The following is a 144,179-nucleotide window of genomic DNA, read 5'->3' as shown; positions in this document are numbered from 1 at the left end:
CCTGTTACCTTTCAGCCTGCTGCTCAGGGGGGAGCAGCTCCAACTGCTAATTGGAGTTCTTTTGGACGACAATTGATTAAAGAGATCTGTAAATCTCATAAAGAATATGGTCCACACAGTCCATATTTCCGTGGCCTTTTAAATTCTGAATTGAGTAGGACTGTAGTGATTCCACATGATTTAAAACAGCTTTTTTCCTGTCTCATGACCTCCACGGAATTTAAATTATGGGAAATAGCGTGGAAACAACTGCTGAATGATGCTCTCCCAGGCTTGCATTCTGATCCAAACACAGCCAAGGACAACAGTGGTAACCCTATCACCATTGAGCACCTCTGTGGTGAGGGCCAATGGTCTTCTCCCTCGATCCAAGCTACTGCAATTCCTGCAGAAACACTCGAGAAAGTAAAAGAAGCAGCTGAAAAAGCATTCTTTTCCCTACAACCTGAGGGGCCTTTTGAGCCCTATAGTAAAATTAAACAGCTACCATCAGAGCCTTTTTTGAAATTTGTAGAAAGGTTAACTAGAACTATTGAAATACAAGTTAAAAAAGATAATGCTAGGGAAGCAATTTTAGAAGAAATGGCATTTACAAATGCAAATAATCAGTGTCAAGCGGCAATCCTGAGCCTTCCTATCGAACCTCCCCCTACGCTAAAAGATATGCTTCTAGTGTGTAACAGGAAAGTGCCTCTGATGAGTGTAGCTGAAGACACCAGACCAAGGCTGCTGCCAAGACCACCTCAGCGTGTCGCCGTTGCCAGCCCTGCGCCTTTTCCCTCATCACAGCAGTACCCTGGGCAGCAGCGGAGACCAGCAATGGTTGAGCCCACAAAACCATGCCTGCTTTGTAACAACCTAGGACACTGGAGCAACCAGTGCCCCCTGAAAAGGGAATTTGATGAATTTAGAAATGGCAGGGGAGGAGAACTACAAGCCCTCCCTGGGGGTCAACAACAACAAAAAAACTGAAGAGCCAGCGCCGGCCTGCCAGGCGCACAGACACAAAAAGAGCAGGCCAAGGGAATAAGGGTAGCACAACAAATCAAGCGCGCGATAATATTAATGTTTGTGTAAGTGAAGCAGGTGCTTCAAAGACTGTGTATGATTTAGGTGATCCTGTGTTAACCACGTCTTCTATCAATGAGCCTTACAGGTTGCAGCTGACTGAGTCACTCCATCTGGAGGACACTGATTGGCATTTTGTGTCTGTAAATCCTGAACAGAAAGGTACTTGGAACCGGATTCGTTGTAAGTACATCGTCATTGGGGACACCAAACACACACCACAAGAGATCGAAATTGCTCCGGGAATGACAACATCAGATCCTGAGCAATTCGTTCTCGGCCTGCATTGTTTCCACCCACCCCTGTTTCTTCCCAAGGGACAAATTGTTGCACAAGCTATCCCTGTGCCATCTTTACCTGAAAATATCAAAAAACAAGGGCCCACAGTCGCCCGGGTCCAAGTTATTGGGAAAGACAAACCCAAATTATGGTGTAATGTCAGTGGGGGTGGGGAGTCTAAACGCATTGAGATGCTTGTAGACACAGGTGCAGACTGCACAATAATTCCAGTACAAGACTGGCCAGCACATTGGCCTTTGCAAAATGTTGCCGGTCACCTTCAGGGTGTAGGAGGTCTGCAATTGGCAAGACAATCCAAAAGCATTATTCAATTTGAGGGACCAAACGGACAATTGGCTAATATCCGTCCATTTGTGTTGGATTATTCAGAACCTTTGTTAGGGAGAGATTTAATGGCCCAGTGGGGTGTCACAATTGATATTCCAGACTCTCCACAGCATATTTGTACAGCAGTCACTGAACAACAGCGCCCCACCCAAAAACTGAAGTGGATAACAGACAAACCAGTTCAGGTGAAACAGTGGCCGCTAAGTAAACAAAAAATAAAGGCGCTTGAAGAACTAGTGGAAGAGCAATTAAAAAAGGGCCACATTGTGGAGACCACGTCCCCATGGAACTCTCCAGTGTTTGTCATCCAAAAAGCTGACAAAAAGAGATGGCGGCTCCTCTGCGACCTCCGACAAATTAATAATGTAATTGAAGATATGGGTTCTCCCCAACCTGGTATGCCATCCCCAACAATGCTTCCCCAAGATTGGAAATTAGCTGTTATTGATATTAAGGATTGTTTTTTCCAAATCCCCTTGCACCCTGACGATGCACCGTGTTTTGCATTCTCAGTTCCTTCTATTAATATGGAATCCCCTATGAAAAGGTACCATTGGACCGTTCTTCCTCAGGGATTAAAGGTCTCTCCAGCTATCTGCCAGTGGTATGTCTCTTCCCTGCTTTCCCCAGTGCGTGCAGCCGCAGAGAAGGCCATCATCTATCATTATATGGATGATATCCTTGTGTGTGCCCCCAATGATGATTTACTCACACATGCGCTTGACCTAACGATCGATGCATTGATTGTTGCAGGGTTTGAGCTCCAGGAAAAGAAAATTCAAAAGATGCCACCTTGGAAGTATTTGGGCTTAGAAATTAGAAATAGGACCATTGTTCCTCAAAAACTAGAAATCAATCCAAAGATCAAGACCCTTGCGGATGTCCACAAGTTGTGTGGGTCTTTGAATTGGGTAAGACCATGGCTCGGTCTGACTAATGAAGACCTTGCCCCTCTTTTCAATTTATTGAAAGGGGGAGAGGACCCAGGTGCTCCTAGGTCTGTTACCCCAGAGGCGCGGAAAGCTCTAGAAAAGGTTCAGATTGCAATGTCCACAAGACAGGCCAACCGATGCCGGCCTGACCTGCCATTCAAATTTATCATCCTAGGTAAGTTGCCACACCTCCATGGAATTATTTTCCAGTGGGAGGAAAAACAAACACCTAAGGCAAAGAACACACCAAAAAAGGACCGGGACCAGAGGGACCCTCTCTTGATCATAGAATGGGTTTTCCTCAGTCACAAAAGGTCCAAGAGACTGACAAAGCCTCAGGAGCTGATACCAGAACTGATCCGAAAAGCAAGGACCCGGATCAGGGAGTTAGCAGGATGTGATTTTAAGTGCATTCACATTCCAGTTGAGTTAAAATCAGGTCAAAATACTGTGAAAATACTGGAACAATTGTTTCAAGAAAATGAAGTGTTGCAGTTTGCTCTGGATTCCTACTCAGGACAAATTTCGGTAGCGCGGCCCGCTCACAAATTGTTCGAACAAGATGTTCAATTTACCTTAAAACTGAGAAGTGCTCTAAGTAGGAGACCTTTAAAAAGGGCTCTAACTGTCTTCACAGATGCATCTGGGAGGTCCCACAAGTCCGTTATGACTTGGAAGGATCCTCAAACCCAGCAGTGGCAGACAGACATTGCTGAGGTGGAAGGTTCACCTCAGGTTGCTGAATTGGCTGCGGTTGTTAGGGCCTTTGAAAGGTTCTCAGAACCATTTAATCTGATTACAGACTCTGCATATGTGGCAGGAGTAGTATCCAGGGCAGATCAAGCAATACTGCAAGATGTGTCTAACATTGCACTTTTCGAATTGCTCTCAAAACTGGTAAAGTTAGTCACTCACCGAGAGCAACCATTTTATGTGATGCATGTCAGGTCACACACTGACTTGCCAGGGTTTATCGCTGAAGGCAACAGAAGGGCAGATGCCCTTGCTGCACCTGCAGTGATGGCCACTCTCCCAAATGTTTTTGAACAGGCAAAAATCAGCCACCAGCTTTTCCACCAAAATGCACCTGGCCTGGTTCGTCAGTTTAACATCACTCGAGAACAGGCCAAAGCGATTGTGGCCACATGCCCAAATTGCCAACAACATGCACTCCCTACAGTGAGTACGGGAGCAAACCCAAGGGGACTGAATAGTTGTGAACTGTGGCAAACAGATGTAACACACATACAGTCTTTTGGACGGCAGAAATATGTTCATGTTAGTGTAGATACCTTTTCTGGAGCGGTCTATGCTTCTGCCCACACAGGAGAATCATCTATCGATGCTATTAAGCACCTCTTACAGGCTTTTTCTTTCATGGGCATCCCCAAGGAGCTGAAAACTGATAATGGGCCTGCTTACAAATCCAAGGAATTCGGGAGCTTCCTGCAGCAATGGGGAGTAGAGCACAAAACTGGCATCCCCTACTCCCCTACAGGTCAAGCCATTGTAGAAAGAACTCACCATGATATTAAAAGGGTCCTGGACCAGCAACAACAGGTTCTGAAGGTAGAACCTCCCCACATCCGGTTATCCAGGGCGCTATTCACAATAAATTTTCTGAATTGTTCTTTTGACAGCCTGAACCCACCCATCCTACGCCACTTTGGGGGGAGCAATCATAGGTTAATAAAAGAAAAACCTCCAGTTTTAGTAAAGGACCCTGAGACTTGGAAAATGGTGGGACCTTACAAATTAGTTACTTGGGGACGTGGATATGCCTGTGTGTCCACCCCCTCTGGTTTAAGGTGGGTTCCTTCCAAATGGGTAAAGCCCTATGTTCCCAAAGTCTCAGAGAAATCTACAGAAGCACCCCAGGTTGCTCATGCTGCCTGGAGAAGAAAACGCCGCCCGTGTTCTCTGGAGGAAATTCCATTTAAGCCTCCTATCTGGAATAGTTTATAATATATGTTTGTTTCAAGTTTTTGTACCAGTTTAGATCCCACTGTTCGTGTGTAGCCTCGAGATGCCACGAGACCGAGCCTGCTTCTCGTCCTACTCGTGATCATCCCACCTGTGACCTCCTGCATAGTTCCTCAGCCCAAACCACATATGGACTACCTTGACAACGGCTCTAAGACATCAACAGAGAAACTGACAACTGGCTGAATGAACTGTTCAAAGGCTGGGGACTCTCGGGCTGGTTGGGATCTATTCTGAAAACTGTGTTTTTAGTTCTGTTTATTTTAGTTATAGTTATTGTAGTTTATAGCATTGTTTTTGGACTAATCAAATGCATGGTGCTCAAGTTAATTTCAAGCTCATCTCCCCCTCCTGAAGTCTACCATTTGGAAGCCCTCAGTGCTCCAATGGATGACCTGGAAGCCTCAGTAGAAAACACTGACCCTCCTGTAGAGGAAGAACTGATTTACCAACCATGGTTTGGCAATCATTCTGCACCACAAACATAGTCCTCTTCTTTTTAAACAAAACTAGGGGGAGATGTTGTGGTGTGCTGTGATGTCCCATTTTGGCCTTCCAGGTCACTTTCCCAGGTGTGCCTATACGTCTCTCCCTTCCCCCTTGCCCCCATGCTGAGTGAGTCCTGTCAATCAGGCTAAACGTTCCAGCAAGGCGTCGTGTGGTTGGTCAAGTTTAAAGGATGCCCCTATGCCCAGAGGTCATTGGCCTTTCTGGGTGTCATCTTCCCCTGAGACCCTGCCCCTCTCACCTGGTTGGTGGCTCACCTGTACCTCCCCTCCCCCTGTCCCTGAGCTTAAAAAGGTGATCAGACCATGCGGTCATGGTTCTGTTGGAGCAGCTCCTCACGTTCAGACCTCTGTAACCATGGAATAAACCTCTGGACATTAAACCCTCCAGCAGAATCCTCTCCTTTTTCTCTTCACCATCGCCTGAAGCTATCCTCCTGAGGTAACGGGGTCCCTTACAAGCCTGGACTTGTTCAGTGCCCAGCTGCAACCACCAGCAAGCCGAGGTATCTCTGCGGTGATACACCGCAGTTGCTGCCTTTGGCCCAGCAGCGAGGGTCAGACTGGCCCAGGCACAATCTAACTGGTAATATTGGGAGCTTTTTTTTTCCAATAGGTTAATATCCAGAGCTTTATTCCATGGTCACAGAGGTCTGAATCTTGGTTACAGCTCCAACAGAATCCCAGACCGCATGGCTTGATTACCTTTTAAGCTCCTGGGGGAGGGGGAGGGAAGGGGCAGGTGAGCCACCAACCAGGTGGGAGGGGCAGGGTCTCAGGGGACGAGGGACCCCTAAACAGGCCAATGACCCCCAGGCCTGAAGGGCATCCTTTGAAAGTGAGGAACCACACGACACCTTGCTGGAATGTTAAGCCTGGTTGACAGAATTCACTCAGCAAGGGGGCAAGGGGGAAGGGAGAGGGGTATTGCCACACCTGGGGAAAAGACCCGGAAGTTAAAAACAGGATATTACAACACACCGCAACAGTACCTGGACAACACATCTGCCTGTAGATGGGAAAGTAAAGGAGATTACCTTAGGCCTCCCAACCTTATGTCCAATTTGGAAAAAGTCCCCATTTAATGGAAAACATGAACTTCTGCAGATAAGAGCAAGACGAGAAGTTCTAGACAATGAAAATCCAGATGACACTTGGCAAGAACCCTCTAGTGGAGTGAAATTTGGATGGGCCCTAGAGTCATTGCTTGGTCCTATAGCAAACTATAAGAGCAGAGAGATGCTGTACAAACTTACAGGTCAGGTAGGTAGACTGGCAAGAGTCACCCGGGAAAGATTTAAAGAATTAAATATGCAGTTACAAGCCACCACAAAAACGACTTTACAAAATCGATTAGCCCTAGATATGTTACTCCTGAAAGAGCATGGAGTATGTGGATTTTTAAAGGGACAAGTTGATCATTGCTGCATTCATATCCAAAATGTAACTGCAGATGTAGAATATGACATCAATCAGTAGAAACAAATAGATCATGAAGCACAAGAAGAGCAAAAGGATTTGGCTACAAGCTGATTAGAGAAAATCTTTAAAGGATTAGGGTGGAATGTGAGTTCATGGATTAAAGCTATCATTGAGAGTGTGATAATCTTACTAATTGTATTCTTAGCAATTTGGTTAGTTTACAGCATCTTAAAGGGAGAGATACAGAAGAAAACATCCTGGAACCAGAGGATAATAAAGGCACTAACATGAGATCCACGCCCACCATCTTCTGGTTCTCCAGTTCGTAACAGCATCCACGACAACGTTTACATGAACTCTGGATTTGAAGAACCAAGTACGAACTGAGGAATAAAGGACTGTATCAAGTGAAAACATTTACACCTATAGTGAAGTGAAAATGCTTTCAAAGGAGGGAGACTGATAGTGGAGCCCTAGAAAAAGTTAAAGATAGAATCTAAAATGTTAGGCTTTGTGCTTTCCCAGATCAACTGCACCTGCGTAAGCAGTATTACAAATTATATAATTGTTAGATATGATGATTGTTTAGTAATTAAATGTAATAATTATATAACCATAAGAAGAATAGTGAGAAACTATGTTGGAAATTCAGAGAGGGGCTAAATTTATGTATACAATAGAACAATATAAGTTTAATAATTAATGTGAAAGTTATGTAGCGATAGAGTATAAAACATGATCATTTCAGATTTATGGTCGGAGTCAGATTTGGGTTGAATGTATCCCAATTCCCAGAGCTCTTAATAAAAAGCACCGCATATAATCCCCCGTGATTATGTGTTTTTGAACACTAACACTGTCAATATGCTTCTGCTTTTTGGGATTGGTCAAAAAACTTACAAAGTAAGTTGTACTATTCAGTTCTTGGTCTGCTGCTTGGGATGTGAGCTGCTGACATCTTCGCAATGTCACAACCACGTAATGAAACTGATGCTGAAAAATAAAACAGCTCAAGGCACGTTCCACAGCAGTGCCTTTCCTGTTTGTGATTTGTACATAGCCCCTGGCTCTCTCTATACAAGAGAGACTGTGCAAAGTACTTCACATTATTCGAATTTCATGAATTCTAATGTCATATATATTTCACGAATTGCTCTCAAAAAGAACCAAACCCCCCTGTCTTAAGGCACTCTCATAACAACATGTACACACACCTCAAAGAAAGACCTCCAGTACTTGACCAGAATCATGAATCTAAAATTACTGAAGGGCCATACCCTCTCATTATGTGGGTGACAGAATATGCTTGTGTTTCTACAGATACAGGACCCTGGTGGATTCCCAGAAGATTTATCAGTCCCTACGTAGAACACAGATCTGAAGACGACCCCTTGAATGAACACAGAGTCAGCTCCCTCTCCCACCATGCCACAGAAGCAGCTTTTTCTTGGAGATGAAGAAAAAAAGCAATTCACATATCCAAACATTGTGGCAAGGACACTCATCAAACGTAGATATATCCCACTGATAATGTCCATGTCAATCTCAAATGCAGACAAACCCCTCCCTTTTCCATCCCTCTACCAGTGACCCTTTATCCCTACCCTTCCCTCTTTCCCCTCTTGAAACTACTCCTTTTTCCCTGCCTCAAACTTCCCTTAAAAAAGTGAAGGGAGTGATTGGCAGGAGTTGGTAAGAACTATAGGGGGAACAAGAATATTTAAGGATGTCTTAAAATAAGTCAACTAATGTGTGCTTTTACCATCCACAAGTGAAAACTACCCAGTGGGAAAGAAGAAGTATGATTCTTTCTGCCATACCCTCCAGGGCACCCACAGCAGTACCAGTGCCACCATTGTCATCGTCTTTATCAGCGCCCTCATCCGTATCCAAATGACCACTGGGTGGATCATCCCTCAGCCAAAACAAAACATCTGGGTCACTCTGGCAAAGTCATTAAAGCCAGACAATCTTTGCATGGCCATGGGAAGCATGGATGGTCTGGTCTCATCATGCCTAGTGGAAGTGCCCCTATTACCAAATGAGTACCCATACCTAGGTAAGAAACCCAACCCCATGGACACCTGGGACAAATGGACGACGATCCTCCCACACCATGTCTCCACAGGATTTGCTTTTCCAGGCCCTGGATGGTGTTAGGGGCAGTGGTGTGAGGCACAGGGTAGGTCTCCAGCCATCCAGTGGTGGCTTCCACCATGGTCAGCACATAGCGCTTGACTTGGAGTGTCTGGGGCAGTGTGATGGAGTCAATCTGCCAGGCCTCCCCATACTTGTACTTGGACCACCGCCCACCGTACCAGAGGGGCTTCACTCGCTTGGCCTGCTTGATTGCAGCACACGTCTCACAGTCATGGATAACCTGAGAAATACTGTCCATGGTTAGATCCACCCCTCGGTCTCATGCCCATTTATGGGTGGCATCTCTGCCCTGATGGCCTGAGGCATCATGGGCCCATCGAGCTAGGAACAACTCTCCTTTATGTTGCCAATCTAAGTCTGTCTTTGACATCTCTATCTTTGCAGCCTGACCTACCTGCTCATTGTTTCAGTGTTCTGCATTAGCCTGACTCTTGGGGACATGGGCATCCGCATGGCGGACATTCACAGACAGATTTTCTGCCCAAGAGGCAATGTCTTTCCACTCACCAGCAGCCCAGATTGATTTTTCTCTACACTGCCAGTTGGCTTCTTTCCACCTTTCCAGCCAACCTGACAGAGCATTTGCAACCATCCACAAATCAGTATAAAGGTAGAGCTTTGGCCACTTCTCTCTTTCAGCAATGCCCAGGGACAGCTGAACAGCCTTGAGTTCCTCAAGTTGACTTGATCCACCTTCTCCTTCAATAGCTTGTGCAACCTGTCATTTGGGGCTCCATATGGCTGCTTTCCACCTCCAGTTCATCCCTACGATGCGACAGGAACCATCAGTGAAAAGAGCATGGTGTGCTTCCTCTGCTGATAGCTAATTGTATGGTGGAGCTTCTTTAGCCTTGTCACTTACTCCTGGTTCTCTTCATCAGTGAGACCAAAGTTTTCACCTTCCAGCCAGTTTGTAATTATCTCCAAAATTCCAGGGTGATTCAGCTTTCCAATACGGGTGCGCTGTGTGATCAGAGCAATCCATTTGCTCCATGTGGGGTCAGTGGCGTGGTGGGTGGTGGGAACCTTTCCTTCAAACATCTGCCCCAGCACCAGTAGTTGCGGTGCCAGGAGGAGTTGTGCTTCTGTGCACATCACCTCTGAGGCCCCTTGGACTCTTTCATAGGCAGCCAAGACTTCCTTCTCTGTGGGAGTGTAGTTGGCTTCGGATCCTCTGTAGAATCCCAGTAGTTGGCCTTGAGCATCCCCAGGCACCTTATGCCAAAGGCTCCAGGACAGACCATGGCTCCCGGCTGCAGAGTAGAGCATGTTCTTCACCGCTGGTCCTGTCCTGACTGGGACAACGGCTACTGCATGAGCGATCTCCTGCTTGATCTGGGCCAAGGCTTGTTGCTGCTCAGGGTGCCAGTGGAAACTGTTCTTCTTGCAGGTGACCTGGTGGAGAGGGCTCACAATCTGGCTGTACGCACGAATGTGCATTCTCCAAAAACCTATGGCATGCAGGAAAACTTGTGTTTCTTTCTTGTTTGTTGGTGGAGACTTTGCGCTGTTCCTGTTGATGACCTCAGTGGGAATCTGATGCTATCTGTCTTGCCACTTTACACCCAGGAACTGGATTTTCAGGAAGGTCCTTTGATTTTGCTCTTCTTGATGGTGAAGCTGGTTTCCAGTAGAATCTGGATGATTTTCTCTCCTTTCTCAAACACTTCCATTGCTCTGTTCCCTCACACAATGATGTCCTCAATGCACTGCAGGTGTTCTGGAGCCTCACCCTTTTCCAGTGCAGCCTGGGTCAGTCCATGGCAGATGGTGGGGCTGTGCTTCCACCCCTGGGGCAGTTGGTTCCAGGTGGACTGCACGCCCCTCCAGGTGAAAGCAAACTGAGGCCTGCATTCTGCTGCCAAAGGAATGGAAAAAAACACGTTGGCAATGTCAACAGTGGCAAATCACTTTGCTGCCTTGGACTGCAGCTCGCACTGGAGTTCCAGTATGTCCAGCACAGCAGTGCTCAGCAGTGGAGTCACTTCATTTAATGCACAATAGTCCACTGTCAATCTCCATTCTCTGTCAGACTTGAGCACAGGCCAGATGGGGCTGTTGAAGGTTGAGTGGGTTTTGCTGACCATCCCTTGGCTCTCTAGCTCATGGATCATTCTGTGGATGGGGATCATGGCATCTAAATTTGTTCAATACTGCTGGCGGTGCACGGTCAGGGTGGCAATTGGCACTCGTTGCTCTTCCACCCTCAGGAGTCGTACTGCAGATGGGCTTTCTGATAGTCCAGACAAGGTGTTCAACTGCTTGTTGTTCTCTGCCTCTACAGCAGCTATTCCAAACGCCCACCTGAGTCCCTTTGGGTCTTTGTAAAGCTGTTCCAGAGGAAGTCTATACCCAGAATCCATGGGGCCTCTGGGCCAGTCACAATAGGATGTTTCTGCCACTCCTTCCCAGTCAGGCTCCCCTCAGCTCCCAACAGGGTCAATTGCTGTGATCCCCCATCACCCCAGCAACGGAAACAGGTTCTGCCCCCACATGTCCCGATGGTATCAGGGTTCACTGCACACCAGTATCAACAAAGGCGTTGTGTTTTTGTGGTTCTGATGTGCCAGGTCATCGGATCCACACCATCAGGAAGATCCAGTTTTCCCCATGCCTCTTCCTTCCTGGCTAGAGGCAGGGCCCCTCTAACCCTAGTTATCATTTCTTTCCTGGGCATACATACTAGAGGTACTTTCAAGGGAATCTGACAGATCACACCTGGTAGCTCGGTCATGGGAGGCTGAGCCTACCTTCATTTTGGTGGAACTCTTTGGTTTCCCTCCTTGAGTTGACGCACCCGTGCTGCCAGGACAGAAGTGGGTTTCTCATCCCACCTTCCCATGTTTTCTCCATGGTCATACAGGAAGAGCCACAGGTCAGCCCATGGGGTGTACCCTCTCTCTCTGGCTGGGGGATGTTGGGCTCTGACTTTGGGGCCTGTGACTCACACTGGTGCCATATGGGAACTGTTTCTCTTCACCTCCTCCTTCATCTCCCTCATCTCCTCTTTGAGGTCCTTGATCATACCAGAGACATGAGCCTGCATGGGGCCATTGATCACACTCTCACAATATCTAAGCTTGTTGGTGACAGAACCCACTGTCTCTCGGTTGTTATCAGCATTAATTGTTGCAATGAAGGTGGTGTATTGGGATGGCCCCAGATTTGGCAGACTCCACAGCATTTGCCCTGTGCACCTGACCTCTTCTGGGTCATTATCATGCTGTCCATCCCTCCCAAATTGTACCTCCAATATTGCCAATTCTCTCATCTCTTGGATCCCTTCCTTGATGGTCTTCCAGCACATTCTATGGTGGTGCTCCTGCATTCTCTCCCTGTGGACAAACCTCTCTCTGACACTCATTAAAAGCCGCTCCCAGAGGGAAAGGTACCCTGATTCCGTTACAAAAATCTGATTCCCACCTGACTCCTGGGTCAAGGACCCCAAATTCCTTGCCTCACCATCATCCAGTTGCACACCTGTACCCATAAGATCCCAGACCCAGAGTAACCAGGTTGTATAAGCCTCACGTCCCCGTCATACAGTGTCTTTGTGCAGATTACAGAGACTTTTGTACATCAGGGACTCGGTGATGATCTCAACCATTGGCTCCCCTGTGGGTTATGGGGCCCTCCTTTCTTATCCTTATCTGGGTGCTCTGATTTTATCTTAGACCTCCTTATTTCCACAGGGGTGACTGCTGCTGACTGTGACTGCCCTTGCAGTTCAGCTGGAACCTGGACGGTTGTAACATCTGTGGGTTCCACTGCTGGACCATCAGACTCTCCCTCTTTGGGGCAGGGGGAGGGTTTCTCACCAGCTGGGAGAATGTGCTCCTTCAGCATCTGGCCCATCTCCTTCACCAGAACCCCCACCCAGTCTGGGTGGTTCATTTCTAAGGTGGGCTGTGGGGCAGGGTAAGGCTCTGGGGCAACAGCATCCCTGGTCTCTGGGGTTGGTGTCAGCATGGTTATCCAGGTCAATCTTCCCTTATCTCTGAATGCTAAATAGAACAGGCCTATCAGCAACACCAACCATTATATGATATCATTGGCATTTAGAGTGGATCTGAACCCTTTGAAAACTGGTGGGGCAGACCCAAAGGGCTGACTGAAGGGTTGGGAGAAAAGTGCCCCAGTGTCATTTCCTCACAGCAAGTACCATTAGCAAAGTAAGCCCAAAACCACACAGGTAGTGTGTGATAGCTCTGAATCCATGTGCCTGCCTTCCAGCAGAAGTTAAAGATCCATTAATTCCTCACCTTATTGTGATATATGTTATGGAATAATTCATGCCTGTGTAAAATATATGTGAAATAAATTGTACTCGTACAAAAAAATTCTTAAAGATTTAAAACCACAAGCTGCAGCCGGGGACAAGATTGCTTCACAAATTGAGAAATCACAGATGGCAGTGGAGAGAAAAAACTAATTAGCAAACAAAAAGACGTGGCTCTGTGCAGAGATGGGCCCTTTCCCAGGACAGTCCAGAGACAACCAAGCGATAAATACTCAGTAAGTGTCTATGATCAAGATAGTCAGAGTCTTCAAGGGTGTGTATCCCAATGCTCGGTTCCTGTAACTCGACGATCAGCATTCATCACTTCCCAGAAACAGTTCTGTCCAGCCCAGCACACAGAAAAGGAAACTGCATAAATATGGGAAGCGACAAGAAGAACAGGAGAAACTCTGCCCCAGGTGGAAAAAGCTGTATAAAACCAACCCAAAGGCGACAACATTTGTGAGCAGAGGGGATCCAAAGCGATAGAGTTTAGATCAGTGTTCACCCAGCCCTTTGATTGTGGCTATCGGAGACTGAATCTTCGTGGCGAAATTAAAAAAAAAAAATAATTATTGATTATTGATTGGCTTTATCATTTATTACTTATAACATTATTAAGCCATAAAACAAACTGGATTGCTGGGGAAGATGAAACAGGAAAGCCTTATAAATATGATTGCCTGGCAGAAGATTTTGAGGATATAGAAACTATAAGCAAGATTGAAATGAAAGCAAGCTTTGAGATACCTCAGTTACTGAACAGCTGGAAAACAATGGTATGGCCAACTGAAGGTAATCCCCTTTTGATAAAACAATTCCCCTTGCTTGCAGACAGCTCCAAGGGTCAGAGCAGACCCCACTAGCTTGGCAGAAGGGGTCCAAAGAGGAGTTTTTAGGGTTTAAAATGTAACACAGTATGGTGATGTAATGATTCTTATAGGCTGTATGTAAATGCTATAGGATTTGTATCTTGTACTAGATTGGTTAGTGAGAATTAGAATATTCAACACAGAAGATGATTTATTGTATTGTAACAAGAACCTCGCTCTCTCATCCTCTCTCTCTCTCTCTCTCATCTCTTTACCACGCTCTTGCCTTCTCTCTTTACCACTCTCTTTACTTCTCTCAGGCCTGCTTTAGCTGCATCTGGCAGCTCCGAGCAGGGCCCAGCACCCACAGCTCCGAGCAGGGCCCAGCACCCACACCCTTTGCAATAAACTGAAAGTTCCACAGCCTGGGTTCAGAGATCTCTCCAGATCCCTTGGAAGGTGAGATCACCTGGAGACCAGAGGAGAACAGCTGGAGCTCCAGGCACAGCTGATGAATGGCACAGCTGAGTCTGTGGGACGCTCCCATAGCTCCTGCCTTCTCCCTCCCTGTTGACAGCTCCCTCCCTCCAGCCCTCAGACCCTACCTGTGGTAGTTGGTGTTCTACAGGTATTTTAACATAAAAGTTAGATTTCCTATGTTAGTCAGTTATAATGGTTTCTCCCATGTACCCCATTTTATTCTCCCTAATGGTTCAGTCCTAAGTTGTTTACCACAAAGTTTTCCCGCCACTTGTCTGCCCATCAGTGTGTCTGTCTCCCTGCTCCTCCTCTCATTCCCTTATAAGCCTTGTCAATCTCACTTGTACTACCCCTTACTCTTGTCAGTCTCTGTAGTCACTCCTCTTGTATTCTCGAATGGTCTGTTTCAGTTAGATATGTCTCGATGGTTGATTGGTTTGTGAGGCTTCTTCCCTCCCCTGAATGATCCTTATTGGAGTTGCTATGTGATCTGTTCCTCCCCTAAGATCCCCTCATTGGGTGAGAGTTGTATCCACCCCTTGGACCATCCCCTCTTTAAAAATGCTAGCTGCACCCGTTTTCTTTGTGACTTGCACCTGACCCCTTTCAGGAATAAAGCCTCCTTGGAAACTCAGACAAGTGATCCTTCCTTGTTTCCTTGACCTCTGATTTCTCGTGCTGTGCTCCTGCTTTGTCACCCACGCCGTAGCAATTACCGCCACCCCAGACAGTCTCAGCAGAGATCAGGGTGCGGGCACCACTCTCATGTGTGCCCTCGGCCACCAAGGGTGTGCCAGCCAGAGAAACTCCATCCCGTGGCTGCAGAGCATTTCCACACCTGCCCATCCCCTTTCTTCCCTTCCAGTTTATCCCTTTGCTTTGTTTTCCATTAATAAACAATTTGGCTTCTTCACTTTACCTGCATCTCTGTGGAGCTGGAGCGATGCAAATCCGCGGCCCTGGGACACTCAGGCCCCTCCTGCCGTTCTCTTCCATGCCGTGTTTTGTGCACAGACACAGAGGAACGAGGACAGATCAGGCTGGAAAGGTCCCCGTGCTGAAGGTCCACAACACTGTGGAGTTACAGATCTTGCTGAGCACTCTGGAGCCCCTGGACATTGGGAGAGCCAAGCTGAGAATGGATGCTCTGAACCCAGCTGTGAGGGATTCCACGGCAAGCATCCACGGAGGGCAAAGGAGCTGGGAATGCTGGAAGAATTCAAGAACAGCTGCCTGAAAGCACAGCAGTAGCAGTGCTCCATCCCTGCACAGGATCAGGAAGAGGGCAGAACTAGAGACCATTTGGTTTTAACAGAGAGCTTTGGGTGTGCCTAAGAGCAAATGAAGCAGCAGCATGGTGCCCAAGACTCGGACGCGCGACCGTGCCGGTGCCCAGAGCGCTGTCAGGCAGTGCCGGGATCCCGGGTGTGCTTCTGGTCCCCACAAGTGAGGAATGGCAGCCCCAGGCTCAGACCCAGTCAGAATGCCAACCAAGTGAGACCAGAGGGAGGGCACCCTTCCAGTTTCTTTTGGGCATGGCCGCAAAACAGGCCCTGCTGTTTCTTCATCTGCCTGTGTTTGGGCTGTGCTGGTGGCAGAGCCAGCCAGGTTGGGCTATGCGTTCCAAAGCCTGTTGGGAGCAAGAATGACAAGTGCTGTGTGCAAAGCAGAGTCCTGGAAAGCGCTGGCAAGAGCGTCCTGTGAGGACTGGGCTCTGGGCTCTGGCTGGGAACAGCCTGGTTTTGCTGCTGTAAGCACAGGCAGGAGTTGAGGCAGGTGAAGAGGCAGCAGGCAGCTTGTGTTTGTAGAGGGCCTGGGGCTGCACCTCTGAACTTCCACCTGGAAACACACTTGGGGGAATACGAGCTAGAGCTGGAGTTCCTGTCCTGGAAGGACCTGGAGTCATTCAGCCTTGCCAGCTTTTCTTAAGGGTGTGTTGGTGTTTCCCTGGAAAGCTGCACATTTGGGGAAATGCCTTTGGTGGAAAGGGGATTGCTTCTCAAGGAAAGTGCTTCTCGTGTAGCTCCCAGTGAGGTAGGTGCAAGTGTCCCCCTTTGGCTCTCTGTGCTCCTTTCAGTCCTTGAGGCCTGTTGCACTTGGAAGAGGGGCAGGGCAAGGGAGAAGACTGTGAAGAGCAGGTTTGGCATCCACCTGGACCTGCAGAGACCGACCCAAGCACCTGCAGTAGGGTGTGTTCCCCCCTTTGGAAAGAGGTGTGAGCAGGAGCATCTCTGTCCAGCCACGAGCCCCAAAGCTTTCTTTGAGAGCTGTGAATTAAAAGGCCTTCACACACACACTTTTCTCATCTTCCCTGCCTGCTGTGCTTCAACTCTTGGCAATATGCATTTTCCTGCTGCTTGGTGGAAGCTGCTGTGGCCCAGGGCCAGCACAGAGCTGGGCTGTGTGGGCCAGGCAGCGTGGAGAGCCTTGGCTGATCTTGGTGTGTCCCTGGCCTCAGAAAAGGCTTGGAAGGTTTGCCTCCCGAGGCATCCTACTCATTAGCTCTCCATTAGCATCTTGGAGAGAACAAGGTGGGCATTTCTGGCAGCTGGGCATCAGCAGGCTTTAAAATGGGAGCGTGTTGTGGAGCGAGGGCAGCTGAGATATCCTGAGAGGAACGCAGTGCTCCTTGCTCCCCTCTGTTGACACGTGAGCATTTGTCTGGTTTTGGGATGGCCCTGGCTGTGTCAGGGGTGCTACGTGGACACGAGACAGCTGGTCCTGTCCCACTGGGTCCCAGCAGTGCCTCGCAGCAGCCCTGCATCCACATCAGGATGCTGGCCAAGAGAGGCCCTGGAAGCTGAGGCAGCTGATTTTAGGCTTGTGCAGGTGCCTACAGGTCAAGGCCAAGGTTGTTCCCTCAGGATACAGCAGTCCTGAGGGCTCTCCCTCATTCAAAGAAATCAGCAGACAAATGCATTGTCTCTCAAAAGCCCTTTTATTGACCTGGCGGGAAGGCAGGAGTCTGCACCCCACTAAAATGTTTCTACACCATGTGTAAATTTCAGTGGGTTGATGTAGGAATTGTATCAAAAATACCATCCATCTTTACACTGCTGAGGTGATTCGATAGGCAGGGGGTGAGAAATACATTGTGTCAGATTCCTAGACTTGAAGCTGAAATGCAGGCACTGGCCAGGAGCGGTCTCGATGCCCTAAAGCAGCACAAAGTCTTCCTCAGGGTTTCCCTGCACTGAGATCATTTCCTGCTTGCCCTTAGTTCTTCTGGCAGACTATATCTAAAGCTTTTTGTCAAGTCACTCTCATACCAAGTTAGGCCAGCCAGGTTTTTCTTATGCTAACTGGTGCTAAGCACTTATGTCTGTCTGCACTAAGCACTTGTTTACTAATGTGAATTGCTTGTGCTTACTTATATCAAACAAAGGCCTTGTTCCATTGCCAAAGGTGCCTGAGGAGGGGGCCTTTGTGGTGCTCCTTGTGGCACCAGTTGCTTTCCTGTGGGATGTTCTACCTGCCCGGAGAGTAAAGAGGGAGCTGGAGAAAGAGCTGGCCGGGCTGCTCTGGATCCTTTTCCAGCAGCCCTGGCTGAGTGGAGCAGTCCGAGCTGAGCGCAGAGGTGCCAATGGAACAGCCGTGCCCAGGAAGGCTTGGTGGGAAGGGTGATCCAGGAACCACAGGCCTGGCAGCCTTAGCTGCCCCCGGGGAAGGCCTTGGAGCAGATCCTCCTGAGTGCCATCCCATGGCACGTGCAGGGAACCAGGGCGTCTGCTGGAGGGGGGGGAAAGCTCTGCGGAGGAACAGGGACAGCTGGGGGTCCTGGTGGGGTGTTGAGGGCTTCTGTGTGTGAGTTTAGGGGCGTTGGTGTTGGTGGGCTGCTGGAGGAGGAGTTATCTGGAAGGTGAGAGGTCTCAGCTGGAATTTGAGTCAGTTTGAAGGCAGCATTTGTGGTTTGGCACAGCTTTGATTACGGAGGGCAGAAAGAATATCTGTGATTTTTCCTGTTCATGGTCCTGATTCTCCTAAAGGGAACAAGAGAGGAGAGCTGTACTTTACTGGCCACTTGGATATCTGTACCAGGGGGAGGATTAGCCCCTTTGCCATCTACTCATTTGTTTGGGCTACTTTTGTAACACTGAGTGGACTTTAATTTCTTGAGAGCTTTTATTCCTTAAGAGAATTAGGATATTATCATCCCTTCACAGAAAACCATTTGCAAACCAAAGCATAGTCTTTTCTTGCCTCTGTGCAGTGTTATGTTCTGTAAAGTGACTCTCAGTGGATGACATTAAGGCAAATGAGTTGCTGCTTTGAGAAGGGAAGCAAAATTCCAACTCTTCACCTTCACCATGCCAATGAATTTGGGAAGTTTGCAACTTTTTGGAACTATGTGAGTTGACCAATGGGAAGTAAAACTTTCCTGAATTGAGGAGTGTTAAATGACAGGTCCTTCTGTGCCTTTGCAACTAAGGTGTTTTTGTGCTGAATGAAATTACTTCAATGAGAAAATAATTTCAGCATGGAGTAAGAGCTTCTGACAGAAACCAAGCGTTGCCAGCAGTTGCTCCAGGTGCTGCTGCCAACAGCCCCTGCAGGAAGGAGCACAGCCCCCAATGCACGTGGGCTTTGGCTCCGTGTGGCACAGAAGCCCCTCGGGGGCACAGGTCTCTGGGGCAGGAGACGGGCACCAGCGCTGCCAAGGCTTGGGGGGTGGCAGCTCTGCTTGGGCAGGGACTCTACCCCACCTGCTGATGTCAGCGCTCCCCAGGCCCCAAAGGGTCAGAGCAGCCTTCGTGCCCTGGCCCACACGTTCCTTGTCTGTGTCACACCCATGGGTTTAGGATGTTCACCAGCTGGGACGTGTCCCAAGGAGGCCGTGCCAGCTTCTGTGGAAGGTCCTGTGCCCATCCCAGCACGGCTGCATTGGCAGCCCTGGGGCTCCTTCTGCTGCACTGAGCCCACAGAGCAGGGCAGCATTTGCTGATGGACTGAGCCATTCCTAAAGACCCTGTCAGGCTGTCTTAGACACTTGGGGTGAGAGATTCCTTCCAAGCTGGGCCATTTTGGGTTGGCTGGGGGCAGCCCCAGGGCAGGGGGTGGTGTGTGCAGGGGCCCTTTGTGACATGGTGCAGCACGGTCACTGTGGCATGGAATGGGTGTCCAAGGGCCCTTTGTGACACGTGGTGACATAGGAGCTGGTGGTGACAAGACCATGCCACAGCGCTTGGATCACGCGACGGGGCAGAACGGGACAGAGCGGTGCCGTGAGGAGCCCCCACACAGCGCACTCGTTCCTGTCTGACCCGGAGCCTTTCCGAGGCCTTATTTCTGCAGCTGAGCTCGAGGCCAGACCACAGGACATGGTGCCCCAGAGGCATCTCCCATCCCTGCCACCGGTGCCCTCGAGGCCAGACCACAGTCCTTGACAGGAGTTTCCTGTCCTTGTGGCAGGAGCCCTCGAGAGCACAGTGCAGGACTTTCAGTCCTGTAGCCTTTCCAAGGCTTCTGTCTTGAAGGTGCCTTCCAGGCAGGACTGCAGGACTTGCTAACTCAGAGCTTTTCCGAGGCATCTCTCCTGCAAGTAGCCACAAATCCAGTCACTGACATGGAGCAGAGACCCCCAAGAGTGCCCAAGCTGGCCTGGCTGGAAGAGGAGGAAGAAGGCCCTGGAGTTGCCCCAGCACATCAAACCAAAGAGGTGGCGCCACTTGAGCTGCCGCAGGAGGGTGAGTGTCAGAGCTGGGCCACAGGGTTGGTGCCTGCACCAGCTTGGCACCTTTGCATCCCATCCCATCGCATCCCATTGCATCCTCTACCATCCCATCCCATCCCATGCCATCCCATCCCATGCCATCCCATCCCATGCCATCCCATGCCATCCCATGCCATCCCATGCCATTCCATCCCATCCCATCCCATCCCATCCCATCCCATCCCATCCCATCCCATCCCATCCCATCCCATCCCATCCCATCCCAACCCATTCCCTGGGGACATGCCCATGGACAGGACGGAAGAGGGGCGGGGCAGACACCCCGCAGGGGCCGTGCTCCATCCCCTGAGCCATCCCGGGGCTGTCCCTGCCTGGGGAGCGCAGGGCTGGGCTGTGTTCTCCGGCCTCTCCCGCAGCCCCTCAGCTCTGGCTGCGCTCGCTCTTTGCCAGGTGCAGCACTGCAGCGCACACAGGAGCAGGACCCCGCCCGCGGCCTCTTCCGCAGAACAGCCCAGGTACCTGCAGCCATCCCCACCTGGGCTGGGCCTGCTGGCACCGCGCTTGGAGCATTCCCTGCAACATCCCTGGCTTCTTGCCCTTCTCCTATAGCTGGTTTGCCAATTCATGAGGAGAATTCGGGAGGAAGAGGCCAGCCCCATGGGCACTGGGCACAGAACATATTCGCACATCTTCAAAACCAAGACCAGTGCTGCCCTGCTGGATATGCTCGTAGAGGAGGGCTTTACTAATCCAAAGCAAGTAAGCCGCCTGTGGCCAGGGTTTGATCCTCCCAGGAATTGCTTGACCACACCTGCTGGTTACTGGAAGCTTTTGAGGCCATGGCAGTGTGGTGGGAAGGGAAGCATTTCACTGGGGACATTGCTCCCTCTGGCAGCTTTCCAAGTCTCCCCGTGCCTTCTCCAGGTTCCTGCCCTGATCAGGTACATCCACCAGTGGCTCCTGGCCAATCAGTTTGCTGAGCACAGGCTGAACAGGACCCTGCTGGATCTCACCGAAGCACAGCCCGCTGACGTGGTCATGACGCTCCTGCGTGTGGCCCCATCCTGTGACAGGTATGGGCCCCACCTGCCCAGAGGGCTCAGGGCTCCCCAGCCCATCAGCCTGTACAGCCTGGCCCAGGTGTCTGAGCAACAGAGAGTTCCAGGGCCCTGTGGCTGCTCCCTTGGCCAGCCCTAGCACGTCAGCCCCTGAGTCTGCTGCCGTGCTCCCTCGCTGCCCCTCAGGGGCCTGTCCCCACAGGGCTGGGCTGCCTGGGTGCTGCTGGTGAGTGGCAATGGGCAGAGGCAGAGCTGGCAGCCAGCTCAGGTCCCTATTGCTGTCCAGGCCACAGTGCTGTGTCTGAGACCCCTCTGAGACACAGCTCTAACCCCACAGAGCTGCTTTGACCATGTGGAAGAGCATCATGTGCTCGCCCAGGACTGCAGAGCCGGCGCTGCTGACACTCCTGGATGTGCTGGGGAGCTGGCCAGAGCACAGCACGTGCACCTCCGATGGGGACAAAACGGGTATCTTTTTCCTGGCTGTGAGTTTCTGTAACTGGCCTTTGCTGGCCTCAAGGCTGCCTCTCCAGCAGCTCTCCATCCTCCTTCCCCCACTGCATCTCCCTGCCTCAGGCACTGGGTTGAAATCTGGCACAGGGGCAGCTTCAGGCCCACCAGGCCCTGTGCTCCCCCTGCGTGTCTCTGAGCCTCTCCCTCCCCTGCTCAGGCCCTGCCACACGGACACCTCAGCACTGAGCCCTGTCTCGGGGTCTTTGTCCTTTGCAGGCAACTGTGGTGATGTGGAAGATCCTCCAGGTGCCCTGTGTCCCACATATGGTGACGGTGTATTTCCCTCGCTTCTTTGTACATCTGCTCTCCCAAGTGTTCTTGAGCACTCTGGATATGCCAGAGGACCTTGATGCATTCTGGAAGGAATGCCAGGAGGAATACGGCCTTCCCACCAGCCCCAACAGGTGCTCCATCCCACTCCTCCTGTCTCTGCCATGTCCCTGGCCAAAAGCCAGTGTTCCCAGTGTTACCTTGGCTTTGCTGTGCACACAGATTTGCAGTGAGGACCCTGAAGTCCCTGCTCTGCCGAATGCAGCACGAGGATGTGGTGGTGGCAATGGAACGCAATTGTGGCTGGGACACGCTGCTGTGTGCTGACACCCACCACTATGCTGTGGGTCTGCTGGCCAGGTGAGACCGCGTTCTCCCCACTGCCTCTGACATTTGTGCTCCGTGCCCAGGGAGCTCCACACAGTCCCCGAGGTTGTGGGCCAGAGGGCCTTGTCACCAAGGGATGGCCAAGCAGACTGGAAAAGGCTGGGAGAGGAGGGTGCCCAGCAGGAGCTGCCTCCCAAATAGCCCAAGGCCCCTTGCAGGATGCTGGGGGAAGACCAGACCTCTGGGAGTCACTCCTGGCAGAGGTTTGTCCCCCTGGTCCACAGCCTTGGTTCCTTTTCCTCCTGCCAGGGAGATGTGCTGTGTCTCCATCCCCTTGTGTTCCCGGATCGCTCACTACCTGCTCCGGCTGCTCAGCACACAGGAGCCACGCTGGGAGCTGCTCGCCCTGGCGTTCCTTGTGGAGGTGAGCCTGATGGCCAGCGCTGCCTGGCTGAGCTGTCTCCCAGCTCTCTGCCCTCTCGGAGCCGCAGCTGCCTGGCACGGTGCCCGCGCCCTGTGCTGCTGCCTGGGCCCGGCCCTGTGTGGCTCCTGGCTCCTGCCGGCCGGGTCCGTATCACTGCCATGTGCCTTTCAGGTCCTCGAGTTCCTGGACTTGAGTGAACATGGTGCTAACAAAGTCCTGCAAATTTTGTCAAGGCAGCTGCAGAGCGAGTGCAGGGAGAGGCGTCGCCTGGCGGTCAGGGCCCTTCTCGAGCTCATTGAGGAGCCCTCAATGGTGAGAAGGGGGCAGCGGCTGAGGCTGAGCTGGGGAATGCAGTTGCTTGGGCTTGGCAGGGCTTTGAGTGCTGGGGCAGCTGGTCCCAGCTCTCCTGGCTTCCAGTTCAGCTGCCCGAGTGCTTTGGGACAGGCCTTTGGCCTCTGGGCCCTGCGGCAGCAGGATGGCGTTTCTCAAACTTGTGTTCTACACAGATCGAAAAAATGTGGAGCCTGACTGAAAGTCTTGTGGAGTTCCTGTGGGATGCAGATGGAGAGATAGTTTTCATGACACTCATGCTACTCAGCTTTATCATCTTGGACAATGACATGCTGATGCCCAGCCCCATCACACTGCAGCTGCTTGAGGCCCTCCTGCCACTCTTTGACCATGTAAGGCTCACTGCTCCCAGGCATGGCCCCTGGGTGCCGTCCGGACACTTGGTGCCCTGTGGATTTGCAGGCCTGCCCCGTGCAGCCTCAATGCTGAGGTCTTTTTTTCTTCCTTCCATACAGAACAATAGCCAGGTACAGCTGCTCTCCATACTGCTCTTCCGAACACTGGTGACTCTTCCGGAAAGGGAAAAGGGAAAAAAGGCCCTGATGACGCTCCTGCATGAGAGCCTGCTGCCCCTCTTCTTCCACTGCCATGATGAGAATCGGCTTGTGGCACAGGTGAGGACTCGTGGGCTGCTGCTGTCCCCATGGCAGGAGGCTCGGCTGCCTCCTGCCCTGGCACCTGCCAGGCTGCAGCCTCCTCCAGGCCTTGGTACAGGGACGCGGGTCCTGCGCCCTGGGCTGTGGGGCCATCTCTGCCTTTCTGCTCTTCTCCAGGCTTCTCAGGAAACGCTGCTAAGTGTGGCCGAGTTCCTGAAGAGGAGGGATCTTGAAAGACTGGTGAAGAACCAGAATCTGTGGAAGTTCAGCGAGTGCCTGGTAAGGACGGCCTGCAAGCCCCAGCCTCAGCCCGGAGAAGACCCCTCAGTGCGGTGCTCAGTATGCGGGCCGGGCAGCTGTGCCTCTGCACCCAGAGGCCACGCGGGCTCTTCTCCAGGCTCCCGATGGAGCCCCGGCCCGGCGGGGCTGCGGGGCGGGCCGGCACCGCGGCTCCCTGGGCAGCAGCCGGCCCTCTGCCCCTCCCCTCGGGAGCCCTTGGCCAGCGGCTGCTGGCCGCGCCTCAGGGCTCTGCGGGCAAAGGAGGCCGGGGCTGGGCGCAGGCAGCGCCCGGCCCAGGGGCTGAGCCCGCGCCAACCCTTCTCTCCTGCCGCTCTCTCCAGCTGGCAGAGGACAGGAGCAGAGCGGCCGAGCACCTGCGCCGGGCCCTGCCCTACCTGCAGAGCCCACAGGAGTCCCTGCGAGCGGCAGCCATCAGGTTCATGGGTGAGCCACGAGCCCGGGCTCCCTCCCTGGCCCTCCGCAGCTCGGCCCCAGCCCCGCCTGCTGCCCCAGCAGCGCCAGCCGGGCCCGGCCTGGACCGGGCAGTACTGCTACCGCCCTCTGGCAGCCGTGCCCTGGGGCGGCAGCGTGCGGCAAGGGCCGGGCTGAGCCCTACCGGGCCAGCAGCCCGTGTGGTCACAGCGCCGGCAGCGCCGCTGGCAGGGAGCTGTGCCGCTGGTGCCGTGACAGGCTCTGTGTTCACAGGGATGGCCGCGCAGCACCTGAGGGGGAAGAAGGAAGAGCTCTGGCTCATCTGCAACGGTGAGTGAGGGCAGCGGGCTGGCAGCGGGGGCTGCCGGGGGAGCTGCGAGCCCTGCCCCGGCTGCGGAGGGCTCTGCTCCCTGTGCGGAGCAGGGGCGGCGTGGGCAGAGCACACAGAGATTTCAGGGCCACCTGGGCGATTCGTGGCCAGCAGCTTCGGGCTGCTCCCATTGGTCCCTGCTCCCTACTGGCCATGGCTAGAGCCGTCTGGGATGGCCCTGGCAGGGGGCTCTCCTCGGCTCCCTGCAGATCCGGGATCTGACCATGGCTCTGCTCCTTTCTCTTTCAGCCCTTGAACACCTGACAGAGGACACCAGCTGTGCCGTGTCAGATCTGGCACTTGAAACGTTGTATGTCCTCCAGGCACTGCAGTATGAGCGATATTCCATCTTCCAGAGGGTGCAAGATCAGCTCTGCTGGGCATGGAGGACACGGCCTCGTGTGTCTGGGCTCAGCTGGCTGCGCTGCTGGAGCTCTGCAGAGGGCTGATGCCAGAGGCTCTGTCTGCTGAGGCCACCTGAGCCAGCGGGAATTTTCCTATTCTTAAAGATTTTTCTTTTTGTTTTTTTCTATTTGTTTTTTCTTTAGTATATAAATATAGAGTGTGTTATAATACACAGACTCCCAAGAGCTTTCTTTTGCTGCCCAGAGTCTGCAGGGCATAGGGGAAGAGAGGGAAAAGGGTGCTTGTGCTCAGCAAGCTGCCCAGGCGTGCAGTGTTGCAGGGAATATGGCCAGAAGCCCCTTGGCCTGTGGTGGTTCTGCTGAAGCCTTTGTGCTGGTGACAGAGTGGCTGGGCAGGGGCCGGGGCTGCGGGGATCCCTGTCAGAGCGGTGCCTGGAGATGGCCACAAGCCCTGTGCCAGGCAGGAAGCACCATCTGTGTCCTCCTGCCCATGTGCTGCTGGCTGGATTGCTGAGGGCTCCCAGGTGCCTCTGGATGGGGCTGCTCTGGAGCTGATGTGGGGCTGCGGCGCTGCTGCCAGGCACCTTGGCCAGGCTGGGGCAGAGCCTGAGGGGACGGGGCCAGGAAGGGACAAGGGGCTGGGAAGCCCTGACAGGACACGGCAGTGGGAAGGCACGAGGGGGATGTGTGAGGGAGTGGCTGTAACGTTGGCTGGGGGGGAGTGGGTTGGAGACAGAGAGAGCACTCACCCCGATGTTCATGTGGCAAACAGAGAGCTTTTATTCTCAAGCCCATCCTTCTAAAGGGCTTTTGAAAAACCCAGTCTGGATAATTTCATTGCTCTGATCTCTATGCCTTGTCAGATTCTGGCCAGTAAAATGCTGCAGCCCTGGGAGAGATGTGACTGGGCGAGGCCCCTGGCAGTCAAAACAGGGCTGGTACATTCACACAGCCTGAGCCAGCCTGCACTGTGACACACGGCCACAGAGTGCAAGGCACAGCTCCGGGTGCTGCCCAGGAACCTCAGCTCTGGAAGCGTTGTCTGCCCCAAGCTCCAGGGGCTGCAGTGGGAGCCCCTGAGGCCATCCTGCAGGGACAGCTGGGAACAGGGAGCATTGCCTTGCCACAAACAGCCAAGCCAGGGCTGCAGAGCAGCTGCTCCAGCCCTGGCTGCACTGTTGTGTGCTGTGCTCTGGGGCTGGGGCTCCCTGCACAGGGCACTGGACTGGTGTGCCACAGGAGACAGAGAAGCTTCAGCTTCACCCTAACGGAGGGGGATGCATGGGCTGGGAAGGGTGGGGAGGCTCAAGGGAATTAACAAAGCTCATCCTGCTGCAAGGATGAGGAAAAGGGAGTGGGAGCTCAGCAGCGAGGAGAGCTGAGGGCTGGAGAGTGGCTCTGAATGACACTAAAATCCCACTGGACCTCTGAGACATTGCTGCTCCTCAGCCAGTGATAGGATGAGTCCCTAAGCCTGGGGCTCAGCCTTCCTTGTGGAGAGGGGCACCGAGGAAGGCAACAGTGTGATGGAGACTGCAATGGGCTGGGAACTCACTGCGGGAAAAGAGGGAGCAGTTAGGAAATAAAAGGCAGGTGGGGGGGGAGAGGACTGTTCAGAGAAGGGCTGAGCTACAGCTTGAGCAAACTGAGAAATGTCATTTGGGGTCATGCCAGATTGATTTCATTTCAGAAGTTATTGAACAAGTTTATTTTTTGAGGGGTGTCATGTTTTCCCTTGGAGGTGTACACTCTGCAAACTTGAGCTCTGCTGCCAAAATGCTCAAGCAAGTCTGTGCTGCAGGTCACACCATTTCTTCTTTGGCTGATTCCAGCCCGGTGCTGAGCTCCAGCAGTGCCCTGGCAGAGCCCAGAGCAGCCTCAGCACCCGCAGAGCCTGGCTGCAAGGAGAGAAAGCAGAAACCACCCATCAGCTGAGGGCCCCTGTGCCCTTGTCCCAGCCGCCCGCGGTGCCCAGGCCGTGCTGGCCGTGCTCAGAGCGGTGCCCAGAGCTGCCCATCCCTGCTGCCTTTGGCACAAAGCAGGAGGGCAGGACATGTGCCCAGCCTGCAGCCAGCCAGGGCACATGTGACGGTGGTCAAAGGGGTCTTTGCATGCGGGAAGAGATGAGGATTTGACTCCATATTTCAGAAGGCTTGATTTATTATTTTATTATATTTATATGTCATGGTTTGACGTTGGCACAAAGCCAGTGCCCCCATGAAAATACACCCTCCCTGGTTTCTGCTGTGAGATGTGACCAGGAATAAGCAAAGCAGGCCCCCACTTAGAAATAAAGAAAAGAAAACTTTATTAACGACACTACAAGTAAAAAGAAACAAACAGGGAAAATGAAAACCTTCCAAAAGCATTTCCTCCTTCCCGCACCAAATTTCCAATACATCCATCCCTCAGATCACCAACTCTCGGTCCATCACCACCCTTTAGATAATCAATTTTCTGTTCAGCAAGAGGAGAGGAGTCCTTCTTCTGCCATAGGCTTTCCCAGGAAACACCGTCAAAACCTCATGTTTTGTACGCTGGCAGTTTATATACAGACGCGAACAGGATGGGGCTGCTTTGATCAGCGTCTAGAGCTTTTTATGTTTTCAGCATCAGTCTCATTTCATGGTTATGACAATGGAAAGATGCGTACAGCTTGCTGACCAGGCAGCTGGCCAAAGAAACTTAATGTTACAACATACCATAAATGCATCTCAGCCAATTACATAGAGCAAAAGCATACCGACAGTAGTTCTATCCAATCATCTTAAACACACGTAGCTTTGCTTAAAACAATAGCGGCCGATTCTCCAACACAATGGCTCCTTTGTAAGAGACAACGAATAAAGCTGTATTCATAAGCATAACCTTCTAGATATATACTAAATAAACTTATTGCAACTTAACAGGCCCATTACACAGCTCTGTTGTCTTTGCTACAGCTTATATATCTTTTTCTGCTGCTTTAGCACTTCACAATTCTTGCTGTTTCTGCAGCCTGTCCTTTTTACAACCTTCCTAAAACTCTTTGATTTTTATAGATTCCCACATATGTGTTTCCATGTCACTCGTGGCACCGCCTGGAGAACATCTGCCATCGTGACCTCTTCCTTACATGTCCAGAGCTCTCACCACTGCACATGGACCAGAGCTGCTTCTAGGATTTTCCTTTTAAGGATGCTTTGTCCCATTCCAAAAAGAGCACAGTCTCTCACTTTTGGGACACCTGTCTGCCCCAAATTTCACCCCCTGGGACCGAGGTGTCTCAACACTTAACCCTCTTGGCTTTGAGCCATTGCCTCCCCCTGGATGCAGTCTCTGTGCCACAGGAAACATGTTTCTGTCCAGGGCTATACAAGAAAAATCCAGCTAAGGCCACTCCATCATCTCTTCTCACCTAAGATTCTTCCCCACTCTTCTGACATCTTTCACTTGCAGGAACTTTCATCACACTTGCCCATTTCTTCCTCTGTTTCATCTCTATCTCTCTTCTAGGAAGGATAATTTGCTGCAAAGTTTTCATTGTCCAAAATAAGGGTTAAAATCTCAGGCTCTGCCTGCCCAGAAGTCCCACGGCGGCCGGACACCTTCTTGCTGCACCCCCCGCTCCCTCCCTTCTCCATCTCATCCCTGCTGCGGGCACACGTTATCAAGTTTAAAGGTAGCACAGTCACAGACAGAGGCTGGCTCTCTCTCTCTCTCTCTCTCCTGGGGGTGGGGGGCTGTCCGATTCCTCTCGGTGCTCTTCCACTCTTCCACCCTTCCATCCGCGGGGCCAGACCTTCATCACCTGGCTGCATGGCTTCCCCTCCCCCGCCCAGCTGGCAGCTGGGCATGGGAGCTCTGACCTGCTTCCCTCGCCAGAACCCAAGAGAGCTTCCCCTGGGAGTTCTCTGCTTTTAACTCCTGTGTTCTCAGAGGCATATCCATGTCCCCAGTGGCCACACCAGGTTCCAATATTCAAATGTGAGCACCCATTGGTTTGACCACAGCATCCCAAAAACCTCACTTCCTCTCAAACCACGACCACAATGTATGACTAAAAGTTTGTAAAAATCATATTTTAGCATTGATCTATGATCCTTCTAATAAGCTGTGTTCACACCCTTGGCATACAGAAGAGAAGGTTTAGTGGGACCAGAACTTACGTTTCACCTTCTACTCTCCTTATCTGTTTACTTTTAGGCCACCCAAGCCTCCAGATACTCTACATGAGCTAAAGTCAGAGGATGCTGCCGTTAGTTGGCACTGCAGCAGGAATCTGGATGATTCTCCCTGAGCGGCATGCCTTCAGCTGGGTGTTTCCACAGTCAAGCCCTAATTTCATGCCCATGGCCATGGATGACAGGCATTTGAAGGCATGTGTTTTTTCAACCTGCTGTCACAGAGGGAGTCAATACACCAGAGCATCCAGCTGCTAAAAGATCAAGGAAACAAGATCCAGATGGAAAGCAACAATGACTGATTCAGTGGACTTTTCAAACACTGGGGGATCAAAAGCTGGCTCTCATCTCTAGTTAAGACGATTTTGTGGGCTTTGTTTATTGTATTCATTGTGCTGGTTATTGTACCCATTTTTGCTAAATGCCTGAAAAACTATTTGGCAGAAGCCTTCTTTATAGAAAACAAAAAGGAGGGAGAGGTGAGGGCCCAGGGGCCTACCATTGGAACTGTAATACCTCAGGACAAAGTGACCGGGGTAAAAGAGAGACACTGCTCTAAATGCAATGGTGACACCCATGGGCGTTTGCAGGCTCATGCTGATGCCGCACATTTTGCTGGCATCACCCAGTTCCACTGCTGTATTTTCCTTATATGTACTCCCTCTGGAATGTTCCCCACTCCCTTATACCCTATTGGTCCTGGCTTACTGTAATGCTCCGCTGCCGTTCCCCCCCCATATAAAACACTTTGTCCCCAGCCCCATTTTGTCTCCCTCCCTGGACCCTCTTCATCGCAATACACAATGTTTGGAGTTCCACACAAAGATCCCTTTAGAGCCTCATTCACCAGCAGTTTAGGGAAGCGTGCTCCCAGCTCTGGGAGTGCAGGTCACTCACAGGGGCTGGCTGTGGACAGGCCACCACACAGGAACTGAGTGCACCAGGGAACCTGGCCTCCAATAAAAGGCATGAATCCCACAGCCCACCCAAAACAATGCCTTGCATGTCTCTACTTTTTCCTCCTACTCTCATCTCTCATGTCACTTTCCCCATTTCCTCTGAGTGGGAGATTGGCTTCTCTCTCTCGTCTGCAGGTTCAGCTACACGTGTGACCCTGCAGGAACAGCCTGACCCACAGGGAAGTGCGAGAGGACTCTTTGTCAGGAACTGTAGTTACAGGACACGGGGGAATGGGATCAAAGTGCAAGAGTTGGAAGAGATTTGATGATGGGAAGAAGTTCTTTACTCTCAGGGTGCTTGTCCCTTACACAGGGAATAGTGCAGAGAAGCTGTGGATGCCCCATCCCCAGCAACATCCAAGGCAAGGTGGGACAGTGGCCACAGCAACCTGGTGTGCTGGGAGGTTGCTCAGCTTGGAACCCGATGATCTTTAGGGTCCCTTCCAAGCCAAACCATTCAAGGATTTGATCATTCTGCCATCCCCATCTCCCACCGCGCAGCAGCCTTGAAACTTCAGTGACATCACAGCTCCGAGAGGGTTCCAGGTGGAACGTCCAGGACCTGGAAACGAGCAGAGCAGGCACTTCACTGGCTGCCCAGGGTCAGTTGTCACTCGCTGTGTGCTCTGCCTCTCACTGCTGAGCTGCTGCTGCTGCTGCCTGGGCTTTTCCTGCTGCTGCTCTGGAACACCGATCCCAGCAGGATGTGCACTGCTGTGCCAGTGGAGGTACAGTGCCATCCCGAGCAGGGGGGCACCTGGCTTGGGCAGGCTGCAGCCATGTGGGAATGGATGGTGCGGGACAGGAAGCCCACTGGGAGTTTGGCTGCCCCTTGCAGAGTGCCAGAGACACTGAGGAGGAGATGGAAGTAGACATGGTGCTGGAGAGGGAGGAGAAGATGGAGGTGGACAAGGAAGACCCTGTTGAGGACATGGAAGTAGAGGAGGAAGACAATATCGAAGACATGGAGGTTGATGAGGAGGATAACACCGAGGACATGGAGGTCGATGAGTATGATGAGGAGGAGCCCATGGTCCTTGGATGAAGATGGAGCCTCACAGGTAAGACAGGCAGCTGCTTCCCACGCCCTGCCCACAGACACACTGGGTCCCCTGACGCCAGGCTGGGGCTGGGCTGGATGGCCCCACTCAGGGACACGGTGCCCACAGGGGGCCTGGATTGTGGTGGCACAAGCACAGCCCTGCCCTGCGCTTGCCTGGGGCCACGCCAGCCCTGCCAGCCCTGGCCCAGCCCCTGTGGCCCAGCTCCCAGCCCTGCTGGGCCCAGTGCTGCCAGCTGAGTCCAGCCCTGCTGCTTCCTTTCTTCCAGGACGGATGCAGAAGATGGCACAGATGCCACACCTTTGTAAATACGTTTCAGAGTTTGGAAGTTTCTTGTAAATATGTTCACTGCGTTAGAAGATTTCTGTAAATATGTTTTGAAGATTGTTAGTCCATCGGATCCCATGTAAATATCTTCTGTACATTGTTGTTTTTATAAGGATTTTTAAAATGAAACATGTTCTGTAAATCTGAGCTTTTGCCAATCTTCAGCAAATAAATACTGTTTCTTTTTAAAACCTCACTTCTCTTTGCCATTCCTTTGGGCACAGGCAGTGTTTGCACACTTGTGGGTTCCTCTTCATCTGAGTTTGCAGGGCTGGAGGTCCCTGAGGGTGGTGGCACAGCCACCCTGGGGCTGGGAGTCCTTGGCACAGGGGCTCCCGCTGACACCACTCCTGGCACTGGGCTCTGCTGCTCTTCCAGGCCTGGGGCACAGCGCTGTCCCCAAGAGCTCAGCTGTCACCAGCTCTCACCCAGGGGGCTCTCACAGCACTGGCCCCTGCAGCCATGCCACCAAAGCAGGCAGCAAACCTTCAGCCACCCTCCCTGCTGGAGCCACAGGGACTCCTGGGCCCAGAGCAGGCAGGAGGCCACAGGCATGCAAAATCCACCTGCACGCTCTCAAGGCCACCACAGCCTTGGCAACTGGGGCACCTGCATCTGGGCTTCTGCAGGGGCTGATCTTTAAGGCTTGCAGCCTCCAAAGGCTCCGGCCTATGCTTCTCAGCCCGCTCTGCACTGCCCTGAGCCTGCATTGTTCCAGAGACATAAGCCAAGCCAGGGCATCTTCACCCTGCCCGCATTCCTGCTGCTGGCAGCGGCCACTGGCCCTGGGCCCCACTCGGGTGACAGCTGCAGGGACAGGGCAGGCTGTGCTGGGCAGGGGGCACGGGGCTTTGGGCCCTGTGGCTGCTGCTGCTGCTGCTGGGGGCCATGGGCCCAACAGGGCCCCGAGCTCAGCCCCTGCCTGCGCAGCTGCCCCCAAAGCCCCACACTCCCTGAGCATCCCCATCACAGCTGCCAGGGGGAAATCCCACGGGCTTCAGGAAAGAAATTCCCCATAGTGACAAAACCAAGGGGTCCAAGGGGAAAGTCAGCACCAGCTGATGTTTACAGCACTTTTAAAAAGGTTGGCTGCAAAGCAGGTGAGATCTCCAGGATCAATGGCAGTGCCTGCTCTGCAGGTGAGGCTGTGGGGCTGCTCCCAGTGGGACACAGCACCGTGCTCAGGCCAGCCCTCCGCCCCTCACAGCTGATCCCAAGGGGCAGGCTCAGAAAGCAGTTTCAGACCACTTGCTGCAGATATTTCAAAGCACTAAATATCATTCAAAGAAGCCACCTTGCACATTTAGTTTGGGCACTTCCACTGCCATCCCAAATGGAACACAAAGGACAGGCCTCTGCTTTCAGCACTACTGAGCTCCTCACCCAGCAATGGAGTCTCAGGAAGAGGCAGGAATTGAGTGCACCAGGGAACCTGGCCTCTAATAAAGGGCATAAATCCCACAGGCCATTAAACCCAAAGCCTTGCATGTCAATATGTTTTTGTCCTTCTCTCATCCCTCATGCCACTTTCCCCAAAACCTACCATTGCACAAATGGTCGAGGCATGCACCCTGTGGGCATCCTAACACCTTTATGCCAGCCTAGATAAGGCTACCAGTCAGGGTGTATTCATGGTGCTAGTAGTCTCCCAAGTTATTTCCTGACATATACATGAAAAATGACCTTGCATTAAATGTGTGGAATTGAGGCATTTTCAACAGAATTGTAAAAATACAGGCTATTACCAGGGACCTTCTAGGTGTCACAACCACTGTCCTCACTGCCCCCCTCATCCACATGCTTTCCAAAACCAGCAAAACCGGTGGTCTGCAGGAAACCCCACACAGACGCGGGAAGGCCCCACACGATGATACCAAATGCGAGGCCGTCCCGCCCGACTCACCCGTACATCCTTGAGAACCAGCACAGAGACCTTCTCAGATCCATCGGGACAGCTCGGTGGCTGCAGAAACTCGACAGAAGACAGCTCTGCCCTGGAACCCTAAGGCAGCTGGTAAGAGCCTTTTCAATTCCAATCCACGATATTTATGTTCACCATATTCCAACAGGCAAATACGGGCCTGAAGAACGGCACAGAGACATTTTCATTTTAACCAACACCAGGGAAGAGATGGAGACACTCACTATACTATCTGATGTAGTTGCCTTGACATCTTTGCAGGAGATAACTGTCCAGGCTCTATGCTCAGATCCTCCCCTTTTCATTCAAAAAGGAACAGTTATAGCCAGAGCCTACCTCCTACGGGACATGATCACCACACCAGCTGATCCAATGGTGATGTGGGCACAGATTACGGGCCGAAATAGATCCGTTCTAAACTGTGCTTTGTCATGGAAAGGGAGAAAGAGATGTCTTTCAGGATTATTAGATACAGGACCTGACATCACGATAATTTCCTGCTCTGTTTGGCTAAAGGATGGCCCCTGGTTCCAAATGCTGGGGAAATTTTAGCCATTGCAAGAGCCACTACCAGCTTCTGGAGTCAAGACACCATCTGCATGGAAGGTCCTAAGGGCACAGTTGCTACAGTAAGATCATTCATCACCTGGGCACCAATAACACTTTGGGGAAGAGACCTCTTGTCCCAGTGGAGGACAAGGCTAGAGATCCTATCAACACCTCAAGGTTTCTAGACGGGGCCACTGAGCAGCGAGCCACCCTACAGGTAACCAGGAAGACCAACGACCCCACATGGGTGGATCAGTGGCCCCTCCCAGGCAGAAAGTTAAAGGCCCTGCAGTCCCTCATGCAGGAGCAGCTTTCTGTGGGCCACATTGTACAATCTACTAGCCCCTGGAATGCGCCTGTCCTTGTCATACAAAAGCCTGGCACAGACAAGAAGCGGCTCCTGCAGGACCTTAGGAAAATCAATGAGGTTATTGAGGACATGGGTCCCCTCCTGCCCAGCCTGCCCTCAGCCTCCATGATACCCCAAGATTGTTAGACAGTTGTTATAGAACTAAATGACTGATTTGTTGACTCCCCCTTGCACCCTAATGACAAATCTGGTTTGCCTTTTCCATCCCTAAACCGACAAGCACCTTTACAGAGGTACCAGTGGACCGGGTTTCCTCAAGGAATGAAGCAGAGCCCTGCTATTTGTCAATGGTTTGGGAGCCCAAATTCCCTTACTCATCCGGAAAAGACATCCTCACACTATCATTTTTCATTATATGGACAATACACTCATTTGAGCAGAAGCTCAAATCATTTTGGACGTTGCAGTAGAAGACGTCATCACTGCAGTACAGGAGAAAGGTTTTGAGATTGCAGCAGATAAAGTCCAAAAGAGAGAACCATTACACCCCAAACACTGCAATCAAAGACTCTGCGAGGACTCCACAGGCTCTGTGGAAGCATCAGTTGGGTACGTTCACTGCTGGGAATCACCACAGAAGATCTCGCGCCACTGTTCCTGCTGCTCCCTAAACACAGTGAAGAACTCAATTCCCCGTGATCACTGACACCGGCAGAGGAAGCAGCTGTACAAAAGGTACCCCAGGCGATTCAAACTAAACAGGCACACAGATACCACCCTGATTTTCCTTTCTCCCTGGCAATCCTTGGTGCAAGTCCAAAATTCCATGCATTTATGTTTCAGTGGGACTCAACTACCTCAGATCCCCTGACAGAAATTGAATGTGTTTTCAGAGCACACCAACCTACTAAAACTATTACAACCCCACAGAAAGTTACTGCAGAACTGATCAGAAAAGCTAGAGAGCGTCAGTGCTCCCTTGCAGGAACAGACCTTGTGAATATGTACATACTTCTCACTCAAAACCACCTCAATTGTCTACTTCAAACATCTGAACCACTGCAACACGCCTTAGATAGCTTTTGAAGAGGCTAGGATCAGCCATCACTTCCATCATCAAAATATTCCTGTGCTGCTTAGGATCTTTAAAAATACCTGAGACCAGGCAAGATCCACTGTAGCCACCTGCCCAAATTGTCAGGAATATGGCCTTGCTTTTGTCAGAGCTGGAGTCAATCCAAGTGGACGAGAGAGTCTCCACATCTGGCCATCAGACATCACACACTAAGCCGCTTTGGCAGACTAAAATACATCCACGTCTCAATGGATGCCTTTTCCAGTGTGGTTTTTGCCTCTGCCCATGTTGGTGAAAAAATCAAAAGATGCTATAAAACATTACTTTTTAATTTTTTGCACCTTAGCAGTTCCACAGGAAATTAAAACTGATAATGCTCCTGCTTATACCTTGTACTGATTCCAACACGTTTCTGACCACTGGGGTATAAAATATGTGACAGGCATACCACACTCCGCCACAGGACAGTCCCGAGTGAAGAGGGCTCACTGATCCATCAAAAGGATCCTTGATCACCTGGGTGGGGACACCAGATATTATCTCCCTTTGAGAGACTGGCCAAGGCTCTTTAGGTATTCAACATTTGGAACAATTCATTTATGGAGAAAACTCCCCCAATCATCAGGCATTTTACTAATTCAACTGAAGCCCAATTAAAAGAAAAGCCACCTGCATTGATCAAAGAACCTAAAGAATCTAAAGAAATTATGGGCCCGTTCCCATTAATTACATGGGGAAGAAAATACACTTGTGTCTCTCCAGCAGCAAACCCAAGACGGACCCCAGAAAAATCATAAAACCATTTCTGGAAACGGCGAGGCAAACACCAGAGCCACCATCAGAAGAACCGAATGAAAGCCAAAGAGTGAGAGCAACAGCCTGGGAAAGAGAAAGGATAAAAGGACAGATGAAGATCTCCTAAGCAGCGTTGACCACCCACACCAAGACCAAGATAGCACACACACCACTAACCAGGATATATGACTTAACATTTGTACAAACTATATTTTAGCATTGACATATGATCCTTCTAATAAGCTGTGTTCACACCCTTGGCATACAGAAGAGAATGTTTAGTGGGACCAGAACTTACGTTTCACCTTCTACTCTCTTTATCTGTTCACTTTTAGGCCACCCAAGCCTCCAGATACTACATGAGCTAAAGTCAGAGGTTGCTGCCGTTTGTTGCCACTGCAGCAGGAATCTGGATGCTTCTCCCTGAGCCGCGTGCCTTCAGCTGGGTGCTTCCACAGTCAAGCCCTAATTTCATGCCCATGGCCATGGCTGACAGGCATTTGAAGGCATGTGCTTTTTCAACCTGTGTCACAGAGGGAGTCAATATACCAGAGCATCCAGCTGCTAAAAGATCAAGGAAACAAGATCCAGATGGAAAGCAACAACGACTGGTTCAGTGGACTTTTCAGACACTTTGGGATCAAAAGCTGGCTCTCATCTCTAGTTAAGACTGTTTTGTGGGCTTTGTTTATTGTATTCATTGTGCTGGTTATTGTATCCATTTTTGCTAAATGCCTTCAAAACTATGTGGCAGAAGCCTTCTTTATAGAAAACAAAAAGGAGGGAGAGGTGAGGGCCCGGGGCCTACCATTGGAACTGTAATACCTGAGGGCAAAGTGACCAAGGTAAAAGAGAGACACCGCTCTGAATGCAATGGTGACACCCATGGGCATTTGCAGGCTCATGCTGATGCCGCACGTTTTGCTGGTGTCATCCAGTTCAACTGCTGTATTTTCCTTATATGTACTCCCTCTAGAATGTTCCCCACTCTCTTGTACCCATTGGTCCTGGCTTACTGTAATGCTCTGCTGCCGTTCCCCCCCATATAAAACGCAGTGTCCCCAGCCCCATTTTGTCTCCCTCCCTGGACCCTCTTCATCGCAATACACAATGTTTGGAGTTCCACACAAAGATCCCTTTAGAGCCTCATTCACCAGCAGTTTAAGCAAGCGTGCTCCCAGCTCTGGGAGTGCAGGTCACTCACAGGGGCTGACTGTGGACAGGCCACCACACAGGAACCGAGTGCACCAGGGAACCTGGACTCCAATAAAAGGCATGAATCCCACAGCCCACCCAAACCAATGCCTTGCATGTCTCTACCTTTTCCTCCTACTCTCATCTCTCTTGTCACTTTCCCCATTTTCTCTAAGTGGGTACATGGCTTCTCTCTCCTGTCTGCAGGTTCAGCCACACCAGTGACCCTGCAGGAACAGCCTGACCCACAGGGAAGTGCGAGAGGACTCTTTGTCAGGAACTGTAGTGACAGGACACGGGGGAATGGGATCAAACTGCAAGAGTTGGAAGAGATTTGATGATGGGAAGAAGTTCTTTATTGTCAGGGTGCTTGTCCCTGACACAGGGACCAGCGCAGAGAGGCTGTGGATGCCCCAACCCCAGCAACAATCAAGGCCAGGTGGGACAGGGGCCACAGCAACCTGGTGTGCTGGGAGGTTGCTCAGCTTGGAACCCAATGATCTTTAGGGTCCCTTCCAAGCCAAACCATTCAAGGATTTGATCATTCTGCCATCCCCATCTCCCACTGCGCAGCAGCCCTGAAATTTCAGTGACATCACAGCTCCCAGAGGGTTCCAGGTGGAACGTCCAGGACCTGGAAACAAGCAGAGCAAGCACTTCACTGGCTGCCCAGGGTCAGTTGCTGCTCGATCTGCACTCTGCCCCTCACTGCTGAGCTATTGCTGCTGCCTGGGCTTTTCCTGCTGCTGCTCTGGACCACAAATCCCAGCAGGATGTGCACTGCTGTGCCCGTGGAGGTACAGTGCCATTCCAGGCAGGGGGGCACCCGGCTTGAGCAGGCTGCAGCCATGTGGGAATGGATGGTGTGGGACAGGAAGCCCACTGGGAGATTGTGCTGCCCCTTGCAGAGTGCCAGAGACACTGAGGAGGAGATGGAAGTGGACATGGTGCTGGAGAGGGAGGAGAAGATGGAGGTGGATGAGGAAGATCCTGTTGAGGACATGGAAGTAGAGGAGGAGGACAACATCGAAGACATGGAGGTTGATGAGGAGGATAACACCGAGGACATGGAGGTCGATGAGGATGATGAGGAGGAGCCCATGGTCCTTGGATGAAGATGGAGCCCCACAGGTAAGACAGGCAGCTGCTTCCCACGCCCTGCCAACAGACACACTGGGTCCCCTGACGCCAGGCTGGGGCTGGGCTGGATGGCCCTGCTCAGGGACACGGTGCCCGCAGGGGGCCTGGATTGTGGTGGCACAAGCACAGCCCTGCCCTGCGCTTGCCTGGGGCCACGCCAGCCCTGCCAGCCCCGGCCCAGCCCCTGGGGCCCAGCTCCCAGCCCTGGTGGGCCCAGTGCTGGCAGCTGAGTCCAGCCCTGCTGCTTCCTTTCTTCCAGGACTGATGCAGATGATGGCACAGATGCCACGCCTTTGTAAATATGATTGAAAGCTTCAAGTTTCTTGTAAATATGTTCACTGCGTTAGAAGATTTCTGTAAATATGTTTAGAAGATTGTTAGTCCATCGGATGTATGTAAATGGATGTCCATGTAAATATCTTCTGTACATTGTTGTTGTTATAAGGATTTTTAAAATGAAACATGTTCTGAAAAATCCGAGCTTTTGCCAATCATCGGCAAATAAATACTGTTTCTTTTTAAAACCTCACTTCTCTTTGCCATTCCTTTGGGCACAGGCAGTGTTTGCACACTTGTGGGTTCCTCTTGATCTGAGTTCGCAGGGCTGGAGGTCCCTGGGGGTGCTGGCTCAGCCACCCTGGGTCTGGGGGTCCTTTGCACAGGGGCTCCCACTGACACCACTCCTGGCACTGGGCTCTGCTGCTTTTCCTGCCCTGGGGCACAGCGCTGTCCCCAAGAGCTCAGCTGTCACCAGCTCTCACCCAGGGGGCTCTCACAGCACTGGCCCCTGCAGCCATGCCACCAAAGCAGGCAGCAAACCTTCAGCCACCCTTCCTGCTGCAGCCACAGGGAATCCTCAGCCCAGAGCAGGCAGCAGGCCACAGGCATGCAAAATCCACCTGCACGCTCTCAAGGCCACCACAGCCTTGATAACAGGGGCACCTGCATCTGGGCTGCTGCAGGGGCCGATCTTTAAGGCTTGCAGCCTCCAAAGGCTCTGGCCTCTGCTTCCCAGTGTTATGTTTGCTCAATTATCTCATTATTAAAAAAACTCATACAATATTTAAGGTAGCAGCAATTTTAATTAAATAGTTTAGAAAATATATAAATAAGGGATAATTTGGTTCAAATAATAGCGCATAAGCACAAACAACTCCAGGGTATGGAGGGCAGGGTTCTTGACTCTTGCCACTTCATTTACAAGCTTGCCAAGTGAAAGTCACTTCTTATATGCCATGTGTCAATACTATCTCTTCCTATTTTCGGTTTGTGACTTTTTTGTCTCTGCTCTCATTACCACCCTTATCTCGCATGTGCCACTACTCGGTTTGGTGGTCACACAAAATCTTTGGGGGTCGTCACTGATGAAGGCTCTGTAGTCTTCTTCGTTGTGTTTTAATTCACTTTTGGGTTACACATGCGCACCAAGCCAGTGCAATGTAAGCCAAGACTAACGTATCACTGCATCTGCATATCAAGGCAATAAATCTCTTATAATTAGCATTTTCTGGGACCTAAGCAGGTTCTTTAGTCATTTTTAGTAACTGTATCTTCAGCCTCTTTCCTGTGGTCCTTGAAAACATCTGCTGGGAAGGGGGGGTGGGTGGAGCCCCTCCTTTCCCTCTCTTCTTTGGCATTACAACTTTTAGCTATTAACTATTTTATTATTCTCAAATATTAATTACTGTATCAATATTTATTACTGTTTCAATTTTTATCAGCACGAATCATACCTATTTATCAGAAATCCCCCATTTCTCTTTTTGATCATTATGATTCGTGCTGTATTTAAAAAGCTGTACCTTGATATCTTTTATATTTTTCAGAATTTTGGTTTTCTTGTTGTCTCTTTTCAGCTTCAAACTTTTCTAGCATTTCTATTACTACTTCTAGTCTTTCACACTCTCTTTCAAGTTTAGTTAGCATTTCTTGGTTTATTTCAGTCTTTTTAGGTCTTTGTTCTTTAACAGGGGTCGATTTAGCTTTTAATACTATTAAAGATCTTGGTTTTCTTTTTTCTGCTGATTCTGAATCTAGAGACGTTATAATCTGCATCTTTTGAATCACTGAGTGAATTAACTTAATAAAACACAGAAGTCTCAGAATTGAGCATAACAACATGAACTTTAACTTTTTCCTCAAAACACTTTCAAAGAGGTTACCCCACTAATCTGCTTTCAAAATTGAATTCTACTTTTGTACTGGTACATGAGCCACTCTTTTTATTTCTTCCGCAAGTTCTGTGATAGCTTCTCCATAATCATCAATTTCTACCCAGCACTCACATTCATTAAGTTCCTCTTCTTTCTTTTGCTAACAGATAGTTTAGGGCGATCTTGTTTTGATACACAAACGCCCACATTTGTGTATATAGCTTGGCCAATATTTTTAAGGCACCAGAGGTGTGATTTTACACTACCTCCACTACTGCTTGGAGCTTTATTAATCGATTCAACAGGTAAATTGGGGTCTTATATCTCCATGACCCATCCTGAGCCCATGTTGCTGGGTCATAATTTGCTATAATTTGTTCTGTAGGCCATTCGTCTTTTTCTTATTTTTGATTTTCTCTTGCTGTTGGAAAATTTAAATTCAATTCTCTTTTATTCTACTGTGGGGTTTCATACAGTGGAGTTCTTAGCACATTGCTCTTAGACCTCAGTAAAACAAAGAAGGAGGGTTGTATTATTCTTAAAGTACAGGTTCTTCTCCATTTTTGAGGCTCACAAATCTAATCTGTTTTATCTGGGGCTTTCTATTTCTTATCAGTGTTTTCTGGTTGCTCCCAATAAGACCTCAGGTCGTTGATGGATTGGTAGGAGTTAGCTCTAGGACTTCTGTACCAGCATAAATTAATCTGTTCGTCTCATTCACAATTTATTTCTTTTATTGGTCCCTAATATTTAACGGGGTTTTCAGGTCACTGAATTTTTGAATGATCATTTATATTAACCACCAATGTGTGTTTACAAGAAGTATGCCCTACTATTTTATTAAATTTCTTTTCTTCTTGAGTTATACAAATGATTCTAATTACTTGATGGCTTAAAATCTATCTTTCAGGTCTCTTTAATGTTCTAGAAATTTGGGTGTGGTTCTACTTTAAAAATTGCTCTGCAGCTAAGCTTTCACCTTTCTACGGCTATCTTTTAGCTATTTTTAGACTTCTACAAATGTCACATTTGGATAATTCTAATTCTGTAGCAATCTTTTGCATCAATCTCACAAACAGATTCTTATTGGAGGCTGGCAAATCTCAATCTTTGTAATACTGTTTTAGCTGTTCATACAATTCAGCTAATTCTGTTCACTCTTTCCTCTTGTTCTTTCTTCTATTTTCTTTTGTTTCTTTTTCTTCTTTTATTTTCTCTTTCTATTTTTCTTTTAGTGCTCGATTTCTCATGCTAATACTTGGATCTTTTCTATTATCATCTCTTTCAAAACAAAGAAATCTTTCATATTGAGGGCAAATTTGATCACCATGGGGATAAGGAGCTCGCCCATTATATCTCACATTTTTTCTTACTTAATATATCTTTCCTTCTTTAATACAAACATCTATACACTGCTGCGATTGTAGCAGACAGAACTAACATACAGGTGTGTTGCAAACACAGATTCTATCTTGTCTTTAATCTACACAGGGTGATTGTAATAATCACAAAGATTGAAGTTGCTGGGACTTGGGTTTTGCTTTGTTTGCTTTTTCATTGCCGAAACTCTGTCCAGTGTGGCCTTCTGGCTTTGGCCAACTGCCCAGGGTACCATAATGATCACAGTGAAAATAATCTTCAGGAAATCTCCCTTTCTACCTTTTTCAAGGCCCCTTGGGTTGCAACCAAGGGCCGAGATGCCAGTCTTCTTGGAAGCAAAGGTAATATCTCGGGATCTAGTCACTGGTGCTTTTAGTTTCTTTGGTACTCATAGCCCCACAGAGTTTGCTTGTCCCTTTTTAAATGCCATTTCTCAGTTCTAGCTGGTTAAGAAGCAATAATTAAAACAAAAAGAACAGGAAAAAGATTAGGCTGGAATACCATAAACCTGTATTTTCCAAAATTTTAGGGATGTGCCAACAACAATAAGATTTTTCTAATTATTTTCTGCTTCAAGGGCAGGGAGTTTATTAAATCACCGCCTCCAATAGGCAAACTTGCAGCACCAATATGCCCCTGCAACGTGCCTATTATGTGGTATATAAACTTCTTCTCCACAACAACTATCAATTTTGAGACACTGGTCTATAATATTATGAGTTGCTATTTCTCTTATTTATGCTATAGCAAATATAGCAAGAACTAATTGATTTAAGTTTCTTATTAATCTAATTGCTGCTGGAAGGGTCCCATCTCCCAGTCTCAAAGGTATCTAAAAAAAATCACTAGCAATGCATTCTATAATTAACTGGCTAAATACATAACCATAGCAAAACAAGCAAATAAATTGTCTCTCCTTCTCTTCGCTCTTAGTTACTTTCTACTATAAGTTAAAGCAAAGTATGCAAACAATACATATCCATGGATGACACTTTAAACCATGTTTACCGCACTCCTAACGTTTTTGTCTCTGAGCTCTTTTAACAACAGGTGTTATCAATCTCAGTTTCTGGAATTGCAGTTCTGTAATCAATTCTAATAATGTTGCTAGTGGGTGATCCTGGAGGAGATCTTCAATCTTTTTAGGCCATTCCCACTGATTCAGAAAGTCTTTTATTCTTTTTCCACCGGCGTTCTTCTGCCTCTGAGCTCAAGGGAATTGCAGTCGGCAGGCATCCAGGATGCTTCGTTCCTTCTTAATAAATCAGGGTTAATATAAATCAACTTAAATCTCACTATATTATCACATTCTTGGAATTACATGTTCTAACAATATTTTAGCTACTGTTTGAACTGTAGCCCGAGCTGCTGGAAATGCTTTAACTCACTGAGTTAATTGATCTATTATAACTAACAAATATTTCTACTGACTTACTTTAAGCAATTCTATAAAATCAACTTGGATCTTTTGAAACAGCCTGTACGCTGTTTTGCATCTTTTAGAGGGAGGGCTCTTTAATACTTTCTTAATTACTTTTTGACAGGTAAGACACTTCTGGGAAATTTGTTTTCTAATTTCAGATATCTTCATACACTCATAAAATTTTAAAAAGTGATCACAAAAGGCTCTTGTTCTCCAGTGTGTCCGTCTATACAAGTTATCTAAGATTTAATGTGCCACTGGTTTTGGCATCATAATCTTGCCATCAGGAAAAACTCATTTTCTCGCTTTAAATGTTGCTCTTAATTTTCTTATAGCTGCCAATTTTGCTAGCGGAAGGGAAAGTGTCTCCTGCTGAATTTCTATTTCTTTATAAGGTCATGATTTCAGTATGTCTCTTTCTTAAGGTCACTCTTTTTGCTTCTCTATCAGCCAAATTATTTCTCTGACTCTAATATCCCTCCCTCTCTGGTGTTCTTTTACATAAACTACTGCTGTTTTCTTTGAGCCTTTTAAAACTTCAAGTATCTGAATTATCAATCTCCCGTGTATTAACCTTTTCCCTTGAGTGTTTATAAGTCTCCTTTCTTTCCAAATTTTTCTAAAAGTATTTACTACACTAAAAGTATATTTGGAGTCTGTATAAATAGCCCCTTCTTGCCTTTTTAGTAATAATAATGTACCGAATACTGCATAAAATTCACAGGCTTGTGCTGACCAGGAGGGACGAAGGGGACCAAACTCCTTCATCCTAAACTTTTCCCACTTCACCTGAATGCCAACCCGTGTCATTAATTTCCAGATTATCTTCTTCAGTTAAAGAATAAATTTTAAGTTTTCTTTGACAGGGTTTTATCTGTAAATTTAAGGCTATTTTTAGATCTCTGCCTAACAAATTATTCTCGGCCTCTGGTATAAAAAATAAATCATTTACTCCAAATTTGTCATCTGTTTCAATTGGCACTCCTTTTATTACAGGAACAGGGAAAGCCTCTCCCATAATTCCGATTACTGAAACTCGCTCACGATTTATCTCACATCCCTGGGGTAATTTTGTCACTGTCAACCAAGAAACTCTTGTATTTGCTAAAAATACAACTTCTTCACTCTGAGGACCTACTCTTAGCTTTATTATCAAGGCCTCTTCTGGATGTAATTCAGTCCTCTTCGTTAAACAAAACTCTTGCCCGCCCTGATTCTCCTCAGAAGTTTTCTCATCTTGCTCTTTCTTTCTGCAATTTTTTTGCAGGTGCCCCTTTTTATGGCAATAAAAACAGGTGGGTCCCGCACCCTTCAAAATGGGGCAAGAATTTTTTAAATGTTTTTTCTTGGGGCGGGAAAAATGCACAGGTCTTGTGTTCCTAAAAATAGATCCTGACATCCGCTGCTTGTTTTTCCTTGCAGATTTTTCTGTATTCAAAGCTGCCTGCATTTCTTGAACTGCTGCCACTAAAATTCTGGCATCTGCTTTCTGCTTTTTCTCATTTCTCTTTAAAAACACTCTTTGTGTTTCTCTCAGCAACTCTTGAAGTCCCCTGTCCTGCCAATCTTCTAATTTTTCCAGCTTTTTCTTGATGTCACTGCAAGACTCAGTCACAAACTGAATTTTTAACAGAACCTGCCCTACTGCAGTATCAGTATCTATACCTGAATATAATTGCAAGTCTCTTTTTAATCTTTTTAACCATTCTGCCGGTGACTCATATTTTTTCTGGTGCTCACTCAAAGCTTTTCCTATCCTATATTATGTCTTTTAGGCACTGCCCTCTGAGTTTCTTAATTTTCTTTCCTTCAGGATTCCCATTCATCCCAAAAACCGTATTAACATCCCCAATGGGCTGTCCTGAGGAATGCTCCACCCCTGAGAACCCCCCTCACAGTTCCCAGATACCTCAAACCACTGCGAATTTCTCCTACAATCCGTAGCCCCTGGGTCAAGGAACTTATTCTTTCCCTGACCCATTTCTGGCGGCAACAAACTAAGAAATCCCCGGTACCAGGAGAGTCTTTGTTTCCCCCACTCACCTTGTGGCTCAACTCTCTCACTTATTACTCTGTCACACTGCTTTTTCAATCTACCTGTTCCACTCTTATCTCTCCTGTTGTGGTATGCTGTAATGTCCCATTTTGGCCTTCCAGGTCATTCCCCCAGGTGTGTCTATGCTTCTCTCCCTTCCCCCTTGCCCCCATGCTGAGTGAGTCCTGTCAATCAGACTTAACATTCCAGCAAGGCGTCGTGTGATTGGTCAAGTTCAAAGGATGCCCCTATGCCCAGAGGTCATTGGCCTTTCTGGGTGTCATCTTCCCCTGAGACCCTGCCCCTCTCACCTGGTTGGTGCTCACCTGTACCTCCCCTCCCCCTGTCCCTGAGCTTAAAAAGGTGATCAGACCATGCGGCCGTGTTCTGTTGGAGCAGTTGCTCATGTTCAGACCTCTGTAACCATGGAATAAACCTCTGGACATTAAACCCTCCAGCAGAATCCTCTCCTTTTTCTCTTCACCATCGCCTGAAGCTATTCCTCCTGAGGTAAATGGGGTTCCTAACAAGCCTGGACTTGTTCAGTGCCCAGCTGCAACCACCAGCAAGCCAAGGTATCTCTGGGGTGATACACCGCAGTTGCTGCCTTTGGCCCAGCAGCGAGGGTCAGACTGGCCCAGGCACAATCTAACTGGTAATATTGGGAGCCTTTTTCCAATACTCTCCCTCTGCAATCTACTTGTTCTACTCCTATCTCTCCCTCTTTCTCAATCTATTAGCCCCATCCTCTCACCATCTAATCACATACTAAATTGCCTGCTACCAACCCCTCCAAGGAAATTGAACCTATTCATTCACTCTCTCAGTCTCCCTACTGAGTCAATCCCTCCTGCCCAAGGACCTTCCCACAGGTGCCTGGACCAGGGATCCCCTCCTTCCCCCTGGGTCAAACCCTCCCGGGATCCCCACTCATTCACTTTTCTTTTGCTTCCCTCCTTTCCCGGCCAGTCTCCTCGTGGAGAACTCGAAAACACAGTACTGGGAGGTCCCACACACTTCGGGGATCCGGGACTGCCCAGCCCCCGTCTCAGACACTCCACACACACTCACACATGCATACAGCCGCCCCCCGACCCAAAACCCCGTGATACTCACAGCCTCCTTTTCTCGCGAGGGTCTTTGTGCACAAAGCAGTTTTCTATGGGTACTCTCTCTCCTACAAGCCGGCACTCTGATGGGAGCCTCTCCTGCGCGCTTCCAATAACTAATTTGCTTATGCGTTATTGTAAAAAGAACTCTCTTTTCCCAAGGGAGAGGGGTCTAGCCTTGGGACCACTTAAAAGTCTGGTGGGGAGCTCCTTCCCAGAAGCTATCCACCTCCCCGGAGTTAAGAGAGTCTCCCAGGTATCGGCACCAAAATTGTTATGTTTGCCCAATTATCCCATCAAAAAAACCCCAAACAATATTTAAGGTAGCAGCACTTTTAATTAAATAGTTTAGAAAATATATAAATAAGGGATAATTTGGTTCAAATAATAGCGCATAAGCACAAACAACCGCGGGGTACGGAGGGCAGAGTTCAATGACCCTTGCAACTTCACTGATGCCGAATTTTGCCCCAAAAGGTGAGAATAACTGCTTAAGAGACTCAGCCTAAGTCAGATAAGCAGGAGGTATTTCATTTCGACGCGTCGGAGAAATCACAAAATGGATTTCTAAATTATGTACAGCAAAAGCGGGTTTTTATACAATTTTAAACAGGGATTACATCATTTATTACATGCATATTCATAGGCAGGCGGAGTCTTCCGGGAATTCTTGGTCTTCCTTAGTTAAATTTTAAGCTTTTCCTAATTTGGACTTCTTCCTGTTATCTTTGGCATGTTTTTCCATGGCTTGGCTGAAGTTACTGTTGTACTTGGCTTGATTCTAATGGCTTGGCAGGTCACTTTTACTTATTGGCTTGATTCTAACAGCTTGGCAGGTCACTTTAACTTATTGGCTTCCACTTCTGCTTCTTCAAATATTCTAATTCCAAAGTTTCTTCTGTGAGTGTATTTTAGATTATTTATTAACGTATCTAGATATCTGATCAAAGTTCTTCCTAATAGTGTATTTTAGGTTTTTTATTAACTTCTGCGATTCCCTTGATATACTTTTGAGTGTCTTTTAATTCTTTTATTTCTCAGAAACTATTGTTCATTATAATAAATGGCTTCATTCCCCCCCTTTTCTTATAACTTACGAATTCTTTCATCAAATTCTAACCCTGTAGGGCGCTGATACGCTCGTACCATAGCCCAAGTTTTAAACTCTTTAGCCATTCATCGATTCTTAGCTCTTCGTCCTTTAACTTGTGGACTCCTTCTCGAATATCCCTAATCTTGCTGTGAACCAAAACAAAATGATCAGAGACACTCATGCAACACATTCCCATGCAACACATTTTTCAAACTCCAACTGCAGCAATGAAATGCATCTCGTGTAGCTTTCACTTCTTTTCTCCCTTCCTTTTTGAGTTTTGCTGTTCCCCACTTTCCTACCCTCAATCTCTGAAGGTTCTCAATGCACTGATCTAATGCTTGGTCAGGATCCCCCTCAAAGGGCCCTACCACAGATGTTTGGGTCAGTGGGACTTGTTGTCTACACCGGGCAGCTACAATGTGAGAATTTCTCTTTATTTCTAGTCCCTTTAGTTCATGATTCAAACGCCACCTCACAAAAGCAGTAATTATCTGTTCTGCACTTTCATACAACTTAAGTCCCTCCCTTCCTGGCAAACCTGTAAATTTACTTAACGCTCTAATCCAATTACGTTCTCTTACCCATTGGCCACGACACCTCCAACACCAAATTTGCCACACAAGTGCTTGACCATACCAGTAAGTATACCCGCACCCAGCACACTTTAGAGCAACCCAAGCACAGCAAAACATATTACTACAAGCACAACAGGTTGTACTACTCAGTGGTATGGATTCATCAAATTGCGTGGTAAGAACCCAGTTTATCCAATCCTGTGGTGGGTTCGTTAGGGCTCTGGCAGCTGGTTCACTATATTGTGCGAGACGCTGGAGGTCCTGCTGTACATTAAAGAAAAGCTTTCTCAGCAGTCGTCGTTCTTCATCTCCTGCTGTTATTCTACCCCACCACCCGACATCCCAGATACGTAAGGCTTCACCCATTTAGCAGGTACCCAGAGAGTCCCTCAAGAACTCAATGATCAGAGTTATAAAGGTTTGAGGTGGAGTCAGAATTATAATGTCTGCTCCTCTTGTTTGTTCTCCGGAGCTTTCTTGACTCATGAGAGTGGGTCCACGTGGGTCGCTCCTTGATCCGAACCGCAGTGAAGATAGTCAGCAGCACTTGGAAAGGTCTCACTTTTCTTATAGGGGTTTTCCTAGAAGATTCTTAACATACACCCAATCACCGGGATTAAACGGATGCAATTTGCAATCAGGTTGTTTAGGTTGGTGCTCTATCACCACAATAGCATTCTTATCGAACTGTTTCCCCACCGTCATTACATAATCATAAATGTACTGATTACCGATTTGGTCTATAGCGTCCCCATTTACAACTTGCACAGCATAAGGTCTACCATACAAAATTTCAAATGGACTTAACTTTTCTTTTGATCTTGGTTTGACTCTCAGCCTAAGCAGAGCAATAGGCAAAGCTTGATACCACTGCAAATTAGTCTCCTGGCATATTTTGGCAATTTGTTGTTTGATGAGATGATTCATCTTTTCCACTTGCCCACTGGCCTGTGGACGGTAAGGCGTGTGTAATTGCCATTTGATTTGTAATGCTTTGCTTATTGCTCTCACCACTTTTGCACAGAAATGTGTACCCCTATCCGAAGAAATGCTCTTCGGTACCCCAAACCGTGGAATAATTTCATTCAACAGTACTTCAGTCACTTCTCTTTCCTTATTTGTCCTACAAGGGAATGCTTCAGGCCACCCAGAAAATGTATCAGTTAACACCAACAAATACCGAAACCCCCCTTTTCTTGGGAGTTCAGAAAATCAATTTGCCATACTTCACCTGGGAATTTACCTCAATTTATGGCTCCTTGGCGTACCTTGGTTCTCGTATTCGGGTTGTTTTTCAGACACCGCTCGCACTGGGACGTAACGTGTTTTACAGCAGTAAATAATTTCGGTCCTGCGGATCTAGACCCCAATGGGCCTTCTCATGTTCTGCTTTTACAAACTGCCACATCACGTTCCTGGTACTACTAACTGTCCTGTTTCCAATGGACCCCAACCATTCTCCAATATTTTGCCCTTATTTCTTTGAATCCTTATTTCTTTGAATTCTATGATCTGATTCTTGGTAATCTGGCTGGATATTGGTATCCAACTCTCCTGGTATTAGGGCCACTATTTCCACTTCCCTAGTTCTTGTGGCAGCCAATTTAGCTTCTGTATCTGCCTTCCTGTTCTCTATTTCCGGAATAGTGTTATCTTTCAGATGTCCTTTACAATGCATTATGGTCATTTGTGCTGGGAGTTGGACCGCCTCTAGCAATCGCAGAACCTCCTCTGCATGTTTGACTGTTTTCCTTGTGTAGTCAACAGTCCTCTTTCTTTCCAGATGGTCCCATGAGCATGTACAACGGAAAAGGCATATTTAGAGTCTGTCCATATATTTATTTGCATGTTTTCCGCCAATTCCAGGGCTCGAGTCAGAGCTATCAGCTCTGCCTTTTGGGCTGAAATCCCTGCAGGCAAGGGGTTCGACTCAATTACCCTTTCTGTAATAGTGACTGCATAGCCGGCCATCCTCGCTTCACGAAGCTGCTGCCATCTGAGAACCAGTTGTCCGCATCTTCGAGCGGCTCTTCTTTGAAATCTGGGCGACTGGAGTAGACGGCTTCAATTGTTTCCAGGCAGTTCGTGTTCGATGGGTTCTGCCGGGGCTCTCCCTTCTAGAAATGAAGCTGGGTTCACAATGTTAGTTACCTGAATGGTTACGTCATCTGATTCAGCCAGGATGGCCTGGTATTTTAGGAATCTGGAAGGCGACAACCAATGGTTGCCTTTCTGTTCCAGCACCGCCGACACAGTGTGAGATACTAACACAGTCAACTTTTGGCCCAACGTGAGCTTCCTGGCCTCCTCTATGTTGATTATCACTGCGGCCACTGCCCTCAGGCAGCCTGGTCATCCTTTACTTACTTCATCCAATCGCTTGGAGAAGCAGGCCACAGCTCTCTTGTGTGTTCCCAACTGCTGTGCTAGGACTCCTAGGGCCATCCCTTGTCATTCATGGGAGAACAGCCAGAATGGTTTTGATACATGTGGGAGACGTAAGGCCGGTGCTCTCATTAGTTCTAGCTTTAACTTCCTGAAGGCCTCTTCTGCCTCGGGAGTCCAAACTAGAACTTCCTTAGTTTCCTTCAACAAATCATACAATGGTTTAGCGAGTATCCCGTACTGGTAGATCCATAGCCAACACCAATCTGTCATCCCCAGAAAGGCACGCAAATCTCTCACTGTCTCTGGTTTAGGCATCTGACAGATGGCCTCTTTTCTAGCTGCTCCCAGGGATTGCTGTCCTTTGGAGACTTCGTATCCCAGGTACACCACTTTTTGCACCAGCTGTGCTTTCTGTTGAGAGACTCGATATCCACTTAAACCCAGGAAATTTAACAAGGAAATAGTCCATTCAATGCATTCTTCTTCTGTCACTGTTGCTATTAGGAGGTCGTCTACGTACTGCAGAAGGGTGCCATCTCTCAGCGGCCTTTCTCACTGTTCTAAAGTAAAAATCTTTTGACTCTCGGGAGCTAAAGGAAAGCAGAAGAATGCGTCTTTTAAATTTAATACGGTGAACCAGGCCAAGTTGTCCTTCAGTCTGGTTAAAAGCGTGTATGGATTAGCAACTACCGATGCCTGAACTAGTCTATAAGCTCTATTAGGTTTCTTTACCAGCAGGATTGGTGCATTAAAATCCGATTCTCATTCTATCAATAACCCCAGTTCCAAAAACCTTTTGGTTATGGACTCAATCTTCTTTCTTCCTTCTTTCCTCAGTGGGTATTGCTTTCTTACCACCGGTCTTGCCTCAATCGGTGCTACTTGTTTTGATTTCAGGGGGAATTGTGGAAGGGGCTAGCAGCGGGCCTGTTAGCTAAAGGAGCGAGAAGTAAGAAGAAGCTGATAAGGAGCTTTCTCCAAGGCCTTGGCAGCTCTCCCAGAAGCCTTGGCAGCTTTTCTGGAGGTTTTGGCAGCTTTCCTAGAAGTTCTGGTAGCAGGCCAGGTAACTCCCATGGCATCTGAACTTTCTTCACTAAGTTCCCCATCAGAGCCCCCTTCTACCTCAGCCCCGACTCTTCGTTTGCATCTTGCCTCGTTTCTCTCTCTATTCTCCATTCTTTAAAGAGCGAGTTCCAGGTTACTGCTAAATCAACAGCTATTTTATCTCCCACTCGAGCAGTTGCCCAGGCTCATGGGTGAGTCTCGTTCAGGATTCACTCGAAATTGTGATTCTCAGGTTAAGGTTCCACACAACTGATTGTTAGGCTTAGACCTGTAATCAGTTGTTCTTCATTTAAGTTCTCCAATAGGTCTCTTCTCAATAAGGGCTTTGATGAATTTGGTAAATATAAGAACTGATGAATTCCCATCTGTTTCCTAATACTGTATTTAATGGGTTTCAGAAAGTAAGGCTTTTCTGGTTGGCCTGTTGCTCCCACAAATTGTATAAATTCATCACTTTTAGGTACCAATTCCTGATTTAAAACTGAAAAAGTTGCTCCCGTATTAATCAAAAGTACTGTTTGAACTGTGCTTTAACCCACTGAGTTAATTGATCTACTATAATTAACAAATATTTCCACCGACCTACTTTAAAAAAATCTACAAAATCAACCTGGATCTTTTGAAATAGCTGCTAGGCTGTTTTGTATTCTCCAGAGGGAGGGCTTTTAAGCACTTTCTTATTTACCTTTTAACAGGTGAGACACCCCTGGGTAATTTGCTTTTTTTTTTTTTTTTTTTAATTTCAAATATCTTCATACATCCAAAAAAAAATTTTAAAAAGTGGTCACAAAAGGCTCTTGCTTCCCAGTATGTCCGTCTATACAAGTTATCTAAGATCTAATGTGCCACTGGTTTTGGCATCATAATTCTATCATCAGGAAAAACTCACTTCTCCTCCTTAAATGTTGCTCCTAATTTCCTTATAGCTGCCAATTCTACTAGCGGAAGGGAAAGAGTCTCTTGCTGAATTTCTATTTTTTTGTGAGGTCATGATTTCAGTATCTCTCTTTCTTAAGGTTGCTCTTTTGCTTCTTTATCAGCCAAATTATTTCTCTGACTTTAATATCCCTCCCCCCTCTGGTGTTCCTTTATATGAACTATCCCCCCCATATATTAACCCCTTCCTTTGAGTGTTTATAAGTCCCCTTTCCTTCCAAATTTCTCTAAAAGTATGTACGACACTAAAAACATACTTGGAGTCTGTATAAATAGTCCCTTCTTGCCCTTTTAAAATCCACAAGCTTGCGCTGACCAGGAGGGACTAAAGGGACTAGACTCCTTCACTCTAAACTTTTCCACTTCACCTGAATGCCAACCCATGTCATTAATTTCTAGATCATCTTCTTTAGGTAAAGAATAAATTTCAAGTTTTCCTTCACAGGGTTTTATCTGTAAATTTAGAGCTATTATTAGATCTCTGCCTAACATATTCTCCTCGGCCTCTGGTATCAACAATAAATTATTTACTCCAAATTTGTCATTTGTTTCAATTTTCACCCCTTTTATTATAGGAACAGGGAAAGCTTCTCCTGTAATTCCGATTACTGAAACTTGCTCACAACTTACTTCACATCCCTGGGGTAATTTTGTCACTGTTGACCGAGAAACTCCTGTATTTACTAAAAATACAAATTCTTCACTCTGAGGACCTACACTTAGTTTACACTTAGCTTTATTATCAAGGGCTCTTCTAGGTGTAATTCGATCCTCTTTGTTAGACAAAACTCTTGCCCTCTCTGACTCTCCTGAGAAATTTTCTCATCTTGCTGTTTCTTTTTGCAATTTTTTTGCAGGTGCCCCTTTTTATGACAATAAAAACAGGTAGGTCCCACACCCTTCTTTTTCTTATTTCTACTACATGCATCACAGCAATGTTCCTTAGGCTTTGGACCCTTCTTATCTTTTTCCAGGGCTAGTACTAGGGGATCCTGAGGGACTACATTAATTTCGCATTCTTTTTGCCACTCAGGTTTATTCCTTAGGGTGAAAAACATGTCTGCGTACATTATCTCATCCCATTTATTGAGCTGGTGGAGGAAGAGCATTAGTTGTAAAATGGTGTTATAATTAGTTGTTCCCTCCGGCGGCCATCTCTCATTGTCATCTAACTTGTACAGTGGCCACCACTGTGTACAATATTTAAGGAGTGTCTTTTTACTTATGTTTCCCCCTGGAATCCTTCCCAAGTCCTTCCAGTGCTTTAAGATACATCCTAAGGGGGTTTTCATATTTACGTCCTTACTCTGTTGACCTCCCATGGCTATTCCCTGTGCCTGTTTAACTAGATCAGTCTCCCTCTCGCTTCACAGCGATACTACCTGCGTCTCATTCACTCTCAGCCATACCCACACACCTTTATGAAATAATTCCTACCTTATGGTCTATATCAGAACAGACTGTTTTACCAGGCTTGGTCACAGAAGGTCGCTTACAGACCGTGAGATACCGGTTTGCCAGATTCATGCAATCGCAACCGTAGACAGTATAACAATTGCAGGGGGTGACAATTTTCTTCCAGATGTTTATCAACTTATTCTCTTCTAAAAAAGTACAGAGAGAGCGGCAAGGTGTTTCCTGTAAAATTTTGCAACAGACACATAGAACAGACACAAAAGGATCACCGGCTGACAGACCACTCAGAAAGCAATCTTAGTTTTTAACCCTTAATCCACAGTATTATAACATTAAATACAATATTGAAAACAGTTGCCCACACAGTAAAAACAGACCAAAGATACCAAGATAAACAAATACTCCTTCCAGCAGGACTTTAACCTGCGTTTTCTCTTTTCCTTCCTTTTTTTTTTTTCTTTTTTTTTTTTTTTTTTCTCTACGTTCACAAAACCAAATGCTGGGACTCTAACCCAGTAGCTGGGACTCTAACCCAGTAGCAGGACTTTAACCTGCATTTCTATTTCTGGGACTCTAACCCAGTAGCAGGACTTTAACCTGCGTCTCTATTTCTGGGACTCTAACCCAGTAGGGATTCTTTACCGGGGCGTCCCCCAGCTTTCCCTTCGGGCAGTCACGTCTGACCCCCGTTTCCCAACAAAGCGCTTTATTCCAAAACCAATAAACAATTGAAATACCTCTTAATTGGAGCAGGAGATGCAGGGTACTCTTCGTCCACCAGGAGCACTGGTCCGGGGGGGAGTCTCTTCTGACAAAAATTCGTCAGGGCGCCCAGAGAGTCCCGACCCCGGACTCGGCCCGGGAGGACTTCTCAAGGCCCGGATCTCCTGTCTGGTCCCATCTGGGTCGCCAGAAATGATGCCGAATTTTGCCCCAAAAGGCGAGAATAACTGCTTATGAGACTCAGCTTAAGTCAGATAAGCAGGAGGTATTTTATTGCGACGCGTCGGAGAAATCACAAAGTGGATTTCTGATTTCCCATAACAAAACAAGCCTTTTATACATTTTTGAATATAGGATTACATCAGATCATATACATCATCATTTCTTTGCATGCATATTCATAGGGGCTGTGGCGTAGGCAGAGTGTGGGCGGGGACACTTCTTTTGAGGATCATCTTGGCGGTCGTTCCGGTTGCCTTCATCATGGGCTGGGGTCTCCTGATAAGTCTTCCTCCTTAAACTTTTGAACTCTTCTCCTAATTTGGTCAATTCCCGGTGTACTTGGCTTGGTCTCTATAGCTTGGCAAAGTTCTTAGGGTCAGTTTGACATTGTTGGCTCTGAACATGCTTAGCCCATCGCTTCTCCTCTCGCTATCTCTTTCCTGTCATTGTGTTCCATGCTTTAGCTGATTAATTGCTCTATGTGTTTCCTAATACTATACCTTCTTCAAATGCCTCATATTCTATGTTTTAACTCATTATTTCTTGAAGGCTATCTGTTTTGGGGCTTCATGACCCTCATGCCATTCTTCCAACAGTACCTGCCAGGTTCCCTGAGACAATCTACCACGGCTTGGTATGCTGAGGGTTTCTTGTTCCCTTTACAGCTGGGACAACCTGAGTGCAATTTCCACACTCATCTGTGGAGCTCTCGTTTCTGCCTCTCATCGGGACCTCAGTGTGCAGACTCTGCGTCCTGCACATGGCTAGGCTCAGGACAATCAGAATTCCCACCAGGCGTACTCCTCTGCCTTTGCCTCCGCCCCCTGAGGTACCACCAGCGGCAAGGAAGACCATCTTCGTGGCAGCAGGAGTTTTCTTCAGGGAATACATTCTCTGACCTAGCCACTTACCTCCTTTTAAAGGTTCCCCACCTTGAAATTCTGATAGCATCTGAGCTGCACGGTACCTTGATTGACTTTCGGCACTCCACATCCAATATTTCTGCCTTAGATTTGAGTTTTCCACGCACCCTGTTCTGGAAAATGTGGAACCACTCTTGTGAATCTAATTCGATAATTCCTGAATCTGTGGCTAGGGTTAGAATGCAGTCAGTCAGCTCAAGCTCCTCTTCCAGACACTGGGTGCACAATCCCTTTGGCCTCTGCCCCCTTCTGCAGCGTACAATAAAAGCTCCCTGACAATATTCACACTTAAAAAGTACAAACGGATAGCATACAGAGTCAGTATACAACCTATCTACTCACTGTTGGTCATTTACAAGGACATTGGAGTTTGAGTTTCAAGTCACATGGGGAAGAAGTGACTCTCCACTTGGGCGCTTCCTCCCGATGTTCGACTTTCTTCACCCTAGACTTGTGTGTCCAGCCTCCGCCATCCAAATGGCCGTGTCTGTTGTCAGGAGTACAAGAAAAGTACCTCCCCAGTGAGGAGAGAGGTGTACAGCTTTCCACACTTTCACAAGCACTCTGTCATCCAGTTGAATTTTGTGGATAGCAAATCCCAGAGGAGCACTCTGAGATACTATCCCTTGTTTTCTTAGTTCCTGTAAGTTTCTTTTATCCCAACCAAATACAGTTGAATCTGGCTGTCCTCAAGTCTGGGGTGTCCCATTGGCATCCCATGCTTATATGACATTTCATATAACATCTCGAAGGGTGAGAGCCCCATCTCTGAATGAGGCATTTTGTGATATTAAGCAAGGCTAAAGGTAGGTATTTTGGCCAGGACATCTGAGTTTTTAAAGCTTATTTAGACAACTGCGCTTTCAAGATCTGATTCATCCTTTTCATCTGTCCTGAGCTCTGGGGATGCCACGGAGTGTGGTATTCCCACCGAATGCCTAGCGCCTCTGCCATCTGCTTAATAATTTTTGATGTAAAATGAGTTCCTTGGTCCTAATCAATGTAGTTCACCACCTCATATCAGGGCACAATTTCCTCCAGCAATTTCCTGGATACTGTCTGAACCATTGCCCGTGGACTTGGGAAAGCTTCCACCCAATGAGTCAATTTGTCCACGATCACAAGCAGAAATTTGAGCCTCCTCACTTTGGGCAATTCAGTGAAATCGACTTGAATCCTTTCAAATTGTCGATACGCGATGGGGCGACTCCCCAGGATGGCCTTAGTCTTGTTAATTTCTGGTAAATCAGGCATCCTTGTACCTCTTGTTTGGCCAATTCGTAAATTCCCCTGCACCGGAAAAATTTCAAAAATTGTTCTGCCAGGGTCTCTGCCCCCCCGTGTGTTCACTGGTGCAGTTTCCTCAAAATCTTCCTGGTAAAACCTTTAGAGACTAGTTCTCTCCCATCTGGCAATTTCCACTTACCTTCCTCCAATTTTCCCCCAACCTTCTCATAGCTTTCAATCTCCTTTTGGGAGGGTTCAGGAGGGTCATCTGGGACCTCGATCGCTTCAATTTCCAGGGTACATACCATCATCAGTGCTGCGGTTTTGGCTTCCTGGTCTGCCAAATTGTTGCCCCATGTTTGGAACTGAATTCCTGCCTGGTGTTCCTTCACATGGACCACTGAAATTTCCTCAGTCCCCATTAGTGCTTCCAAGATTTGCCAGATCAATTCTCCGTGCATCAGTTCCTTTCCCCGGGTGTTGATCAATCCCCTTACTTCCCAGATTTTCCCAAAGGTATAAACCACCCCAAAGGCATACCTAGAGTCTGTAAAAATTGTTCCCTTCTTCCCCTTCAGTCCTTTCAAGGCTCTCAGAACTGCGTACAGTTCGCAAGTCTGGGCTGACCAACTTGCACTCAGGGGACCCGCTTCAATCACTTTCCCCATTCGTTCATCCACGACTGCACACCCTGACTGTCTTTTCCCATCAATCACCCTGCTTGACCCATCTACAAACCATTTTCCCCTTCATCTAATTCCTCCTCCTCCAAATCCTCTCTGATTCTTGTCTGCAACTCTACCACTTCCACACAATCGTGAACAATTTCCTCCAAAGCTTCCCCAAAAAAGAACTGCGCAGGGTTTTATGCAGTTGTTGTCCGCAATTCCAAATACTGTGAATGAATCAAAATGGCCTCATACTTAAGCAATCTAGCATCAGTGAGCCATTTATCTGCTTTCTGTTGTAGTATTCCCCACACGTTGTGCGGTGCAAATACTACCAATGGTGCACCGAGGGTTACCTTCTTGGCCTCCTCCACCAGCAATGCCACAGCCACAATTGCCTGCGAGCAGGTGGGCCAGCCCCTGCTGACTGGGTCCAAAAGCCAGGACAAGTAAGCCACAGGTTTTCTGACTCCCGCCCAGTCCCATGTCAGCACCCTGTGTGCCGTGTGATTACTCACATCCACGAACAACTGAAAGGGTCTCTTCACATCAGGGAGGCTCAGCACCGGTGCCACTGTGAGTGCTTCCTTGACTCCCCTGAGATCTTCTTCATCCTTTTCCATCCATTTGACTCGGTCTGTGGTGAGTTTCCTGAATAGAAACTTCACCTTTTCACTGTACCCTTCAATCCACTGCTGGCAATATCCCAACAGCCCCAAAAGCTGTCTGACCTCCCTTATCGTTTGCAGGGGTGGTAAGGCAACAATCCCTGCCACCCACTCAGGATGCAGGTGCCATCACTCTGGATGCAAGGGAAAAATTTCTTTTTTCCCTTGGTTAACCAATGTTCCAAGTACCTGACCTCGGGCTCTGTGAATTGCAACTTAGACTTTGACACCTTCAACCCCTTTTCCCCTAAAAACTTCAATGCTTCAATGGTGCTCACTCTTACAGCCTCCTCCCTTGGACCTGCAACCCGCAAATCGTCTACATATTGTAACAATTTTGTTCCCTCCGTTGGTACAAAATGGCTCAATACCTGCTCAAGTGCTTGCCCGAATAAATTTGGGGAATCCATGAAGTCTTGAGGCAACAACGTCCATCTGAGCTGCCGCTCTCTCTTCGCCTTTAGATCTTCCCACTGAAACGCAAAACAATCTCTGCTGCCCTCTGCTAAAGGACAGGTCAAGAAAGCATCTTTCAAATCAATCACGCTGTACCATGTGTCCTCAGGAGAAATGTTATTCAACAAGGTGTAAGGATTTGAGACCATGGGGAACAAGGTCTTAGTTCTCTGAATCACAGCCCTTAAATCTTGCACTAGCCTAAAGCTGCCGTCCATCTTTTTCACAGCCAAAATTGGGGTGTTGTGCCGAGACATGCACGGCTCCAACATTCCTTTATTTATTAATTCATCAATCACCAGTTCCAATCCCTTCCTTCCCTCCATGGAGATGGGATATTTCTTAACCCAAATAGGGTCCTCTGGTCTCTCAATTTTGACACGAATCAGCTATGTCCAGACTCCCAGCTTCCCCTTTGACATACCACACCTTCGGATCTATTTTCTCCTTGTCCTGGATGTTGAGTTTATACATTCTCACCCTGAGCCTTGAATTTTCTACTGCCAAGGTGATTTCCAGGGCTACCATCATGTCCCGCCCCAGTACATTTAAATACGCATCCTGTATCAGTAAGATATTTCCTGTACGTCTTTTGGTTTTTGTTTCTATTTCTACATCTTTTATGATCAGAACCTCAAAGGGTTCCCCTTTTGCCCCGATTACCATCATGGAATCAGTGCTTAGAGAGCACCCTTGCGGCAGCTGCTGCACTGCTGTCCGTTCCGCCCCTGAGTCTACCATAAACCACATCTCCTGCCTGTGGGGTCCTACTTTTAATTTTATCAAGGGCTCCCTCAATGTTCTGGACTCCAAACTGAAAAGTCCCTGACACCTCTCATCTTCTTGCAACATTGCCTGGTCCTTGGCTTTGTTGGGACAATTCCTTCAGATGTGTCCCTTTTGTTTGCAGTAATAGCACTCAAAATCTCTCTTCTGATTGTTTGATCCTTTTCCTTGGGAAGAGTTCTGCCGAGACCTGAGCCAGCGGGATCGCAACCTCGGGAGGCAACATGGGCACCGGTGGTGCCTGAGCTGGTCTGGGCTGGGGCGGAGGAACAAGGTAGGGAGGTGGAAGATTGTCCAAGGGTTCCCATTCCTTTCCCATGTTTGCTGCATGTCGGAGGGGTCATAGTGGGTATAAACTCATCCAAGCACACCTCCACATCTCGGCATACTCGATTTCCTCAAAATCCTACAGGCAGCAATCAAATACGTAATCGTACAAAGAGTTGCAAGTCCATGCTTTAAACATGCCGAACACCAGCCAAACCACGTATTTTCCGATCTCCTTCCCTCCCCATTTTTCCATACAAAAATGTATCATTTTCTCCTTGGACCTGCCAGCTCTCCTTGGGCTCTCATACCAGTGTTCTAGCATCCACCCCAACGGACTATCTCTTGGGATTTCTGGCAGAACTTTCCCGGGACCCTGGGGAGATTTCTCCTCGGGTTTTCTCCAGAACCTGCTTTTTCCCAACCTCATTTTTCCAAAAATCCCTCCTGCGAATTTTCTCACCTTGTCTCCTCCAGCTGGGATGCTCATGGCAAGTCCTGACTCTGTCTGATGTTGATCTCCTGAGTCTGCAAAATGTCACCAGTCTTACTCAGTCAAACGGAGAACCGTTCCACTGACTTTTTGACTGATCTCCGGTTTTCTTTCCTGTTTTCTCTGGATCAGAAGGACTCCTGAAATTTTCCAGGACTGTCGTTTCCCCTTTCTGACCGAACCATGACCAATTTCCCCCCTCGAACTTTCTACGAGTCCCAGGTCCCACGTGTGTTAAGGAAAAGCGTCTGCTTCCCCCTTGACGACCATGTGCCTCACGGTATGGTGGAACTGCGACTGTGGGGTCCACACTTGCTTTGTGACAGAGTCACATCTCACAATAACTCAGTCACACCCCACTCAACCACGCAATACTCACGGTTCCTTTTCCCACGTGGATTCTTCATGCACGTTGATTTCCGAGGGGAAAAAAAGCACCTCGGTCTTGGAGATCCCCTGGATCTTGCCGAGTTCCTGAGAGCGGGGCCCATTTTATCCCTCTTTAGCTGTGGCTCCAGTTTTGGTTCGGTGATTTTTAATTGGTCTTGTGGACTCCAATCCCACTCAGACTGCTGAAATCACCAAGATGCCTTCAGGGCAGGAAGGGGTCCCGAACCCCAAATTCAAATCACTTCGGGTTTCACCAGATTGTTATAAATGATCAAATCGTGACCCAAAATTTATCAAAAATTTAGTAAAGATTTCTTAATTTGTCTGCGTGACCAAATTTCGGTCTTCAAAACCACCACAGCCAAAGAGACAGCGTTGAGCCTGTGTTCGGCGCTGGGTGAACCTGGATCTGACCTCTCAAGTGTCAGAGTCTCCCCCATTCATGCATGCTGCTTCCTGCAGTGAGGTTTTATACAGTTTATTCTGCCCGAGGCAAAGATGACCAAATTTTCTTTGTATCTCTTCACATGCATTGCTGTTTCTTTCCATGTGCAGAGGTGGACAAAAGCTGGGTCCAGGTGTGCCACTGGTGTCAATCGGCTCCCGCAAGCCGTGTATTCAGATGTATCAGTTTGGCGCCCCTGACTATCTTGATAGATGCAATTGGCAAGGCAATAATCGCTCTTGGGTGGCTCCCGATGACTCGGGATACCAGTTATCATCGCCCTGGAAGCTTCTATTCCTACGTTAAAGCATCAGTCGTTATCTTAACTTGTGTCAGGGAACTTGTTGAACCTAAATAGACAGATGCTCCCGGCCGGGGTGGTCAGACACATACATTTGGAGCATGAATTATCCCTACCATATATTACAACTGCATTTACCTCTCCAGCATTGCTTTCCAAAAGAAAAGAAAAAGCTGGGGAAGGCAAACTGTATAGCTCATGGTATTTTACAGTGTCTAAAACATGCCAAGTCATGTAGAAGTGAGATCCTTAGAAGTGAGATCCTTAGAAGTGAGATCCTTTTGGAATTAATGGGACAGAGAAGTAGTGCAAAGGGGAGCATAAAAATAAATAGAGTAATACATCTTGGTATGGTTTTTCCTGTTTTCATTTCATTTCCTAAAAACTGCTTCAATTCTTCCAGAATCTTCTCCACAGTCCTGTTTGCTCTTTCCAAGAACCTTTCCTGGAGAACAAGGTGCAGCTTCTGTCACAAGATGTGCCACCAGCTGCAGCTTCTCTTGGCTTTCCACACCGTGCCTGCAGCACAACTCTTGCAGCAAAGCAGGACAAATATTTGAAGAAATTTACAGCCTGTTCTTTTCCTTGTGGTCTGGGCACTTGTGCCATTGGGGAGGTTTTCATTGTTACTGTTCTACACTAAGGAAACATGATGGGCTACCAGGAATTGTTAGGGAATGCAAGCCTGACTGAATGCAGAGAAAGAATCTCCAGAGCCTGCAGCCAGAAATGGAGAGCTGTGTGATAATCATTCCATCAACCACATGGACATCTTGAAAGCAATATAGAAGATGAAAATGGGCTGACAGAGGGAATTTGTTTCATTGTTCAGTTCAGATGCTGCTACATCTCATGCATTGATATAAATCAAGAGTTACTGTCAGTTCATGAAGGGCACCAAAACAAGCTGGATTTCTCAGGAGATGACTGAAAGAATCTGAAAAGGAGAAATGCAGGGAATGACTTAGTGAGCTTTGCCTGTACAAAGGATCATTTTTCCTATTAATTTCCAGTCCATTCCCTCCACTTTTGTCCTTACTAGCAAGGCCATTTTCATCCCAGATTCCCAATGAAATGGCAACCCTGAGCTTGGAAGTGCCTGAAAGATGCCCTGTTCCTCTGCAGGAACACTGAGGCTGAAGCAGGAGCCTGAGCCCTCTCTGGGGCAACCTCCTCCGAGCTGGAATTTGTGCCGTGCTGGGAGAGGAGGAGGAGGGGGAGAGCGCTGGTGCTGTGTGGCAGGAGCAGGAGGTTTGGGCCGCAGGACATTCCGTCTGCGCCGCTGCCCCGCAATGGGCGGTCCTGCCTGGCGCTCTGGGCCTGGCCCTGCGTGCGCTGAGTTCCAGACATTGCGGGAGCTCCCCAGGCTGGGCTCAGCTTCCCGCTGGGCCTGGGCAGCAGGCTGGGCTCCAGCTGGTATCAGCAGCAGCTGGAAATACCTCTGCGCATCTCCATTTGCTGCTGCTGCTGCTTGGGAGAACAGAGAATTAAGTAAGTCAAGACACTCTGGTTTCTCTTCCTCCTGGTGGATGTTTTCATTTGATTTGATATTCCAGAGGCAATTTCTGTGATGGCCTCTGTCAGTTGATTCTATTTCAGCAGAAGCAGCAACAGGGCTATGTTTGAGCACTGCAAATGTGGCCGGTATGGCTGCTTTAATTCTCCTTGACTTAGTGCTCAGGGACTTGAGAGCATTTCAAGATCTGCTGATCATGATGCCTGTGACCAAAAGCCTGAGTTCACCTATTGCCAGCTGGGGGCTATGTACAAATTACCAACAGGACGGGACTGCTGAGGAACGTGTGTCGAGCTGTTTATTTTCTAGCATCAGTCTCATTACATGGTTATGAGAATGGGAAGATGCCAGCAGCTTGTGTCCTCAGCAGCAGACAACTCAATGTTACAACTTACTTTAAAAGTTTTTTACTAATCACACAAAGCAAAAGCATATTGATGGTAGTTCTATCCAACCACTATAAGCACAGGTACCTTTGGTTAAAACAATGCTTGCTTGTTTTGAATAGAATACCTTTATACACAATGAACAGAGCTCCATTATTAAGCTTAGAACTTCCCAATATCTCTGCGGCTTAGGGATTTGTTCTAGACAAGCGTTAATACACCAACCATTTTTCTATTTGTCCTTACTTTCTACTTCTTATTGAACTTTTCTGCTGACAAATCTCATGGCTACTGCTTAGCTCTAATCGTAGTTCTGCTGTCTTTGAGGCCTGCATTTTGCAGCTTTCCCAAAACCCTCTGATTTTAAGGATTCCCACATTCACCATCACAAAAGCACTATGGGTAGCACTGATCAAAAAAGGCAGTTGCAGATAAATTTCAAGTGGCAAGCAGAAGAGGGCCAAGAGTAGCCATGATCTCCAATTCCCAAGGCAAAGGCAGCAGCAGCCTCCTGCTGTCACCTCAGGGTGAATAAAACAGCGATGAAAGCAGCGCTGGAACCCGATCCTTTCTTTCTCTGAGGGCTGGCTCAGGGCAGCACAGGCAGGCCCTGAGGAGTCAGGGCTGTGTGTGGGTGATTGCTGCTCTAGTCCAGAATTGAGCTGGAAAAAGCCCTTGGGAGCCGAGGCAGGAGCAGGTGGGAAGGGGCCGGCGCTGCTGCTGCTCCTGTCCGGGAGCCCCAATAGAACCAAAGCGCCATTGTCAGACACTGCAAGGCCTCATGGAAGCAAGGGGCCATTGTGCCACTGCAGAGCCAAGAAGACCATTGTGGTATTGCTGGGCCTTGTGAAAAAAAAAAGATCTGTTGTGATACTACAAGGCCTCATGGAACTAAGGCGCAGTTGCAATGCTGCAAGGCCCCAAGGATCCAAGAACATGGAAAAGTTCTGTTTCGCTTGGCTTGACTGGTCCAGCTTACTTTGGCATATTGAGGGTTGCTTCTCCACTGCCCGTGAAGCCCTGGAGTTCTGTGCTTTCCTTCCTGTGGGAAAGAACTCTCCTCCTTTAGGGGTTCATGGCTGAAATTGGGATTCTACGTCCAAATTCACTTATATCAAAGGATGATTCCTGTATGAAATCTGCCAGAACAGACAGCTCTGGGTGGCCTTGACATCTTGGGGGCCACCTCTCATCTGCCTTCAAATACTGTGGGGGTGTGCTTTACTTTCCATGGAAAAATCATCTTTCAAGTGAAAGTGTCCATAGCCAAAATTGGGAATCTGCCTCCAAAATTCCTTATATCCAAGGATAGCTCCCAGGACTGTCCAAGTTCCCTTGGCTTCCTGAGGGCCAGCTCTCATCTGCCTGTGAAACACCTGGGCTCTGTACTTTCCTTCCTATGCAAAAGAACTGTCCTTGTCCAGATGCCCATGGACAAAACTGGGATTTGGCATCCAAAATTTCATTTATAAAAGGATTCCTCCCAGACAAAAGATGCCAAGACAAACTGGTCTGGCTGGCCTTGGCCTCCTTGGAGCTGCCTCTAATCAGCCTTTAAAACACTGGGGCTCTGCCCTTTCCTTCCTGTGGAGAAGAACTGTCATTCTGGTCCAGGTACCCATGGCTGAAATGGAATTCCACTTTAAAAACTCCACAAATATCCAAAAGTTGCTTTCAGACAAAAGCCGCAAGGACAGACAGGTCTGGCTGGCCTTGGCGTCTGGTGACTGCCTCTGATCTGCCTTCAAACCCCTGGGGCTCTGTGATTTCCTTCCTGTAGAAAAGAACCATCCTTCTTGTCCAGGCACCCATGGCCTCAGGCACATGAGCACTGTACAGGGACAGAGGAACTCTGTGCTCAGTGGGGTGGGGACTGAGGAGAGCAGAGGAGAGCCCTGGGAGGGATTGAAGGGTGGTTCAAGTGATAGTAGATCCTTTTGACATAAAAGAAAAAGGCAGAAAAAAGAAAAAATTAATAAAAATGGCAGCTGGGGCAGGTCCAGACTGGACAGCAGGAGAAAGAAATTTCCCTCCAGGGCAGAGCTCTGGTCCAACACCAGAAGGAGCCTGGGTCATCACCAGGCTTTGTGTGTGCAGTCAGAGGCAGGCAGGAGGCAGAGCTGTCAGCAAAGGAAGGGGTCAGCCAGGTGGGGCAGCCAGGGGATGAGTTTTACAACATGGCTTATGTGGTCCAAGACCTGTTCCACATTGCCAAATGATGGCTGCAGCCTTGGGCGATATTTGGCCAACATCCCTGTCAATCATCGTAACAAGGTGACCAGGAGAGATTCACATAAGAGTCTGTCAGTAGTTGGGTTCCACTGAAGGACAGAATTATATTCAGTATTATCTTCATTTTGAAAGTAAGAGCAGTGATACTGGAGTCTTCTGTAGCAGGAAACATGGTATACCATATAGAACATGTGGACCATAGTAAAAGATGTTAAATAAATAAATAAAATACATTAATTAAAATATACATTTATAAATAAATAAATAAAAACATTCTCAGCCGTTCCAGGAGAGCCTCAGCCTCATGATCTGGCAAGAAAACTTATCACCATGAGTCAGCAGAGTGGCTCTCCAGATGGCTTTGCAGAATGGCTGGTATTACTGCCTAGTGTTACAGGGTTAATATTGGGGTGCAAGGAAGCAGCATTTTTGAATTTCACTAGACTTAATATGGAATGTTAGGGGAAGAACAAAAGAAGGAAAAGGGAGGAATCAAGGTGGTTTGGAGAGAAATAGACATAGGAAAATAGAGGAATAGTACAATAAGTGGGGTCAGTCATGCTGACAGATGCTGACAAATGCTGATCAGTGTGCTTGTAAGGCCCTGCCTTTCACCTGGTGCCTGCACTGTTCCACAGTACCCTGTTTCCTCATTAGACTCAACGTGTATTTTCTGACTGCGCTGCAGAGCCAGTGGGATCTGGTGGAGTCAGATGAGAAAGCTTTTTGCACACTTGTCTGTGTGTATGAACATGTCTGTATGAGGCAGTTGAAAAGTTGAGTGTCCAAAGGCCAGCTAGAGGGTGGTCCTTATGGTGTTGATAAAGGTACCCTTTATCATGGTATACCATGATAACTTATCCTTTGGGGCTCAGTAATCTAAAGATCTAGAGAATGTCTTATGGATAGGCCTTAGTTACCCTTAATCATCCCTTTTTTCCTCTAAAAATACAAATGACATCAGGTTAGTTACAATTTCACACATGATTTTCTTAAAAATAGAGAACCATAAGGCTGCAGGACAAAGTCACTTCGCAGTTGTCCTCTTCAGTGATGTTTCAAGCTTCCAGAACAATAGTTGTATTGAAAAACACATGGATTCTAAATTGGCCCCTTCCTGGAGTGCTATGGTCATGAATGCCAATGCCTGAAATGGTTCCTAATTACTTTTACCTTTGTATTAGATATTACACACAAAGGACACTCTTCTATTCAGAAAGGTAAGTTTTATTATAATAAAAACCACCAAAGGATAGTATAGGGACTTATGATCCTATATTTTCAGAAAAAAAGAGATGAGAATTTATGTTTTTGGTGCTCTGTAGCCAGCCATATGGACAACATTCCAATATGCCAAGGTATGTGTCCAAAAGGTACAGGGGGACCTTTTCCCAGAGCAGCAGGGACAGAGGCGCAGGGCAGGGACACCGTGGGACAGCCTGGGCTGCACAGGGCACAGGGATGGGCAGCAGCTGCAAGACAGCCCTGCCAGAGCCAACTTGGGTAGCACTTTGGCCATGGCTGCTGGGCCTGGGCCTGAGGCAGGAGCAGGAGACAAGTGACCCTTGCAGGCCTGGGGCCTCATTGCCTCCTTGTCCCTGCTCAGCAGCCTGGCAGGGGCCGCCCCATGCTCCTGCCCTTGCCATTGCACATCCCCACATGCCAGTGCCCATCCCGGCAAGAGCCCTGAGCAAGGAGGGAGGGACAGCATCTGCTTGGCCAGGGGCTGGGGCTCAGGCCTTGGCCCTTGGCATTCCTCAAACACACCCAGCTTTGCTCAGCACCAGAGACAGCTTGGCCTTGTTTGTCCCCAGCTGTCATCACTGCCTCAAGTGTTCTGCTCTAACTGGAACCTGGGGACACTTTCTCAGTCGTGTTCCTCAGTGAAACCCATTAAAACTTCAAGAAAATTCAGAGTTTCAATTTAATTTTGAGTTCTTGTGAAGTTTATTGAAGACACTCTCAGGGACTGAGTCTGATGTAAACAACACAGAAGCCCTGAGAGGGTCATTAAAGTTTTCCTAGTCCACTTATGGAGAAAGATTTCAAAGAACTTGTAAAAAATACACATTTCTATTTTAAAGGATGTATTTTATTTTATTTCTCTTTACATGAGAGGTGATTGCAGCATTCTGTGATTGATATTGACCCAGGGTCTCTCCTCAGCAGCTCCGGCCTGCTCACAGAAGCTGTGCCTAGAATTCTGACCCAGTGTGGACAACCTTGCTCCACATTGCCCAGCCCCATCCTGTCTGTCCTCACTCCCCTGGGCCCTGCTGTGCTTGCAGAGCTGGCTGCACTCAGCCTAACAGGGGTTTTCACTTTTTGGGGATTTTTTGAAGCAATCTGAAACTCCTGAGTTTCCCCACTGCAAACAGACACACTGCTCAGGTGTGTGCCAGCCGCAGGTGCCACCAAAGCCACTGCAGAGCTGCCCTGGGCCAGCTGTGAGGGTGGATCATCAGCCCAAGCTGCCCTGGGCCACTGCAAGGGGCTGTGGCCATGGGCACTGCACTGACCCCACTGCTGGGTTTGGCTGCCACGGCCACCGAGAGAAATTAAACTGTCCTTGGAAGCACTGGGGAGGACTGGGACATACTGGGGAAGACTGGGAAGGCTGTGGGAGACACTGGGACATACTGGGAGCGACACTGGGGGATACTGGGAGAAACTGGGGACACTGGGGCAATTGCAGAGAAGACTGGGGACACTGGGGTACCTGTGGATGACACTGGGAGGAACTGTGAACGACTGGGAATGAACTCGGGTGTATTGGGACAGACTGGGCATTACTGGGAGGGATTGGAGGGTTACTGGATTGTACTGGGTTCTACTGGGGAAGATTTGGGCTTCACTGATGTTACACTCGGCGGTACTGGGGATGAACTGGGCTTTACTGGGAGGGACTGGAGGAGGGTGCATGGGCTGTTCCCACCTCCACTGCATCCCATTTGCTAAAGCCCCAGCCAATCACCAGCAGCAGCCAATCAGCGGCAGGGATAGGGGCCTGGGGGCCGTGCTTACACGGGCAGCAAATTTTCTTTTTGCCTACAACTCCCGTCATGCCCCGCGGCCAAACTGAGCCCATTGCAGCCGGGAGAACAACTCCCTTCATGCCCCGCGCTCCACTGAATTCCGAGATCCGACCCTGTCTGTCCCATAACTGTCCCACAAACACTCCAGGATCCCTCAGTGTCCCCTCAGCGCCCATTCGGGACTCCCATAAGCACCCCCAAAACCCTGAGTGCTCCCACCCCCACAGATGCCCGGTACAGCCACTTCTGGGAATTCATCTCCTCTCGTCCCCCGTGGCCCCAGAGCCCCTCAGAACACAGTCCCGCGCCTAAAACTCAGGCCGCGACCCGTGCCCTAAAGAGCCCGGTTGGAGCTCTCCGAGCTCCTCCCAAGGGCTCCCGTGCCGTTTACGTTCCCCCAGAGGATCTCAAGTCGGGGCTCGGACGCAAAGGTGTCCCCCAAGAGCCGTCCCGGACTCCGAAACACTTCGTTCCAACCACTTTTGGGACTACAGCTCCCGTCATGCTCCGCGGCGCACGACCAGCGCCATTTCAAGCGGGACTTTATCTCCCGTCATGCCCGGCGCCCCACCGAGAGCCATTGCAGCTGCGCCCAGAACTCCCGTGTTGCTCCGCGGCCCCGTTAAACCGTATGATACCCGCGCCTACAACTCCCATCACCCCCCGCGCTCCAGAGAGCCCCGTTCGAGTCCCTCCAAGTGCCCGCCCGGACCCCGAACGGCCCAAATTCCCCTCCCTTACCTCCAAGGGCCCCCCTGGACCCCCAAGTGCTGCCCTGGACCCTGAACTGTCCCTCAGAATCCCTGCGTGCCCCTCCAAGTGCCCACCCGGCTCCCCAAAGTGTGCCCCAGAGCCTCAAGTTCCCTCTGAATTCCCTCCCCAGACCCAAACCTGCCCCAAATGTGCCCCAGAAATGTCTCCAGGGTCCCCAAAGTGCACGCCCCCCCAACTCTGTCTGAGAAAAAGATGATAAAAAAGATGACAAAAAGACTACTAATATAACTAATTAACATAAAGAGAAAGAAATAAATAGCCAATAGAAATTAATTAATTAATTCATGAAGGAATTGTGTTACTTAAAACCAATGATGAATAATTTTCTTGGTTGCTAGAAATGTATCCAGTTTTAATATAAATATACAAATTAGGTAATAAAAATATTTTATAAGACTATCCTGAATTAAAAAATTACAATTATAATTTTGTTATTAATAATTTTATTTATAAGGAAAAATGCTAAAATTTTGCTTTTTTTGCGGGATATTAGTCCGAGGTGGGTGTTGTCAGACATGGTTAGGCTGGGGGTGAGGAGCCGATTGTCCAAACAGGCTCAGCCTGCAAGGGGCTCATTCTTATCCATGCCACGACTTCCTAAGGAGACATTCACCATCCAGATCACTTGGGGAATGCTTCTATCCCCTCTTCTCATAACAAAAAAAGAAAAAAATACTGATGTGATTAAAGATCCAAAAATCATGAGGTGCATTTTGACATCTTCCTCCTGAAGACAACTCCAAACTGACTCCAATCAATGCACAAGCCCTGGAGACTCAAAGACAATGGAAGGGAGACAAAGAGCTCCTGAGGCCTTTCTGTATTTTAATCAGCCCCACGCTGGATTTGGGGCTGGCTCCAGGAGCCTCAGGCACACAGAGAAAGATGAAGAAGCTGCTCAAGGAGTCAGCAGCAAAACTCCAAGTGCCTTGGAGCATGGCTGGGCCCCAGGGAGGGCAGGGAGTGCCAAGGCTGCCCAGGGCCTGGTGAGAGCAGATCCTTGAGGGCAGGATTGCAGGGAGCCCAAGGCTCTGAGCAGGGAACTGCAATGCTGAGCAAGGCCTGGCTTGGCTGCAGGAAGCAGAAAGGCCAAGCCCTGAGCCCAGCCTGGGCCAGCAGGGCCTGTCCCTCACGGCTGCCTCGGGGCTCTTGGTAGGCCAGGGGGATGTGAGGGGCAGCAAGGACAAATGGCATCAACCTGCAGCCCCTGCCAGCCTCCCCAGGGAGGCCGAGGGAGAAGCAAAGTGCAGCCCCTGCCAGGAAAGTTCCTCCTGTGGGGCCTCCAGAGGCGCTGCCGGAGCCCAGGGCACAAAGGCCTGGGTGCCTGTGGCCCTGCCAGCCCTGCCCAGCCCTTGGCCATCTGTCCTGCAGGCTGTGCCCCCTGGGCGTGCTGCTCCTCTGCCCTGGCCGGCTGCACTCGCCCATCTCGCTGTGCCCCAGCATTTCTCACCCAGCGTTGCTATGCCCTCCCTGGGCTCCCTGCACCCAGCGCTGCCGGCTCCTGGCACACAGAGCCCGGCCATGGCCCAGCCTCACGCTGCCACACCTCCAGCACCAACATTCTGCCCTGCGAGGGACTTTGCCTTCTCCTCAGCTCCAGCCTGAACCTTCCAAGGTGCACTTGGGGGAGGTTTCCTGCAATTCCCACTGCCAAAGAAAGCTCTGTCTCCTGCTGGTCACAAACAGAGAAGGGCTGGTGGCAGATCAGAGGTGGTCAGAGGCTGTTTGGGGCACAGCGACCATTGTAGCCATGATATTTTCTGAAAAATCCCTTTGCCAGGATTTAGCTCCTGAGAAGCTGAGGCCTCAGGTACAAAATATAAACAATCATTATCTGCTGCTGTGGAATGCAACAGGTGGATCTGTGATTGGCTTCATGTCATTGCTTCTAATTAATGGCCAATCACAGTCCAGCTGTGTCTCTCTCTGGTCAGACACAGGATTTTGTTATCATTCCATTCTTTCTCCTTTGCTTGCAAGCCTTCTGATGATATCCTTTCTTCTCTTCTTTTTGTATAGCTTTAATATAATATCTATCATAAAATAATAAATTAGTCTTCTGAAACATGGAGTCAGATCCTTTTCTCTTCCCTCTTCTGGGACCTCTGTGAACACCACTACTGACCATGAAATTATTAAGTTTTTTAATATTCTCTGAAAGAACAAGGGGCATCAACTAAACACCTACAACTGTCTGGAGGGCCAGTTGAGTGGCGGTGAATGTTACACCAGAGAGTGGTGGTGAATGCTGCTGCATCCAGCTGGCAGCCAGTCACCTGAGGTGTCCCTCAGGGGTCTCTGCTGGAGCCAGTTCTGTTCAATATTGTTACTGACAATATGGATGATAGTGTTGAGACTTTCAGCAGTAAATCTGCAGACAAAACTAAGCTGGGAGCGTGTGTCCATCTGCTGGAAGGTAGGAGGCCTCTGCAGAGAGACCAGGAACAGTTGGATGGATGGGCAGAGTCCAATAAGATGAAGTTTAATAAGTCCAAGTGCCGGGTCCTGCACTTTGGCCACAACACCCCCTGCAGTGCTACAGGCTGGGGACAGAGTGGCTGGACAGCGGCCAGGCAGAAAGGGACCTGGGGCACTGATGGATAGCAGGCTGGACATGAGGCAGCAGTGTGCCCAGGTGGGCAAGAAGGCCAATGGCTGCTGGCCTGGATCAGGAATGGTGTGGCCAGCAGGAGCAGGGCAGTGATTCTTCCCCTGCACTCGGCACTGGTGAGGCCACACCTCGAGTGCTGTGTCCAGTTCTGAGCCCCCAATTTCAGAAGGCCTGGAGGGCCTGGAGGGGCTGGAGCGTGTCCAGAGAAGGGCAACAAGGCTGGGGAGGGGTCCGGAACACAAGTCCTATTTAGAGTGGCTGAGGGAGCTGGGGTGGTTTATCCTGGAGAAGAGGAGGCTCAGGGAGACAAGGCAGTGTCAGGGGAGAGGTTAGACTTGATGATCTCCAAGGTCTTTTCCAACCTTGCTGATTCTGTGACTCTCTGGAACCACCCTTGGAGCAGTTGCACGAGGAGCCCTGGGCCTCCTCTTCAGCAGCTCCACCAGCCCAGGTCCCTCAGCTTCTCCTGCCCGCCCTAAAGCCCATCCTGTCAGTCCTGCAGAGCCTCTGCAGCTCCTCCTCACTGCCCAGAACAGGGAGCCCCAGAGCCAGACACAGCAGCCCAGATGTGCCCCCCTGGCCTGGGGTGCCTCTGGCAAGGGAGCAGCGCCAGGCACTGCAGGAGCCTGCAGACAATTCCTGCAGCACTTGTAGGATGATCCTGCTGCCCAAGGGACGTTCCCATCGTGCCAAGTCAGGAACTACAATGGGGAGTGGGGCCAGAGTGGACAGGGCAAACAGGGATGGGCTGTTTGAAGGGAGGGGACAGGGGTGGAAGAAGAAGTAATCTAGATCAGGAAAGGGGAAAGAAAGCACAGGTGAAGCCAAGGAAATGCTCAGGGCAGTTTGGGGGTGGCTGCCAGGCAGCCCGGGCTCTGAGCAACAGCGTCTGCAGTGGCACAGGAAACTCCCAGCTGATGGGAACAAACTTTCTGGCTGACTGCAGAGGCCACGACAAACCTGAGTGGTTTCCCTGGTGTCCCCCAGATCTTGCTGGCCCCAGGGGCTGATGGCATTTGTGCTCCCTCAGGTTCATGTCCCCACACCAACAGCATGGGGGTGCTCCCCCTGCTCTGTGCAATGCAAACAGGGGCTGCTGAGCCAGTGCTGCCGTGCCTGTGCCTGCAAGGATGGGGCACCTGTGTGAGCTGGGGGAGAGGCCAGGGCTGCAGAGGGGGGATGTTGTTGGCAGCTCCATGAGGACGCTCTGGGACGCTGCCCTGGTCTGTGCAGCGCACTGGGGATGGATCAGCCCCTGCTCTGCTGCCCCTTCCCGTCTGCCCCAGGGCCCTTGCAGAGCCCCAGCCATGCTGTTTGCCCCCAGCCTGCCCATGGCTAGCCTGGGGCTGCTCACGGGGCTTTTCTGTGCTCAGCATTGGCCTGGGCGTGTTCTTGAGAGAGCCTGGGCAAGGAGCCTGGAGCCCCCAGGCCCTGGGCTGAGGCGTCAGCGCTGCCCCAGCAGTGCCCATGGCCTGTCCCTGCTGCAGCCCCGGCACTGCCACCCCCAGGGCTGTGCCCGGCCCTGAGAGCACTCGGGCCCTGCAGCAACCCCAGGGCCACCAGGGCAGTGGGGCAGGGCCATGGCAGCAGCACAGGCAACACCAAGTGCTGCTGCTGCTGGGCACAGCTGCTGTGCCAGCCCTGATCTGCCCCAGCTCTGCACACACACATTGCTGCTGCAGCTCCAGAGAAGGGAACAGAAGGGGGAACTCTGGTGAAAACTCTGCTCGGAGAGCATTTATTCTGTCTGAAGCCACTTAGAGTGCAGCACCTCATTGACACAGTCTGAGGCCACCGTGAACGTTGAGAGAAACAAAATGAGAAATGGCACAAACACTGACCTTCCTTTGTTGTAAATAATAAAACGCTAAACCGAAAGACAGGAACATATCAACAAACAAACCCCAGTGGTATCAAAGATGACTTTTATTTCATGAGATTTGCAGAAACTGGTCAGAAGCTTAACGTTTCTGTAACCGTCTATTCATCAGTGTCCACACCGCAGCCTTGAGCTCCTGGTTCCTCAGGCTGTAGATGAGGGGGTTCAGGGCTGGAGGCACCACCGAGTACAGAACTGACAGGGGCAGATCCAGGGATGGGGAGGAGAAGGAGGGGGGCTTCAGGTAGGCAAATGTGGCAGTGCTGAGGAACAGGGAGACCACGGCCAGGTGAGGGAGGCAGGTGGAAAAGGCTTTGTGCCGTCCCTGCTCAGAGGGGATCCTCAGCACAGCCCTGAAGATCTGCACATAGGAGAAAACAATGAACACAAAACAGCCAAAAGCTAAACAGGCACCAACCAATGAAATCCAAATTTTTCTGAAGGTGGAGTGGGAGCAGGAGAGTTTGAGAATCTGGGGAACCTCACAGAAGAATTGGCCCAGGGCATTGCCATGGCACAGGGGCAGGGAAAATGTATTGGCTGTTTGCAGTAGAGCAGTGAGAAAGGCACTGGCCCAGGCAGCTGCTGCCATGTGGGCACAAGCTCTGCTGCCCAGGAGGGTCCCGTAGTGCAGGGGTTTGCAGATGGACACATAGCGGTCGTAGCACATGACGGTCAGGAGGGAAAATTCTGCAGAAATGAAAAATACAAACAGAAATAGCTGAGCAGCACATCCTGAGTAGGAGATGTCCCTGGTGTCCCAGAGGGAATTGTGCATGGCTTTGGGGACAGTGGTGCAGATGGAGCCCAGGTCGCTGAGGGCCAGGTTGAGCAGGAAGAAGAACATGGGCGTGTGCAGGTGGTGGCCGCAGGCTACGGCGCTGATGATGAGGCCGTTGCCCAGGAGGGCAGCCAGGGAGATGCCCAGCAAGAGGCAGAAGTGCAGGAGCTGCAGCTGCCGCGTGTCTGCCAATGCCAGCAGGAGGAAGTGCCTGATGGAGCTGCTGTTGGGCATTTGCTGTGTCTGCATATTTCAACGTACAGCAGGAAGAAAGACAGGGCAATGGAGGGGAAATTGTTCACAGAAAAATCACAACTCTTTTTTGTAGTCTCTTTCTTTCCACTAAGCACCTCCCCCTTGTGTATGTCTAGGAGATCTTCCTTCACTATTGTTGCTGGAGCCCTGATTTCTGCTGGCCAATGCTGTGTGAGGAGCTGGACCTTGGCCTGCAGGACACCTGGGAGTCAGCCCTGACCGCCAGTCAGTGCAGGGGAACTCTGAGAGCAGGGCCCAGTCCTGGTGTTCAGGCTTGGATAAAGAATCTTCCTGTAAGGCTGCAGAACTGCCTGGGTGAAGGGATGGGGATAACAGAAGGCAGAGCGAGGGATTCTGCTGCACCTGGGGAGAACAGAGAGTCCAGTGAGGCAGGAGGGTTGTCTGAGGCTTAGTGCAGACTGAGGAGAGCTGCTCTGCCCTCTCTCCTGTTCCAGCTGCCCTGCACTTGCACCTTTCTGAAATCCACTCCCGTGTTACCCTGGACAGCCTGAGAGCAGAGGAATCCCTGGCACACAGAGTGGCTCCTGCCTTTCCCACAGTCAGGAGAGTGGGCTCATTGCCAGCCCCCCAGGCTGCCCTGCCCAGAGCTGCCCGGACACAGAGAGCTGGGACACCCCATTGCTGTGCTCAGCCTGCACAGGAGGTGCCTAAGGGCTGGGCCTGGCCCTGCAGCTGGAACTGCCATTGCAGAGAGCCCCTCAGCAATGCCAGCAGCACCTGGGCAAGGCAAGGAGAGAGAGAGAGAGACGGGCCTGAGGAAAAGCCTTTCCCTGCCCAGCCCCTGCCAGGCAGCAGCAGGGCAGGACAGTGGCCCTCAGGCCCTGGTCAGCAGGGAATGGGCACATGGCTGCAGAGATGCCCTTCATCTCTGGGGCTGCTCTGCCAGCCCAGGAGGGACTGAGGGCCCCGAGCCCCCGGGCTGAGGGCTGTGCTGGCTGCGAGGGGACACAAGAGCTGTGCTGCTCAGGGCAGTGTGTGCCCTGCAGGACAGGCCCGGCAGATGCCACATCTGCCCTGCAGCAGGGTTTCCCTCAGCACTGCCTCCCTCCCTTCTTGCCCACGGCTCTGCTGCTGGAGCTGTCCCAGCCCCAGCTGCTCCTGTGGCCCCAGGCTCCTTCCCTGCCAGAGCTGCCAGAGCCCAGCCCAGCCCCTGGGCCAGCCCTGCCCTGCAGCTGCTGGGCCCTGAAGAGATTAAAGAACAGCTCCCCCAGCCTGGGCACCATGGAAAGGTGATGCTGCATGGATCTGGAGGCTGGGCAGGTGCAGGCACTTGCTGAGGTGCCCAGGAATCCTCAGGGTGATGGTTTAAGTGTCTCAGGCCCTGATCTACCCTGCACAGGTAATTTTCTATTGCCACCAAGCTGAGCCAGGGAAAAGTGGTAGCACAGATTCAGGAAAGCAGAGACCCAAGCAGGAAACTCCTGTCCTGAACGAGCTCATGAAAAGTCACCCTGGGCATGAGCTGGAGCTCTGAGCAGCCCTGGCTGCAGCCCCAGCTTCACCAGCTGAGCCGTCCCTGGCAGCAGGAGCCATCCTGCCCTGTCCCTCTGACAATGCCCAGGGCAGCCCTACTCTGCAGCACAGCCTCCCCCAAAGCAGAAAGAGCAGCAGAGCATCCTAACAGTCACATCAGTCCTGTCCTGGGTCAGCTTCGGGAGATCCCTCCAGGAGCACAGGGGACGTTGCCCTGCACCCACACACTCACCATGCACAGGGCTGTGAAGATCTTTCCCCAAGTGAAGTCTCAGCTCAATGTCTTCCCAATCCTGATTGCCTTCAGCCTGTCTCTGCCTGGCTCCTGTCCCCTCAGTGTCTGCAGGCAGAGCCCTCAGCCCTGCTGGGCTGCGAGAGGAGCTGGCCCTGGGAAGAGCTGTTCCTTTAAGCTCAGCAGCACAGAGACAGCACAACGAGTTTAATGAGCCTCTAGGGGCTTTGCTGTTGTTTACATCAGACTCAGTCCCTGAGAGGGTCTTCAAAAAACTTCTCAAGAACTCAAAATTAAATATAAACTCTGAAGTTTCTTCAAGTTTAAATGGGTCCCACTGAGAAAGTGTTCCCAGGTTCCAGTTAGAGCAGAACACTGGAGGCAATGATGACAGCTGGGGACAAACAAGGCCAAGGTGTCTCTGGTGCTGAGCAAAGCTGGATGTGTTTGAGGAATGCAAAGGGCCAAGGCCTGAGCCCCAGCCCCTGGCCAGGCAGATGCTGTCCCTCCCTCCTTGCTCAGGGCTCTTGCTGGGATGGGCACTGGCATGTGGGGATGTGCAATGGCAAGGGCAGGAGAATGGGGCGGCCCCTGCCAGGCTGCTGAGCAGGGACAAGGAGGCAATGAAGCCCGAGGCTTGCAAGGGTCACTTGTCTCCTGCTCCTGCTTCAGGCCCAGGCCCAGCAGCCATGGCCAAAGTGCTGCCCAAGTTGGCTCTGGCAGGGCTGTCTTGCAGCTGCTGCCCATGCCTGTGCCCAGGCTGTTCTGCATTGTCCCTGCCCTGTTCCTGTTATGCATGAGAAGCTTGACTAGGCCAATATTCAAGCAGCAATCAATTCATTTTTTAATATGGTAAATATGAGCAATGCAGTACTGGGTACAATGGGGGAAGTTTTCCCTCTAACTGCACACAAATAGTTGAGGCTTACAGGTATTTATAGGGGTACTCATCAGCTTTCTCAGCAGTTTCTATTCCAATTTTTACTCAGCAGCGGTTTTTATTCTCAAATTTTTTGTCGCAATTCTATACACTATTGTGATTTTGTTTTTCTCGGGATATATGCCACAAAGGAGTATCCCCATATGGTGGTGGTCCAATTTCCAAAAGAAGAAAGACAGATCCCATCTAGTGGAGTCCAGCTACCCAGATGTGGGTCCACCTTTTGATTGCAGAGAGTATAAATCTCATAACAATGATGTCCAGCTTCCCTTGGTCAAAAATGTAAATCCTTGAGTTTATGTTCGCCTTCCTTTCTTAAGCTGCTTTTCTCTATTTTGTTAAGGTGTGAGATAAGCATGTTTCCTTTATATATATTCCAAAACTATGGTTTCAAGTATACAAGCAACATTCTAAAATTACACTTCAAAAGGTTATTATTGCAGAACTCTTTAAGGATTAACTACAAGCAAAGAGCAACATCCTTCACACTTTAATTCAAATGCTCCTCAATCAACCAAGGTTAATTGCAAACAAAAGATAGGTTCAAAGGCCTTCTTCCATGCTTTACTTTCCTCAGTTAATATTAGAATTCTCAACTGTCCCATTGTTGGTCTCCATATTGCAATCACAAATACACACATTGCCTGTATGTACCTGACACGATACACAGCATTGTATTTCACAGTCCCCTCTCGCTTGTATAAATTTTCATTTATCTTACTCATTCGTGTCTGGGCTTCAAGTCTGGCCAAACTTTGGAAGCTTTTCCCTTTTTGTCTTCTGTCTTTAATCTCATTATTTTGGATATCTTAGCTGTTTTCTCAAATTGTCCAGCCTCTCCTGTAGCCAATTCCAGGTCTACTACAGCAATCGGCATGCTTTGAATGACTGAGTGGATTAGTCGGATAAAATATTGAATAAGGCAAGGTAGAAACAATAACCCAGCTAATGAACACAATATCATGAACCCTATTTTCTTCCACCAAGCTCCTCCTCCAAGCATCTGGTCCCACCATGAGGCTTGCAGGATGGAATTCCATTTTTGGACTGGGACATGAGCCAGCCTTTTGATCTCTGCTGCTAAACCTCTGATGATTTCTCCATAATCATTAATCTCAATGCAGCACTCGGACTCATTGAATTTTCCACACACTCCTCCTTCTTCAGCCAGCAAATAGTCCAATGCTATTCTGTTCTGATACACAAAAGCCTGCACCTGAGTGTGCTGCCAGCTTAACAAGTCCAGGGCCTCCGAGGAGTTATTTGAGACTATTTCTACCACTGTCTGTAGTCTAATCAATTGGTTCAATAGGTAAATCAAGGTCATATATTGCCAGCTTCCATCTTGAGCCCAAGTGGCTGGCCCATAATAATCTATTATTCTTTCTGCTAGCCACTCTTCTTCTCCCCGCTTTTGGTCCCCTCCTGCCCTTGGAAACTCAAGTTTCAATTCTCATTTTTCCCTGTTAAGGTTTTCATATAAGGGTGCTCCTAACAGATTACTCTTGGACATTGGTAGTACAAAGAAGGAGGGTTGTATAAGCTTTTTGCCCACAAATCCAATATATACCATTTGGGGCTTTCTATGGTCATTTACAGCCTCAGGTTTTTCCCAGTAAATTCTTAGGGTCTCCAGGGATTGGTAAGGGTTAGCTCCAGGACTTTTATGCCAGCACAACTTTATCTGGTTGTTCCATTTGCAATTTTTCTCCTTAATTAGGCTCCACTATGCAGCAGGAGGTGTTGGCTGCCAAGTTCTAGTGTTATTGGTTGAATTTACTGCTAAAGTAGATGTGCAGGGAGTATACCCTACCACTTCAGTATATTTTCTCCCCTCTCTGCTGATGCAAACTGTTCCAATTATTTGATGATTTAAAATGCATCCTTCAGGACGTTTCAATCTTTTGGAAATTTGAGTATGGTTCTATTTTAGAAATTGCTCTGGAGCTAGACTCTCACCTCTCCATGGCCATTTTTCAGCTGATTTCTGTCCCCCACAAATCCAACAATTGGCTAACTCTAATTATGTGGCAATTTCTTGCATTAGATCTACAAAAAGGTTCCTATTTGAAGTCAGAAAACCCCAATCACTATACTGCTGTTCTAACTGTTTGTATTGTTCACTAAATTTTTTTAGCTTTTCTTGTTCTACTCTTTACATTTTTGCTTCTGATTCTTGCTTTTGTAGTTTTTGAGTAATTTGTTTCATTCTACTCTCTGGGTCTCTTCCTTCTCTGTCCTTTGCTAAACAAAAGAATTTGGCGTATCGCAGACAAATTTGTTCATCATCATCTTTAAGAAGGTTGATTAATACAGGCCAATCCTTGGGAGAAACCTTCAGTCCGTGTTTTAAATTTTCTCCAACCCAGTATATTTTGCCACCCATAGTGCACATCATTAATTAGTTATGGTCATAGCACACTTCACTAACATGGGAATGTGCCATGAACATTGATTCCATTTTTCCCCTGATCCAGACAGTATGATTGCATTTGTCACAGACAGCTGGAGCAATAGGCTCTGATCCTGCAGCTCATGGATTATGTGGAGTTCAGGAGTGAGGCTCTTAAGGCCCATTGCCTGGGATGCAATGATCAATGCAGTGAAAATAATCCTCAGAGGGTCTAACTCTCTACCTCTCTCAAGGCCCCTTGGGTTGCATCCAAGGGCCGAGATGTAGATCTTCTCTGTAGCAGAGTTTATATCTTGGGATTTAGTCACTGATATCTTTTGTTTCATTTTTGCCTTTTGCCTCATGAGCCTTCAGATCTCTATTTATTGTGGTTGTGGTCTGATTCTTTTTAATTTAGGCCAATTGCCCCCTAAGTTCGGGGGATGTGTGACTACAATAGGGTTGGTGTATGTGCCTCCCTTTCTTCCAGCAATACTTGGCTTTCTGTCACTCTTTTGCTTTAATTTGATATTCATCATGTATCCAATTGCCCTTGTCACACTCTGTTTATTCTTATTTGGCCTTTGGTACTTCCTGCAAATCAATTCCTGCTCTTGTTCCGTGTACCCAAGTTCTCCACCAATCTTTATCACCTGTTTCAATATATCCTTTCCTTACTACAGCCCACAACGTTCTATCAGTTTCTTTTTCTATTTCTTTCGTACAATTAAAGCAGAGAGCATTAGGGATCTGTCCCCTTGGTAGGTTTGTATACCAATATTCTTCACACCCTATACACTTATAACAACCTCATGGATAACACAGTCTGGAGTAATACATTCAGCCTCTCGTGAGTGAACTGGTTTTGCAGCTTAAGGTACGAGCATTTTCCTGACATACATCAGTCCCTTTTTAACTTCATTTTCAGTTCTCTGGGGGTAGATGCAATTCTCCACTGGGATTCCGTCTCTGTCAGTGGTTCTGCTGGTCATTTGACCCACGACGTGTGGGTCCAGCCTTTTTCTGCAGTTCGGACAGCTGTATCAGTGGTCGGCAGAGTTAAATAGGGACCTTCCCACCTAGGAGACAAACTTTCTTCTTTCCAGCTTTTAATCAGCACCCAGTCACCCAATTTTATTTGATGCATGCTAAATCTGAGAGGGGCTGATTGAGCAATTACCCCTTTCTCCCTTAGTTCTGGACATGTTGTCCCATCTTCTGGATGTATTTTTGAATAGTCATATTGGCTATGACTACTGATGTTTGGGGTACTTCCTGGGAATAGGGCATTCCATAAAGCATCTCATATGCAGAAAGTCCCATATATGCATTTGGAAGCGTCCTTATATTAAGTAATCCTAAAGGTAAACATTTTGCCCATGACATTTGGGTCTCAATCATCAATTTTTTTAATTGCTGTTTTATAGTTTGGTTCATTCTTTCCACCCTCCCAGAGCTATGGGGGTGCCAAGGGGTGTGATATTCCCAGGAAATACCCATGGCTTGTGTTACTCCTTTTATGATGCTGGAAGTAAAGTGGGAGCCCTGATCAGAATCAATGGCCCTGATAACCCCAAATCGGGGAATAATTTGTTCCAACAAATTTTAACTATAAACTTCGCCGTGGGTCGGGCAGCTGAGTAGGCCTCCACCCAATGAGTTAGTTGATCTACTAATACTAAAAAGCATTTCCATCTGCCCACCCTTGGTAATTCAGTATAATCCACCTGAACCCTTTCCAATGGTCGGTAGGCTATTTTTCTACCGCCAGTTGAAGCTTGTCTCAGTACCCTTTTGTTAACTTTTTGACAAGTCAAACACCCCTGTGTTGTTTTGCTATCTCAAAAATTCCAATACATCCATAATATTTTAAAAAATGATCACATAAGGGTCTTGTTCCCCAATGAGTACATTGGTGTAACTGGCTTAGAATCCTTCTAGCGTAAGCTTTAGGTAAAATCTCTCTCCCATCTGGTAGTACTCATTTTCCCAGCTCTTTCTTAGCTTTTAATCTTTTTAGAGATTCCTCCTCTTGAGTACTATAGCCTTTTGGCAGCTCCTCTTGAATTTCCACTATAGTGTTCAGCTGGATAGTTTATTTTAATTTACAAGCTGCCTCCTTTGCAGCTTGGTCAGCTGTGTTGTTTCCTCTCACTAAGCAGCTTGACCCTCGTTGATGACCTCTTACATGTACTACAGCTCTTCTGTTAGGTCTTTTCAGGGCTTCAAGCACTCTGAACATTAACTCCTGATGAATCAGTTTCTTCCCTTGAGTGTTTATCAAACCTCTTTCCATTCAGATTTTTCCAAATGTGTGTACAATTCCAAAAGCATATGTTCAGTCTGTGTAAATAGTCCCCACCTCATCTTTTAGAAGTTCTAAAGCTCAGTATAAAGCAAACAATTCACAAGCTTGAGCTGACCAGCTAGAACTTATTTTTCCTCTTTCTTTGCAGACATATTTTCTCCTTCTACAATAGTGTATCCTGAATTTCTTTTCCCTTCTATCACACATGACGAGCTATCAATAAAATACTTTTCCTCACTAGATAGCTCCATCTCACTTAAATCTGGTCTCACTTTTGTTTGTAATTCCACACAAGCTCTTCAGCTGGCTCCCCATAGAGAAACTGAGCAGGGTTCTGAGCAGGAGTGACTTTAAGTTCCAGTTCAGGGGAATGTATCGAGATAGCTTCATACTTTAAAACCCGGCTATCAGTGAGCCACTTCTCTGCTTTTTGATGCAATATGCTTCTAACATTGTGGGGGTATATATATTACTAAAGGAGCTCCAAATGTAACTTTCTTTGCTTCTTCTACCAGAAGAGCTGTTGCTACTATAGCTTGTAAACATATTGGCCATCCTCAACTAACAGGGTCCAGTAACTTGAATAATACCCCACCGGCTTTTTGTCCCCTCCCCAGTCCTGGGTGAGCACTCCATAGGCAGTTTGCTCAGCAGTATTTACAAATAATTGAAAAGGTTTCTCAAAGTTCGGTCGGCTGAGTACTGGGGCTTGAATTAGAGCATCTTTCAAACTCTTACATTGTTTTTCATCCTCCTGGTTCCATTTCACTGTATTGACTTGTTAGTTTTTCATACAAAAATTTCACCTTTTGACTTTATCTATCTATCCATTGTCTGCAATATTCCAATAACCCTAAGAGGTGTGGTACTTCCCTTTTGGTATTAGGGGAAGGCAGACTCAGGATTCCTGATATTCTCTCAGGATCTAATTTCTTTGTTCTTTTACTCAGCCAGTGACCTAGATATTTCACTTCCTCTTCAGCAAATTGTAACTTTGCCCTTGAAACCTTTAGGCCTTTCTTTCCCAAGAAATTCAACAGACTGATTGTTGCTTCTCTCACTTGCTCCTGATTCTCTCCTGCAATTAACAGATCATCTACATATTCTACTAGTTTAGTTCCTTCTGGTCTTTCAAAATCTTGTAAAATTCTTTCTAAAGCCTGGCTGAAATATTGTGGGATTCTGTAAAGCCCTGTGGAAATACCACCCACCTTAATTATTGTTTTCTCCCTGTATCTGGATCTTGCTGCTAAAAGGCAAAATAGTCCCTGCATCCCTCCTCTAAAGGACAGGACCAAAAGGCATCTTTCAAATCCACTGCACTATACCAGGTATAGTCAGAGGAAATCTGACTTAGTAATGTATACAGGTTAGCTACTACAGGAAACCTTGTGGCTGTTCGTTGACTGACAGCCCTTAGGTCTTGGACTAGACGGTAGCTGCTGTCACTTTTCTTCACAGGGATTATGGGGGTATTGTGAGGTGACATACATTCTTCTAACTTGCCCTGCCCTAAGAGTTCTTCAATTACTGGCTTCGGCCCTCGCCTGCCATCTAGTGGAATAGGGTATTGTGTCACCCTTACAGGAAACTCAGGATTTACAATGGTGATTTTAAAGGGTTCTATATTCAATTTACTGATCTCCCCAGGAGTGGACCAGACATCAGGACATATTTTACTCTCGTCCTGGTCCGTCAGTTTGTACAGCTGTACCATTAGTTCATCATTTTGGGGTTGAATACAAATTTTTAATGAAAGGATCAGGTCTCTTCGCAAAAGATTGCGTTCTGCTTCTGAGACTAGTAATAGATCACTAATATCCACTTTCCCCTTTGATTCAATTAGTACTTCTTCAATAATGGGAACCTTAAAGGCCTCCCCTTTTGCTCCAATTACTTGATCTGTTTTCCCGCTGATTTTGCATCCTTTTTGTAATCTTTGCACTGTTGATCTTTCAGCACCCGTATCTACTAAAAAGGTGTATTCTTCACCTTGGGGACCTACTTTTAATTTTATTAAGGGCTCTTGTGATGGCCTGGTCCCTAATAAATAGAGCCCCTGATACCGCTAATCTTCTACAAACAGTTTTTGATCTGCCTCCCGCTTCTTGCAAACCCTTTTAACACCTCCTTTCATACCACAGTAAAAGCAGGTAGGTCTTTTAGAACCCTCACCTGTTATTTTTCTTGTGGTTTTAGCATTCCCTGAAGATGCACCACTGTTCTGAACCTCTTTTACTGCAGCCACAAAAACATTAGCTTTAGCTTTTGCCTTTTCTTCATCTCTGTGGACATAAACTCTCTGTGCTTCCCTTAACAATTCTTGCAAACCTCTCTCCTGCCAGCTGTCTGACTTTTCAAGTTTCCTTCTAATATCCTCCCATGATTTTGCCACAAACTGAGTTTTGATTAATGCTTCCCCCACTGCTGTATCAGGATCTAATCCCAAATACATTTGTATACTCTTCCTTATTCTTTCTAACCAATCTATGCGTGACTGATCTTTACCCTGACATTCATCCAGGGCCTTGCTAATATTTTGCCCTCTGGGGACTGCTTCTCGAATCTCCTGAATATTCCTGAGATCCACCATATTCTGCCTATCCTGATCATTGTTATGGTCCCATTTAGGGGCTGCCAGGGGCCATTTCATTTCTCCTAAAGGTCCCTGCTGGTGGTCCCTATCCCAAATTCTCATGCCAGCCTGTCTTATCAGCTGTCTCTCCTCTGCTGTAAATAAAATACTTAAAATTGACTGAATCTCTGTCCAGGTGTAAATACTGGGTCCTAGAAACTGATCTAACCTTTCAGACACCCCCAGAGGATCTTCAAGTAACCTTCCCATTTCTTTTTTAAAAGCCCTTACATCCCTGGTGTTCAGGGGTGCTGACACATACCCAATGACTGGTCTCCCTTGAGTTCCTACTAATGGTACTTCCTTCAATGGGTACAGCTGCCCCCCCCCCCTTCCCTTCTTTATTGCTATCCCCACTGTTTTCTGCTCGTGCCCTTTCCTGGCTTCACTTTCTGTGTGCTGGTGGTGAATCATGTACCAGGAGCGGAGCCACCGGGGCTTGTGGCAGTGGCAGCAGAGCCACCGGGGCTTGTGGTGCAAGGGGTCCTGGTTTAGGTGCGGGGGTGCTGGATTGGGTGAGAGGGGTGCTGGATTGGGTTCAAAGGGTGCTGGAATGGGTGCAAAGGGTGCCGGGTTAGGTGCTGGATGAGGCACCTCTGGTAGATAAGGGGTGGAGGAAGGTTGTTTAAGGGGTCCCACTGATTCTTTTCCTTTTTGGTTTTTAATTCATACAGAGGACCAGGTCAGGACCCATGCCATAAAGCAGCATAATCGCTTTCTTCTTGGTTAATAGGGTCCTTTTTATTTACATAGGCATTCAAGGCCTTACAGATCCACCCTTCAGATGACCCACGCATTGGCCAGCACAAATTATCAGGTCGTATCATTTCCTTAGTACATTCTACCATACAATATTGTATCATTTTCTCTTTACTTTTTCCTCTCCTGGATTCACATTTGTCCCACAATTTTAACATTACCCCAAGGGGGCTGTCCTGGGGTATATCTGGCAAAATGCTCCCTCTTTTTCCAGTACCTTCAGTACCTCTATTTTCCTGCTCATTTATACCAGCTCCTGGGTATTTGCTCTGGCATTGACCCATTTTTCCACTGTAGGGGTGTACCCTCACTCACTCTAATCTCACTGGTTCAGACCTTAGTCCTTTCTTGTCAGCAATTTCCCTAATACAAGTCCCTTCTAACGCCTCTCGCCTCTGATTCTCTACTGGGAAAAGAAAACAAATTCCTCTCTGTAATTATTATCTTATCTCATCACCCCCAACCTTTTGCATACAGAGAATCCTTTTCCCCACGCTTCGTTCCTTCACCTGCCACCCCCCTTGTGGGGTAGCGAAACCGAGGTTAGAAGAACTCCTCACTCGTGTCGTGACTAGGTCACGTCTCATACACACACCATTCACACTCTTACACACCTACACCCGTTCTTATCCCACCTACCCAAGCGACACTTACAGCCTCCTTTTCTCACCTGGGTCTTCTTGCACGAGTTTTTACAGGTGAATTTACTGCAGTCTACTCTGGGAGCTCAAAATTCTTTGCTCATAATTTACCTTATAGATTTCCTCTTCCCTGAGAGATTCCCCCATCACTCAGGGCCACTGGAGGCAGAAGCCTCCAAGATGGGGTGCCTCCCTGAGATCAGGAGTCTCCCTCAATGGATTTGGAAATTCCCGGCCAATGCACCAAATCTGTTATGAATAAGAAGCTTGACGAGGCCAATATTCAAGCAGCAATCAATTTATTATTTAATATGGTAAAGTATGAGCAATACAGCGCTGGGTACAGTGGGGGAAGTTTTCCCTCCAACTGCACACTGATAATTGAGTGTTACAGGTATTTATAGGGGTACCTATCAGGGTTTTTCCAGCACTTTCTATTTCCAATCTTATACTCATCAGCAATTTTTATTCCAAATTTTTATGTCACAATTCTATACACTATTGTGATTTTAATTTCTCAGGATGTATTTTCAAAGGAGTATCCCCAAATGGTGACGGTCCAGTTTCCAAAAGAAGAAAGACGACTCCCATCTGGTGGGGTCCAGCACCCCAGATGTGTGTCCACGTTTTAGTTGCAGAGACTATAAATCTCATAACAGTGATGTCCAGCTTCCCTTTGCTCGAAACCATAAATCCTTGAGTTGATGTTCATCTTCCTTTCTCAAGCTGTTTTTCTCTGCTTCAATAAGGCCTGAGAAAAGCATATTTCCTTTATATATATTCCAAAGCTACAGTTTCAAGGATACCCGTAATATTCTAAAATTAGGCTTCAAAAGGTTATTATTGCAGAGCTTTTTATGGATCAAATGCAAGCAAAAAGCAACATCTTTAACACCTTAATTCCAATGCTCCTAAATCAACCAGGGTATTAGCAAACAAAAGATAGGTAAAAGGCCTTTTTCTATGCTTTATTTTCCTCAGTTATTATTAGAATTCACAACTCTCCCATTGTCGGGGTCCACACATTTCACATTCACAAATATACACATCGCCTGCTTGTACCTGACACGAAATACAACTTTGCATCTCACAAAGGTTGTCCACACTGGGTCAGAGCTTCAGACACAGTTTCTGTGATCAGGCCAGAGCTGCTGAGGAGAGACTGTGGGTCAATATCAATCACAGAGTGCTGCAGTCATCTCTGATCTAAAGAGAAATAAAATAAAATACATCATTTAAAATAGGAATGTGTATTTCTGACAAGTTCTTTGAAATTTTTCTCCATAACTGGACTAGGAAAATTTCAATGACCCTCTCAGGGCTTTGCTGTTGTTTACATCAAACTCAGGCCCTGAGAGGGTCTTCAAAAAACTTCTTAAGAACTCAAAATTAAATTAAAACCGCAAAGTTTCTTGAAATTTTAATGGGTCCCACTGAGGAATACAACTGAGAAAGTTTCCCCAGGTTCCAGCTACAGCAGAGCACTGGAGGTAGTGATGACAGCTGGGGACAAACAAGGCCAAGGTGTCTCTGGTTCTGAGCAAAGCTGGGTGTGTTTGAGGAATGCCAAGGGCCAAGGCCTGAGCCCCAGCCCCTGGCCAGGCAGATGCTGTCCCTCCCTCCTTGCTCAGGGCTCTTGCCGGGATGGGCACTGGCATGTGGGGATGTGCAATGGCAAGGGCAGGAGCATGGGGCGGCCCCTGCCAGGCTGCTGAGCAGGGACAAGGAGGCAATGAGGCCCCAGGCCTGCAAGGGTCACTTGTCTCCTGCTCCTGCCTCAGGCCCAGGCCCAGCAGCCTTGGCCAAAGTGCTGCCCAAGTTGGCTCTGGCAGGGCTGTCTTGCAGCTGCTGCCCATGCCTGTGCCCTGTGCAGCCCAGGCTGTCCCACGGTGTCCCTGCCATGCGCCTCTGTCCCTGCAGGCTGTCAGCATCCCCGGCTGCCCCACCTGGCTGGCCCCTTCCTTTGCTGACAGCTCTGCCTCCTGCCTGCCCCTGCCTGCCCACACCAAGCCCTGGGCTGACCCAGGCTCCTTCTAAGAGATGTTCTGCATCATAGCTCAGCCCTGGGAGGAAAATTCCTTTCTCTTTGGGTCCTGTCAGGGCCTCCCCAGCTGCATTTGTGGTATAATTTCTCTATCTCGCTGTTTCCCACTATGGAGAAAATGCTTCACCATTTCTGAATCCACCTTTAAACCCTGCCAGTCCACTCCTTTTCTGTCTGCAGTCTCCTCACAACTCAGACCAAGCACATCAGCCTCCATATATTGGTTATGTTCTTTAGGCCTGCAAACACCAGTCTGGGAGATCTTTGAGCCCTCTCCATGGTGTTTTCAGATGAAAACATTCTGCTCATAGTCTAACAATATATCACAAGTGCCCAAGGCCAGGCTGAGGTTTCTGTCCATGGCAGCTTTTGTCTGGGAGCAAACCTGGGATAGATGGAATTTTGTCAGCCAAATTCCAGTTTCTGCAATGGCCCCTGGGCAAAGCCAGGTTTTTTTGCATAGGAAGGAAGGCACAGATCCCTGGTTCTTCTGAGGTGGATGAGATGTGATCAGCAGAGGCCAAAGCTAGGCAGAGCTGGCAGGATTTTTTCTGGCTATCTTTTCCTTGCATACAGGAATTTTTCCTGGGGGACTACCAATTTTGTCCTTGGGTGTCAGAAAATAGAGACAGTTCTTTCCATAGGAAGGAAAGCATGGAGCCTCAGTGATCCCGGAGCTGATAAGAGGCAGTCCTCAACATTCCAAGATCACCTGGACCTTTCAGGTGGCCCCTGGGAGGCCAAACCAGCCAGATCTGTTCCATGTCCCCTTGGTTCCACAAGGCCCTGCAGTGTCACAATGTTCTCCTTGCTTCTGCAGTGTCACAATGGCCCTGTGCTTCATGAGGCCCTGCAGGGTCACAGTGGCCCTTTGGTTCCCTGGGGCCCCACAGTGTCACAATGCTCTCCATGATTCCATGGGGCCTTGAAATTCCACAATGCTCTCCATGGATCCACGGTGCCCCCCAGGATCACAACGGCCCTTTGGTTCTATTAATTCCCACAGTGGCACAATGGTCTCCACGGGAAGGAAGCAACTGAGTCCCAGAGTTGCAGGCACAGATGAGAGGCAGTCACCAAAGGCCAGCCAGACTTGATTGTGTTGGCAGACTTTTTATGGGAGCAATCCCCGGATATACAGAATTTTAGAGGTAGGATCCCATCTTTGGACATGGACAACTGCACAAGAAGGATGATTCTTTTTCATGGGATGGAAATAATGGAATGCCATTGTTTCAGGGGCAGAAGCAGAGGCTGTCTGAGCCACAGGCCAGATACACCTGTTTGTCCTGGCCGCTTTTGTCACAGAGGAATCCTTGTATATACAGAATTTTGTGGGGCTGAATCTCAATTTGGACCATGGACACCATGACAAGAATGACAGTTCCTTTCCATTGGAAGGAAAACACCAAGCCCCAGTGTTTCAAAAGCAGGTGAGAGGCAGCTGCCAAGAGGCCAAGGGCAGCCAGACCTGTCTGTCCTGGCAGCTTTCACCTGGGAGCAATCCTTGGATGGACAGAGTTTTGGAGGTGGAGTCCCAGTTTCGACCATGGGCACCTGGTTGAAATGGATGTTTTTTCCATAGGAAAAAAAAGCACAAACTCCGAGTGTTTTGGAAGAAGATGAAAGGTGGCCACCATAGGCCAAGCCAGCCAGACCTTTCTCTCCTGGCACCTTTCATTTCTGGGAAAGCCTTGGATGGAGGGAATTTTGGAGGTGGAATTTCAGTTTTGGCTGTGGGCACCTGGACAGCAAGAAGAGTTCTTTTCATTAGCAGGGAAAGCACAGAGCCCCAGTGCTTCAAAGGTAGATGAGAACCAGCTCTTCAGAAACCAAGGCCAGCCAGACCTGTCTCTCCTGGAAGCTTTTGTCTGGGAGAAGTCCTTGGATATAGGGAATTCTGGAGGTGGATTCCCAACTTTGGCCATGGGTGCCTGGATGTGAAAGGTGTTTTTTTCCAATAAGAAAGAAAAGCACATGGTCCCAGTGTTTCAAAGGCAGATGAGAGGTGGCCCCTGGGTGGCCAAGCCAGCCAGGCCTTGATGCCTTGAGAGGCTGCCTAGAACAGAGCCTGGACAGAGTTACAGGAATAAAGTAGGGATTTATTAAAAGGCCTTCAAAGACACACCTGGGGCAGTACAAGAGCCCGGCTGAGGGTACACCCAAGATGGACAATGGGTCACACATTTTCACACTTTTATAAGTTTTGGTCCATTTCTATATTGGGGTTAATTGTCTAATTACAGCTTCAGGTTGTGAAGTCCCATCCTCCCAGTCTGCTCTCCTCAATTCACTGTTTGCACTTTTTGGGCCTGAAGCTGCCACAGTGTCCTTGCTTCTCCTAGGTTTCTAGGTCTCCTCCTCCAGTTATGGAGAAATATTTCAAAGAGCTTCTAAACAATATGCACTCCTATTTTAATGGATGTATCTTATTACTTTGCTGTAATGTTACTTATTACTCTGCTGTCTTTGGAGCAGACACAATTGCAGCATTCTGTGATTGATATTGACCCAGAGTCTCTCCTCAGCAGCTCTGGCCTGCTCACAGAAGCTGTACCTGGAGCTCTGACCCAGTCTGGACAACCTTGCTCCACATTGCCCAGCCCCATCCTGTCTGTCCTCACTCCCCTGGGCCCTGTTGTGCTTGCAGAGCTGGCTGCACTCAGCCTAAGAGGGGTTTTCACTTTTTGTATTTTTTGAAGCAATCTGAACCTGCTGAGTTTCCCCAATGAAAACAGACACACTGCTCAGGTGTGTGCCAAGACCAAGCTGCCACCAACAAGGTTCCCCTCACCCAAGGCGGAACTGTGCAGGAAATGTTTTAGACCTTTGCACTCCATGGTTCCATGAGGCCTTGCTCTGTGGCAATGGACTTTTGGTTCCATGAGGTTCTGTACTCAACAGTGGTATCCTTACTTCCAAGTGTCACCATGGCCCCTTGGTTCCACGGGGCCCCACTGTGTCACAATGGGCTCCATGATTCCATAATTAATGCAAAAGATTTGCATAAACAATGAGCAACACCATGGTCTCCTTGGATCTGCATTGTCATAATGAACAATGGGTTCCATGAGATCCCAAACTGTCACAATGGACATTTGTCTCCATGTGGCCCCTCTGTGTCACAAAGGACCCTTGGTTCTATCTGCCCCAAAATGTCACATGGTTTTCCCTTTTTCTGCAGCAACCAGCAGCAAACCCCAATGCCAGGGTCAAATGTCTGGCAAGAAGGAGCAAGGGGGGACATTTGGAGTGATGGATTTTGCCTTTCCAGGTCTCAGTGATGTGGGATGGGTCCCTGCTGTCCTGTAGATGGATGAACACCAGCCTGCCCATGGCAGGGGTAAGAGACAACAGCCTCTGTCCATGGAACTGCAACAGCAGAGAGGTCAGGAGAAGGCTGGGTTTAAAAGACTCTCACCGGCACAGGAAACATCAACCTAGGACATTTTCTTGAAAGCTGACATTTTAGAGCATTTTTTTATACAGACTTGGACTACCAAATATCAAGTTAAACAGTTTTGGCTTTCTCTGGGCCCTGAGACCAGTTGGAATCTTTTCAGCAGTCTGTGATGTTACATCCTGTTTTAAATGATCAAACTGAGAGCGAAACTTATAAGAAAATTTAGCAAAGATTTATTAATTTGTCTGTGAGACCGAAGTTTGGTAACAAAACCACCTCAGCCAAGGGTCAGCGTTGAGCCCAGGATCGGTGCTGGGTGAACACGGATCTGACCTCCAAATGTCACAGTCTCTCCCTGTTCATGAATGATGCTTCGCGCAGCAAGTTCTTATACAGTATATTCTTCCCGAGGCAGAAAGGACTGAATGTTCTTTGTGTCTCTTCACATGCAGAACCATGGCTTTACATGTGCAGAGATAGACAAAGACTCAGTCCAGGTGTCTCGATGTTGTCAGTCGACTCCGGGGAAGTCAGCATTCACATGCATCAGGGTGGCGCCATCGATCATCGTGGTAGATGTAATCATCAAGATGATAATCACTCTTAGGTGTACCCGCGACCCAGGGAAGCCAGCGATTATCGGCCTGGAAACTTCTATTCTTACATTAAAACCCCAATGTTTATCTCAACAAACGTCCAGGAACTAGATATGAATAAGACACTGCTCCTGGCCAGGATGGTCAAAAGACATAGTGTGGATTTTAGAATATTTTATACATTAATAGCATGAATTATCTCTATCATATACTACAATCCCTCCCCATTTATATCACCAATTCAATTCATGTTCTCAAATTGCTAAATTTTTCATTTTCTACTTCTACCCACCACCACTGAGGGTCTTTCACAAACAGAGTGCTCCCTTACACTATTCTCTACTCCCCTTGTGGAACACCCTGTTATCCCATATTATTCACATTCGCTTTTGCTTGTTTCTTGAACTTTGCCAGTATTTCAGCAGCATTGCTGGCACACTTCCTTTCTTCCAATCACATGATTTTAGATGTGTTGCCTCTGGAAGCTCCCTCCGGATCCATGGGAATTATCGCTATCTGCATTCCCTGGACCATGGAGTGGATCAGTCTAAAAAAGCATGGAATTAGACAAGGCAGGAATAGGATTCCAGCTACTGAACAGAGCACAAAAAACATCACTTTGTTCCACCAGGCCCCATCAAACAATTTGTCCCACCATGAAGATTGCAAAGTCGAGTTGCATTTTTGAACTGGGACATGGGCCAGCTTTTTGATCTCGGCCCCCAAAGCTCTTATGGTTTCCCCATAATCATCGATTTCAATACAACATTCTGATTCGTTGAACTTTCCACACACTCCCCCTTCTTCGGCCAGCAAATAGTCTAAAGCTCTTCAATTTTGGTACACAAATGCCCGTACCTGGGTGTGCTGCCGACTAAGTAAATCCAGGGCCTCAGAGGTGTGATTCGAAACAATTTCCACCACTGCCTGCAGCTGAATCAGCCGGTTCAGTAGGTAAATTGGAGTCTTATATTTGTAGCTTCCATCTTGAGCCCACGTGGCCGGTCTATAATAATCAATTATCCTTGCAGCTGGCCACTCTTCCTCCCCCATGGTTTGTTTACCACCTATTACATGTATCATTTTTTCAGGCTTCTTCTCTCCCTCTTTAGGGTCTCATACAGAGGAGCCCCTAGTAGGTTACTTTTCGTTCAAGGGAGAGTAAAGAAGACTGGCTGGATCATGCCCAGAGTGCATGATCATGATCCCTTCCACCTCGGGGGTAACACACTTTTTCCCACAAATCCAATAAATTCTATCCGGGGCTTTCCATCTGATATTTGTCCTCCCTGGGTCTCCCCAGTATTCCCTCAGGCCTTCCTAAGATTGGAAAGTGTTGGCTCCAGGATTTTTGACCCAACACAATTCTATCCTTTTGTTCCATTCATAATTTGTCTCATTCTTCCTGCTCCAGTACCCCGAAGGGGGTTCTGGCTGCTAGACCTTGCTTTTGGTGTTTGAGTTCACCATCAGGGTAGACACACACGGGGTGCATCCCACCATTTCGGTGTACTTCTTTCCTTCTCGACTGGTGCAGATTGTTTCAATCAACCTCTGGTCCAAAATCCATCCCTCAGGTCTCTGTGCCAATTTTGAGACCCTCAGATTGTCCCATTTCAGAAGCTGTTCCGGACCCAAACCTTCCCCTTTCCAAGGCCATTTTTCTGCTGACTTCAGCCCCCCACAAATCCAGCAATTTGACAATCCTAGTTCAATTGCAATTTCTTGCATCAGGTCAATGAACAGGTTCCTGTCCGGGGAAAGCAGCTCCCCATCAGCATATTGTTTCTCCAGCAATTCATACTGTTCTCCCAGAGTTTTTAATCTTTCCTGTTCAACTTGCTTTCTCCTCATTTCTGACTCCCTTCCCTTCAATTCCTGAGTTATTTCTCTCATTCTTCCCTCAGGATCCTCACCATCTTTATTTTTCATGAAACAGACAACCCAATCATATTGCAGGCACACTCTATCATCATTTGCCTCTGCCAAATCCAATATGATTGGTTCTCTGCTCAAGGTAAATCTGCTATCAAATTTAACATTTCTTTCCATCCAATACATTTTCCTGTTCATCATGCATATCCCCAGCCTCGCATTGTCATAACACAATGGATTCAGCTGGTGATACTTGACAAAGATTGATTCCGTTTTTCCCCCAACCCACATGGTTCGGTTACATTGGTTACAAATGGAGATTGACATTATTTCTGCATTTTGTTTTTGTATCTGGTGTTTGTGCTTATCTGGCTGCCCGTTCCTTAGCCCTGCCTCATGATTAATACACCAAATCCCTGTTACCAATTCACACAATTTGACCCTCATGCCATTCTTCCAACAGTACCTGCCAGGTTCCCTGAGACAATCTACCAGGGCTTGGTATGCTGAGGGTTTCTTGTTCCCTTTACAGCTGGGACCACCTGAGTGCAATTTCCGCACTCATCTGTGGAGCTCTCGTTTCCGCCTCTCATTGGGACCTCAGTGTGCAGACTCTGCGTCCTGCACATGGCTAGGCTCAGGACAATCAGAATTCCCACCAGGCGTACTCCTCTGCCTTTGCCTCCGCCCCCTGAGGTACCACCAGCGGCGAGGAAGACCATCTTCGTGGCAGCAGGAGTTTTCTTCAGGGAATACATTCTCTGACCTAGCCACTTACCTCCTTTTAAAGGTTCCCCACCTTGAAATTCTGATGGCATCTGAGCTGCACGGGATCTTGCTTGACTTTCGGCACTCCACATCCAATATTTCTGCCTTAGATTTGAGTTTTCCACGCACCCCGTTCTGGAAAATGTGGAACCACTCTTGTGAATCTAATTCGATAATTCCTAAATCTGTGGCTAGGGTTAGAATGCAGTCAGTCAGCTCAAGCTCCTCTTCCAGACACTGGGTACACAATCCCTTTTGCCTCTGCCCCCTTCTGCAGCGTACAATAAAAGCTCCCAGACAATATTCACACTTAAAAAGTACAAACGGATAGCATACAGAGTCAGTATACAACCTATCTATTCACTGTCGGTCATTTACAAGGACATTGGAGTTTGAGTTTCAAGTCACGTGGGGAAGAAGTGACTCTCCACGTGGGCGCTTCCTCCCGATGTTCACCTTTCTTCACCCTAGACTCGTGTGTCCAGCCTCCGCCATCCAAATGGCCGTGTCTGTTGTCAGGAGTAAAAGAAAAGTATCTTCCCAGTGAGGAGAGAGGTGTACAGCTTTCCACACTTTCACAAGCACTCTGTCATCCAGTTGAATTTTGTGGATAGCAAATCTCAGAGGAGCACTCTGAGATACTATCCCTTGTTTTCTTAGTTCCTGTAAGTTTCTGTTTATCCCAACCAAATACAGTTGAATCTGGCTGTCCTCAAGTCTGGGGTGTCCCATTGGCATCCCATGCTTATATGACATTTAATACAACATCTCGAAGGGTGAGAGCCCCATCTCTGAATGAGACATTTTGTGATATTAAGCAAGGCTAAAGGTAGGCATTTCGGCCAGGACATCCGAGTTTCTAAAATTAATTTAGACAACTGCACTTTCAAGATCTGATTCATCCTTTTCATCTGTCCTGAGCTCTGGGGATGCCACGGAGTGTGGTATTCCCACCGAATGCCTAGCGCCTCTGCCATCTGCTTAATAATTTCTGACGTAAAATGAGTTCCTTGGTCCTAATCAATGTAATTCACCACCTCATATCAGGGCACAATTTCCTCCAGCAATTTCCTGGATACTGTCTGAACCATTGCCCGTGGACTGGGGAAAGCTTCCACCCAATGGGTCAATTTGTCCACGATCACAAGCACAAATTTGAGCCTCCTCACTTTGGGCAATTCAGTGAAATCGACTTGAATCCTTTCAAATTGTCGATACGCGATGGGGCGACTCCCCAGGATGGCCTTAGTCTTGTTAATTTCTGGTAAATCAGGCATCCTTGTACCTCTTGTTTGGCCAATTCATAAATTCCCCTGCACCGGAAAATTTCAAAAATTGTTCTGCCAGGGTCTCTGCCCCCCCGTGTGTTCGCTGGTGCAGTTTCCTCAAAATCTTCCTGGTAAAACCTTTAGAGACTAGTTCTCTCCCATCTGGCAATTTCCACTTACCTTCCTCCAATTTTCCCCCAACCTTCTCATAGCTTTCAATCTCCTTTTGGGAGGGTTCAGGAGGGTCATCTGGGACCTTGATCACTTCAATTTCCAGGGTACTTACTATCATCAGTGCTGCGGTTTTGGCTTCCTGGTCTGCCAAATTGTTGCCCCATGTTTGGAACTGAATTCCTGCCTGGTGTTCCTTCACATGGACCACTGAAATTTCCTCAGTTCCCATTAGTGCTTCCAAGATTTGCCGGATCAATTCTCCGTGCATCAGTTCCTTTCCCCGGGTGTTGATCAATCCCCTTACTTCCCAGATTTTCCCAAAGGTGTAAACCACCCTAAAGGCATACCTAGAGTCTGTAAAAATTGTTCCCTTCTTCCCCTTCAGTCCTTTCAAGGCTCTCAGAACTGCGTACAGTTCGCAAGCCTGGGCTGACCAACTTGCACTCAGGGGACCCGCTTCAATCACTTTCCCCATTCGTTCATCCACGACTGCACACCCTGACTGTCTTTTCCCATCAATCACCCTGCTTGACCCATCTACAAACCATTTTCCCCTTCATCTAATTCCTCCTCCTCCAAATCCTCTCTGATTTTTGTCTGCAACTCTACCACTTCCACACAATCGTGAACAATTTCCTCCAAAGCTTCCCCAAACAAGAACTGCGCAGGGTTTTGTGCAGTTGTTGTCCGCAACTCCAAATACTGTGAATGAATCAAAATGGCCTCATACTTAAGCAATCTAGCATCAGTGAGCCATTTATCTGCTTTCTGTTGTAGTATTCCCCACACGTTGTGCGGTGCAAATACTACCAATGGTGCACCGAAGGTTACCTTCTTGGCCTCCTCCACCAGCAATGCCACAGCCACAATTGCCTGCAAGCAGGTGGGCCAGCCCCTGCTGACCAGATCCAAAAGCCAGGGCAAGTAACCTACCGGTTTCCTGACCCCAGCCCAGTGTCAGCACCCTGTGTGCCGTGTGATTACTCACATCCACAAACAACTGAAAGGGTCTCTTCACATCAGGGAGGCTCAGCACTGGTGCCGCTGTGAGTGCTTCCTTGACTCCCCTGAATTCTTCTTCATCCTTTTCCATCCATTTGACTCGGTCTGTGGTGAGTTTCTTGAATAGAAACTTCACCTTTTCACTGTACCCTTCAATCCACTGCTGGCAATATCCCAACAGCCCCAAAAGCTGTCTGACCTCCCTTTTCGTTTGCAGGGGTGGTAAGGCAACAATCCCTGCCACCCGCTCTGGATCCAATTTCTTTTTTCCCTTGGTTAACCAATGTTCCAAGTACCTGACCTCGGGCTCTGTGAATTGCAACTTAGACTTTGACACCTTCAACCCCTTTTCCCTTAAAAAGTTCAATACTTCAATGGTGCTCACTCTTACAACCTCCTCCCTTGGACCTGCAACCAGCAAATCGTCTACATATTGTAACAATTTTGTTCCCTCCGTTGGTACAAAATGGCTCAATACCTGCTCAAGTGCTTGCCCTAATAAATTTGGGGAATCCATGAAGTCTTCAGGCAACGACGTCCATCTGAGCTGCTGCTTTCTGTTCGCCTTTAGATCTTCCCACTGAAACGCAAAACAATCTCTGCTGCCCTCTGCTAAAGGACAGGTCAAGAAAGCATCTTTCAAATCAATCACGCTGTACCATGTGTCCTCAGGAGAAATGTTATTCAACAAGGTGTAAGGATTTGAGACCATGGGGAACAAGGTCTTAGTTCTCTGAATCACAGCCCTTAAATCTTGCACTAGCCTAAAGCTGCCGTCCATCTTTTTCACAGCCAGAATTGGGGTGTTGTGCCGAGACATGCACGGCTCAAACGTTCCTTTCTTTATTACTTCATCAATCACCGGTTTCAATCCCTTCCTCCCCTCCATGGAGATGGGATATTTCTTAACCCATATAGGGTCCTCTGGTCTCTCAATTTCGACACGAATCAGCTCTATGTCCAGCCTCCCAGCTTCCCCTTTGACATACCATACCTTCGGATCTATTTTCTCCTTGTCCTGGATGGTGAGTTTATACATTCTCACCGTGAGCCTTGAATTTTCCACTGCCAAGGTGATTTCCAGGGCTACCATCATGTCCCGCCCCAGTAAATTTAAATATGCATCCTGTATCAGTAAGATATTTCCTGTACGTCTTTTGTTTTTTGTTTCTATTTCTACATCTTTTATGATCAGAACCTCAAAGGGTTCCCCTTTTTCCCCGATTACCATCATGGAATCAGTGCTTAGAGAGCACCCTTGCGGCAGCTGCTGCACCGCTGTCCGTTTCGTCCCTGAGTCTACCATAAACCACATTTCCTGCCTGTGGGGTCCTACTTTTAATTTTATCAAGGGCTCCCTCAATGTTCTGGACTCCAAACTGAAAATTCCCTGACACCCCTCATCTTCTTGCAACATTGCCTGGTCCTTGGCTTTGTTGGGACAATTCCTTCAGATGTGTCCCTTTTGTTTGCAGTAATAGCACTCAAAATCTCTCTTCTGATTGTTTGATCCTTTTCCTTGGGAAGAGTTCTGCTTCTTCGCCAGCTCCTTCTTTGCTCTGTCTCTGCCCTGCTCCTGTTTGTGTGCTTCCCTTACTGCAGCTACCAATACCTTAGCTTGGATCTTCTGTTTCTCTTCGTCTCATCTCATGTAGACTTTCTGAGCTTCCCGAAGCAGCTCTTGCAACACTTTTTCCTGCCCCCCATCTATCTTTTCTAACTTTTTCCAACTGTCTTCCCAGGATTTTGCCACAGACTGAGTTTTTAGAAAAAACCGTCCCCAAATACATTCTCAAACCCTTGCAGAGCCTCTGCAACCATTCCATGGGAGTTTCATCTTTCCCCTGGCACTCCCTGAGTACCTTGCTCATGTTCTGTCCCTTGGGTACTGCTTCCCTGATACCCTGAATTATCATATTTCCTAAATTTATCATTTTCTGCCTCCCCTTCTCCATCTGGGCATTCCAGGATGGTTTCTGGTTTGGCCAGCTCTGAGCCCTGCTTTCCCCATTGGGGTTTCTCTATTCCCAGTCTTTGATCGCAGCTTGTCTGATCATGTCCCTCTCCTCATTGTTGAACAGCGATCTCAGGATTGCGTTGAGATCCTCATAGGTGTAGGTGCTGGCCCCTAGAAATTCATCTAGCTTTTCTGCCACCCCCAAAGGATCATCTATCAATTTTCCCATCTCTTTCTTGAACGCTCTCATGTCACTGGTGTCGATTGGTGCGTGTACAAAGGCAATAACTCCAGGAGCTGTCAGCACCTCCACCAGTAAAGGGAAGAAGCCAAGCTTCTCTTCCTCATCCCCACTGTCTCCCGTAGTCGCCCTCCTCATTCGCCGCTTGTTCAGTGGGCCAGGGGAGAGTTGTTTTTGGGGATGGTTACCTGTTTTTCTTCGGTTTGGGAAGGGTCAGTGGCAGCAGCTGCTCACATGGGAGCGGAGTTGCCGCCGCCGCTTGGTCACATGGAGGGGGAGGTACCGCAGCCGGCTCCGGTGGGAGCGGCGGTGCCGAGACCTGACCCAGCGGGATCGCCACCTCGGGAGGCAACGTGGGCACCGGTGGTGCCTGAGCTGGTCCGGGCTGGGGCGGAGGAACAAGGTAGGGAGGTGGAAGATTGTCCAAGGGTTCCCATTCCTTTCCCATGTTTGCTGCATGTCGGAGGGGTCATAGTGGGTATAAACTCATAAAAGCGTACCTCCACATCTCAGCATACTTGATCTCCTCAAAATCCCACAGGCAGCAATCAAATACGTAATCGTACAAAGACTTGCAAGTCCATGCTTTAAACGTGCCGAACACCAGCCAAACCACGTATTTTCCGATCTCCTTCCCTCCCCATTTTTCCATACAAAAATGTATCATTTTCTCCTTGGACCTGCCCGCTCTCCTTGGGCTCTCATCCCAGTGTTCTAGCATCCACCCCAACGGACTATCTCTTGGGATTTCTGGCAGAACTTTCCCGGGACCCTGGGGAGATTTCTCCTCGGGTTTTCTCCAGAACCTGCTTTTTCCCAACCTCATTTTTCCAAAAATCCCTCCTGCAAATTTTCTCACCTTGTCTCCTCCAGCTGGGATGCTCGTCGCGAGTCCTGACTCTGTCTGATGTTGATTTCCTGAGTCTGCAAAATGTCACCAGTCTTACTCAGTCAAATGGAAAACTGTTCCGCTGTCTTTTTGACTGATCTCCGGTTTTCTTTCCTGTTTTCTCTGGATCAGAAGGTAGATGGACTCCTGAAATTTTCCAGGACTGTCGTTTCCCCTTTCTGACTGAATCATGACCAACTTCCCCCCTTGAATTTTCTATGAGTCCCAGGTCCCACGTGTGTTAAGGAAAAGCGTCTGTTTCCCCCTTGACGACCATGTGCCTCACGGTATGGTGGAACTTTGACTGTGGGGTCCACACTTGCTTTGTGACAGAGTCACATCTCACAATAACTCGGTCACATCCCACTCAACCACACGATACTCACGGTTCCTTTTCCCACGTGGATTCTTCATGCACGTTGATTTCCGAGGGGAAAAAAAAGCACCTCGGGCTTGGAGATCCCCTGGATCTTGCCGAGTTCCTGAGAGCGGGGCCCATCTTATCCCTCTTTAGCTGTGGCTCCAGTTTTGGTTCGGTGATTTTTAATTGGTCTCGCGGACTCCAATCCCGCTCAGACTGCTGAAATCACCAAGGTGCCTTCAGGGCATGAAGCGGTCCCGAACCCCAAATTCAAATCCCTTCGGGTTTCACCAGTTTGTTATAAATGATCAAATTATGACCCAAAATTTATCAAAAACTTAGTAATGATTTCTTAATTTGTCTGCGCGACCAAATTTCGGTCTTCAAAACCACCACAGCCAAAGAGACAGCATTGAGCCTGTGTTCAGCGCTGGGTGAACCTGGATCTGACCTCTCGAGTGTCAGAGTCTCCCCCGTTCATGCACGCTGCTTCTTGCAGTGAGGTTTTATACAGTTTATTCTGCCCGAGGCAAAGATGACCAAATTTTCTTTGTATCTCTTCACATGCATTGCTGTTTCTTTCCAATTGCAGAGGTGGACAAAAGCTGGGTCCTGGTGTGCCACTGGTGTCAATTGGCTCCGGCAAGCCGTGTATTCAGATGTATCAGTTTGGCACCCCTGACTATCTTGATAGATGCAATCGGCAAGGCAATAATCGCTCTTGGGTGGCTCCCGATGACTCGGGATACCAGTTATCATCGCCCTGGAAGCTTCTATTCCTACGTTAAAGCATCAGTCGTTATCTTAAGTTGTGTCAGGGAACTTGTTGAACCTAAATAGACAGCTGCTCCCGGCCGGGGTGGTCAGACACATACATTTGGAGCATGAATTATCCCTTCCATATATTACAACTGCATTTACCTCTCCAGCATTGCTTTCCAAAAGAAAAGAAAAAGCTGGGGAAGGCAAACTGTATAGCTCATGGTATTTTACAGTGTCTAAAACATGCCAAGTCATGTATCTTACAAGTGAGATCCTTTTGGAATTAATGGGACAGAGAAGTAGTGCAAAGGGGAGCATAAAAATAAATAGAGTAATACATCTTGGTATGGTTTTTTCTGTTTTCATTTCATTTCCTAAAAACTGTTTTAGTTCTTCCAGAATCATCTCCACAGTCCTGTTTGCTCTTTCCAAGAACCTTTCCTGGAGAACAAGGTGCAGCTTCTGTCACAAGATGTGCCACCAGCTGCAGCTTCTCTTGGCTTTCCACACCGTGCGTGCAGCACGACTCTTGCAGCAAAGCAGGACAAATGTTTAAAGAACTTTACAGCCTGTTCTTTTCCTTGTGGTCTGGGCACTTGTGCCATTGGTGAGGTTTTCATTGTTACTATTCTACACTAAGGAAACATGACGGGCTACCAGGAATTGTTAGGGAATGCAAGCCTGACTGAATGCAGAGAAAGAATCTCCAGAGCCTGCGGCCAGAAATGGAGAGCTGTGTGATAATCATTCCATCATCCCCATGGACATCTTGAAAGCAATGTAGAAGATGAAAATGGGCTGACAGAGGGAATTTGTTTCATTGTTCAGTTCAGATGCTGCTACATCTCATGCATTGATATAAATCAAGAGTTACTGTCAGTTCATGAAGGGCACCAAAACAAGCTGGATTTCTCAGGAGATGACTGAAAGAATATGAAAAGGAGAAATGCAGGGAATGACTTAGTGAGCTTTGCCTGTACAAAGGATCATTTTTCCTAATAATTTCCAGTCCAGTCCCTCCGCTTTTGTCCTTAATAACAAGGCCATTTTCATCCCAGATTCCCCATGAAATGGCAACCCTGAGCTTGGAAGTGCCTGAAAGATGCCCTGTTCCTCTGCAGGGACCCTGAGGCTGAAGCGGGAGCCTGAGCCCTCTCTGGGGCAGCCTCCTCCGAGCTGGAATTTGTGCCGTGCTGGGAGAGGAGGAGGAGGGGGAGAGCGCTGGCGCTGTGTGGCAGGAGCAGGAGGTTTGGGTTGCAGGACATTCCGTCTGCGCCGCTGCCCTGCAATGGGCGGCCGTGCCCGGAGCTCTGGGCCTGGCCCCGCGTGCGCTGAGCTCCCGACACTGCGGGAGCTCCCCGGGCTGGGCTCAGCTTCCCGCTGGGCCTGGGCATCAGGCTGGGCTCCAGCTGGGATCAGCAGCAGCTGGAAATACCTCTGCGCATCTCCATTTGCTGCTGCTGCTGCTCAGAAGAAACAATGCAGGGAGTCAAGAAGTTCTGGTTTCTCTTTCTCCTGGTAGATTTTTTCATTTGATTTGACATTCCAGAGGCAATTTCTGTGATGGCCTCTGTCAGTTGATTCTATTTCGGCAGCAGTAGCAACAGGGCTGTGTTTGAGTACTGCAAATGTGACCTGTGTGGCTGCTTTAATTCTCCTTGACTTAGTGCTCAGGGACTTGAAAGAATTTCAAGATCTGCCAATCATGATGCCTGTGACCAAAAGCCTGAGTTCACCTATTGCCATCCGGGGGCTATGTACAAATCGCCAACAGGACGGGACTGCTGAGGAACGTGTCTCGAGCTGTTTATTTTCTAGCATCAGTCTCATTACATGGTTATGAGAATGGGAAGATGCCAGCAGCTTGTGTCCTCAGCAGCAGACAACTCAATGTTACAACTTACTTTAAAAGTTTTTTACCAATCACACAGAGCAAAAGCATATTGACGGTAGTTCTATCCAACCACTATAAGCACAGGTACCTTTGGTTGAAACAATGCTTGCTTGTTTTGAATAGAATACCTGCTTGTGAGCCTTTATACACAATGAACAGAGCTCCATTATTAAGCTTAGAACTTCCCAATATCTCTGCGGCTTAGGGATTTGTTCTAGAGAAGCGTTAATACACCAACCATTTTTCTACTTGTCCTTACTTTCTACTTCTTATAGAACTTTTCTTCTGACAAATCTCATGGCTACTGCTTAGCTCTAATCGTAGTTCTGCTGTCTTTGAGGCCTGCAATTTGCAGCTTTCCCAAAACCCTCTCATTTTAAGGATTCCCACATTCACCATCACAAAAGCACTATGGGTAGCACTGATCAAAACAGGCAATTGCAGATAAATTTCAAGTGGCAAGCAGAAGAAGGCCAAGAGTAGCCATGATCTCCAATGCCCAAGGCAAAGGCAGCAGCAGCCTCCTGCTGTCACCTCAGGGTGAGTAAAACAGCGATGAAAGCAGCGCTGGAACCTGATCCTTTCTTTCTCTGAGGACTGGCTCAGGGCAGCACAGGCAGGCCCTGAGGAGTCAGGACTGTGTGTGGGTGATTGCTGCTCTAGTCCAGAATTGAGCTGGAAAAAGCCCTTGGGAGCCGAGGCAGGAGCAGGTGGGAAGGGGCCGGCGCTGCTGCTGCTCCTGTCCGGGAGCCCCAATAGAACCAAAGGGCCATTGTCAGACACTGCAAGGCCTCATGGAAGCAAGGGGCCATTGTGCCACTGCAGAGCCAAGAAGACCATTGTGGTATTGCTGGACCTTGTGAAGAAAAAAGATCTCTTGTGATACTACAAGGCCTCATGGAACCAAGGCGCAGTTGTAATGCTGCAGGGCCCCAAGGATCCAAGAACATGGAAAAGTTCTGTTTGGCTTGGCTTGACTGGTCCAGCTTACCTTGGCATGTTGAGGGTTGCTTCTCCACCGCCCCTGAAGCCCTGGAATTCTGTGCTTTCCTTCCTGTGGGAAAGAACTCTCCTCCTTTAGGGGTTCATGGCTGAAATTGGGATTCTACATCCAAATTCACTTATATCGAAGGATGATTCCTATATGAAATCTGCCAGAACAGACAGCTCTGGGTGGCCTTGACATCTTGGGGGCCACCTCTCATCTGCCTTCAAATACTGTGGGGGTGTGCTTTTCTTTCCATGGAAAAATCATCTTTCAAGTGCAGGTGTCCATAGCCAAAATTGGGAATCTGCCTCCAAAATTCCTTATATCCAAGGATAGCTCCCAGGACTGTCCAAGTTCCCTTGGCTTCCTGAGGGCCAGCTCTCATCTGCCTGTGAAACACCTGGGCTCTGTACTTTCCTTCCTATGGAAAAGAACTGTCCTTGTCCAGATGCCCATGGACAAAACTGGGATTTGGCATCCAAAATTTCATTTATAAAAGGATTCCTCCCAGACAAAAGATGCCAAGACAAACTGGTCTGGATGGCCTTGGCCTCCTTGGAGCTGCCTCTAATCAGCCTTTAAAACACTGGGGCTCTGCCCTTTCCTTCCTGTGGAGAAGAACTGTCATTATGGTCCAGGTACCCATGGCTGAAATGGAATTCCACTTCCAAAACTCCACAAATATCCAAGGGTTGCTTTCAGACAAAAGCCACAAGGACAGACAGGTCTCGCTGGCCTTGGCCTCTGGTGACTGCTTCTAATCTGCCTTCAAACCCCTGGGGCTCTGCGATTTCCTTCCAGTAGAAAAGAACCGTCCTTCTTGTCCAGGAACCCATGGCCTCAGGCACATGAGCACTGTACAGGGACAGAGGAGCTCTGTGCTCAGTGGGGTGGGAACTGAAGAGAGCAGAGGAGAGCCCTGGGAGGGACTGAAGAGTGGTTTCAGTGATAGTGGATCCTCTTGATATAAAAGAAAAAGGCAGAAAAAAGAAAAAATTAATAAAAATGGCAGCGGGGCTGGTCCAGACTGGACAGCAGGAGAAAGAAATTTCCCTCTAGGGCAGAGCTCTGGTCCAACACCAGAAGGAGCCTGGGTCATCACCAGGCTTTGTGTGTGCAGTCAGAGGCAGGCAGGAGGCAGAGCTGTCAGCAAAGGAAGGGGTCAGCCAGGTGGGGCAGCCGGGGGATGAGTTTTACAACATGGCTTATGTGGTCCAAGACCTGTTCCACATTGCCAAATGATGGCTGCAGCCTTGGGTGATATTTGGCCAACATCCCTGTCAATCACTGTAACAAGTTGACCAGGAGAGATTCACATCAGACTCTGTCAGTAGTTGGGTTCCACTGAAGGACAGAATTTTATTCAGTATTATCTTCATTTTGAAAGTAAGAGCAGTGATACTGGAGTCTTCTGTAGCAGGGAACATGGTATACCATAAGGAACATGTGGACCATAGTAAAAGATGTTAAATAAATGAATAAAATACATTAAATTAAAAAATACATTTGTAAATAAATAAATAAAAACCTTCTCAGCTGTTCCAGGAGACCCTCAGCCTCATGATCTGGGAAGAAAACTTATCACCATGAGTCAGCAGAGTGGCTCTCCAGATGGCTTTGCAGAATGGCTGGTATTACTGCCTAGTGTTACAGGGTTAATATTGGGTGGCAAGGAAGCAGCATTTTTGAATTTCACTAGACTTAATATGGAACGTTAGGGGAAGAACCAAAGAAGGAAAAGGGAGGAATCAAGGTGGTTTGGAGAGAAATAGACATAGGAAAATAAAGGAATAGTACAATAAGTGGGGTCAGTCATGCTGACAGATGCTGACAAATGCTGATCAGTGTGCTTGTAAGGCCCTGCCTTTCACCTGGTGCCTGCACTGTTCCACAGTACCCTGTTTCCTCATTAGACTCAATGTGTATTTTCTGACTGCGCTGCAGAGCCAGTGGGATCTGGTGGAGTCAGATGAGAAACCTTTTTGCACACTTGTCTGTGTGTATGAACATGTCTGTATGAGGTCGTTGAAAAGTTGAGTGTCCAAAGGCCAGCTACAGGGTGGTGCATATGGTGTTGATAAAGGTACCCTTTATCATAATATACCATGATAACTTATCCTTTGGGGCTCAATAATCTAAAGATCTAGAGAATGTCTTATGGATAGACCTTAGTTACCCTTAATCATCGCTTTTTTCCTCTAAAAATACAAATGACATCAGGTTAGTTACAATTTCACACATGAATTTCTTAAAAAATGAGAACCATAAGGCTGCAGGACAAAGTCACTTCCCAGTTGTCCTCTTCAGTTATGTTTCTAGCTTCCAGAACAATAGTAGTATTGAAAAACACATGGATTCTAACTTGGCCCCTTCATGGAGTGCTATGGTCATGAATGCCAATGCCTGAAATGGTTCCTAATTACTTTTACCTTTGTATTAGATATTACACACAAAGGACACCCTTCTATTCAGAAAGGTAAGTTTTTATTATAATAAAACCACCAAAGGATAGTAAAGGGACTTATGATCCTATATTTTAAGAAAAAAGAGATGAGAATTTATGTTTTTGGTGCTCTGTAGCCAGCCATATGGACAACATTCCAATATGCCAAGGTATGTGTTCAAAAGGTACAGGGGGACGTTTTCCCAGAGCTGCAGGGACAGAGGCACAGGGCAGGGACACCGTGGGACAGCCCGGGCAGCACAGGGCACAGGCATGGGCAGCAGCTGCAAGACAGCCCTGCCAGAGCCAACTTGGGCAGCACTTTGGCCATGGCTTCTGGGCCTGGGCCTGAGGCAGGAGCAGGAGACAAGTGACCCTTGCAGGCCTGGGGCCTCATTGCCTCCTTGTCCCTGCTCAGCAGCCTGGCAGGGGCCGCCCCATGCTCCTGCCCTTGCCATTGCACATCCCCACATGCCAGTGCCCATCCCGGCAAGAGCCCTGAGCAAGGAGGGAGGGACAGCATCTGCCTGGCCAGGGGCTGGGGCTCAGGCCTTGGCCCTTGGCATTCCTCAAACACATCCAGCTTTGCTCAGCACCAGAGACACCTTGGCCTTGTTTGTCCCCAGCTGTCATCACTGCCTCCAGTGTTCTGCTCTAACTGGAACCTGGGGACACTTTCTCAGTCATGTCCCTCCGTGGGACCCATTAAAACTTGAAGAAAGTTCAGAGTTTCAATTTAATTTTTAGTTCTTGAGAAGTTTATTGAAGACACTCTCAGGGACTGAGTCTGATGTAAACAACACAAAAGCCCTGAGAGGGTCATTGAAATTTTCCTAGTCCACTTACGGAGAAAGATTTCAAAGAACTTGTAAAAAATACAAATTCCTATTTTAAAGGATGTATATTATTTTATTTCTCTTTACATCAGAGGTGATTGCAGCATTCTGTGATTGATATTGACCCAGGGTCTCTCCTCAGCAGCTCTGGCCTGCTCACAGAAGCTGTGCCTTGAGCTCTGACCCAGTGTGGACAACCTTGCTCCACATTGCCCAGCCCCATCCTCTCTGTCCTCACTCCCCTGGGCCCTGCTGTGCTTGCAGAGCTGGCTGCACTCAGCCTAAGAGGGGTTTTCCCTTTTTGGGGATTTTTTGAAGCAATCTGAACCTCCCGACTTTCCCCACTGCAAACAGACACACTGCTCAGGTGTGTGCCAGCCCCAGGTGCCACCAAAGCCACTGCAGAGCTGCCCTGGGCCAGCTGTGAGGGTGGATCATCAGCCCATGCTGCACTGGGCCCCTGCAAGGGGCTGTGGCCATGGGCACTGCACTGACCCCACTGCTGAGTTTGGCTGCCACAGCCACCGAGAGAAATTAAACTGTCCTTGGAAACACTGGGGAGGACTGGGACATACTGGGGAACACTGGGAACACTGTGGGAGACACTGGGACATACTGGGAGTGACACTGGGGGATACTGGGAGAAACTGGGGACACTGGGGCAATTGCAGAGATGACTGGGGACACTGGGACATCCTGTGGATGACACTGGGAGGAACTGGGAATGACTGGGAATGAACTCGGGTGTATTGGGACAGACTGGGCTGTACTGGGAGGGATTGGAGGGGTACTGGATTGTACTGGGTTACTGGGGATTAATTTGGCTTTACAGGGGTTATACTGGTCTGTACTGGGGATGAACTGGGCTTTACTGGGAAAGACTGGAGGAGGGTGAATGGGCTGTTCCCACCTCCACTGCACCCCATTTGCTGAAGCTCCCGCCCATCTCCAGCCGCAGCCAATCAGCGCCAGGGATACGGGCCTGGGGGCGGTGCTTACACGGGCAGCAAATTTTCTTTTTGCCTACAACTCCCGTCACGCCCTGCGGCCAAACTGAGCCCATTGCAGCCGGGAGAACAACTCCCGTCATGCCCCGCGCTCCACAGGACTCCAGGATCCGCCCCCATCTGTCCCATAAGTGTCCCCCAAACACTCCAGGGTCCCTCAGTGTCCCCTCAGCGCCCATTCGGGACCCCCATAAGCACCACTGAACCCCTGAGTGCTCCCACCCCCACAGATGCCCGGTATAGCCACTTCTGGGAATTCATCTCCTCTCGTCCCCCGTGACCCCAGAGTCCCCCAGAACACAGTCCCGCGCATAAAACTCCGGCCGCGACCCGCGCCCTATAGAGCCCGGTTGGAGCTCTCCGAGCTCCTCCCAAGGACTCCTGTGCCGTTTACGTTCCCTCAGAGGATCTCTAGTCGGGGCTCGGACGCAAAGGTGTCCCCCAAGAGCCGTCCCGGACTCCGAAACATTTCGTTCCAACCACTTTCGGGACTACAGCTCCCATCATGCTCCACAGCGCACGACCAGCGCCATTTCAGGCGGGACTTTATCAGGAGATCAGTCCCGCGCGGGACTTTATCAGTCATGCCCCGCGCCCCACCGAGAGCCATTGCAGCTGCGCCCAGAACTCCCGTGATGCTCCGCGGCCCCGTTAAACCGTATGATACCCGCGCCTACAACTCCCATCACCCCCCGCGCCCCAGAGAGCTCCGTTCGAGTCCCTCCAAGTGCCCGCCCGGACCCCGAAGGGCCCCAAATTCCCCTCCCTGACCTCCAAGGGCCCCCCCTGGACCCCCAAGTGCTGCCCCGGACCCTGAACTGTCCCTCAGAATCCCTGAGTGCCCCTCCAATTGCCCACCTGGCTCCCCCAGTTGTCCTCCAGACCCTCAAGTTCTCTCTGAATTCCCTCCCCAGACCCAAAACTGGCCCAAAAGTGCCCTAGAAATGTCACCAGGGACCCCGAAGTGCACGCCCCCCCAACCCTGTCTGAGAAAAAGATGATAAAATAGATGACAGAAGACTAGAAATATAATTAATTAACATAAAGAGAAAGAAATAAATAGCCAATAGAAATTATTTAATTAATTCATGAAGGAATTGTGTTACTTAGAACCAATGATGAATAATTTTCTAGGTTGATAGAAATATATCCAATTTTAATATAAATCTACAAATTAGGTAATAAAAATATTGTATTAGACTATCCTAAATTAAAATAATACAATTATAATTTTGTTATTAATAAATTTTATTTATAAGGAAAAATGATAAAATTTTTCCTTTTTTTGGGGGATGTCAGTCCCAGGTGGGCGTTGTCAGACATGGTGAGGCTGGGGGTGAGGAGCCGCTTGTCCAAACAGGCTCAGCCTGCAAGGGGCTCATTCTTATCCATGCCCAAACTTCCTAAGGAGACATTCAGCATCCAGATCACTTGGGGAATGCTTCTATCCCCTCTTCTCATAACTAAAAAATTAAAAAATACTGATGTGATTAAAAAAACAGAAATCATGAGGTGCATTTTGACATCATCCTCCTGAAGAGAACTCCAAACTGACTCCAATCACTGCACAAGCCCTGGAGACCCAAAGACAATGCAAGAGAGACAAAGAGCTCCTGAGGCCTTTCTATATTTTAATCAGCCCCACGCTGGATTTGGGGCTGGGTCCAGGAGCCTCAGGCACACAGAGAAGGATGAAGAAGCTGCTCAAGGGGTCAGCAGCAAAACTCCAAGTGCCTTGGAGCATGGCTGGGCCCCAGGGAGGGCAGGGAGTGCCCAAGGCTGCCCAGGGCCTGGTGAGAGCAGATCCTTGAGGGAAGGATTGCAGGGAGCCCAAGGCTCTGAGCCGGGAACTGCAATGCTGAGCAAGGCCTGGCTTGGCTGCAGGAAGCAGAAAGGCCAAGCCCTGAGCCCAGCCTGGGCCAGCAGGGCCTGTCCCTCACGGCTGCCTCGGGGCTCTTGGTGGGCCAGGGGGATGTGAGGGGCAGCAAGGACAAATGGCATCAACCTGCAGCCCCTGCCAGCCTCCCCAGGGAGGCCGAGGGAGAAGCAAAGTGCAGCCCCTGCCAGGAAAGTTCCTCCTGTGGGGCCTCCAGAGGCGCTGCCCGAGCCCTGGGCACAAAGGCCTGGGTGCCTGTGGCCCTGCCAGCCCTGCCCAGCCCTTGGCCATCTGTCCTGCAGGCTGTGCCCCCTGGGCGTGCTGCTCCTCTGCCCTGGCCGGCTGCACTCGCCCATCTCGCTGTGCCCCAGCATTTCTCACCCAGCGTTGCTGTGCCCTCCCTGGGCTCCCTGCACCCAGTGCTGCCGGCTCCTGGCACACAGAGCCCGGCCATGGCCCAGCCTCACGCTGCCACACCTCCAGCACCAACATTCTGCCCTGCGAGGGACTTTGCCTACTCCTCAGCTCCAGCCTGAACCTTCCAAGGTTCACTTTGGGGAGGTTTCCTGCAATTCCCACTGCCAAAGAAAGCTCTGTCTCCTGCTGGTCACAAACAGAGGAGAGCTGGTGGCAGATCAGAGGTGGTCAGAGGCTCTTGGGGGCACAGCGACCATTGTAGCCATGATATTTTCTGAAAAATCCCTTTGCTAGGATTTAGCTCCTGAGAAGCTGAGGCCTCAGGTACAAAATATAAACAATAATTATCTGCTGCTGTGGAATGCAACAGGTGGATCTGTGATTGGCTTCATGTCATTGTTTCTAATTAATGGCCAATCACAGTCCAGCTCTGTCTCTCTCTGGTCAGACACAGGATTTTGTTGTCATTCCATTCTTTCTCCTTTGCTTGCAAGCCTTCTGATGAAATCCTTTCTTGTATTCTTTTTGTATAGTTTTAATAGAATATCTCTCATAAAATAATAAATTAGTCTTCTGAAACATGGAGTCAGATCCTTTTCTCTTCCCTCTTCTGGGACCTCTGTGAACACCACTACTGACCATGAAATTATTAAGTTTTTTAATATTCTCTGAAAGAACAAGGGGCATGAACTAAACACCTACAACTGGCTGGATGGCCAGTTCAGTGGAGGTGAATGTTACACCAGAAAGTGGTGGTGAATGCTGCTGCATCCAGCTGGCAGCCAGTCACCTGTGGTGTCCCTCAGGGGTCTCTGCTGGAGCCAGTTCTGTTCAATATTGTTACTGACAACATGGATGAGAGTGTTGAGACTTTCAGTAGTAAATCTGCAGACAAAACTAAGCTGGGAGCGTGTGTCCATCTTCTGGAAGGTAGGAGGCCTCTGCAGAGAGAGCGGGAACAGTTGGATGGATGGGCAGAGTCCAATAAGATGAAGTTTAATAAGTCCAAGTGCCATACCCTGCACTTTGGCCACAACAACCTCTGCAGTGCTACAGGCTGGGGACAGAGTGGCTGGACAGCGGCCAGGCAGAAAGGGACCTGGGGCACTGATGGACAGCAGGCTGGACATGAGCCAGCAGTGTGCCCAGGTGGGCAAGAAGGCCAATGGCTCCTGGCCTGGATCAGGAATGGTGTGGCCAACAAGAGCAGGGCAGAGATTCTTCCCCTGCACTCGGCACTGGTGTGGCCACACTTGGAGTGCTGTGTCCAGTTCTGGGCCCCCAATTTAGGAAGGCCATGGAGGGGCTGGAGTGTGTCCAGAGAAGGGCAACAAGGCTGGGGAGGGGTCTGGAAGACAAGTCATGAGAGGAGAGGCTGAGGGAGCTGGGGTTGTTTATCCTGGAGAAGAGGAGGCCCAGGGAGACAAGGCAATATCAGGGCACAGGATAGACTTGATGATCTCCAAGGTCTTTTCCAGCCTGGCTCATTCTGTGACTCTCTGGAACCACCCTTGGAGCAGAAGCAGGAGGAGCCCTGGGCCTCCTCTTCAGCAGCTCCAGCAGCCCAGGTCCCTCAGCTTCTCCTGCCAGCCCCAAAGCCCATCCTTTCAGTCCTGCAGAGCCTCTGCAGCCCCTCCTCAGTGCCCAGAACAGGGAGCCCCAGAGCCAGACACAGCAGCCCATGTGTGTCCCCCTGGCCGTGGGTGCCTCTGGCTAGGGAGCAGCACCAGGCACTGCAGGAGCCTGCAGACAATTCCTGCAGCACTTGTAGGATGATCCTGCTGCCCAAGGGACGTTCCCATGGCGCCAAGTCAGGAACTGCATTGGGGAGTGGGGCCAGAGAGGAAAGGGCAAACAGGGATGGGCTGTTTGCAGGGGAGGGGACGGGGATGGGTAATAGGAAGAAATCGGGACCAGGAAAGAAGAAACAAAGCAAAGGAAAAAGCCAAGGAAATGCTCAGGGCAGTTTTGGGATGGCTGCCAGGCAGCCCTGGCTCTGAGCAACAGCGTCTGCAGTGGCACAGGAAACTCCCAGCTGATGGGAACGAACTTTCTGGGTGACTGCAGAGGCCAGGACAAAGCTGAGTGGTTTCCCTGGTGTCGCCCAGCCCTTGCTGGCCCCAGTGGCTGATGGCATTTGTGCTCCCTCAGGTTCATGTCCCCACCACAACAGCATGGGGGTGCTCCCTCTGCTCTGAGCAATGTAAACAGGGGCTGCTGAGCCAGTGCTGCCGTGTCTGTGCCTGCAAGGATGGGGCACCTGTGTGAGCTGGGGCAGAGGCCAGGGCTGCAGAGGGGGGATGTTGTTGGCAGCTCCATCAGGACGCTCTGGGACGCTGCCCTGGGCTGTGCAGCGCACTGGGGATGGATCAGCCCCTGCTCTGCTGCTCCTTCCCGTCTGCCCCAGGGCCCTTGCAGAGCCCCAGCCATGCTGTTTGCCCCCAGCCTGCCCACGGCCAGCCTGGGGCTGCTCACGGGGCTTTTCTGTGCTGAGCATTGGCCTGGGCGTGTTCTTGAGAGAGCCTGGGCAAGGAGCCTGGAGCCCCCAGGCCCTGGGCTGAGGCGTCAGCGCTGCCCCAGCAGTGCCCATGGCCTGTCCCTGCTGCAGCCCCGGCACTGCCACCCCCAGGGCTGTGCCCGGCCCCGAGAGCACTCAGGCCCTGCAGCAACACCAGGGCCACCAGTGCAGCAGGGCAGGGCCACGGCACCAGCACTGGCAACACCAAGTGCTGCTGCTGCTGGGCACAGCTGCTGTGCCAGCCCTCATCTGCCCCAGCTCTGCACACAGACATTGCTGCTGCAGCTCCAGGGAAGGAACAAAGGGAGATCTCTGGTGAAAATTCTGCTGAGAGAGCCTTTATTTCATTTAAAGACACTGAGAACACAGCTCATGTTGACACTGTCTGGGGGCACTGGGAAGGTGGAGAGAAAGAAAATTAGAAATGGAAGAAACAATAGGGAGAATATTAAAAATTAAAACAGAGGGGGAAAATAACCAATCCAACAAAAACTTTCAAATCTCACTTTTATTACAAGAGATATGCAGAGATTGGCAAAAACTTTAATGTTTTCTACATTTTCCAGTCATCAGTCTCCACACCGCAGCCTTGAGCTCGTGGTTCCTCAGGCTGTAGATGAGGGGGTTCAGGGCTGGAGGCACCACCGAGTACAGAACTGACACTGCCAGATCCAGGGATGGGGAAGAGAAGGAGGGGGGCTTCAGGTAGGCAAAAAAGCCAGTGCTGAGGAACAGGGAGAGCACGGCCAGGTGAGGGAGGCAGGTGGAAAAGGCTTTGTGCCGTCCCTGCTCAGAGGGGATCCTCAGCACAGCCCTGAAGATCTGCACATAGGAGAAAACAATGAACACAAAACAGCCAAAAGCTAAAGGGGCAACAAACAATGAAATCCAAATTTTTCTGAAGGTCGAGTGTGAGCAGGAGAGCTTGAGGATCTGGGGCACCTCACAGAAGAACTGGCCCAGGGCATTGCCATGGCACAGGGGCAGGGAAAATGTATTGGCTGTATACAGCAGAGCATAGAGAAATGCACTGGCCCAGGCAGCTGCTGCCATGTGGGCACAAGCTCTGCTGCCCAGGAGGGTCCCGTAGTGCAGGGGTTTGCAGATGGACACATAGCGGTCGTAGCACATGACGGTCAGGAGGGAAAGCTCTGCTGAGATGAAGAACAGAAAGAAAAAGAGCTGTGCAGCACATCCTTTGTAGGAGATGTCCCTGGTGTCCCAGAGGGAATTGTGCATGGCTTTGGGGACAGTGGTGCAGATGGAGCCCAGGTCGCTGAGGGCCAGGTTGAGCAGGAAGAAGAACATGGGCGTGTGCAGGTGGTGGCCGCAGGCTACGGCGCTGATGATGAGGCCGTTGCCCAGGAGGGCAGCCAGGGAGATGCCCAGCAAGAGGCAGAAGTGCAGGAGCTGCAGCTGCCGCGTGTCTGCCAATGCCAGCAGGAGGAAGTGCCTGATGGAGCTGCAGTTGGACATTTGCTGTGTCTGCACATTTCAACGTACAGAAGGAGGAAAGACAGGGCAATGGAGGGGAAATTTTTCACAGAAAAATCAAAACTCTTTGTCGTAGCCTCTTTCTTTCCACTAAGCACCTCCCCCTTGTGTATGTCTAGGAGATCTTCCTTCACCATTGTTGCTGGATCTCTGATTGCTGCTGGCCAATGCTGTGTGAGGAGCTGGACCTTGGCCTGCAGGACACCTGGTAGTCAGCCCTGACCCCCAGTCAGTGCAGGGGAACAGTGAGATCAGGGCCCAGTCCTGGTGTTCAGGCTTGGATAAAGAATCTTCCTGTAAGGCTGCAGAACTGCCTGGGTGAAGGGATGGGGATAACAGAAGGCAGAGCGAGGGATTCTGCTGCACCTGGGGAGAACAGAGAGTCCGGTGAGACAGGAGGTTTGTCTGAGGCTTAGTGCAGACTGAGGGGAGCTGCTCTGTCCCTCTCTCCTGTTCCAGCTGCCCTGCACTTGCACCTTTCTGAGATCCACTCCCGTGTTACCCTGGACAGCCAGGAGACACTGCTGAGAGCAGAGGGATCCCTGGCACACAAAGTGGCTCCTGGCTTTCCCAGAGTCAGGAGAGTGGGCTCATTGCCAGCCTCCCAGGCTGCCCTGCCCAGAGCTGCCCGGGCACAGGGAGCTGGGACACCCCATTGCTGTGCTCAGCCTGCACAGGAGGAGCCCAAGGGCTGGGCCTGGCCCTGCAGCTGGAACTGCCAATGCAGAGAGACCCTCAGCAATGCCAGCAGCACCTGGGCAAGGCAAGGAGAGAGAGAGAGAGCCGGGCCTGAGGAAAAGCCTTTCCCTGGCCAGCCCTGGCCGGCCCCTGCCAGGCAGCAGCAGGGAAGGACAGTGTCCCTCAGGTCAGCAGGGAATGGGCACATGGCCGCAGAGATGCCCTTCATCTCTGGGGCTGCTCTGCCGGCCCAGGAGGGACTGAGGGCCCCGAGCCCCCGGGCTGAGGGCTGTGCTGGCTGCGAGGGGACACAAGAGCTGTGCTGCTCAGGGCAGTGTCTGCCCTGCAGGGCAGGCCCAGCAGGTGCCACATCTGCCCTGCAGCAGGGCTTCCCTCAGCACTGCCTCCCTCCCTGCCTGCCCACGGCTCTGCTGCTGGAGCTGTCCCAGCCCCAGCTGCTCCTGTGGCCCCGGGCTCCTTCCCTGCCAGAGCTGCCAGAGCCCAGCCCAGCCCCTGAGCCAGCCCTGTCCTGCAGCTGCTGGGCCCTGCAGGGATTAAAGAACAGCTCCCCCAGCCTGGGCTCCATGGAAAGGTGATGCTGCATGGATCTAGGGGCTGGGCAGGTGCAGGGAATTGCTAAGGTGCTCAGGAATCCTCAGTGTGATGGTTAAAGAGTCTCAGCCCCTGCTCTGCCCTGCACAGTTAATTTTCTATTGCCACCAAGCTGAGCCAGCCACAGATTCAGGAAAGCAGAGACCCAAGCAAGAAACGCCTGCCCTGAATGAGCTCATGAAAAGTCACCCTGGGCATGAGCTGGATCTCTGGGCAGCCCTGGCTGCAGCCCCAGCTTCACCCCCTGCAGCTGTCCCTGCCCTGTCCCTCTGACGGTGCCCAGGGCAGGCCCGCTCTGCAGCACATCCTCCCCCGAAGCAGAAAGAGCAGCAGAGCATCCTTACAGTCACATCAGTCCTGTCCTGGGTCAGCTTCAGGAGATCCCTCCAGGAGCACAGGGGACATTGCCCTGCACCCACACACTCACCATGCACAGGGCTGTGAAGATCTTTCCCCAAGTGAAGTCTCAGCTTAATGTCTTCCCAATCCTGATTGCCTTCAGCCTGTCTCTGCCTGGCTCCTGTCCCCTCAGTGCCTGCAGGCAGAGCCCTCAGCCCTGCTGGGCTGGGAGAGGAGCTGGCCCTGGAAAGAGCTGTTCCTTTAAAGCTCAGCAGCACAGAAACAGCACAAGGAATTTAACGAACCTCTAGGGGATTTGGTGTTGTTTACATCAGACTCAGTCCCTGAGCGAGAGCTCAAAAAACTTCTCAAGAACTCAAATTTAAAATGAAACTCTGAAGTTTCTTGAAGTTTTAATGAGTCCCACCGCTGGACACAACTGAGAAAGTGTCCCCAGGTTCCAGTTAGAGCAGAACACTGGAGGCAGTGATGACAGCTGGGGACAAACAAGGCCAAGGTGTCTCTGGTGCTGAGCAAAGCTGGATGTGTTTGAGGAATGCCAAGGGCCAAGGCCTGAGCCCCAGCCCCTGGCCAGGCAGATGCTGTCCCTCCCTCCTTGCTCAGGGCTCTTGCCGGGATGGGCACTGGCATGTGGGGATGTGCAATGGCAAGGGCAGGAGCATGGGGCGGCCCCTGACAGGCTGCTGAGCAGGGACAAGGAGGCAATGAGGCCCAGGCCTGCAAGGGTCACTTGTCTCCTGCTCCTGCCTCAGGCCCAGGCCCAGCAGCCATGGCCAAAGTGCTGCCCAAGTTGGCTCTGGCAGGGCTGTCTTGCAGCTGCTGCACATGCCTGTGCCCTGTGCTGCCCAGGCTGTCCCACGGTGTCCCTGCCCTGCGCCTCTGTCCCTGACGGCTGTCGGCATCCCCCGGCTGCTCCACCTGGCTGTGCCCTTCCTTTGCTGACAGCTCTGCCTCCTGCCTGACTCTGCCTGCCCACACAAAGCATTGGGCTGGTCCAGGCTCCTTCTGGGGGATGTGTTGTACACCAGCCCTTCCCTGGGAGAGAAACTCCATTGTCTTTGTGAGACAGAGTACAGATTTATTCTGAATTAGGTGACGTGTCTGGAAGAGGTGAGGTGTCTGTGGAGCCAAAGCTGAAGGAAAAGCCGCATTTTAGAGACAACAAGGACACAGAGAAAGAAAAACAGAAATGACCACAAGGTCAATCTGCCCCAGACATAGAAATTCTTTTGGTAAAGAAGAACTGGTGCTAAATGTCACACGGAATGAATATGTATGAACCTTTTGTGAAACTGTATGCATATGCATTTGGAAGGGGGATAAAAGGAGACCCGAGGTCTTCATAGGCACGCTTACCTTTTTGGGGGCTTGCGTCCGGCGCGCGTCGTAAGAAAAGCATACCGGGCTTTACAATTTTTACAAAGTTGTGAGGTTTCTTCTTTTCTCCACAAAACATTTGTTCTGAATCTGGGCCTCCCCAGGTGCCCTTGGCATTAATTTGGGCTTTTTCTCGCTTTTCTCTACTATGTCAAAAGGCTTCACCGTCTCTGACACCACCCTTCAGTCCCTCCCAGGGTTCTCCTCTGCTGTCCTCAGTCCCCACCTGTTGGGAATTTCGCTGACTAGAGACTGGAAAAGCACAAGGCCGTGGCTAATTCCGAGTCCTGCACCTGCAAGACAGCGCGTCCTTGGGCCCAGCTGGGTATGATAACGAGTGGACAGAGAGACGTGGGAAATAGAGAACGTAGGCCCAAAGGAATGAGGAGAATTGATGTTTAGTTTAACCAGTAGATCGCTTGGCTCACAGAATATTCATGAGCTCATTACTTGCTGGATAAGTGTCTGATGCTCTCTTCAATAAACGGAACTTGCTGCTGACTCATATTGAGTGTCCGAGTTTTCCCTGCACCCGACAAATGGCTCATCCCCGACAAAGGCCTCATTCTGCGACAATTCTTCATTTATCAGCCCAATTTCCCATTTTTTGCATCCAAATTCCCTTTTTTTCCCACAAAAAATTTACAATTTTTGGACCCAAATTTTCCTTTTTTTCAGCACAAATTCCCTTTTTTTTACCCACTTTACCTTTTTTTCAGCACAAATTCCCCTTTTTGAGCCCAGTCTTTCCATTTTTGGCCCCAAATTCCCCTTTTTTCTCCCCAAATTTCCTTTTTTTGCTCCAAATTCTTTTTTCCTGGGCCCAAATTTCCCATTTGTGGGGCACAAATTTGCCTTTTTGAGTCCCAAATTCTCATTTTTTGGACCCAAATTTTCCCTTTTTTCAGCCCAAATTCCCCTTTTTGTTGCTCAAATTCCCTTTTTTGGGCACAAATTTCAATTGTTTAGTCCCAAATTTCCATTTTTGGGTCCAAACTTCCAATCTGAGCACCCAAATTCCCATTTTTGGCCACAATTTTTCCTCTTTTTTCCCAAATTCCCTTTTTAGGTCCAAATTTCTCCTTTTTGTTGCTCAAATTCCCTTTTTTGAAGCTAATTCTCCTTTTTTCAACCAAAATTCTCCTTTTAGGAACTCAAATTTCCCTTTTATGACGAAAATTCCCATTTTTGGACCCAAATTTTCTCTTTTTGGGCACAAATTTCCATTTTCTTTGTCCAAATTCCACTTTTTTGGTCGAAATTCTCCATTTTTGGACACAAATTCGTCTTCTTGACCCAAACTTTCCCTTCCTGGACCCAAATTCCCTTTTTTAGTCCCAAATTCTCCTTTTTGGACCCAAATTTTCCCTTTTTTCAGCCTAAATTCCCATTTTTTGACCCAATTTCCCATTGTTGTTTCACAAATTCCCTTTTTTGTGCACAAAGTTCCATTTTTTAATCCAAAATTCTCCTCTTTGGACCTAAATTTCCTCTTTTTTGGTCCAAATTCTTTTTTCCTCGACTCAAATTCCCATTTTTGGCTTCAAACCTCCCCTTAGTGCCCAAATTCCCATTTTTGGGCACAAATTCCCATTTTGGACCAAAATTCTCCTTTTTTGACCCAAACTTTCCCTTTCTGGTCCCAAATTCCTCTTTTTTTCCGCCCGGTACTTCCACTCCCGTCTGGGACTATATTTCCCATCATCCCCTTCACTCACTTCCGCTGAATACCCCGTCCAATTCCTTTCTGTACTCCCTCTCTCTTTCGGGACTACATTTCCCATCATGCCTTTTGCTCACTTCCGCTGCAAACCCCGCCCACTTCATTTCTGTTCTCCCTCTCCCTTTCGGGACTACATTTCCCATCACGCTCTTCGCCAATTTCCGCTTTAAACCCCGCCTACTTCCCCTCTTTACTCCAGCTCCCTTTTGGGACTGCATTTCCTATCTCCCCCTCCTCCAACTTCTGCTACAAACCCCGCCCACATCTCCTTCAATCCTGAGGCGACTTCCGGTTCTGTTTCCCGCCACCGCCGCCATGTTCCTGCAGTGCTACGAGAACGAGCGCGGGGAGCGCGTTTATACCCTCAAGGTACCGAGGGGATTTTGGGGCGATTTTTGCAAATTTTGGGCAATTTTGGGCGATTTGGGGGACTTCGGGGAGGGTTCTGAGGGGATCCGCGGGGTTTGGGTGCCTTGGGAGCGGTTTGGGAGCGATGAGGGAGAGGTTGGGTGGGCTGAGGGGGGAATTGGGACGGGAGTTGTGAGGCGAAAAGGGGAAATTTGTTAGAGAAAAGGGGAATTTGGGAATAAAAAATGGGAATTTGGGACTGGAAATGGGGAAATAGGGACTAAAAAGGGAGAATTTGGGACTAAAAAAGGGAAATTTGGGATTAAAATAAGGAAATTTGGGACTAAAAAAGCAGAATTTGGATCTAAACAGGGGGGATTTGGGTCCATAAAGGGAAAATTTGGGGCTAAAAAGGGAAATTTGGGTTTAAAAATGGAGAATTTGGGGGAAAAATGAGAAATTTGTACCAGAAAAGGAATATTTGGCACTAAAAAAGGGAAATTTGGGACTAAAAAAGGGGGAATTTAGGACTAACAAAGGAGAATTTGGGTCCAAAAAAGGGAAATGTGTACCAGAAAAGGAGAATTTGGGTATAAAAAAGGGAAATTTGGGTCCAAAAATGAGAATTTGGGCTGAAAATGGGAGAATTTGGGTCCAAAAAAGGGAATTTTTTACCAAAAAAGGGAGTTTGGGTGCTGAGGTGAGAAGTATGGATCTAAAAAAGGGGAATTTTGGTCTAGAAATGGGGAAAATAGGACTAAAAAAGGGAAATTTGGGTCTAACGGGGGATTTTGGCACCAAAAAGGGAGAATTTGGGTCCAAAAATGGGAATTTGAGTGCCCAGATGGGGAGATTGGACCCAAAAAATGAATTTTGGTTCTAAAAAAGGGAAATTTGTGCCCCTAAAAAGGAGAATTTGGGCTCAAATATTGGAATTTGGGACTAAAAATGGGGATTTGGGTGCAGGAAGGGAAAGTTTGGGGTGAAAAAAGGGAAAATTTGGGACTAAAAATGGGGAATTTTGGTCTAAAAGGGAGAAATTTGGGCCAAAAATGAAAATTCTGGGGGCACAAATTTCCCTTTTTTAGACCAAAATTCCTTTTTTGGCTCCAATCTCCCCATCGGGGCACCAAAATTCCCATTTTTGGACCCAAATTCTCCATTTTAGGACCCAAATTTCTCTTTTTTCGTCCCAAATTCCCCCCCCCTTTTTTTTTTTTTTTATTTGGGGTTGAAAAAAGGAAAATTTGGGACTAAAAAAGGGGAATTTTGGTCCAAAAAGGGAGAAATTGGAACTAAAAATGGGAATTTGGGCACTCAGGTGGGAAGATTGGAGCCAAAAATGGGAAATTTGTACCAAAAAAGGGAATTTGGGTGCTCATGTGGGAAGATCAAACTCCAAAAGGGGAATTAGGGCTGAAACAAGGGAAAATTTGGGCTCCAAAAGAGAAAATTGGGGACTAAAAAAGGAGAATTTGTGTCAAGGAATGGTAAGTTTGGGTCCAAGAAAAGGAATTTTGGGGTGAAAAAGGGGAGAATTTGGGACTAAAAATGGAGAATTTTGATCCCAGAAAGGAAAATTCGGGACTAAAAATGGGAACTTGGGGGATTTTGGTGTCCCAAGGGGAAAATTTCGGGGAGTTTTTGAGGAATTTGGGGGATTTTGAGGGAATTTGAGGATTTTAGGTGTCCTTAGAGGGAATTTTGTGGGAATTTGGGGGATTTTGGGGGGTTTTTTTGGATTTTGGGTGTCCTGAGGGGGAATTTTTGGAAGAATTGGGGGAGAATCTGGGGAATTTTGGAGGATTTTTGATGTCCTGAGGGGGAATTTAAGGGAATTTGGAGGAAATTTGGGAGGAATTTGGGGATTTTGCGGGATTTTGGGCATCATGAGGGGGAATTTTGGGGATTTTGGGGCAATTTGGGGGATCCTGAGGGTGGAATTTGGGAGATTTTGGGGAAATTGTGGCATTTAGGGGGAAATTTGGGGATTTTGAGGGATTTTAGGTGTCCTGAGGGGGAATTTGAGGGATTTTAGAAAACTTTGGGGGATTTTGAGGAAACTTGAGGGATTTTAGGTGTCCTGAGAGGGGAATTTGGGGATTTTTGTAGGATTTTGGGTGTCCTGAGAGGGAATTTTTGGGAAATTTTTTTATTTTGGGGGAATTTGGGTGTCTTGAGGTGAATTTTGGGACATTTTGGAGGAATTTGGGGCATTTTGGGTGTCCTGAGGGGCACTTTGTGGATTTTGTGGTAATTTGGGGGATCCTGAGGGGGGAATTTGGGAGATTTTGGGGAAATTTGGAGATTTCAAGTGTCCTGAGGGGGGAATTTGGGGGAATTTGAGTGATTTTAGGTGTCCTTAGAGGGGATTTTGAGGGAATTTGGGGAATTTTGTGGAGATTTTTGTGGATTTTGGGTGCCCTGGGGGGAATTTGGGGATTTTTGGGGAATTTGGGGAGAATCTGGGGAATTTTAAAGGATTTTTGATGTCCTGAGGGGGAATTTGGGGGATTTTGAGAGGAGTTTGAGGAATATGGGGGGGATTTGGAGGATTTTGGGTGTCCTGAGGGGGAAATTTGGGGCATTTTTGGGGATTTTGGGTGTTCTGAGTGGGAGTTTGGAGGATTTGGGGGGAATTTAGGGCATTTTGGGAGGAATTTGTGGGATTTTGGGGATCCTGAGGTGGCAGTTTTGGGATTTTGGAGGAATTTTGGGGTGTCCTGAGGGGGGAATTTGGCGGGAAATTTCAAGTGTCCTGAGGAGAGGAATCTGGGGGGAATTTTAAGGGTTTTAGGGGGATTTTGGGGGAGTTTGCTTGTCCTGATGGGGATTTGGGGTGGATTTCAGGTAATTTGTAGGATTTTGCTGTATTTTACAGCATTTTGTGTAATTTTCCCCTCAGAAAGTGTCCCCGGCCGGGCTCCCCACACGCTCGGCCCACCCCGCCCGCTTTTCCCCCGATGACAAATTCTCGCGGCACCGCCTGGCCCTGAAACGGAGATTCGGGGTCCTGCTCACCCAGCGGGGCCGGGCCCTGCTCTGAGGGACCCCAAAAACCCAAAATCCCCCCAAAAACCCCCATGGAGCAGATGGAGCTCAGTCAAACCCGCTGAGCTGAACGGCGTGGGAGGAAAGGGTTAAACAGGAGGAAATTGTGAATATTAAAGGATTTGGGAGCTCAGAGGTGTCTGAGTGTTGGTGGTCAAATAAATTTGGGGTTTTTTCCTGGTTTTGGGGGGGTTTTGGGGTGTGGGAAGGATTTAATGGCGATCTGTGGGGCGCGGGGGGTGCTGAGAGTTGGAGGCGTGGGTATAACGGGAGTCTATGGAGCGCGGGGGATGATGGGAGTTGTATGTGCGGGTATAATAGGGATCTATGGGGTGCCGTTGTAACGGGAGTCCATGGAGTGCAGGGGATGATGGGAGATATATGCGCTGGTATAACGGGGTTCTATGGAGAGCGGGGGAGGATGGGAGTTGGAGGCGCAAATATAATAGGGATCTATGGTGCATGGGGGATACTGGAAGTCATATGCACAGATATAATAGGGATCTATGGGGCCCGGATATAACAGGACTCAATGTGGCGCGGAGGATGATGGGCGATGTAGGCGCGGATATAATAGGGACCTATAGGGCATGAGAGATGATGGGAGTTGGATGCGCGGGTATAACGGGGCTCTATGGGGCGCAGGGCATGATGGGAGGTGTAGGCACGGATATAATGGGGCTCAATGGGGCGTGGGGGATGGTGGGAGTTGTATGCGTGCATATAACAAGGGTCTATGGAGCACATGGGTTGATGGGTGTTGCCTTCTGATATAAGGCAAAGCGACCTGGTTTCAAGGAGCAGCACGGTGACCCAAACTCACCAGGGTCGCTTGGGCTAAAGAGCACGCAGATACCAATGTGGTAGACGCTCAAAGGCCTTTATTGTCCCATCTCGTGGGATTTTATAGTCTAAGGGGTCTCTCTAAGTCAGAGGGGGTCTGCAGTACTATCTATGGTTAGTAAGGAGTGGAAAGTTACCAGCATTACTATCGTTAGGGGGGCTGCATTCCTAGTTACATTACTAGGGTGATCTCTTATCTTAAGGGATTAGGGGAAAAGGAGTCCTGCCTTTCCGTCACATCGCGTGATCTTCCGATCGCCTGTGCCTATCTACCACATCTGCCCCCGCCTTTTTCACAAATGAATGAGGAAGTCATATACATAGGAAATGAAATGAGGTATAGGGTTGTAACTTGACAAAGGAAAGCGGTTTGGTAAACCTGAGTAAGTTTTTGCCAGGCAAGTTTAGAAAATCTTGTGACTGGCAGTGTTCCCTGGTTGAACTCACAGCATTTGTTGCCGGCCTATGAACAGGATGTTGGCTCATTCTAGGCGGGTCTGAACGAATGAGACTAGCTTGTTCAGCAGGCATGGTCCGAAGGTGACAGCTAAAAGTAGCATTGCCAATGGAACTATTAGGGTAGAAACTAGGGTGGTTAGCCATGGTGATTGACTGAACCAGGACTCGAACCAACCCTGTTGGGCTTCCCTGTCTTTCTGTCTCTGAGCCAGTCTGTTTCGGAGTTCCGCCATGGAGTCTCTTACGACTCCCGTGTGGTCCACGTAGAAGCAGCACTCCTCTTTCAAGGCGGCACACAGGCCTCCTTGCTGCATGAACAGGAGGTCCAGGCCTCGCCTGTTCTGCAAGACCACTTCTAAGAGTAAGGAGACTGACTTCTCTAGAAAGGAAATGGATTTCTCGATCCTATGCAGGTCCTCATCGATGGTCATTTGCAGCTGGGACAGTCCTTGGTGTTGGGTCACTAGGGATGAGACACCCGTTGCCATTCTGGCTGCTCCTAGGCCCAGCAGCATTGTGATAGTTATGCCTGTTATTACTTCTCTTTTGTGGAGCCGGCTGGGTTCCTCAAAAAGGTGATACACTTCTTCGTCTGAGTGGTACAGGACCCTAGGAACAATCAGAACTTGGACACAAAAGTCGTTAGAGTCATCGAATTTGGCTAGGAACCCATAGGGACTCACTCCAGATCGCTGGCAATCCCACCTCCCAGACGTGGATAGGACTGCCCACTAATTGTTTTTCCTGTCGGGCTTGACAGCTTTGGTGCAGACGTTGCCCTTCCACCTACATAGGGTTGCATTGCCAAAGCATCTGCCTCGGCCTGTGACTTGACTCAGGGTAATTCCTTTGCGGGGGGTATCCCATCTGCACTGGTGAGGGGCATCGGCTGAGGAATAATTGAAGGGAGTGTTTAAAGTGACTCCTTCGTAAAAGGGGGGTTTGACATTGTAACAAAGCCAACAGGATTTGGTTAGGTTAGGGTTGGATTCGTTCAGGGATAGAAAGGTAGCTTCTAACATACGAAGGATTGGGTCTGAGTCCGACCCGGCTGAGTGACCTGTCTGAAAGGCATCTGCACGGCCAGTCGGGATATTGGTGACCTTTGTGGGCAAGGTTTTGGGGTAGGTCCTGTTTTTCCCTTTCTGCGCACTTTTAATCGCTTTTTTGGGTCCGACTGCTTGGGGTGCCGACGGTTGGAGCCTGATAATTCACACATTCACCCTCTCTTTCGACCCTTGAAGGACTACTGTCCACCTTCTGCCTATGGCCCAACTAGGGTGATCTGGCTGCAAAACCGTCATGTTGTAGCCAGCGCATTTCCAAAATTTTAGGGACTTTATGGCGCTTTCGATAGAAACTTCCCTGGAGGAAGATGGGTGTTTTGCAGCCGGTGGGTGCCCAAGTGAACTGTAAGAATTTGTCGGGCTCTTGTGGATCCCACCCAGGCCCTGACGGTCTGGCATCTGTAACAATGGTTTTGCAGCCTCAGTGTCCACAACATCCCCACCTTGGATGATTGCAGTAGCTTTTTCCTGGGTTTGAAGCTGGGCACCAGTAGGATAGGTACATGTGTGTGGCATGTGGGGAATAGGGGTCCTGTGGTAGATAGGGACAGGCTCTCCGGAAGATTACGCGATGTCACGGAAAGGCAGGACCCCCTGTTCCCCTAAGATAAGAGATTACCCTAGGAGTGTGGCCCCACTAACAGTAGTGCTCGTAACTTTCCATTCCTTACTAACCATAGATAATAAGGACAGACCCCCTTTTGACGTAGAGAACCCCTTAGACTATAAAACCCCACGAGAAGAAGTAATAAATGCCTTTGACCGTCCACCACATTGGTGTCCGCGTGTTTCATTGGCCCGAGCGACACTGGGGAGTTTTGGGTTGCCGTGCTGATCCTCAGAACCAGGTCGCCTTGCCTTGCACCAGAAGGCAACAGGGTCCACCTTTGGTTGTCCTGTAAACAGGTCAGTGATGCGGAGCACGAAGGATGGGGCGTTCGGTGTGGTGATTTCTTTGAGCACTTTGCCACTACTAAGGTGTCGCATGACCCTCCTGAAGGGAAGATGGGGGTAGTGGTATGGGCTGGCTTGCCCTCTGGCGACATGCCCCAACAGCAAAATCACACAGAAACACCCTTGGTGCTTGGGTCTCACCCGTGCGTGTCTCTCGGGCGCTGCCTGGCGGCTTGGTGGTCTGTTACTTTCCTCAGGAACGGGGATGTACGCGTCACGAGGACGTCCCACGAGCAGGTCCTGTAAACAGAAACTCGCAACTCTCATCAGTCTCATTCTGCTCGTTGTGAAGGTCGGGCTTGATCGACTTAAGTGGACACCACCTGATTTTGCCGTCCTTTTTGACAGCTGCGTACCCTCACACCGTGAGCATCAGCCTCCAGCCCCATTCCCACTCACCTAGCTCGTTTCTACTTACAACCTGCGGGCCCTCCTCTAGCGCTCAGGTGGCCCAGTGTTTTTGAACGGGACTGTTTGTTTCATCTCTCCTAGGGAATTGGTTCAGTGCTAGCAAAGCGGTTGCCAGTATACGCGCCTGATGTTCTGGGGGAATGGAATTGGCAAAGCCCTCTGCTTTCGCCAACACTTCTAGCTTGGATTTCAGGGTCTGATTTGCTCTCTCAACTATGGCCTGCCCGGTACTGTTATACGGGATGCCTTGCACTAATGTGATGCCCCATTTCGAGGCAAATTCCTGTACTGGTTTGGAGGTGAAATTGGAGCCGTTGTCCGTTTTGATCTGCTTGGGGATACCAAGCCACGCCATGGCTGTCAGCCATGGCTGAATTGTGGTTTTGGAGTTAGTTTTGGGGGTCTGTGTGGCTATGATCATTCCGCTATAAGTGTCCACTGTCACTGCAAGCCATGCTCAGGGCTTCATCAGTTCACACCAGGTGAAGTCCGACTGCCAGATTTCTGAGGGTTTGAGACCTCTCGGGTTGACCCCGCAGGTCCAAAGGGGTGACTTCTGGCAATAAGGGCCGGTGGCTACTACGTGATTCGCGTCCGCCGTCGAGATCTCTTTGCCAGTGCTTTGGCTCTGATGTGGAGCGAGTCATGCAGCTGACGAGCTTCCTGCAACGTCCATACGCCTTTCGCTGCCGTGTCCGCTTTGTTGTTGCTGATCTGGAGGTAACCTTTGACTGGGTCATGGCTGTTGATGTGAATGACTGACACAGTGCCCTGTCGTGAGGAGAGTGCTTCTTCCAGCATTAGGGCTGTTGCTGATGTTGACACACCTGGTCCTGCCATGGCTAGGCAGAGCCTTGCCACAAATATAGAGTCCGTTACAATGTTGAGGTGTTCATCTTGGAAGAGTCCACACACCAAGACCACTGCTGCTGCCTGCAGTTGTTGCACTGACAGTGTGGGGTCACGTGCTTTGATGCAATGGCATTGTTCTCCTGCCTGCCACACTGCTGCTGTGGTTGATGTCCTGGAGGAAGCGTCTGTGAAGTCCGTTGGTCCTGGCTGTGGTTTGTCCTTGACCTTTGGCGGCATGTCCATGTCGACTACGGTCAGCAGCTGAGTCCAGGGTGGTCTGGCGGAGTAGGACATTTCTCCTCTGAAACCGGTGAGAGCAAGGGCTAGGTACTCTGATATTGTGGCTGACTCCGTGGTCGGCTGCTTGCGAAACAGAAGGTGGATGCTTGTCGGCTCGGTTCCTAGGTGTTTGAAGGTGAGTTTCCTGCCTTTCATGATGAGGTTCGCGATGCATTCGATTCCTGGGGAAAATGCACAAGCGGGTCCGAGGACCACCCACTGGATTGGTCGGGACTTTTCGGAAGGTTCTTGGGCCAGTGCTCCCACTCTCCCCTTTCGGTGTGAAGTGGACGTATAGGTCCAGCTGCACGGCTGGGTTCCTCCTGGCAAGTGTGCCAGTGGACATCTGGCTTTTGATGAAGTCGAGGGAGCTCGCTGCTTGCGGTGTCAGCTCCTTGGGTTCCCAGGGGTGGTTTCCTTTCAGGAGGTCATACAGAGGGTCCATGACCTCGGGAGGAATTAGGACGATGTTGCAAAGCCACTGCAGTGATCGCACCAGGCGTTGCACTTTGTGGAGTGTTTTGATGTCTCAATGGACCTTCACCTTGGGGGGCTCACGTAGGAGCTTGTGATCCCTACTCCCAGGAAGGTCACGCAGGGTCCTCTCTTGATCTTTGCGCTTGCGATCTCGAAGCCGTTGGCCTGAAGGGTTTCCGTGATTGTGGACACCAGGTGATCTACTTGGCTTGCCGATGGTGCAGCGACTAGGATGTCATCCATGTACTGAATGATGGTTGCGGTGGGATTGGAGTGTCGGACTGGCCTCAGTGCTTTGTCCTTGGCGATTTGGCATATGACAGGGCTGTCCACTAGTCTCTGTGGCAATACTCGCCATTGGAAGCGGAGGTTGGGCCGCTTGCCGTTTCGGAACGCCACGGAAAAGGCGAATCGTTCTCTGCCCTAGGTTGCAGGGGTATTGAATAGAAACAGTCCTTGATGTCCAGCACTGTGCATGGCTGCCCTGAGGGGATGGCTGAGTTCGTGGGTAGCAGTGTCTGAACTGGACCCATGGGTCGGATTGTTTTGTTCACTTCTCTCAGGTCGTGGACGAAGCGATAACCTTCTCCAGACCTTTTGGGGATCACAAATACAGGGGTGTTCCATAGGCTGATGGAGGGTTCTATGTGACCCTTTCGCAGTTCAAGGTCAACCAGTTCCAGCAAGGCTGCCGCTCGAGGCTCTGTCAGGGGCCGCTGCTCGACCCATACGGGGTCTGATGATTTCCTAGTCAATTTTATGGGCAGCAGAGGGTGTACGGCAGTGGCCCTCAGGATAATTTGTAATCCTGAATCGTAGCATGGAAAGAACGTCCCTTCCTAACAGGGGTGGAGAATTTTGCAAAATGTAGGGATAAATCGCTACTGTCTGTTCTGGTCCCTTTTTCGTGTGAAGCGTTATAGCCACCAGCTGGGTGCTTTTCCATGCCCGGGACTGCCCTCCCTCTCCGTTTACTGGAGGGACTTCTTTGAATTGCCAATGTCCGGGCCAATGTGCTTGGGGAAAAATCGTGCAGTCTGATCGCGTGTCCGCCCAAAACTGAAACCCTATGACGTGGGGATCCTGACTGCCGTAAAGGCGGCATGTCCCCCACACCATCAGGGGTTCCTTCCCTATTTTCATAGCCAAGGCCACCCAGGGGTCCCGCTCTGGGGTGTCCCCTGCTGGTCCTGTGGCACCGGCGTGGCTTGTGGCGGTGGGGGGTGCCAAAGTATTACTGGCGGTGTTGCACAGCTCTGCCATTGTGCTGTTGGCAGGGATGCAAAACTGACTGCTCCCTGTGGGGGCATGGGGTATGAGGATCCCCTGCCCCAGTGGGGGTTGCTGTAGCCAAGCCGCTGCATGTTCCAGGTGGGAGGAGGCTGGATACAGCCCGGCTGCCCTCTCCCTCTCCCGTTTCCCTGAGGCCTGGATCTGCATTCCTTAGCTAAATGTCCCTTCCTTTCACATGCCCAGCATGGTCCCCTAAGTCCCCCTTGGCGTGGTGGACCAGCTGCTGATGAGCGTCTTGGCTGGGGGCAGTTTACTGCCAAGTGGCCTGCCTGGCCGCACTTAAGGCATGCCATCACACTGGTTATTGCAGTGTGAACTGCTGCTTGAATGGGAGCTAGGTGCTCCTCCTTTGCAACGTGTCTGGTCATGGCAGCTACATTAGACCCCTGTGGCAGTGATCTTAAGATGTCCTTGGTGGCTGAGTTGCATTGCTGGCATAGGCAGTCTGCCGGCACGGGACCCTTCGCCTCTGAGGGTAACGCAGAGGAATCTAATGCGGCCTGAAGTTTGTCCACAAACTGAGTGAAACTCTCACTCTCACCCTGTTTTATGAGAGACCACGGAGATGGTTTAGCTACCACTTTAGATGCGTCACGGATGGCTTCCCTGGCAGCACGGGTTGTTGTCATGACCTCATGGGCACGCAAGCCCTCAGCCTGTGCCTGGGGGGTGATCATAGTGGGGTCTGTGCCCATTAGCCTCTGTATGCTGGAGCTGTGCAGTGGGTGGTCTGCTCCCGTTACCAAGGTTAGCTGCTTCGTGCAGTTGTCTTCCCACTCTTGTTTAAAAACAATCATCCCTGCCCCATCGAAAATCATCCTGCACGTCTGCTTAATATCAAAGGGAAGCATGTCGTCCCCACCAAAAAGGCCATCAATGAGTGTGGAAACCATAGCAGAATTAATTCCCTTGTCCGCAATCGCTTTAACAATTGCCTGGACATCCTTTGGGTTTACTGGGGAATAAGTCCTTTGGTTTCCGCCTGCCCCCCCCACACAGACCGGGAATACCAGTGTCCCAGACGGGGCGCACTCGGCGCAAGCCATTTTTATTTTCTGCCAGTTTGTAAGTGGGGTTCGTTCTTTCTCTGATAACCCCTTCCCCCACGTGGGAGCACTGTAACTAGTGATCTTACATGCCGCTGCTCTCTCTCTATTAAAGCTAGAATCCGAATCAGAATCCTCCGATTCCGTCTCGAGCTCGTCCGAGCTCGAATCAGAGTCCGAGCCGGAAGTAGACTGAGCAAATGCTTCCGGGCTGCTCTGCCTTTTTCTTGGGCTTTGACCCCGCCCCTTCCTGCAGGGGTCGGGCCATTCCCTCCCCCTGGGGTCCCCCCCCCTCCTGCTGGGGGAGGTCCTTGCCCCATAAGGACCTAATTTGAATAGAGCGCTCTGATTGGTCTAACGCTCCACCGCCGGGGACGCCCCTTCTCCCTGCTCGCTCTCGCATGCGTTGTTAAGCAGGGTGACTACATTTCCGCCCCCCTTCTCCTCATTTCCGCCCTGAACACGCGTCTCGGTGCCATTTCTAAATGCATATGGTGGGAGGGAGTTTTTATCCATCCCTATGGCGTCCAACAATCCGGCCGCGTTCCGCGCCTCCTCCGCAAGTCCCTGCCAAAAGGATCGTGCGCGCTGCTCTGCCCCCTGTGTTGGATCAGGGACCGGTGGGGGAGGGATGGGTAGAGAAACTGCGGACTCCTCGGAAGGTTCCATGGGGGCCCAGGACCTGGCAGGCAGGCTCTGCGGGAGGGTCGGGAGGTCCCCTGGGGGCTCCAGGGGGTCTCCTGGGGGCTCCGGGGGGTCTGGGCTCGGGATCGGGGAGGGGTGGAACGCACCCAGCCCCCACGTATTCCCGCCTTCCATCAGATCGCACTCAGAGGCGGTTTGTGTCGCAGCTCCTCCCCCCAGCTTTGGTGTAGCTAATAAACATGTACGCGAGGCTTTCCACATCTCCTGTTCTTCTAACGCCTTGCGTAGGGCCTCTTCTACTTTCCCCCACGCTTTGAGGCTTTCACCACTGCCTGAGGACTTAGTGTCCTCTGGTAAGGCTGCAGTGCACTTCTTGCACACTTCCGAATATAATATATTTACCGGACGTTCAATCGTCCCCAGCTCTAAGAGCCTTGCAATAGCAAGATTAAAATTCCTGAGCTCACATTTAATTCCCCATTGCTCATGAGTCTGACTTACGACTTTTGCTTTGGATTCCATGGTCCACGCTGGTCTGGGGGCATCCCCCCCGCTGCACTAGGCCAGCTGTGCAGCCGCCATCCTCTGTCCAGGCGAATCCCCGTTCCCTGGGCGCTGATCGGCTCCTGGGTGTCGGCACCAGTTGTTGCCTTCTGATATAAGGCAAGGCGACCTGGTTCTGAGCAACAGCACGGCGACTCACTCTCCAGGGTCTCTCGGGCCAGTGAGCACGCAAATACCAATGTGGTGGACGGTCCAAAGGCGTTTATTAACTCTTCTCGTGGGGTTTTATAGTCTAAGGGATTCTCTACGTCACTGGGGGCTCTGCCTCTACTATCTATGGTTAGTAAGGAGAGGAAAGTTACCAGGGGTGGGAAGTTACTGGGTGTGGAATGTAAAGTTACTGACGCTACTGTTAGGAGGCTACTTTCAAGGGTTATCTCTTATCTTAGGGGAACAGGGGGTCCTGCCTTTCCGTTACATAACGTAATCTTCCAAACGCCTGTCCCTATCTACTACAGTGGAGAAGCTTTTTCCTGTTAGAGAAGTCCCCATGGGTGGGATACATGGGGGACTTGGGTTTGTGAATGCCCCATTAACAGCCACTGAAATTCGAGGCTTTGAAAAGGAGTTAGGGAACTTAGTGGAGGATGTGGTATGTATATCGAACCAAGTAGACCAATTCCTAGGCCCCAACATTTACACCTGAGGAGAGCTGAACTCTATTTTTAAAATTTTGTTCAGCGCAGAAAAAGTAAGGATTAGGGCCGCAGGAATGCGGATCTGGGAGTGAGAAAATCATTCAGGAGATCCCAGTGACCAGAAATTACCCTTACAGGACCCTGAGGTGGGACCCTAATGAAGAGGAGTTGGGAAGGAACATGGAAGAGTATAGGTCCCTGATGGTTAGAGGAATAAAGGAATCAGTTCCCTGAAGTTATAACACAAAACTAGCTTATGATAACATGCAAGAAAAGGATGAAACTCCAGCTACTTGGCTTAACAGATTAAAGAGGAACTTCCAATTATATTCCAATAGATATCCTGATAGCTCTGAAGGCCAAGTACTTCTAAAAGTGCAATTTGTTACAAAATCGTGGCTGGACATACGGAGGAAGTTAGAGAGAATGGATGACTGGCAGGAGAAGGGAATAAATGAACTGATAAAGGAAGCTTTAAAGATATATTTAAGGAGAGAAGAGGAGAAAACTAAAGCTAAAGCTAGAATCATGGTAGCTGTAGCCAGGGAAAGTCTAGGGGTAAAGAGATCAGCAGGGACAACCATCGAGAATAAGTGAAAATGGACGAAAGTCCTCCTTTGAAACACCCAAAGATAAACCTATACTACCTCCATGGGTGGATACAAACAAGAGACCAGGGGCACCACTGAGCGACAGGAAATGTTATTATTGTGGAGAGATAGGACACATAAGAAGGGATTGCAATAAACTCTCTTTGGATGAGGCAATGGTAAAAGAACAAGAGGCTCTTGAGAGACTCCTGAGGGATGACAACAAGGAGTGTCAGGGACTTTACATGCTAGGGGACCCAATGTACCATCAAGAAGAGCCTCTGGTAAACTTTGAAGTCGGTCCCCAAAGTGAGGAATTTGAATTTTTAGTTGATACCGGAGCAGATAGATCAAGTATAAAGGAATTACCCATAGGAGTGACGACTGGGAGAAAGGTCTGTGAGGTGATGGGAGAAGAGGGAAAACCATTTAGAGCCTCCATAGCTGAAAACGTAGAAATTAAAGGAAACGGAAGGCAGTGTGTGGCTGACTTTATCTATTGACCTAAACTAGAAAGTAATTTACTAGGAAGGGACCTACAAGTCTCATTAGGAGTGGGGATTATCCCAGAGGATGGGAGAATGATAGTCCAGATCATGAAATTGACATCAGGAGATACAGAGCAGATAAACCCAGAGGTTTGGGCAGGAGAAGGAAAGAGGGGCTATCTAGACCTCCCACCAATAAGAATTGAAATGCAAAAAGGAATTCCTCCTGTTCAAGTAAAGCAATACCCAAGGTCTATTGAGGGAAAAAAGGGACTGACCCCTGCGATTGAGCAGCTATTAGAGGAAGGTATCCTGGATCCATGTAGGTCTCCCCACAACACCCCTATTTTAGCAATCAAGAAGGCAGATGGAAAATACCAATTGGTTCAAGACTTAAGGAAGAAAAATAAGAGAACTATAACCAGGCATCCAGTGGTCCCAAATCCCTACACCATCTTGAGTCAGATCCCAAGGGTGCATGCCTCGTTTACTATTATAGATTTAAAAGATGCATTTTGGGCATGTCCTCTCGCTGAGGAATGTAGGGATTGTTTAGTGTTTGAGTGGGAACATCCAGAGAAGAGGAGGAAACAACAATTAAGGTGGACGTGCCTACCCCAAGGATTTACCGAGTCCCCAGATCTCTCCGGGCAGGCCTTAGAAGGGCTTTTAGAACAATTCAACCCTGAGAGCGAAGTACAAATTCTACAATATGTAGATGACTTATTAATATCTGGAGAGGAACAGAATAATGTCAGGGCAACAAGTATACGTCTTTTAAATTTCCTAAGACCAAAGGGTTTAAAAAGTATCTCAGAATAAACTGCAATTTGTGGAAGCGGAAGTTACTTATCGGGGACACATAACTGGGAAAGGATATAGGAAATTAAGTCCTGAAAGAATTTCAGGCATTATATCCATACCAGCACCAAAAACCAAGAGAGATGTCAGAAAACTATTAGGCTTATTTGGGTACTCTAAGTTATGGTTAGACCAATATACCCAAAGTGTAAAATTTTTATATGACAAATTAGTAAACCCTGACCCAATAGAATGGAGAAATGAGGATGACAAAAAACTAAATAATTTGAAAGATAAACAATCCTCAGCACCTGTCCTATGTTTGCCCAATCTGGAAAAAGATTTTGACCTATTTGTAAATACTGAAAAAGGAATTGCATATGGGGTGGTAGCCCAAGAGTGGGGAGGGTGCAAGAAACCAATAGCTTACATCTCCAAACTGCTAGACCCGGTAGCTAGGAGGTGGCCCACCTGTATTCAAGCAATTGCTGCAGCAACCACCTTAATTGAAGAGACTCAAAAACTCACCCTGCGATGTAAAATAAGAATCCATACACCACATGATCTAAAAACAATTTTAAGGCCAAAGAGCCCAGAAGTGGCTTACTGACTCCCGAGTATTAACGTATGAAATAATCTTAATAGATGCTGATAACCTAGAGCTGGTAACCTCTAAAACTCTAAATCCAGTGCAGTTTATCTCTGGAGAGCCATTATTACAACTAGAGCATAACTGCTTGGAACTAGTGGACTTTCAGACAAAAGTTAGGGAAGATCTAGAAAAGATACCTCTACCTTATGGGATAAAATTATTTACTGATGGGTCTTCGAGAGTAGTCAAGGGAAAAAGGATGTCTGGATATGCAATAATTGAAACTACAGAAATGGAAGACATGAGATTTACCGAGAAGGGCAAACTGCTTCTAATTGGTCAGCTCAGTGTTGTGACATCTATGCCTTAAAGAGGGGACTTGACTTATTGGAAGGCAGGCAAGGGACAATTTACACTGACTCATGGTATGCCTTTGGGATCGTTCATACATTTGGAAAGATTTGGGAGGATCGTGGGTATCTGAACTCCAAAGGAAAAAACTTAGTGCACACAGAACTGATAAGATCAATATTAGAATCTCTACCTAAACCTGCAGAGATCACAGTGGTACATGTTAAGGGACATCAGAAAGGGGATACCATCGAGGACAAAGGGAATCAGTTAGCTGACCAAGTGGCTAAGGAGGCAGCGTTAAACCCAGGGTAGCCAGTGAAATTACTCAGGTTAAACAAAGTGTTGGGTGCAGAAAGGAAAGGAAAACTAGTATTCAGTGAGAAAGAACTAAAAGCAATAAAATAATTATAAATGCATCAGGGGAACCAAGGGGAGTGGTTGACACCAGATGGGCGTAATTTTTTAAATAAAGCCCTAGCCCAAAAAATGTTAATAGAGATACAGGAATTAACCCATTGGGGGAGTCCAAGGGTTATGTGATCACTATTTAAGAGAAAACTTATGTATCGGAATACATGAGGTAGCAAAAGCAGTAACTCAGGGGTGCCTAATTTGCCAAAAACTAAATCAAAAAGTGATGAGGCAGACCATGCGAGGGGGAAAAGAATTAGCCCAAAGACCATTCCAAAACATTCAAATAGACTTTACTGAAATGCCCCCTGTACAGAGTTGCAAACACTTACTGGTAATAGTTGACCACCTTACTCATTGGGTAGAAGCCTTTGCAACTAGAAAAGAGACTGGAAAAGCGGTAATAGTAGCCAAGATTATCTTAGAATTCTAACATCAATCCCCAATACGGGTTGGTGAACAATAATGATTCAGATAGGGGACCACAATTTATCGTACAAGTATTACATAAAATAATTGAGGCTTTAGGAATTAAACAGAGATTACATACCCCATGGCATCCCCAGAGCTCTGGGAGGGTAGAAAGAATGAATAAAACCCTCACAAATATATTAACAAAATTAATTGCAGAAATGTAGATGAACTGGCTCAAATGTCTACCCCTTGCCATTTTAAGGATCAGGACAGGACCCTGATCAGATATAGGGGTTCCGCCCTATGAAATGATGTTTGCACTCCCATTTTTTATGACTCCATATAGTAGTGGGGACTATTTAGAAGGGGAAACAGCTTACCGAAAGTAAATAGAAACCACTGGAAAGACCCTAGACAGTCTGAGAAAAAGAGGATATCTTCCCCAAACTTGCCCCCTTGATACAGATGTGCACCAAATAAGTCCAGGAGACTGGGTACTAATGAAGTCATGGAGCAATACCCCATTAACTCCAAAATTTGAAGGATCCTTCCAGGTATTACTCATGACGCACACTGCAGGAAGGACACGAGAAAGAGGCTGGACTCACATCACTCCAGTGAAAGGACCGGTACCACCCCCAACAAACAGCAGACTGGATCCAACAGCACCAGCTACAGACGCTTCCACGTGGGTTGCAATCCCAAACTCGGACAATCTCAAAGTTACCTTTAGAAAGAGACCAAAGGTTGCTTAGAAAGACTGATAAAAGCAAAAGAGACTAATATATTAAAATTGTTATACTTTTTATTCAAGTCATTATTATTTATTGTTTTTGTTGTTGACATATGAATGTGGAATTTTTAGTTTGTGTTGGAGCCTTCATTTGTTTTGGAGTATATTATGCTATTATTGGATTAGAGATTAGAGTGAACATTTTGTTAACTGTTTGGTGTAAAGATTTCATATATTATCTTGAATATAGAGAATGGGTTCCTCCATCTCTTTTAAACTGTTCAAGGTTACAAGCTGAAGAGTTATAAGAATTAAATGTTAGTATGATAGTTAAGTTCAAAAGGTTCAATAGAGTTCTAATAATCTATTCTTATCCAAGGAAAACCCTGGGGGTTTCAAACCTACTCTCCTACAGAACATTCCTCGGGAGCTATTAAATTGATAGAAAGTGGGAGGAAAGAGAAGGGAGAAAGTTCCCCAATCCTAAGAAGCAAGGCCGGGTGAGATCATGGCAATGGTTCATACTGGACTCTTGGGAGGACTGGTGTTATTCCTGTTTATGGAAAGTATGGGGAGTAAGGAAAATCCATGTACTATCACCCCCTACACGATGGGGAGAACCTTGGGTCACTGATAAGGGTTCACACCAATGTAAATCCTTATTTTTTAACTACTCCCAGTTATTTACCTGTCAAGAGGTCGGGAAAGTCTATTGGATTGCCAGAAGCACTGCCTCATTTAGGCAACGCTTACTTGGAGAATGCCCTGTAGGAAAAACTTGGTTTTGTTTTGAGCATGAAAGTACTCAGGAAGGACTGAAAGATCTAATAAAGGAAAGACAATTAACAGTAACCACCAAAACGGATGAAATAGAAATGCCCTTAGGGAAGAACCTATTCCTAGACCTAGTTGAAAGAATTAGTAAGGAACTAAATCTAACCAACTGCTGGGTCTGTGGGAGTACTAAAATGACAGAAATTTGGCCATGGGAGGGAATTAGTTTAGGACCATTAGAAATTCTAAGGTGGGAACAATCAGGACAGAAACCTCACATTTTAGGACAAAGAAGGAAGGAACAATGGGACTCTAAAATCTACAGTAATTGGAGAAGAATGCATAATAAGGGCAGGGAAGAGATATAATACCCCAGTGGGAAAGATGGCATGCAAGAGGTATCTAAATTTTGAAGACTTAAATGCTAGATGGATTCCCCAAGACCCAAATCAATAATGGTACATTGGGAAAAAGGAAAAGGGCTGCATTTATCCTGAAGGCTATAGGCTGCACAAATGTGGAGAAAAAGGGGTAAACCCCTTTTGGTGAATAAGACAAATATGTAAATTTTGAGAATACCCTTGGCAAGTCCGAGACATCTTTTGGAAAGCCCCCGATCATCTACTTTGGATTTGTGGCAACACAGCCTATACTACTCTTCCAGGAGACTGGATGGGAAGCTGCACTATAGGTGTCATCAAAGCTGCTTTCTTTCTATTGCCAAAAGAATCAGGGTCAAGTTTAGGGGTTCCATTGTATGACAATTTGAGAAAGACTAACCAGAAAAAGAGGAATATAATTGACCTGGGGAGAAAACAAACCTGGAAGGGAACAATCTGGACAGCAGAAGAGATAATTAACACATATGGACCTGCAACTTGGGCCCAGGATGGATCCTGGGGTTATCGTACTCCAATTTACATGCTCAGTAGGATCATTCGACTCCAGGCAGTACTAGAAGTAGTGCCCAACAGAACATCACTTGTCCTTGACCATATTAATTACCAACTGGCCACAACTAGAACTGTCATCTACCAAATTCGACTTGCAGTTGATCACTTAGTAGCCAATGAAAGAGGGATATGTGTAAAATTTAATTCATCAGAGTGCTGCCTGAAAATCGATGATAGAAGTGAGGTAATATGAAACATCTCTACAGAAATACGAAAAAAAGCATATGTGGGAAATCAGGAGTGGACTCCCCTAATAGGCACCAGTTGGTGGGATGATTTTTGGTCTTTTAAAGGGAAATGGTGGAAGAAAGTAATCTTTATAGTAGTGGCGGCATTAATAAGTTTAATAGTCTTACCTTGCCTACTCCCTTGTTTAAATAAGATTATATCTTCTACAATTCAGGCTAGTACACAGTTTTCAGAAACAACTGCTCAAGCTAAACCAAAATAATGATGATTGAAAGTCAAGAAGGAGAACATAAAACAGCTAAAAGTGTTTATGACCAGTATCAGAAGTTAAGGAAGTTTTATATCCACGAAACAGAAATTACATATTGATGTGCGCTTAAACTCAATTAAAAAGAAAGAGGGGGGATACTGTGAGGAATGAAAATCCTGGAGATGACAGCTGTTTTTCAGAGTAGTAATTGGTAGTTGATGTTTATGAAGTTGATAAGGTCTTAATTTGAAGTGTTGGTCTGTTGTTAAACATTGAATGTTAGAGTTCTAGGACTTGCCTTTAGTTGCTATATTACCCTCTATTTGTATCTCTCCTCATCATACTCTCTATTTGTACCCCATTTAAGGGTGCTGCTAAACACTGAATGTTAGAATTCTAAGACTTGCCTTTAGTTGCCGCTGTTAGATGTTACTATTTTACCTTGTATTTGTAACTCTCCCCGTCATACTCTGTATTTGTACCCCTTTCCCTCTCACCCGGGATTTGTATCCATTCCCATCGGGAACCACTTCCCCTGCTCCCCTGCTCCCCAGAGGACTTGCACCCGGACTGAATTCAAATGAGAGGCTGTGGGAACTATATGAACCCTCTCAAAACAACAAACCAGCGCATAAACTTTGACTTTAACCCACCAGAGCCACACTAAGTCACCCACTCTAGACCAGAGCTGGATTCTGTCCTGTCACCATAATTTTGATAGTACCCAGCTTGAAAGATACCTCTGGACTACGAGCCAACATCACCTTCCTAAGGACTCTCGTGAGGACGGAAGCCCCAGCTGTGCCGAAAGACAAAGCTGCACTCCTCCTCCTCAGCGTCGTCCAGTGGAGCAGTGGCGGTGTGCGCAACCCCTCGGGTTCCCCACCCAGAGCTGACTTTAATAAAGGCCTTTTAAAGGAGCTGGTCTCCTGGCCTCATTTATCACAGCTGGAAGGGGCTGCAGGTTGATGCCATTTGTCCTTGCTGCCCCTCACATCCTCCTGGCCCACCAAGAGCCCCGAGGCAGCCGTGAGGGACAGGCCCTGCTGGCCCAGGCTGGGCTCAGGGCTTGGCCTTTCTGCTTCCTGCAGCCAAGCCAGGCCTTGCTCAGCATTGCAGTTCCCTGCTCAGAGCCTTGGGCTCCCCGCAATCCTGCCCTCAAGGATCTGCTCTCACCAGGCCCTGGGCAGCCTTGGGCACTCCCTGCCCTCCCTGGGGCCCAGCCATGATCCAAGGCACTTGGAGTTTTGCTGCTGACTCCTTGAGCAGCTTCTCCATCCTTCTCTGTGTGCCTGAGGCTCCTGGAGCCCGCCCCAAATCCAGTGTGGGGCTGATTAAAATACAGAAAGGCCTCAGGAGCTCTTTGTCTCCCTTCCACTGTCTTTGAGTCTCCAGGGCTTGTGCAGTGATTGGAGTCAGTTTGGAGTTGTCTTCGGGAGGGAGATTCCAAAATGCACCTCCTGATTGGTTTTTAATCAAGGGTACATTTTATTATTTTTCAGTTCATTGAAGAGATGACAGAAGTGTTCCCCAAGTGATCTTGATGCTGATTGTCTCCTTAGGAGGTCTGGGCATGGAGAAGAATGAGCCCCTTGCAGGCTGAGCCTGTTTGGACAACCTGACCCGCACCCCCAACCTCACTGAGATCCCAAAACATCCAAAAATGTTCATGCAATTTATTAATTTTTATTCTGTAATGCATTATTTAATGTTAATATTTTATTATTTATATATTTATTATATGTGTTTATATTTATAACTACACTGTTGGTTTTTATTAACTAGTCTTTATATTTATATAGAAAAAATCAAGGCATTTTTAGTAGCCGAGAAAATTAATGCTCAATGTTTCTAAGTAAGACAATTCCCTTTATTAAAAGTGCATATTAAATGGCTCTATGCAGATATTTACCACATGTATTTTGATTTCTTGTTTAGTAGTGCTGTATTAACGTTTTAATACTAAATGTAGTCCTGTAATTAAAAGGTAGCTTTTGTAGTTAAAATAGGAACTATGTTAGTGGGATTCTTAAGAACGGAATGAGGCACTCACAGCAGATAGCAGCCCCAGGACACCTAAATCTTTAAGAGAAAAATAATTTATTGCCCTCTTATCAGAAGAAACAAACTTCTTCCCGCCTCAAAGGCGCTGTTCAGATTAGAAGGAAGAATTTGGTGATGACCAGAAAGAATCCTGTATTTGACTGGAATTTATGCATCATGTATGAAGTCTATAACTATGCAACGGGCTATTGGTTTAAGGGTTAATCCTTTGATAACGGATGTCCTTTACTGGGCTGGTGCTGCCCAGAGAAAGGTACCTGGATGTCCGTAACTCTTTCTCTTTATTCTCTCATATTATCCCAATTCAAATTCTCCAAATTATTATTACTCAAATTGTATTACTGTTTTGATAACCATTATATTAGTATTAAACTTTTAAAATTTTAAAAACAAGTAATTGTAGTTTTTCCCACCTTCATTAATTAATTAAGTTCTAGCAGTAATTTATTTATTCCTCTTTCTGGTAATTAGATACACTTGTACTCTTTTTGCCATCTGCTTAAAATTCTTTTTACAATACGGGGCCGGGGGGGAGGGAGGGTGAGGGCACCTTGGAGTCCATGGAGAGGTTTCGGGAACACATTTGGGGCAGTTTTGGGCCTGGGGAGGGAATTCAGTGAGAACTTGAGGGTCTACAGGGCACTTGGGAAAAACGGGTGGGCACTTGGAGGGGCACTCAGGGATTCTGGGGGACAGTTCAGGGTCCGGGGCAGCACTTGGAGGTCCAGGAGGGCCCTTGGAGGTCAGGGAGGGGAATTTGGAGCCTTTCGGGATCCGGGCGGTCCCTTGGGTGACTCAAACGGGGCGCTCTGGGGCGCGGGGGGTGATGGGAGTTGTAAGCGCGGGTATCATACGGTCTAACGGGGCCGCGGAGCATCACGGGAGATCGAGGCGCAGCTGCAATGGCTCTCGGAGCGGCGCGGGGCAAGACGGGAGAAAAAGTCCCGGCTGGAATAGCGACGGACGATCGCCGCGGAGCATGATGGGAGTTGTAGTCCCGAAAGTGGCTCGAACACGATATTTGGAGACCAGAGAATGCTCTTGCGGGACACTTTTGTGTCTGAGCCGCGACTTGAGGCCCTCGAGGGGAACGTAAATGTCTTCGGAGCCCTTGGGAGGAGGTCTGGGATTTCTAACCGGGCTTTTTAGGGCACGGGTCACAGCAGGAGTTTTAGGCGCGGGACTGTGTTCTGAGGGGGGCCGCTGGGGATGAGAGGAGATGAATTCCCAGAAGTGGCTGTGCCGGGCATCTGTGGGGTTGGGAACACTCAGGGGACCCGGGGACGCTTTTGGGGGGTCCCGAATGGGCCCTGAGGGGGCACTGAAGAATCCTGGAGGGTCTGGGGGGCACTTATGAGACATATGGGGGCGGATCCCGGTGTTTTTTGGAGCGCAGGGCATTAGGGGAGTTGTAGTCCCTGCTTCTATGGGGCTCCTTTCAACCGCGGGGCATGATGGGAGATGTAGGCAAAAAGAAATATGGTGCCCATCTAGGCACCACCCCAAAACCCGGATCCCAGGTGCTGATTGGCTGCAACTCCTGATGGGCGGGAGCCTCGGCAAATGGGATGCCTTGTAGGTGGGAACAGCCAAATCACCCTCTTCCAGTCCCTTCCACTACAGCCCAGTTCATTCCGGGTAAAGACCAGTATAAACCCAGTAAAGTCCATTTCATCCCAAGTAGAACCCAGTTCAACCCCAGTGCCCCTCCAGTTCCTCCCAGTGCAGCCCAATCTATCCCAACACACCCGAGTTCATTCCCAGTCGTTCCCAGTTCCTCCCAATGTCATCCACAGGTTGCCCCAGTGTCCCCCAGTCTTCCCTGCAATTGCCCCAGTGTCCCCAGTTTCTCCCAGTATCCCCCAGTGTCACTCCCAGTATGTCCCAGTGTCTCCCACAGCGTTCCCAGTGTTCCGCAGTATGTCCCAGTCCTCCCCAGTGTTTCCAAGGACAGTTTAATTTCTCTCGGTGGCCGTGGCAGCCAAACCCAGCAGTGGGGTCAGTGCAGTGCCCATGGCCACAGCCCCTTGCAGTGGCCCCGTGCAGCTTGGGCTGATGATCCACCCTCACAGCTGGCCCAGGGCAGCTCTGCAGTGGCTTTGGTGGCACCTGCGGCTGGCACACAGCTGAGCAGTGTGTCTGTTTGCAGTGGGGAAACTCAGCAGGTTCAGATTGCTTCAAAAAACCCAAAAAAGGAAAAACCCCTCTTAGGCTGAGTGCAGCCCTCTCTCAAAGCACAGCAGGTCCCAGGGGAGTGAGGACAGACAGGATGGGGCTGGGCAATGTGGAGCAAGGTTGTCCACACTGGGTCAGAGCTCCAGGCACAGCTTCTGTGAGCAGGCCAGAGCTGGTGAGGAGAGACCCTGGGTCAATATCAATCACAGAATTATGGAACCAACTTTGCTCTAAAGAGAAAAAAAAAAAAATATATCCTTTAAAATAGGAATGTGTATTTCTTACAAGGTCCTTGAAATCTTTCTCCATAATTGGACTAGGAAAATTTTAATGACCCTCTCAGGGCTTTCATGTTGTTTACATCAGACTCAGTCCCTGAGAGTGTCTTCAAAAAACTTCTCAAGAACTCAAACTTAAATTTAGACTCCAAAGTTCCTTGGAGTTTTAATGGGTTCCACTGGGGGACA

At 48.7% G+C, this 144,179-nt stretch overlaps 1 protein-coding gene across 1 annotated transcript; it reads right to left on the bottom strand.

Annotated features, from left to right (window-relative positions):
* Window positions 1-47,720: 47,720 nt before the first annotated feature.
* LOC134434241 (olfactory receptor 14J1-like) lies at window positions 47,721-115,061 on the bottom strand (the record flags this gene model as incomplete). Its single annotated transcript, XM_063182925.1, has 3 exons — window positions 47,721-47,758; window positions 49,459-49,549; window positions 114,339-115,061. Coding segments are annotated over 3 exons (852 nt in total), but the record flags the coding sequence as incomplete, so codon positions are not given.
* Between the last annotated feature and the right edge of the window lie 29,118 nt (window positions 115,062-144,179).

Source organism: Melospiza melodia, unplaced genomic scaffold (genome assembly GCF_035770615.1).
Source record: "Melospiza melodia melodia isolate bMelMel2 unplaced genomic scaffold, bMelMel2.pri scaffold_34, whole genome shotgun sequence".
Lineage (NCBI taxonomy): Eukaryota > Metazoa > Chordata > Aves > Passeriformes > Passerellidae > Melospiza > Melospiza melodia.
Note: the sequence above shows the minus strand (reverse complement) of the source record. Positions and strands in the feature narration are given on the sequence as shown.